Genomic DNA, 121,896 nt, shown 5'->3' with positions numbered 1-121,896 from the left:
CATTTACACCCTCCTCTGTTTGGCTTCCTGAACTAAGGGTCTTTGCCCCAGTTCCATTACTATTACCATTCCTCTGCATGTGCGTCTCCCTAACTCCCACAGGACAGGTGGCTTGGGCTATGCCGGATGGAGGCAGATCCTGCTAACATGAGTGGGTCAGCAACAGCAGTTCCTTCTAGTAGAAAAAGTGCTACAGCCATCTGAGAATGGGATTTTGACTGCCTCTGAATTGGCCAGTATCATCAACATTAGTCCTGGGGAAATGGCTAGGAAAACAGAAAACAAATGTAGTCTTCATATCAGTGAGGTGGGTATGTTGGGATTCCCTCCAAGACCTCTTTCCACTTGGCTTCCTAAGAACTCAGTTTGGCTCCAGACTTGGTCCCTCACGTATCTGTATTTGGTATACAGCAATGCTACACTGAGCAGACTGAAACCCAAGGGGTGGATGCAGGGTACATCACCGATCCAAAGTTACGCAGAAACCCTCTCCTTTTATATACATTTACACATCTCATTGCACATACTATACATTGCATCACAGATTTTGGGATTAGCTTGGTTACTCTGTAGGAACCAATACCTGTACAGCATGCTCTGTCCATGTTCCACCCACTCTTTACCTTATCTTTACATTCCCGACTATCTGGTCCATTGTTATCTTGTTCTTCATAAATGGTTCCCTGGGTGTTCCCTCCCCTTATCTTAGCTAGTTCAGACATTCTGTCTCTTAGCTCCCTGACCCATTTACCTGTCTTTTAGTTAGCACAAACATTTCTGTTTTCAGTGTTTAACTCCCTAATCCTGTCTTCCAAGAAATGAGGCCTTTCCCTTGTTTCATTACTCATGTCAAGCCAGGCCTACAGGATATACTCTATATATTCACATCCACCAACAATTTCAGCTCTGGGGACAGAATTGTAAAGGTATTTGCATGCCTAAAGATTCAGATAGTGCACAGTGGGATTTTCAAAAATGCCTAGATGTCTAAATCATATTTGAAATCAATGGGAGGGTGCCCAGGTGCTTTGAAAAATCATAATAGGTGCCATTCCGAATCTTTAAGTGCCTAAATACCATTAAAAATCTGCCCCCAGGTTTAAAAAACACAATTTAATTCTGTTTCCTAAATCTCCACCATGCAAGCAATTTTGGTACAAGAAAATCTCACTTAGCCACATGCTGTGCCCTTTGCTATCTTTTATAATGTATAAAGATTACCTTGGAAATGTATTCATTATTTTGCTTTGACATTTTTCATTAAAATTTTTCTTGCTGTTAGTTGCAACCTAGTCCTGTATCCCATTGTACAGTCATCAGTGTCTTGCGAGTGGACCCAGTCACTGGGTCTCATGTGGTTCCATGCCACCCTCTCCAGTCTGATTTTACCCCTTCTTGTGAGTCCAAGGTTCATCAGTATTTCAAGCTGGGTAGAGTCCCTCCTACCCACTCTCTCTTTGAAGTCCTTCTTAGGTGTGCCAATGGTCTGGTTCCTTTCACAGAGGAATCTTGTTCTTAAGTATAATCTCTGTCCCTCTACCATGTGCGACACCTCCTTCCCACAAGTCCCTGTATGGAAAAACCACTGGTCCTGGGGTGGGCCAGCAGTTAAGAGAAAACCCAAGTCAAGGATCCCAGATCACAGCCTTGATGGCTTCTCAGTGATAGTCCTTTCTTGGGCAGAGTAGTTGTCTGGAATACATTACCACAGCAAGTTTAGACCTGTGCAGTCACAGTGCTAATATCTTCACTCACAGCATAACATAGGTTCATAAATTGATACTAGATATCAAGAGAAGAGAGGTTGATGTTATTTGGTCACAGTACATATTTTTCTTTCTTTTTTTTGGTAGGTGTAAACTCTCCAATCTCTGCTCTGTCCTACTTAGTTGAATACCCATGTCTGCATAAACTGAATGTACAGTAAGATCACAGCATACTCTAATCTAGAGTATATCTACCCATGTCTGCACTTAATTTTTTTCTGACTCAACCTCATGCCTCCCCATTAATATCAGACAACCTGAAGTTGCTCTGCACTTACATTCTATATATTTTGTCATTTATATGCCATACACAATTTGCTATAAAGTTAATTTGTATGTGTGGGGAATGTGTGTTATTTTATGACTTAAGCCCTACATCATTTTTTCTTCTTTTTAATAGAAGTGAAAAAGCTGAGTTTATCAGATTCTAGGATCTCTCTCGATTGGATGACTAAAGAATATTGTAAGTTCTCTGTCATTATGATAAAGCAGAGCTAAAAAAAATCTTTACAAAAATCAAAAAGGAAGTTGCATTCCACTAACTTGATGCAATTCAGATATGATGTAAGGGACAACACTATTTTAAGAGCTGACAGGCTTGAAAACTCCAGAGATTTTATTATCTGATAATATCCCCTTCCCTTGAGTTTCTATGCTACTATCAAAATTATTTGTGAGGTAGTGGGTTTTTTTTTTAAGTATATGGAGGTAAAATTGTCAGTTTAGAAATTAATTCTATGCAGAAGTTGCAAGGCTTTTACTGCTTCACTAGCAGTTGTTGATTTGCATATTTTATACATTGAGCAAACAAACCAAACATTTAAAAAAAAATAGAGGGAGCAAGCAGGGAGATATTGGAGCTGTTCCAGCCTAAAATATACACAGAGCTTTAAAGAAGGTTATGCATGATGAATATACAGATGTTTGCCACTAAAAGCAACTATACTCACTAATTTAGCCCTTAAAACACCTTCCTTTCTCAATAATTGGCAACAAGCATGATTTGTTTTGCACACTATCTAGTCCATAAGAGTGGCCCACCCAAACCTATGTTTAAGTAACTAGTAAATATTGACATCTAAAATACACAGGGGCAGATCCTCCTCTGGTGTAAATGGTCATAGCTCCATCACCTGAGGTTCTGCCCCAGACTTCCTCCATCAGAGGTTTGCCCTAGGATTTGAGAGATTATTAAACTAGCATTACATTACTCTAGTTTGTTCAGTCAGTTTATAACACTGAGAAAAATCTTCCAATACACATATATTTGCTTAAAACCACACCCAGAGAAAAACAGGTTATAAATGTCTATGTCCTGCCTATTTCATGTAAGAACGTCCCCAAAATTGATTAAATACACTAACAATTAGCTCCAGTTATAATTTAGGGGAAACAATTACCTCTCCTGTTATTGTACCCACAGATCTGATACGCTAAACTAAGGCTGCCACCTGTTTCCAATTTACAGGGGGATCAAAGTTTTTTGTAGCTTTATTATCATTACGATTATTATAAAGTCAGTATGGTCTGGAGGACTGCACACAGAGCTCAATACCAATCCTGGGTCTGCCACTGTGTCTTTAGGGAAGTTAGATCACCTTTCAGGGTACGTTTCTCCATCTTTAAATTGGGGATAATAATACTTACCAACATACTTAATAAGGGTGTTTTGAAGATTAGTTACTGTCTATACAGTTTTTGGAATGCATCAAGCAGTATAAAATTACTATTATCAATGTTTCAAACAACCAGCAGATACATATTACACTGTTTATGTCTTTTGTGATTCTGATATTAACCAGTATATCATGGTTAATCAAATATTGTATAAACTGACCATGGAAATTAAATAATCTAGCACCATTTTAACAGGAAATATTATAGCATCATGTGATTGTGAGGAAAAAAAAAAGTGAAAAGATTTTGCCCCTCAGGAAACATACAGGCAACTGAGTAACCTTAGCATGGAAATGAAAGATAGTGTTGTGACACTGGTCTGGGACAGGAGTGATGGGATCAGATTCTGGCTTTGCTACAGACTTTCTGGGTGACCTTGGACATGTCACTTAGGGACAGATTACCAAAGGCATTTGAACACCTAAAGGTCCAGGTATGTATCTAGTGGGATTTTCAAAAGTGCCTATGCTGGTTAGATGCCAAACTCTCCTGGGTTGCTTTTGTAAATCCCACTAGGCGCCTATCTGCAGCTTTGTGCTTAAATACCTTTGAAAATCTGCCCCCCAGTCTACTATGCCTCCGTTTCCTACCTGCAAAATGGGGCTAATAATACTTCCTTTCCCTCACATATACCTTTGTCTTGTCTATGTAAGCTCTTAAGGACAGAAACTGGCTCTTTTAAATGTGTTTGTGCAACACCACAATAGGCCCTGATCTAAACTGGGGCCTCTAAATGCTATGTAGTATTAATAAATAAATAATACAGTGGAACAATTTACCAAGGGTCATAGTAAATTCTCCTTCACTGAATTTTTTAAATTGGGAGTGGATGTTTTTCTAAAAGATCTGCTCTAGGAATTATTTGGGGAGGTTCTATGGCCTGTGTAGGAGGCCATAATAGATTGTCACAATGGTTCCTTGTGGCTTTAGAGTCTATGAAGCTTTTGTTATTAATCTGTCTTTCCTTTTCTAGACGACTGATTCTGCAGGAACAGAATACAACTGTCTTTAGCTTGTTGACACTATCCTTTGTAAAAATCCCTCCTTTAGTAAGCATCTATCCCCTCCAGTCTGAGACTCTGCTCTCACATGTCCCTCAATCTGGAAGCATCCTCATTTTATCTTTTTACCCCCATGTTATCTGTGTTTCACACTAATTTGGAGTTCCCTTTCTTTTTCTGGTGAATATTATTATTTTTCAGTAACAGAGTCATGAAGGTGAGGTTATAGAGAGATACTGGCAATTTAAAAAATGAATCCTAAGATATTATATATGTTTTCTCCTTTTTGGTCTTTGTCACACATTGAGCCGTGGCAGACTGAAAAGCATGCTCTGACAAGATCCAAAACATCCTGCCAGGGAACAAAATAGAAGCCTTCATTGACATGGAGGATGTTCATGAATACACTACAATTTTGAAAAGTAACTTTCCTTTTCCCATGTTGGGCTTGTTTTTTTCTGTGCCCTCCATATGATAAGCAGATCAGTGCAATTTCACAGTGCACCTGATCATGAGAGCACACTTCTTCATCTCATGGAAACTCCACTCTGTTAGTGCTTCAAAGCCACCATGCATTAAGGGAAGGGCTGTGACTTAGAAGTCTCTCTTGTGTTCCAGATTGTTGTGAAAAAATTGTACACAGTGTATGATTCTAGTGCTCATACCACTGGACAAAAGAGGAGCCTCAGAAAAGCCACAAGCTACTTTAAGCAAAAAAAATCTAGTGGATTTACTCCAAATTGTGGGCACTTGTGAATCAGGCTGTCTGCAGCCCATAGTGGATCCATCAGTTATTTAGTTGGATGGCTTCTCATCATTTTTTGTAAGGAGATTAAGCAGATGAGGAATAATATGTGGTATCTATGGGAGAGCAGAAGGGGCTGATCAGCCTTCCCCTGTAGGTGTTTCAAACTCACTTGTTGCCATTGAGCTGTAAAAGATCGATAAGGAGGCAGTGAATACATTGGCTCCCTGCACTATAAGAACTATAGTATGACCTGCACCCAAAATAACATCCTCGGGCAATGAGCTCTTAGTGAATCACAGGGTTTTATTTATTTATTTATTTTATGTGATGATTACGGAGAATGTTCCATCGCTCCCAGTTGGCTCAGATTTTTTAATTGTACAATGTTCAAGCTGATTTCTAGATAGCATAATATGGTCCCCATTATAAAAGTGAACATGTTTAGGGAAAAACTGTCACTTCATGATCATCTCTCTGGGGTAGGATGACATAGCAGCTCTATGTTATACCCCCTTCCAACATTGCTTAGATCTGCAAACCATCCCATGACTTGACTCTAACTTGCTATATTTGCTTCCTATGTGTATTCAGAACCAATACTACCACCCCATTACACCATCTTTATACCAATGTAACTGTTGAAATCAATGACAAAATTGGTCTAACCTAGTAGAGAACTAGGATAGGTATTTACTGTTTTTCTTTCTACTAATGATCCTGGAAACCTAAAACAGCTCTGGGACAATGAACTGGGTTATCTTCTGGTTTATACATTAGCAGAATTATTAATCAAATACCAACTGAAGAAACTGTCTTTGAATTGCACAGTGTTGTTGTTGTCATGTTGGTGCCAGGGTATCAGAGACACAAGGTGGATGAGAATATCTTTTATTGGAAGAGCTCTGTATGAGCTTGAAAGCTTGTCTCTCTCACCAACAGAATCTGGTCTGATACAAGATATTACCTCACTCACCTTGTCTCTAAATTAAACTCAGAGTTACCCCTCTGAAGGCAATAGGGTTACTTAGGTGTGACCAAGTACCTATGCTGAGGATAAAGGGTTACATAGATATAACTGAGGAGCAACAGATGACTTACTGATTTTTTTTTTAAACCACAGATTGCTGCTGATACATGAGTCAGTAAGAACCCAGCTTGACCTTCAGGTCTCAACGAAAGGCTGCAGGGCTGGCAAGTAGAAACAAATCCCCATCTTATTTGTTGACTGAGCAAACTTTGTATAGAACGGTTTGAGACACAGTAAACATAGAAACTTGTAATACCAGTTTTAAAGAAATACTTTTCAAAGTATAATGCTTATAATTAGTCTTATAATAGCCTTTATTTCTTTATAGACTGTATCTGGTAGAATCCAGGATACATCACCCCCTACCCATCCCTTTCACCTTCACAGAAGAACCTCATGAAAGCAAAGGATGATGTTTCTATTCAAGGGGATAGATAGGAAGTTTGCTGTATACCCCAGTTATCCTTTACTATTAGTTTCATATTTAAAAAACTCTCTGCCCATGAATAGCTATTGGAGAGGCAGTGGCTGGGTTTAAAGCAGCTGGTCTTAAAGATTGTGAGATTCTAAAAAGGAACTAAGTGAGAAGAACCCAGTCCACCTGAGAAGGACAGCTGGAGGCAAGCATGAGAGGCCGATGCCACAACAGGGTATAGGCAATCACGTTGCTTTTGAAGTCTATTCTGCTAATGGGGGGGGGGAAGCCATTTTCAGTCTTGAGTGTTAGGAACAGACTAAAGGAAGCCATTTTAGTCAAAGAGCAGCTATGATTTTTTTGCTTCTGATTGCAGCTGAGTTATGCTAACATTTAAGAAATCCTGATTATCCTCAGGTGAGGTGTTTCAAATTTATTAGGACCAGACCCTCAGCTGGCAGAAGTTACTAAAGCTCCACCAAAATTTTGCCGAGCTACACCAGTTGACAAGTTCAGGATCTGGCCTCTCATCTCTTCTTCAACCTCACCACACATATTAAGAGTCAAGTTTTCCTCCCACATTGTGTTCTACTAAGGTATCAGATACTAACAATAAGGGCTAAATTCCATTTTTGATGACAATAGCATCACTGCAAGCAGAATTTGGCCTTTAGACATTGCGCTTAAAAAAAGAAAAGAGGTGCTGACAAATTGAAAACAGAGTTCTTTCATAGCAGGCTTCCACAGCCTCTCCCATTGCAAAATTTAATTAAATACATAATTAAATAAGCACTACACTAATAACTGGGTAGAAAAGGGCAATGTTTTTCTTACATAGTCAAATGATATAACACGAACATCAGTCATGCTTAACTAGAAAATATTACCACTCATCAAAAAGGCAAACCTTGATCCATCAGGAATAAGTCTATTCCAAAATAACATAATATTGTACCTACTCTAAGAAAGAGAACCAAACGTGAACAGAGAAATCTCATTCCTATATGGGAATAACAATGCTCTCCAGTTAAATAGATAGGAAAGTAAGACACTTGACTATTTTTACAGTTGTGCTATCCGTCTTTCTTTAAGTGAGAACAGGAGATCTGATTTGTCAAACTCTGTCCTAATTCAGCAAAAATCATTTTTATAAATAAAGGCATGGGTAGAACCTCTCCATTCCCCTTGCACCACTGATCCCTCCTTAAAATGCACTTTTGATGCCTGAAAGAAACTACCCATTGGAATGGAAGCAAGAGTACAGTGATGCATATTTATTTTATTTAAAAAAAGTGTGTACAGGTGCTCAGGTAGATATGGGCTAGGTATTATGTAGGACACCAAGTAGGACAGCATAATGTAAGGTTTATTTTTTTTAAAAAGTACATATTTTGATTTTATCTTCTTCCTTCACTCTTCTTGTGTTGCTTGTCTTAGGCCCAGATCCTGCTGTGAACTCCATTGTAACTGCTCAGAGCCACTGAAGTCAATGGGGCTCCATACAGGTCCCTGCAGAGCTTACTGGAGCACTGGAAATCCAACTAAGCTTGTAGGGGCAGAAAATGCATCTTTGGACAGGACTGAACACAATGTTGGTACTACCATAATACTAACAATAGTTAACAATAAGCTATGGTTACGCTAGCTAGAATAGAAATGCAAAAGGAATATAAATCCTCATACTTCAGAACATAAACTGACCACTGCCTGGGGTTAGAAAGAAGTTTCCTCTTTGCCATATTATTGGACAATTGCCCATTATGGGGGTTTTATGGCTTCCTTTGAAATATCTAGTACTGCCCACTGTCAGATACACAATGGTGGGTTGAATGGACTACTGGTCTGATGAAGTATTTTAATTGCTATGTAATACCTTTATATGAAGGTTTCTGCTTGTCTCATTGTGCTACTATGAACTGCTCTCATATAGCAGAGAGCATTTTAACACCAGAGACAGAAAAGTCCTTACAAATATACTCAGATACAAATGGAACTATGAACTCAGCAGAATGCATTTCTTTACAATCAAGCACTGAACTTTGCATTTAAAAGATGCAGTATAAACATAAATCCTTGTCTCTCCATAGCATGCTGTAACCTACCATTCAACCAGCACAAAGTCCACTTCCTTTATGATCAGCAATGCTTTAATGTTAAGGTATTCTGAAAGGAATGTGTATCTTCTAAATGCTAGTACCTTGGTCTAGCAATCTATTTTGATCCCTACATTTTAAAAAATGATTTTATTTCTAATTCCTCAGATACAAGTTGACATGAATGTCCGTTTACATATTCACTTGAATATCCACTGCTATTCACTCTGACGAATATTTGATCTGTTTAAACTTCATACAGTTTATGAAAATTAAGTTTGGGGTGAATTCTGAATGAGAAATATATAGCTAAACATGTTATTTCAAAAGGAAAACAAAGACACAAAGTAGCTGATTGCCTACTCTGTTACACCAAATCAGCACTGGTGCAGATTCATAGAAATCAGAGTTGCAATACTGTAAAACTGCCAAAATGGAATAGAGAACTAGGTTCTAAGGGTGAAACCCTGGCCCCATAGAAGTCAATTAATGAGTTACAGAGAAATATACTAGCAAAAATTACCATTTTAAAGAGCAATCCCCTATCTACTTCAGTGTTCATTCTTGCACTGCTTTGATTTTTCAAACGGGACAGTATCACTGGATATCATGGTGGTGCTTGAGTCAGCAGTGTTTGATGTCTGTAGTAAGACTGAGAGGCCATCTACAATCAGTTCCATACTTACATAGGACTACATTTTTCAGATTAGCAAATGTTATAACTAAAACAAAAATATTTTCTAAGTACCTGTTCAGCATTTATCATTATTTTTAACTGCTAGTCTCTCAGGATGAAAACCTCCCACCAAATCAGATGTAAAGGAATAGGCCAGTTCTGCTCTTTTGAGGTGGCTATTTTAGCAACTGGACTTCAGGCATCTTGCCCATTATTGTACAGCCCTTTCATGGGAGGTCTTTAACGATTATTACTAGTTAGCACCCACTATATTCATGTAAAGACAGCATGGTCATATCCTTATCCCACTCCCCAATCCCAACTGTCACATGCAGAGGATGCAGAATCCCCTCTGCATCTACTTCAGGGCTGCCCACGCTAGGCAATTTCCCTGAATAAATTTCCCCTTGTGCAATCCACCCCAATATGTTACTCAGGATTTTTAAGAACTGGTCTGAAATTAACACAGTTAAATTCAATAAATACTACACTTAAGAAGGAAAAAACAAATACACAACTACAAGAAGAGGAATAAATGACTAGGTAATAGTATTGCTGAAAAACATCTGGGGGTTATAGTGGTTCACAAACTAACATGAATCATCAATGTGATGCAGTTGTGAAAGGCTCATATGCTGGGGCATATGAACAAGAAAGTCAATCATCCTGCTTTACTTGGCGTTAGTGAGGCCTCAGTTGCTGTATACTATGTAAGAGTAGAATATTCAACGAGCTGACTGAGTAGATATCTGCTTATCTTCGAAAAGTCATGGAAGATGGGAGAAGAAAAGGGCAACTATAGTGTCAATCTATAAAAAGGTGAATAAGGACAACCTGGGGAATTACAGACCAGTCATCTTAACTTCAGTACCCGGAAAGATAATGGAGCAAATAATTAAGCAATCAATTTGCAAACACCTAGAAGATAATAAGGTGATAAGTAACAGTCAGCATGGATTTGTCAAGAACAAATCATGTCAAACCAACAAATAGCTTTCTTTGACAGGGTAACAACCCTTGTGGATGGGGGAGGGGGATGCAGTAGATGTGGTATATCTAGACATTAGTAAGGCTTTTTATACTGTCTTGCATGACCTTCTCCTAAACTAGAGAAATACAACCTGGATAGAGCTACTGTAAGGCTGGTGAATAACTGGTTGGAAAACTGTTCCTAGAGACTAATTATCAGTGATTCACAGTCAAGCTGGAAGGGCATATCGAGTGGGGTCCCACAGAGATCAGTTCTGGGTGTAGTTTTGTTCCATATCTTCATCAGTGATTTAGAGAATAGCCTAGAGAGTACACTTAGAAAGTTTTCAGATCATACCAAGCTGGGAGGGGTCACAAGGCGTCCTTTGGGGGATAGGATTAAAATTCAAAATTATCTGGACAAACTGGAGAAATGGTCTGAAGTAAATAGGATGAAACTAAATAAGGACAAATGCAAAGTACTCCACTTAGGAAGGAACAATCAGTTGCAACATACAAAATGGGAAATGACTGTCTAGGAAGAAGTATCATGGAAAGGGATGTGGGGGTCATAGAGGATCACAAGCTAAACATGAGTCAAAAGTGTAACACTATTGCAAAAAAACCAGATATTCTGGGATGTATTAGCAAGAGTGTTGTAAGCAAGACACAAGTAGTAATTCTTCCACTCTACTGTGTGCTGATAAGGGCTCAGCTGAAGTATTGTGTCCAGTTCTGGGTGCTACATTTCAGGAAAGATGTGTACAAATAGGAGAAAGTCCAGAGAAGAGCGTTAAAAATGTTTAAAGGTCTAGAAAACATGACCTGAACATGAAGGAAAATTTTTAAAAAATTGGTTCATTTAGTCTGGAGAAGAGAAGTCTGGGGAATGGAGGGCATGATAACAATTACATAAAAGGTTGTTACAAAGAGGAGGGAGAAAATGCCTCAGTGGGTCACAGCAGAGAATACCAGATTCAGGACAAACTGTTGAGAAACAGGGTAGACTTACCACATACTGGTGACAGATTTCAGAGTGGTAGCTGTGTTAGTCTGTAACAGCAAAAACAACGAGAAGTCCTTGTGGCACCTTAGAGACTAACAAATTTATTTGGGTGAAAGCTTATACCCAAATAAATGTGTTCGTCTCCAAGGTGCCACAAGGACTCCTTGTTGTTTTCACATACTGGTGGTTATTCTATCATTAGATATACCAAGCCAGTAACAAAAGTAAATTTCTGTCTCACCACACCCATTAACTTCATCAGATGCTCTACTTTGTCCTCCTTGTTTTTCCGTTTTAATCATTTCAGTAATATTTATTTTAATACTGGACTACAATTGCTCAGAACATTTCAAATATGACCTTGCTAGTCCCTTACATTGCCGTGATGAAATTATTTCTTTAACATAATATGTAGGCCCTGTGTTAAGGTGTCTGTTTGCTATGTCTATGGTTATTTCAGGGGCTTAAGCAGTGCAGAAACCAGCTTTTTCTTCCTATAGTTTTGAAGCAAATAACCATTTAAAATTAATTCCTTTTCTACCCTAATTTTGTAATTTTGCATTTCTCCTTCTCACTGCTGTTAATCTGAGGGAGAATTTAAGTGTTATCACTCTTGCTTGCAAAGGAAAAAGACTTACTAAGGGTCAGATCTTGCAACTGTTACTCACTTGGAGTATCTGAGGAGTAAGGGACTACTCACATATAGAAGTCAGACTACTCTTGCAGTAAGAGAATACTCAGCAAGAATAAGAGGGTTGCGCCTGGCCCTACGACACCATCATGTAATATTTATATTTATATCTGGCTCTTTGGTGCTAGGCACTATATAAACATTTAAATAAGTTCATGCCCCAAAGTGTTTAGTCATCTAATCCAATCCTTGCTGGTACAGTACAGGATTGTTTTACAAATCTTAAATCTCTTCCCTCCATAAGAACATCCTGTAAGTCTTAAACGTGTAATTCTTCATTATTTGTATCTCTGCAAACAAGGAGCTATTCTGGTACAAGTACAATATCACAAAGAACAATCTGCCACAGTTATAATTCATCTGCCAAAATTAATCGGGCATGAGGCTATTTCCTTTTAAATTAAAACTGTGCTTGTGTTACGTAAATACCTGAATACAACAAATTCTTTTAAACAGCCCATCGTACAGCCTGTATATACATTGCTCTAGCATAGCAACTACTGTTGCATTGTAAACAAGCTGTGAAAGCCAACTTACATTTGAATACATTGCTCCTTCATCTTCATGCATGAGATGAGATAGTTCTCAACAGCAATCAAGTGTTCAAATGCAGATGTCCAACAAGAAAGTTGTAATTTCCTGGTGCTCTAAGGGACAAAAAACATAGTAATAAGTGTGTAACTTCCTTAACTGTTCCTATAATATATAATGATAAATTCCCATAGAGAACTTTCTGATAATGGACTTTTGTACCATGAAGTCACATTTTCACAAAGGTCTCCTTATTTCCATATTGTATTCAAGATTACAGAGCGAGCCAAAATAACTTTCAATTCCAAGGTATAATTTATTCATTCAACCACATATTGGAAATATAAATTGTTTCACCTTACATTACTGAATAGGTTTTAGATAAATGTGTTTTCTAAGTTAACTTAGGTATTCTCCCAAATATGCATAGGGAATTCATGAAGGTAATATGCATTAATGCAAATAGGAGTTGGGTGTATAATTCTTTGACAATAACCATTAGGTATCTGGAAGAACTGTAACACTGTCATTTCTGAGGGATATGATAGACCACAGATTCTAATAAGATCTCCTACATTCAACGTAGTTTATTGTACATCAGACAAGATTCTAGTATCGGGTTAATTAACCATGCTTCATTTTACATGTTTTGAAAGAGAATTTGAGTTTAAATTTATCTATTCTTTTCAGAGATGCTAGAAATAGAGATGCTGCTGCACCCCTTGGCTTAAAGTACTAATAACATGTTTTTTATCATCAACATCCCCTCTATAAAATTTGTTCCAGCACCCCTCATTCTTTTTACATAAAAAAGTAACAGCTATTCTCTTCAATCATATTTGAACACCCACTAATTAAGCAACATATTTTGGAGAAGTTAACACAATGGACCCAGATCCTTACCTGATGTAAGCTGGCATTGCTCAATTCAAGTCTAGGAAGCTACATTGATTTCCACACTTGAGAATCTGGCCCAGTAGCACCGATGACGACATACCATTGATCTACATAATAGCATTGTATTCTTCCCCATCCTGTTCCTTATACCTCCTAAAATTTTGTCTCGGAAGAGGAAATCATTCACTTCTAGTCTAACAAAATATGACTGATCTGCATAACATTGTATGACTATCATAGAAACTGTTTCTTGCTCCCCCTATCCAAATCCCTCTCATTGAAAGTACAGCTATTAACTAAGCCCTGGATAATCAGCATTTCTAATGGGTTAATGACTTCCTTACATCTTTCTGAATGTTAGTGTCACATTTGTCAGCCTAATCAAGCAAACTATTATGATTTCTTTAGCTTTCCTTTTCAATGTAGTATCACTGCCGTTTTCAGTTTTACATTATAGTCAGTCCTTTCAATTTGATTAAGGAGACTTCACATTTAATAGTAATTCTTAGCATTCACTCAGTGATTGACATCTTCAAAGTACTGAGCTGACATTATCTAATTAATCCCCACAGTACCCCTGTGTGAAATTTCCCTTCACTTTTATACTGAAATAGTATTAAAAAAACCAATTGGGGCTATGTTAATTGTATTAATAGCAGTTCCTATAAAGAAAACTGTACAGAATGATTGCATAAGACATACTTGATAAGTCTTTAGTATACATTATGGGTCAAACCCAGCACTATTGTATGCTGCACTAATGGAGATTAGAGCCCTTCTTTCCCATTCAACATCATAGCAGGATTCTAATCTACTGTTAAGGGAGAACCAAGGGTTACAGTGGTGGCCAACTCCATGATTTTGAAAACTAGCAATCTGCTATTTTAGGGGTATTGTCCACTTCTGTTCAGCTAGATCTGGATCTAAAACTCATTGGGTGAAGTCCTGGCCCCATTTAAGTCAATAGAAGTTTTGCCATTGATTTCAGTGAGGCCAGGATTTCAGCTACCGAAGTCAACAGGAATCTTTTCATTTACTTCAGTACGCTTTGGATTAGAACCTCTAGGGTACATGTACATTTGATCTGGAGGTGTGATTTCCAGCTTGGGTGGACTACCTGCACTAGCTCTCCTTGAGCTAGCATGCTAAAAACAGCACTGTACCTAGGGTGGCATGGGCAGAGGCTCAGGCTAGCCACCTAAAAACATACCCACCTGGACCCATTTTCTGTAGCACACATTAGTAGAGGCATAGGCTGCCTTTTTCTCTGAAGGAGCAGCAGCATATTCCCTCCTCCCTTCAGCGGAATTACCTACCGTCAGCCATGCTGCTCTGCTTCAGCAGGATGACTCAAGTGTCACCAGCACTGCTCAGCTCTCGTACCATCTTGCATAGGTTCTCATAAGGACAGTTTTCCCCTGTGGAAGAGACATTGTTGACTCTTCATGGCTTGGTATTAGTTAAAATACAAGTGAACAGTAGTGCTTCACACTACTATTACTCAGTTTTTACAGTTTTAAATGAAGCTTTGGATGTTAGTATTTCAGTTTTTATTAACATGTTCACTGCCATTAGAAAAGTGTGTTTACAAATCTTTTTAGCCATTCAGTATATATTTCAAACTCAGTACCGTTACCAGATGTGTGGCTATTTAGACCCCAGAATATCTTTACAATATCTACAACTGTAAAAGGGTTCACTTCCTGCAGGAGCACCTGCTCACGGCTGGGTGTGGGATTAGCTATTGCCCCATCTGGCACCCCATTCTGTCAGTTACTAACACATGATCCCTCATTTTCTCTTCATGATTCATCCCTCTAGCTAGGTCACTGTGTAGGTAGCCCTTCCCTTCCAGCATAACAGAGTTCCACACATAACAGTCTAAAGCCCTTAAAACAGGTCTTCAGCCCCAACTCTGGGCCCCACTGTCTGTTTACCCTCTTGGCTCAGGACATTGAGTGTTTCTACACTGGGTCCAAGCCCAGCAACCCTCCACAATCCTACTCCTTGCTGCTGTTTCCCTGGGCTTCTTCCTACCCAGCCTTTCTTCCCCACAGCTCCTCTGAGATGACACTTCTTTCAGGCTCAGAATCCTCAGATTTCCATGTCTGTTTCCTCCTCCGTGTTCCCAGAGAGTAACTGCAGACTCCTTATCTATCTACACCCCTCTTCTGCTACAAACTTCCTCTCTTTATAATAACCAGCCTGCTCCTGCCCCGCTAGGCTTCATGTTCAGCTAAGCCTGGCTCTCCCTGCCGATTCAGTAAATAACATAATTGACCTCTCAGGTCTGCATTCAGGGCCTGTGTAGAGTATACCCCATCCCACCAACTGATAAAACACAATTATAAATTAAATGGATTCACTTGAAATTTATGAACTGGCATGCCTAGAGACTCTTTGTAATAGTTAATGTCAGTTTGTTCTCAAGAGCTTCAGGTCATTCATAGAGATATGCCAGCCATATTCTACACTGCAAAATCACAAACAAATTTATGGTCGGACTTTCAAGATATTGACAATTTTTACTGGACTATTTTTTATTTATTTTATTGAACATTTTTTATTGAAGTGCAGGTGCTCAGATCGCTTGAAAATCACACCACTGCTGTATACTCCAGTAATATAATCTTGCCACACTTACGTTCTGAAATCAGTTTGGTACACACTGACATCTCTTTGTACAGTAGTCCTTTTAGTTCCTGGAAAGCCACTCCTTTTTGTCACCTAGTAACTTTTTAATAGTCAACATCAAGCTCAGAGTTTCAGAGCTAGGTACTTGATTTTTCAGTAGGACTAGGATGCAACATTTTTCTTATGCCCTGATTAAGTTACAAACAGAAGCTACAATATTTTGGAAGTTTTCTGAATGTGAGAAGTTACAATAATATTTTCTATATTTAAAAATGGAAGTAGCTGAATGTAAGGTAACACCTGGTACAGTTAAACCAAGTCAAGTACTGGAACAGATTTGGCATCTAAACCTAATGATAAGAGAATCACTTCTAAAGAGTGATCTTCAAGATAATGAAGCTACAGCAGAGTATGTGCCTAGATTGATCTTTCTCATGCAACAGCTCAGCAGTTCCCTCAGCCAACAGTTACAACACAATACAGAGATCCTACAAGACACCTGCCAGCTATTGAATACTCTTCAGAACAAACACAAGCAACTGGTTTCAAGGCAAGGCAAGTAAAGATGAGTTTAACATAAAGAGAATTTATTTAATATATAATAAGACAAATTTTGCCCTCTGACACTCATGTGAAGTCACATTTTACATTCATTGAAACTTCAATATTTGTTCTTTCAGTAGAATATATTTTACTTTTTTTTCTCTCAGTGTATTTTTCTGAAGAGATAGTGAGCTAAAAAAAGGTTTCTATGTAGAATAATAAATTAAACTTAATTAATATAAAGTTTCCTTGTCTATATTGTTTTGCATTATGATTTGTATTAAAAAAAACAACAACTAAGGGCTAATTCTTGGCTCTTCTGCCCTCTGGTCCTGCACAGGTCAAGCAAACCAGAAAGTCTTCCTCCAATCTTTCCTGAGGAAACTAAATTACTCTAGATTTTTCCCTTCTTAATGCACTATTAAACTAGTCTGCTAATAGTATTTAATTACACAAATTCACATTTAATGGGTCAATTATGTGATTTAGTGTGGGATTCACATTAAAAATAGTTTCCTGAACAAAGGATAGCATGGTTTTGCAAACCAAAAGTCTCCCAAAAATCCAACCACATCAAGAATATTTAGCAAAATGTAGCAGAAAAATACAATTTCTGCATTAAATAATATTTTAGTTTAGCACACCAGGATTAAGAAACAGAGATATAATTTCCTGACTCAGCTTTTCAGCTATGCCTGTACTTATGAGTCGTAGCACTATGGTTTTTGTAAGATATCCAAGATCATACAAGAGCTTTCTAGTGAGAAAAGACCTGCTGGCAATTTGGTTTTTCCCCAAATATGTCTATGTGATCTGTATTAGCTACTTTTCATTCATTCAGAACTCTCTGATTCTCTTTGTCCAAAAAGATTCTTTTCCAAAGTCTCTCTCTTTCAGATAAAACAATGAGTTAGTTAAGAAGTTAGGAGACACTTAAACATAGACTGCCACTGTATTCTGAAACTGGGTTATCTCAGGTCAGAAAAACAAGGAAAGCATAGTCCTTAAAGTGATCACATGCTTTAAAAAAAATGCACAGAAGGAAATTTTAAGGTTAACATTGTAACAACACGTGGAAAGGCTCTTTTAATACAATGTTGGTGAATAGTCTAAAATTATTATGCATTGATATGGTTCAGCTTTTAAACACATACATGTCAGGAAATTCAAAGGTACATAGGATAGGCAAACCTCAGTTTTCAGAATGGCTCAAGAATATATGAAAAAAATGGAATTGGTGAAAATTGAAAATTTCAAATAAAAATCTACATTTTTATTTCCAAATTTCAGGTAAAGGGAGTTTATATGTAATATCCATGGCATCTGTAGCAATATTTTGTATTACTATATCTAGTGCCAGCTTTAAAGCCTTAATATGTATGTTCACTGTACATAAACTCACATGTAGGCTGTAAGGAAAATATGAGACAAATTTAAGGTGAAATGGCTTAATGGCTGCAACTTTATTTAGCAAATAACACACAAATTGAAACCACTTAGATGCAGGCAAACAGTTTCCACTGTAGTGGGCAACCATGGTGATGTTTTTGTAATATCCTTATGCTCTGGATCCTATTTATAGTATTAGGTAACAGTTTGGTCACTTAAATATTTTTAAGATTGCTCAATAGGTTTTGCGAGCCTTGTCGGGTGATACAAGCAGTATTAACTCTTTGCTTAAACCCCTGAAGTGAGTTTGTATCCTGCTACTGCTCCCCTTCTCTGTAACGCCAAGTGGATCTCAGGCCTGGTCTACACTAAGGGTGGGGGGCAAACTAAGGTACGCGACTTCAGCTACGCGAATAGCGTAGCTGAAGTCGAACTACCTTAGTTCGGGTTACTCACCCGTCCAGACGCTGCGGGAACGAAGTCCGTGGCTCCTCCGTCGACTCCGCCACCGCCACTCGCTCCGGTGGAGTTCCGGAGTCGACGGGAGCGCGTCCGGAGTTCTAGATTAGACGCGATAGTTCGAACTCCGAGAAGTCGAACGCCGCCCGTCAACCCAGCAGGTAAGTGTAAACCGACCCTCAGATGCAACTGGAAACATCTTCCTCATAGCCCCTTTATCCATCCATCCATCCATCCATCCATTCTGGAATCCCTCTCTCCATACACTTAGGATCCAAAATGTAGATTCCCCCACATATGGTACCAGATGCACCCATATACATGTATCTGATGTGTGAGAGAGATTATGATGAATTTAAATTAAAAAATCCAATAATTTAATTGCATGTTGTCAGCAATTTTCACAAGTGGGTGAGGGAGAGGCATACACCTTAGCTTTTCAGGTGCTTTTTTTGTAGCCTACTCTGAGGGTTGAGAAAGTATTGGACAAAGTGTGGAAGGGATGGAGCACATCCCCCACTGCCTTTCTTATTCTGTTTTACCTCAAATACAATAGGAATTTTTACCCTAGTAGGGCATCTTGAAACCACACTTGAACTCCTCCCATATCATGTTCCTGAGATGACCATTGGGATATTCTGAGAATGATTGCCCCAAAACTGATAATTTAGTAAGTGTAGGATCCTTTTCTTGGTATTAATTTTTAATTGTTGTGAGTTATAGTATGAACTGATTTTTTTTTACATATGGTAGAAGTGCTTAGAGCTCTAAGACTAGATACGTACTTTACAAATCAAAATACATATAAATAAAATCACTTTTTTTCTGTTATAAATGGACAGAATACCTGACCTTTACATATTGGCTGAGTTGCAGATATTGCAGGGGCATTGGGTCAGGAATAAGTTGTGCCTCTGGCTGTTGGTGTGTTGATCAGGGCCGCCCAGAGCGGGGGGCAAGAGGGGCAATTTGCCCCAGGCCCCAGGCCCCGCAGGGGCCCCCACGAGAGTTTTTCGGGGCCCCTAGAGTGGGGTCCTTCACTCGGTCCGGGGGGCCCGGAAAACTCTTGCGAGGCCAGGCCCCGGAGCTTCTTCCGCTCCCGGTCTTCGTCGGCAGGAAATCCTTCCGAATTACCGCCGAAGCGGGACCCGCCGCCGAAGTGCAGCTTGGTCTTCGGCGGTAATTCGGTGGCGGGGGGCCCTTCCGTTCCGGGACCCGCCACTGAAGTGCCCCGAAGACCCGCGGCGAGGGCCCCCCGCTGCTGAATTACCACCGAAGACCGGGCTGCACTTCGGCGGCAGGTCCCGCTTCGGCGGTAATTCGGCAGTGGGGGGCCCCCGCCGCAGGTCTTCAGGGCACTTCGGCAGCGGATCCCAGAACGGAACGGCCCCCTGCTGCCGAAGACCCCAGGCCCCCCGGAATCCTCTGGGCGGCCCTGGTGTTGATGGGCTGGAAATGGCTAGTGTAGATAATGAAGTAGGGACCATAGGTGTCGACTCCGTGGGTGCTCTGGGGCTGGAGCACCCACAGGGAAAAATTAGTGGGTGCTCTGCATCCACTGGCAGCCAAGCTCCCCTCACCCCCTGCACTTCCTTCTCCTCCTCCTCCCCCTCTGAGTGTGCCGTGTCCCCACCTATCTCCCAGTGTTTCCCACTCAACCACCGCCAAACAGCTGTTTGGCAACTTTAGCATGCTCCCGGAGGGAGGGGGAAGAGCAGGAAAGTGGCACACTCAGGGGAGGAGGCGGGGAAGAGGCGGGGCCAGGGCGGGATTTGAGGAAGGAGTTGGAATGTGGGCAGGGCAGGAATGGGAACAGGCAGGGCAGGGCCTCATTAAAGGGGTGGAGTGGGGGCAGGACCGGGGGCGGGTGTGTGTGTCAAGCACTCAAGGGAAAGTGGGGAAGTCGGGGACAGGTACAGGAGAATAGGACTTTATTCTAAATGAAGTCCTTTTCAGGCCAGAATGGTATAGAGATATTTAGGGACATTTTGGGATTCCCTTTGTTACCTTACCAAGTATATTCTAGCTGGTCCATAAGGTGAGATCTTGAATGGATTATGTTTACTGTACAAACCATGCACTAAATTCTTCTAGTAAATCTGTAAATGCAAAGTATTTCTAATGAAGACAGTGGAATTGCTCAGATTTACATTCGTAAACAACATGCAAATTTAGCCCCATAATGGCACATACTTGAGCCAGTAAGGGTGCATGCAGATCATGCTATATGCACTCTTTCATTTCTTTATTTTGCAGCTATTTTTTCCACATTATGAAAGCATTCATTCTTTATTGAAATCTACATTTTTGAAGTGTGAAATCTCAGATCCAAGCCATTTTAGAGTTGCTAGAGTGAAAAAAATGCATCTGCACAATTTTTTTCCAACTTCAGCAATACAAAATATATACTTTTCATACTCTGGTAATTGAACAAACATTAAATACATTTTCTTTGGATCTTTCAAATGTTAATTCCTTGGCTGAGTACAAATATAAAAAACATTCTTCCAAAATGTAATTTTTAGATATAAGCCACTGAAAACGAGAACTGAAAGGTAAGGCCCATCTAATCTATAGCATCACACCAATAACATTATCATATAATACAATTATTTTTCATGTAGAAAAAAATAAGGTATTGATTTACCCAGACAGCTTACTCATTAGGTGTGAAAAAAGGAGCAGTGAATGTGAGTCATTGGATTCTATTCAGAAGAGAATCACCCTATTTGGTGTCCTTTCCTTCTCTCTCTCTCAATCTTTTGCAAGTGGTAAATGTTGCATATGGTGTTTCATCTCTATTGCTTTTTTTATTTGTATTGACTTGCACTGGATTTAACCTCAAAAACAAGCCTGTGAGTATCACACAGTAGTGAACAGAAATATGCTGAGAAATGCTCTTAGAGGTTTGTAATGCATCTAATAAATGAAGAGAGACAGTTCCAAAACTCTCCATTTGCTACAGAGTTGACAGCAAAAGGCTTGAGGGTTGCTATAAAAGTAATACGTCTACAATCCTTGAACATTTTTCTTTGCAAGTATTTTCAGGAAAGGGCATAAGACAAGACAAATCAGGAAAATAAAATAATCCATTTTTCTTATAAGGTCACATTGTGACAGATATGGCAATTTCCCGTGGTGTGCTTGGGAGGCCTTACTGAATTAAGTTTATGTATCTTTGGAGTCCATTGTGTTACATTCATGGTTTATGTATTATTGTGGGCTGGGATTGTATCTCGAGGGATGGAATTGTGACACATGTGAAACCCGGGGGTTCAAAAGACTGTATTGAACAATGTGCCGGAGAATGTACTTTTGGAACAAAAAGTGTTAAGTGGTTTTCCTGGTGAATTCCTAATGGGAGGTGAATGCAAATTCCTCACTTCTGGTTATTAAAAAATACCCAGCTCTTTGAAGCTATGCCCTGAGGAGTGGGCCATTGTCTATTGATTGTCTTGTATATGAGGCCAAGATCTAAGGCCCAAGGTTTAACTGGGGAATACCTAATGGGAGTAGAATGTAAATCCCCCACCTCCAGTTATGCCAAAAAAACCCAACAAATCAAACCCACCCTTTTGAAACTATGCCCTGAGGAGTGGGCCATTGTCTGCTGATCACCTTATACATGAAGCCAGAAAGGCCCAAGTTGTGCAAAGGAAAGACTGAACTATTCATGGTTGTTCGGATTCTGAATCTGAGAAAGTTCTGAACTTCTAATCACAAGGAAGACCCAGTTATGAGTTTTGAAGGACTGACACCTGCCAGAACTCGAGACTTGAGCTGGTGTGATAAGCTTTTTAGCTTCTCAGCTGTCACACCTCTCTTGGGTAGAGACACACATCTCTCTCCCTCTTGACAGGGGCTTTTCCAAGCTGTAAAGTTCCTTGCCAACACTGTGATATTCCCAGCAAGCTAGACTGCCTAAACAGAGCAGCACCCATGCTTTATTTTCTCTAGAGGTTATGAACAGCATAATCACCCTCAGTTACAAGTTACCATACAGCTCTCTATAAGCAAGCACATTTATTCTTAAGGTGAAAGAATATCGGTCCCAGGATACTAGAGAGACAAGGTGGGTGAGGTAATATCTTTTATTGGACTAACTTCTGTTGGTGAGAGAGAGAAGCTTTTGAGGCACACAGAGCTCTTTTTAAGGTCTCAGAGTACCTTTCTCAGACCTGAAGAAGATCTCTGTGGGACTCAGAAGCTTGTCTCTCTCACCAACAGAAGTTGGTCCAGTAAAATGTATTACTTCACCATGTTGTATCTCTTGTGTATGTATTGACTTTTTTTGCACACTATCACTAATATTTCACAGTGACATTCAATTAATTACATTTTTTCTAGAGATCATCACTCTTGTGAGTTGTCTTCAAAAAATAAATGAACTCTTTCTGGATACAGTTACACATCTTCAAGAGGCAAAAAACAAATTTTATGATATTAGATGCAGACATGATGATAAATCTCAATCCCAAATTGTTCAAGATGTTTTCAATGAAATAGTTGTGTGTGAAGAAGAAGAGACACATTCTGGGAAAGTATCTGCTGGTGTAAGTCAGCCACTCCAGGTAACTTCTCCCATGAATGAAAGGAAAAGTCCAAACATTCACCAAGTCCAGCCAAGTGAAAACAAAACAGTGGAAAAAGAAACTGCTATATCATTAAGTGAAAAAAATCCTGATCAAGAACAGGCAGTAAGCAGAGACCTCCCAAAGCTAATGGAAAATGAAGATCACAAGCTACTACAGAGTTCACATACAGAGCAAAAAGATTACAACAGAAAGGAGGAAAGTCATGGAACAGGGTCTTATAATAAGAAATGCCCAAACAGAGCTTTTCAAGAAGTTCCCGGGAGCAATGGAGATGATATAATTGTATCTGGAAAGTCCAAAGATATCTGTGATAGATCTGTAATTAATCTTTCTGATCAAGAACAGGCAGTAAGTGAAGAACCCCCAACTCAGATGGACTATGAAGATCACAAACCAACAGAGAATTCATGTGAAGAAGAAAAAGATGACAACAAAAAGGAGGAAATTTATGAGATTACTGGGAGCAACAGAAAAAATACAATTGAGTCTACAAGGTTGGAGAATATATGGAATACACCTGCCATGAATCTTTCAACAAATGATTCAGAAAAAGTGGAAAGATCAAGTCCCTGGATGAACAAAGAGTAAGTATGCAAAAGTTGACTATTTGTAAACACACCTCTGCATACACTCCAGCCATTGGCCATGCATAAAGGGCAGTTCACCCTTTAGTATGGACACTTAATAAAAATGTAACCCTGCATTGAAGATTTTAATGTAGCTTCCTGAAATCTTGAGCACATAAAGGGTCAGATTCAAAACTTATTGAAATCAGTAGAAAAATTTCATTGATTGATGTCAATGAGCTTTGGATCAGGTCCCAAAATTAGGCAGCTTTCCAATAATTTGTAACAAACTTTTAATCAATGTCACTTATATTTTTCTAGCTCCTATGCACTTGTTAGTTAATGCAAGATATTACTGATGAGTTCCCTGTGTTTTATAAAAAATGAAAAGATAGGTGAATGATTTGGATGTATTTATTATGTAAATATATGAAATGCATACATTAATTGCTTTTTTCTTACATAATATAGGTCAAAAAAAGAAAAGCCCAAAGAATAATACTGTGTATTTTTCTGCAGATTTCTAGCAGAAGTGAGTGGTAAGATTGAACCTGAAGTTGCCTGTTATATTACAGCACCTTCCATCACTCTAGAAAATTTAGTATGCAGGATCATCAATGACATGAGTTCCTTGGTGGTGGAAGATTCTGAGGAGCTGGTCAGCAATGTTATCAGTGTTGCATGCTTAGACCATGGAAAACTAATTCCCTTTCCTATCAACATTGCAATCCCATTCACTGCACGCTACAGAGGAAATTATCGAGACATCATGGTGAAGGTGACTGATATGAACTTTCAATCAAGTTACTTAACTCCCATTTCCTTTGATGGGTGCCAGGGAAACCAGAAGGTTGGTGAATTCTTATTTGAGTATTATGAAAGGATCTATTGTGGTTGAACAGTTAAGGTTGAATTAAATTTTGCAATTAAAGCAGTGATTAATAAGCCATGCTTTCCATCATGAATTTCATATATTGCCAAGGTTACCTAAACACAAAGACCCACATTTTCTAAGGTGACCACTACTTTTAGGTGCCTCAAAATTCAGGTGCTAATTCACTTCCCCAGAACAACCCCCAATATAGGGAGGCATAAAGGTGACCTAAAGCTCCCTGTCTTCCCCTCCTCCCTCAGGTGGCTCAGAGCATAATTTGGTTCAGTGTGGATCTTTTTCTAGACTAAATTGTATCTCTCTCTCCAAGATTCCCCATGGTTGATTGGATACAAAACTCACCAATTAACATCTCTTCAGAAACATTAATTGGAGAAGTACTTTGCCCCAGAATACAGATGAGTCTACAGTTTTGTTTTGTTTTAAATGTGAGCATTTGTTTGAAGTTGACAATTCTTTGGTAAATGAAACAAAGGAGAGATTACTTTGCATTTAACCTAAAGAAGAGTAACAATTATATCTTCATACACTCACCCTCCCACTTACTAAACATAGGATGGCAACCTTGTTAATGACGCTGAGCCTTATTCACTATTGAAAGTTACCAGAGTAACACAGTAGGGAACCAGGCTGTCAAAATGGTAATAACATTTAAGTTATTTTCATTTTACTTCTCGGAATATAGTTATTTCATCCACCGGAAATGATAATCTACTAACAATTGTAGCATCCTTTTTCTCCCACAAAGGGGGCCTTTGCAGAAGTGAAAATTTGCCAGCTTGGTATTTTTTCTGTGGTGTCATGCTTAAAAAAAGAAACATTCATCATTCCAAAGAAAGGGCTCTCACAAAAGCTAAGCATGGATTCTAGAATCTCTTTCTACTACCCTCCAGAAACGTTCAGTTCTCCAGTGACCATGCAGTTAAAGGTAAGTGTGAAATATTCATATTTTATTTCGCATCATGTCCATGTCACATGAGTAGTTCCAAAGAGAAACCTATCATAATGATGAAGGCCTCCAATCAGTGTTATTACTGTGGTTCTACTCCATAGACAGCTGAGTGGCTATGGAGTGGACATTCAGGGGACTCTGCAACCTTTATGCATAACAGTCCTGGGTTTCATGTCAACTCCAAACAGGCCAACTTGAAAGGAGGATAGGGAAGTTTTGACAGGACATCCACAACTATATGGATCCAGTGCACAAGGCGATATGTGGGTTACTGTCCATAATCCAGCTCAGGGGCAGGGATAAGAGTCAGACAGACACATGACGCTTGTCTGACATCTGCCTATGAGGGAGAGGTGGATTCCAACCCACTACAATTCTTGTAAACTTCCCCTGGAAAAAGCCTGCCTACTTCAGCTTTACATGTAGATGTTTCACCACTATGAACAAGGAAGTCAAAACTATGTGAAATGGATCCTTTCATTTTAAGCATGGAGTAAGAACAGAAATACATTGTTAATTTTTACTTCACATTTTGGGACGATTAAGAAGGCCACTTACAATAAATTGCTCACTTTCATGATTAGCCTTGCTACAGAGTAGAACCCTTGAGGAATAATAACTTCATTAGCATAATCATGCAGACTTTCTTGCTGCTTTATATGAAAGTGTCCAATATATATTTGAAAGAGGTCAGTCACTTCATTTTTGAGTGGTGGCAAAAACACAGATAACATTTGTTAAAACCATTTAGTGTCATAGTAAACATATCATCTGCCGATATAAATGAAGCAGTAGCTATTTATATGCTTGCTATGTTCTGGGAAACAAGATTGTTCCAACAATAATAATAATTATTATAATTAAAAAATCTACACAGTGCATGAAGTCTTTGGGTCAAGCAGTGGTGTATTTTGTAGGCAAATTTTCTCTGCTCAGATACATTCCCTTTGAGCTAGTCCGGAAGTGAAAAAGAGTCATCTCCCTATAAGTCAGTGGTCCTCAAACTGTGGGGCGTGCTCCCCTAGGGGGCACAGAGGAATGTTTGGGGGGGACATATGGTGGAGCTCTGACCAGCTCTTGGGTGGCAGGTTGAAAGCCGCCTCGTTCTGCTCTGCCCCCGGACCAGCTCCGACCCCACCTGCAGCTCCACACTGCTCCAGTACAGCTCTGCCCCCAGATGCAGCTCCACTATGACCCCTGTTCTGACCCCAGCCCAGCTCTGATCCCAGCCGCAGTTCCACTCTGCCCTCTGCACCACACTCAGCAGTTCCACTCTGCCCTCTGCTCCACTTCACCCCTTGCTCTTCCCACTGTCCAGCTCCATTCCACCCCGAGCCCAGCTCCAGGCCCGGCCACTCCGCCCCCTGCTCTGCTCCCAGCCGAAGCTCCACTCCATCTCCTGCTCTGCCCCCGGCCCAGCTCTGTCCCCAGCTCCACTCCATCCCTAGCTCAGCTCCAACCCCAACCACAGCTCCACTCCACAACATGCTCTGCCCCCAGCCCAGCTCTGCCCTCATTTGCTCTCTGCCCCAAAGCCAGCTCTGCCTTTAGCCCCAGCTACTCCCCCATCCCCAATTCTGCCCCCTGCTGTGCAATAATAGGGGGGGTTGCAGACAGATTCCATTACAGGTAAGAGGGGGCATGACAGAAAAAGTTGGGGCACCACTGCTATAAGTCCTATGCTGGGAATACCTCATTGTGTGGGTGTCCCCAGCAGGCATAGAGCCAATAAAACCTGTTCCTATTCCTTCCTCCTTGGAGTCACAAGCACAGATGGTGTTCCTAGAGTAGGGAGGTCAGGAATGACTGGACTATGATATGCTTCAGCTATTCCTAGATAGTGTATTGCTCCTAGGGGATTATAACTAGCTGGTCCAAAGTTAGAGAACTGAAGGGCTGTTGTGCTAGGGACAGAGAATCTGGGAGATAAAACTGGCTACCTTATAGCTTCTCTGATCTGGTGCATCCAGAAAATCTGACCCTATGTTTGCAAAAATGTGTAAATAATTACTTTTAATAATAATGATATGAATACTCTTGTCCTCACCTCCATCCTTTCTCAAGCAAAATTCCCAATGTAGTCAGTGAGAGTTTAATCTAAGAACCTCAAGATTTGGCCTAGCTGTAATATGTACATGAAAACATTAACATGTTAAATCAGAGAAGTGGCATGACTTTAAAATTCTTGGCAAATAGAATGTGTATAAAAAGAATCATAAAAAAATTAATATAAGAATTCAGACAAAAAGGTAATGTATAAATTCTACCTTCCATCTGAAGAAGTGAGTTTTTTACCCACAAAAGCTTATGCCCAAATAAATCTGTTAGTCTTTAAGGTACCACTGGACTCTTCATTGTTTTTGTGGATACAGACTAACACTGCTACCCCCTGATACTTGATACCTTTTAAGACAATCACACACAGTAACAGTAGTCCAAATTATTTAATTAACAATGGCAGAAGGTTCTGATGACTCTGTTGCAAAGCACTTGGTTGTGCATATGGTAAAATGATAGAGAAAGGAAGAACCTTAGAGCTCTTCAACAGAGTTAAAGAAAAAAAATCTATATGGTCTCAATTAAAAAATGTCAAGAGATTTTGTGAAATGCAACTCTCCTCCAGTTCCTGAAGTTAAACTAAAATGATTTTTTTAAAAGCAATTTTGTTTTATTACTTGTAAATTAATTATTTTGTTACTTGCTATACATAGGTCCAGACAATTGAGCCATCACTGCTTTCCATATTAAAGGCAAAATATGACAAGTACCATTCAGTAGTGTCTACTAGCCCATTGGTTCATATCCAGCATCCTTCATCCCAGCCATTTAACAAGTCAGTCAGTATTATTCTACCCTGTCCTCCAAATCCAGAAAAAAAGAGACCAGGAGATGCAACAGAACATGCAAGAGCGTCTAGTGCCACTGTAACCAGGGTTACAACTGCATATCATCTTCGGTAAGTGAGAACTTCTACCTAGAAATCCAGCAAGATCAAGATTACAAAGGAATTGCAAAAGTCCTGACTAAATCATTTTTATATTAAAATGTATTCTTCATCTTAAAGTGTTCTGAAGGTGTCCTCTTCAAAAATATAATGGGCCAGATTTTCAACTGATGTAAAACAGCATAGCTCCATTTTCTTCAATGAAACCACCCTGACCTACACCTGCTGGGGAACCTCATCCAGTATTTTTAACAGAAGATGGGGAAAAACTGAGACATTTATAGCAAAAAAGAATGTAGCTGTTTTCATTTTATTTAACACCAGATTTTGCCACCTTGACTCACATTGAGTAGTATCTTACTCCATGTGTAGTCCAGAATACAACTCAATTTGAGTCAGGGTGGCAAAATTTGATTCTTAATGTGTAGCTACAGTCATGTCCAGGATTCACCCTTCATTGCTGTACACATCTGAGTTTATTTTCTAGCAGAACAAACCAAAGAAAGCCACTCACTCTAAGTCTTCTTGTTTCCTACTCTATGCTTCTTCATGGCCATTAATGACATCAAGTACAATGTGAAACTTAAATAGTCCAAAGCACAAAAGAATCAATATTTCCAGCTGCCCAGGACAGCAACCTTATAATGGGCAAGTGGCCAGCCTGGTCTCCAGGCTCTGCTCTAAAAGGTCAGAAGGTCATATGGGTCAAGAGTTCCAAAACCTAGTAATTTTTTGTGTGCCTTAATTTCACGGTGCCCAGCATTGCTCGGCTTGATCAGAGAGTGGCCACACAGCACCACAGTTCTTTCCGAAAATCAGCCCCTCCCCCTTAGAAAATAGAGGCAACTATAATCACTAGTCGCTTTTGGTAATCTTGGTGACAAGTCCTAATAGTAGTTCTTAACTGGCAGGTTAATGAAGTGCTCCTGACAATGAAACCCACTTGTCTGCTTCCCTGGGTAAAGGCCTGGATAAAACCCTGTAGTAGGAACAGAAGTGGTGGGATTTCTTCTTAGGGACCGGTTGGAGGAGGTTGCTGTCAGCCTAGAAATGTTTCTCCCCTAAACCCCAAAGAGGTGTTTAACCCATCTTACTGATCCTTTGAAAACTGTCATTACATGATGGAATATTATTATAAATAGGCTTCTGCACAAGCAGAGGTCTAGGTGGTAAAGGGAGTAACTTCCTATTTTTTACTTCTGGAAACCTCCTTAGATCACTTTATTTAAAAGGATTAAGTCTCATTCTAATCCTGTGTAGACCCTCATCATAGATCCACCCTGTGATTTGGCAAGGTTGGTCATCACTGCTTGTAGGAAGTTCCAAACTGATATCCTGAACCAGGGATGTTGGATGGTGCACAAATGCTTGCATCTCATCTTCCCACACTTAGCAATGCTGTCAGCCTAGAGCTATGTAAACTACATGACTTCAACTTCAGAAGTACTTGAATTTATGCTGGTTCTAATTTGAAATGTGCCTGTAACATGGATTCTGTTCTTTGAAGACCCAGGATATTTCATTACTTCAGTTAGTACAAATATACCTGTAATGCAGAGCAGAAAGAGAGTGCTCTGTACAAAACAGGGGTCACACTAAAATGTCTCAAACACGATTTAATGTGGCTGAATAACTTGATTCAGTCGCCTAATAATAGTGAGCCATATAGTTTTAAGCTTTTCTGCTCCTATACAGAACATTGTGTTCGAAGCCTGGACTAACACAAAATAAAACAACAAACTGCAACTTATTTTCACATATTCCTTGTCCATTTTATGTTTAACCAATAAATGTCTTAGAACTCTTTAAAGCATAAGCTTCTACCACACACATAATGTAGAGCAGAAACAGACTCAGGGTCTATACGAAACAGGTTTCAAACTAAACTAAAACACCTGAGGGACACAGGGGTGTGTGGGGGGGGCAGTTTGTCCAAAAAGCTCAACTACTGAACTTATGTCTCCATGAAACACTGTGCATCATCTATGTAATCTTGATTCAAACTCTTTTGCTTTCTTTGGATATCTGCAAAATTTTTCAGGCCATTTTTAGAGTGTATTTAGGTTTTTTTCAGAATACCTGATTTCCCACAGCTCTAGCTGAAGTCCATAGGAGGTGAAGGAGCTCAGCTTTTTTGAAAATCGGGCCCTTAAAGGTCAAGTTTTGTTCATAGGGATAGGCTAGGTGGAGGAAATCACATTGTGGTTTTTTTGTGACCCTGAATGAGTCTGTCCCATGTGATCAGATTGTTCACTCCAGTTCAGCAGAAACTATTTTAATTTTGTTCTTTCTTGATAAGTGGCCTTTCTGCTGAGGTCCCTGATCTAGCTGAACAAGTCAGAAATAAACCATATCTCCTAGCTGCTGTGTTTCTCTGGCTCCGATAGACAGCATCTTAGTGTGCTATTGCCTGTAATTTCCCCACTTGTTGTTAACTGTCTTATTATGAGTTTATATTTTGGTTCACATAACAACTATAACTAGTTTTGGAAGGCTAGTTTTATTTTCTCCAAGATCAGATTTTTGGTTTTGCACAGGGCTAAAGCATACTTCCACTTCTGGTGAATCGGAGCAAATCAGATGACCCTGTCAAAAGCAAACCTAGATATAAGTTTTGCTCAATATTAGACTGTAGGTTAACTACATTCATTTGGACATGAACCTTTCCAAAACTACAGAGCCTGAGTATGCCTGGAAACCAGTCCATACATGCCATTTTCTAGACGCAGTTTTTCAGTAAGAGACAAACCGTCCCAGATGGTCTGCAGTTAGGCAGGTTAAAGAGAAGGGAAAAGACACTGCTACAATACAAGTATTTAATATCCACAGAGCTTTATTTTAAGCTTTGTAATGATTTCTCATGTCTTGTGGTTGTCCAGGGCAATGAGTGCCTCGGTGAGAAAACATGGAGAGAATCTCGGTGAATCCTTGAAAGTATTGGGTTACAGAAGCAAAGAAGAGGAGTGGGTTGTGCTTGATGATGTTATTGTGCGGAATGCACGGAACGGACTTGTATCATTTGAAGTAGATGAGTATCTAGAAAGGTAACAAATAATTGAAAGAAATGTAGGTAAAATATTCATATCCAAACAAATTGATGAATGGGAACTTACTAGAGTTGAGAAATCATTAACTAAGAATTATTTTGCTTTCCAAAGTTTGGTTCTTCCAGTCTGTAAATGTTTCATGAGATACTGATGACTCTCTTAGATTTGTATGTTATGAATAATTATGCCAAAATTTTTATTTTGGTAAATAATTCTTCATCTGCATATTGTGCACAAACATAACATAGAATGCACTTGACATTTGAAATTTGAGTTATAGCAATTAATTTTGATTGGACAGTGTGTGTGTTTCTGCTCCCTGATTGGATGAGCAAAACTCTCAGTTTTAAGATTTGATGTTGACCTATATTCTCTAGTATTCACTTAAAATTCTCTGTTTATGTAAAGATTCTGCCAACAAACTTTGTATGATAGATGATGCCTGGGAACGAAAACAACATGAGTCTAACCACAGTTGATGCAAATGCATTTAAACCTTACAAAACTCAATTTGTGATTTGCTTTCCCCAGAATTTATGCACATGACTTCATAAATATTGGGCTTAGTGCTGCAATCTTTATGCAGGATAAACCCCTATTGATGTCTATGGGAGTTCTGCAAAAATAAGGTCTGTGTTCTCAAAACCTTGAACATTAGAATAAAGACCTTATTCTGTTGAACTGGGAAGTATTTGAGAGTATGCTGAAAGTGCAGATTACTATGTACATGTGCAGCAATTACCTCCGTCATTCACTGTAGTTTATTACTGTATGATTTTGAAAGCAAAATAGGGGAGTTTGTGATATTCCCTAACACACGAACACCTAACACTTAAGTTTCATACAAGTAGCGGCAAGTTGTGTATCTTACTTGTGTCAAATATCCAGATTTACATCTGAGTCTGTTGTTAGAGAGGCTCATCTTGTATCTTGCATTATTGTTCCATCCAGCTAAATAATCTAAATGGCTCTAGAAGTTAAAAGCTCTGTAAACACATCAGGAAGAAACATGGGGGGGAAAAACATACTGAATCATAAATATATTGCTATTAAAATATGTATCAGTTTCATCATATCTTAAAATTGCCTCAGTTTCATCAGATCTTAAAAATATAAAATGAAACTAATATATACATTCATATAGTTTTAAATACTTATTTAAAATCTTTAATTTAGTATGATATAAAGGTCTGAAATGAAACTGCTTTTGTATTTATCCTCTCCAACGTACATACTATATTTTGTAATTACAATATAGTTAATCAAATATGAGTATATATATTTCAGCTGAAGATCCTACATACTATGTTAGTCATCATTTCTATAAAATTTTTGATACACATTCATTTTACTTCCCTCAAAACCCCCTAGTTACCCTCTTATTCCAATTACAATATTTTGATTCATCAGCTGGATTTTGAGTCTTTATGAGAACGGAAATAACATAGGGATTAACATACCTGAACTGACCACTGAGAATTTATTCTAATATTCTGTGTAACAGTAGTCAATGCCACTGGTGGATGTTTCAGATGAAAGTATAACCTTCCCATTACAACCAAGAACATTTAGTTATTCAATACTGTATTGTAAGAGAGCGAGAACATTTTTCCTGCCCCCAAGCTTGTGGTTATCTTACGCCCTGCAGCATGAGTTATTCATATACATATCTAGCCTTTATATTTTGTTTTAACTCAATAATATCCTCTGGCAACAAGGTCCAAAAGGTACACAGCACAAAAGACATTTCATTTCCCTTTCAAATGTACTACTAAAAGGCCCAGTTATTTTGTTGAAAGTCAATAGGACTTAGGATAAGTGCCAAACTCACAATTGAAAATTTTACCTATGGCCTTTAGGGGGAGAAAAATTATGTACAACACGGGAATGTTTCAATAAAGCTTTCAGTCCTGAACAGCTTGACTCTTGGCCTGATGTCATACCCCAGGAAACTAATCTGAGTATTTTTTTCCTACCTTGAGGAGGAAAAATGGTCCTCAGTTATCTGAACCACTGTATTATCTTGCTTGATAAGTTGCAAAAGGTAAATAAAACTATTTATTGTTCAATAAAGAATTAAGCATCACCTCAGGGACTACTTATTTTCTTCTCTCTTCTTTTCTTCTTAATGCAGCTTTATTGTCATTCGCCTCTCATTTGCCATGGACAATACACATCTAGTTCTGTTTATCCAGGCTCTGGAGGAAGCCATTCGCAGCACCATGGCTAATGTCGTACTATATCGGAAAAAAGAAAACCCTCATAGAATAGTTGTTTTACTGGTTCTGTCCAAAGAACTGAACTGGGAGCTGCAAAGCCTGCGTGAGGAGGGATACTTTGGTCCTCCAGAACCAACGCAACAGTTTCAACTAAGAGAAGGAGAGCAGATTCATTTTAGATTTACTGGCAACATATTTGCCTCAGGTAAACTGACCATTTCTTGTACATAAATACAATCAAGTGAACAAATCTGATATATAAACCTTTGTCTTGCTTCCAGCTGTTGCAAATAGCAAGCTTGCATTTAGGTAATTCTTTGAAATGGCACACATAAGTGTTCTCATTCAATCCTTATCTTTTGTAAACTTGTAATTTGATAGGCAGCCACTCCACTATGATTAAATGAAAAGAAGTTCATATGGTGAAATCCTGGCCCACTTGACGTTAATTGGTATTTTGTCAATTCCTTCAATAGGGCCATTATTTTACCCATAGCCCTCCCTTTTCTACTAATCTCCTTTTTTGGTCGTTTTAAGAATATCTCATTTGGGTTAAATGGATTTTAAATAAAAAAGGACAGATTCTGATCATTTACATCAGGGTAAATCTGAAATAACTCAATTGACTTTAATGGATAGTGGCATCTAGGGCATACTAATACTGTTGCTGGTGGCCCTCTGACTTAATTAATGTGATGATGGCCTATTGTTTAGAAATTTCACAAGTGCTCACGGTTGGTCTAACTACTGTCATTCACTATTGAAGTGGTAAGAACTATTCACTGCAGCGGGAGCAGAGGTAGCTCAACACTAAGCCCTTTTGAAAATCCTACCAAAAATATTTATGCTTTTCTTTGCCAGGTTTTAAAATGAATGATGAGTGTGTAGGTTACCGTCTTCAGAGGTCACATTGTAAGACAACCCCGGAAAAAGCGTACTGAGAACTTTGGGAGGGTGGGTTCGGGGGATGGAAAGAATGCGGGCTGAAGGAGTTTGCACCAGTGTGCAAGGAAACTGTCTCCTGTTTTTTAGTTCCTCCTGGGTTCCATCATCAATTTTCCCTCCCAACTGGAACATCCTGAAGTGCCCTGAACTTTGATCAGATGCTCACCTCAAAAAGTGTAACATTTAACAAAATAGCACACATTGTTTCCTAGAGCCTTAGATACAATATCTTCTGCTTGTACTAAATTCATTGTCAACATGACTTGCATTTCTTGTCTCTCCATGGTTTGTATTTCATTAATTTTATCATTCCTGTGCATTGCTTTTCAATCAGCAGCACATCTCTCCTTAGAGGCACTTTGAGGCCGCTAACTGCAAAGCTAATGTAACTGTTAATGTAAATGGCCAGGAAAGTTTAGCTGTTGCTCTGTGTTTCATACTTATGTCCCAATCCTGAAAACAATTTTATTTGTATAAGTCCTATTGACTTTTCTTGCTCCCCAAAAGATTTTGTGTTTATATTCCATAAAATCAGACATTAAAACTAAGAAATACATCTTTTTATACTGAATACAGATGATGGGAAGAATTTTGGAAAAGTCTACAGGCTTATTTTTCATTCACAAAGAAAGCCCAGACTGGAGCTCCAACTCAAAGAAGTGGATGAATTTGGTAACTACAGCTCACCTCATTACAAGGGAACTGCAGTATTTTACAAAATGACCAGAGAAACAATAGCCAAGAACTGGGATCAACCTCTTCTGCCTGCTGACTATCAGGACCAGTCACCTTTATGCAAGTTAGCACTAACCTTACCAAAGGTAAGTTCCACAACTCCTTACTATTTGAAGTCTCTCTCTTCCAGACACTTTTACGAGATTGATATATCCTTTCTCAGTAAGGATCCTAATTTGCTTTACAAAACTACAGTCAGACACAGGAATAATCCACCTATAAAATGTCGCTGCTGAGGGCAGGGTTGAAACATAGTAGCTTTTTCACCTTGCATAGCACCACCAGATATTAATTTAGGACTGGAAATAAAGAATTTCATCCAACTGAAATTGTGGGGAGAATGTAATTCCCCAGTTGAAGTTTATCCAGGATACTGCAATTCACCTCCTTCCCCCTGCTCTCCAAAATATACCATAGAATGGCTACAAGTGGTCAGTATTGGAAGTTACTATTAAATATATAGGGGCTAGATCATGCCTTTAAGGCAGAGACCAGTGTTTGGGAAGGTGCAGAGCCACAATTTCAGGGGGAGCTCAGGGAAGAATTTAGACTACCCATTTTCCTTAAGTATCCATAGATATACTGTCATCTTTGAACCTGAATACTTCATCCCCTTGCATGCCCGGTAAGTCTCTATAACTTTGTCATGTGTGTTATTGGCTTGTCTCCATCTTGAAGACATGCATACGATTTTCAACAATCTTCTCTCACTTTGACCATTGAAATGTCACTCTGTTGCCTCCTCAAGACCCAGATCGCCAGGCTCTAAGGTACAAAGAAATGACAATTGACCTCCAATACCAATATTGTATCACCTTCAGCCTCAAACATCTTTACTCCATCTCCCAATTTATTACAGAACTCCTCTGTTTGTTTTTAAAATCCTCCCCAGATTTGCTGCAAGACCTTGTGAACCATGTTGTAAACTGCCACAGCTCCATCAAAGTCGAGGCCAATTTACATCAGCTGTCAATGTCTCCATTTCTCATTGTATTCTTCCCACTTTTATAGCACTAGTCTCCCACCATTGTCCCTTTCCATAGTTTCACCACTCTTGCTATGAGTCCCTTTTCTGCAGATCCGAAACAGCCTCTTTTGCTGTTGTTTCCCCATTACCATACTCTTTATTTCTCTCTCCCTCTGCTATTTTTGCTATCTAAAAGGTTGAAACTGAATGATTAAGTTGTGTACATTTCTGCACCAGGATAGGTTTTATTTAAGTGAAATATAATACAAAATTCTGTTATAAGACAATATACTCCTTTGCCTTTATTTAAAAAAAAAACTTTTCAGCAAAGTTAGCCTTCCTTCAGAGCTATCTACAACGGTGATATGTGGCACTTCCCTGGAGAGTCAAAGGGGATGCTTAAAGAAAATCTATTTCTTTGGACCCAGGCTTCACTTTGTTTCCTTCCCTTCCTCCCCTAATTCTGTGGTTTATTCCATCTTCTTTCATTTTGGTGCATAATAAGAATCATATTATGTATGGCATGGGATGGTACTTGCAGTAACCTGCATTTGCACCTATCAGGTGCCTCAGCTTTGCTTTGGTACTTAATCACCTGCCAAGGCCTTTTATTGCTTTCTGTATTCTATTGCAAAGACCATTAGCCCTTAAATGTCCTGGTGGGACTTTTTATCAATTTGCAGTAATTACATGTGACATTTAAATTTAAATGTATGGTCATCTTTGCTATCAGTGCAACCTTCTATTCCCAGTGTGGCAAGGAAGTTAAGGCTGAACTGATACCAATGGTTATGAAAGAAGCAAGCACAAGAACATTGGTAATTTGGTAGTTGCTCTGTAGTGACTGGAAAACTGTGTGCTATTATTGGAGAGACCCCCAAACCCAATCCCTGGAAGTAAATTTGGGGAGTTCAAAATCTAACTCCAGATGTTTAAAAATAAGCTCTCTCTTTCTGAATAATTTCAATAGAGGGGCCTAAATTGAGGTATAGAAAAACAGTCTGCTTAGAGTGGTTTCCTTAAGTAGAAGCCATTATGGGGAATTCTGGCTGAAGCAGCAAACAATTTCTCCTGGAGTTCCCAGATAAACACATGCAGTAGCAGAACATCTGCCATCCTCAGAAAAGGTCCAGCCTGCTTTTCCCCCTTCCTACTTGGCCAGCAGAGCTGGCTTGTGTGGGGAGTGGAGCCATGTTCCTTTTAGGATTCTAGCAGCACAAGTCATTTAGCAGGTGCTGTATTCACTAGCCTCACTGTGGCTTGCCTTTTGCAAATGGGCACAAGTGATGGGAAAGTCACCACAGGGCCAGCCACCATATGGCTCAAAGTGTCCTAATACTTGAGAATTCCACGTGTGTAATCAGGCTGTTTTAAATAACTCTGAAATTGCAGTGTGTACATTTATTCTACAGATTAGAATGGAATAGACCAGGAATAAGTCTGCTGCTTCCTTGCTTATTTGTAAGCATTGATGAAATGTCAGAGTTGGAGTTCTTCTGTGAATCTAGAATAAGTTAACCTTTTTTTCTACTATGCAGTTGCTATATTGAATATAGCAATTTCAAAATTCCCTTGAGCAAGATAGGCCTTATTACTCTCAAAATGTGTTTCTTGATAGGAAATATATCAGACATATGTAATACATCACTTCAGGGGATCAGTGCAAGCCTTGGGTTTCCAAAGAAACTTCCTCTAGATGGTGGTGATGAGTTTACTTAGGAGAGACTGAAAGGGGTCAGATTCTGCCCTGAATGAAAATATTAATATAAAAAAGTACAGAAATGCTCACATATTTGTGGATATTTTGCTTACATATGGCAAGATTTGCACTTCATTTTCCACCCCAAAAATGAAATGCTTCCCTATAAAAGACTACGAGTAGAAAAAAATAGCATCATAATCAGATGTCTCCATGTTGCAAATATTCTTTGTGTACAGAACCGGCATCTGTTTAGAAACAGTTGGCAAGAATTGCTATTTTGAATTGCCTTCTGTCCTTCCTTTTTAACCTTAGCAAGAAAAAGAACAAATACTTGAAGTACTTTAGTTAATTCAACTTTTGTCTCTTAAAAGACATTGGTCTAAGTACAAAAGGGCAATGGGAATTTCATATGCCTGATAGTGGTAATGAAACCCTCATGAACACAGGTTTAGACTTTGGCCATGTCTGCACTATAAACTAGGGTTGATGCAAGTTACATTGGTTATACTGGCACTAGAAAAGGTTCAGAGAAGGGGAATTAAAATGATATGGGATTTGGAATGGGTCCCATATGAGGAAAGATTAAAGAGGCTAGGACTTTTCAGCTTGGAAAAGAGGAGACTAAGGGGGGATATGATAGAGGTATATAAAATCATGAGTGATGTGGAGAAAGTGAGTAAGGAAAAGTTATTTACTTATTCCCATAATACAAGAACTAGGGGCCACCAAATGAAATGAAGGGGCAGCAGGTTTAAAACAAATAAAAGGAAGTTCTTCTTCACACAGCACACAGTCAACTTGTGGAACTCCTTACCTGAGGAGGTTGTGAAGGCTAGAACTATAACAGCGTTTAAAAGAGAATTGGATAAATTCATGGAGGTTAAGTCCATTAACGGCTATTAGCCAGGATGGGTAAGGAATGGTGTCCCTAGCTTCTGTTTGTCGGAGGGTGGGGATGGATGGCAGGAGAGATCATTTGATCATTACTCCCTCTGGGGCACCTAGCTTTGGCCACTGTTGGTAGACAGGATACTGGGCTAGATGGACCATTGGTCTGACCTAGTACAGCTGTTCTTATGTTCACATTGTCATTAAGCCACTGAAATTAGCATATTGCATGTGTACAGGCACACTTGTATCCTTGTGTCAGCACTGCACATCCACACCCAGTGTGCTTGTATTGATGCACAGTGCAGTTTACCATGGATAGGTATCCCAGTGTGCAGTTTCCAGCACATAGTCTTTTAGGAAGTTTTAACAATGAATGGTGGGGTTGAAACGAGTCACACTGGGGTGCCTGAGACCAAGGTGTCAACTTCTCAGTGTGCAACAGTTTCCATCCCATAATTTTCAAAACTTTTTCAAAATTCTACAAATTTGTACAGCCCTCCTCACTATCCACCATCTTTGAGAGAACCATGGAGCCTGCACAGCTCTGCACTATTGTCATAAGCATTACAAGCACAGGATCTATGATCCTCCGGTATTTGCCAAGCTGCAAGAACGAATCAGCAGGGAACATGATGATTTCTTGGAGGACCAATTGCTGTGGGATATAGTGAGAACCAATTCAAGGTCATCGATGGCCTTCATGATGCAGCTGCATATGGTGGAGTGCCATTTCTGGGCCTGAGAAATGAGCACTGAATGGTGGGATTGCACTGTAATGCAGGCTTGGAATGACAAGCAGTGGCTGCAGAACTTCCAGATGCGAAAAGCCACATACCTGGATCTGCATGCCACACTCACTCCAACCCTCCAGTACAGGGACACCAGCACGACAGCTGTACTAACAGTGGATCAATGGTGGCAATTGCACTGTGGTAACTTGTAATGCCTGATTACCTACTGACTGGAGCAATCAGTTTGGAGCCACTGTGGGGCTCTTATCATGCAAGTATGCAGGGCCATTAAATCAACTCTGATATGCAGGAGATACTAGATGGATTTTTAACAATAGGGATCCCAAACTTTGGTGGAGTGACAGATAGCATGAACATCCCTATATTTTGGCACCAGACCACCTTGCCACAGAGTACATCAACAGAAAGGGCTACTTTTCTATGGTTATGCAAGCATCGGTGAATCACCAGAGATGCGTCACCAACATCAGGGTGAACTGGTCATGGAAAGTGCATGACACTTGTAGCTTTCTGAACAATCCTGTCTTCTTAAAGATACAAGCAGGGACTTCCCCACCCTCTTCCAACTAGCAGATGATTATTAGCAAATGTTGAAATGTTAGTCATTAGTGATCTTGGTGACCCAGTCTACCTCTTGCTCCCCTGACTCATGAAGTCATACACAGGCCACCATGACAGCAGCAAGAAAAGATTCAGCTACAAACTCAACAGGTGCAGAAGGAGAGTTGAATGTGCTTTTGGTAGATTGAAAGGATGCTGGTATTGTTTACTCACAAGATTTGCTCTCAGTGAAAAAATATCCCAATGGTTATAGATAACTGCTGTGTCCTGCATAATGTGTGAAGCAAAAGGGGAAAAGTGGCTATCTGCTGAGTTTGAACAGCCAGACACAAGGGATATTAGAAGAATTCAATGCAGAACTATGCAGCTTAGTGAAACATTTAAGGAGCTCTTATTTTAACAATGAGCCACAATATTGCATTGTACTGTGCTGTATCAGGCCCGGCTGTTTGGGAGCCTATTAGGAATTGTGTGGTGCTTGATTTATGATTATGACAGTGTGTTTGTCACTGATCCTGTGAGGTGTGTCACACTGTACAGCAACAAGTGGGTGCTTTCAAAATGGATAGGCACTCTGCAGCATATGTTGTGAACTAATAAAGATGAATTATGTTCCAAATAATAGCATTTTATTCAGTAATAAGATTAGTGAAACAATCCATGGTGGCGTGCAGGGTGGTTGTAGGGTCTCCGCCAAGTCTGACATGCATCTTTTTGTAAAAGTGGCAGGTCTTCAGCTTGGCACTGCATTGACAGAAGGCCTCCCTGGTCTTCTAGTATGCCTGCCTCAGTTCCTTTGCTTACAGAGCACTGCTGCTGGTCCCTGTCATATCCCTTCTTCTGCATCCCCCCATGAGATCTGCTCATAGATGTCAACATTACTTTGGCTGATCCAGAGCTCTGCCTGCTCAGCCACTTCTCCCCAAAGGCGCAGAAAATCCAATATCTCCTGTCTACTCCAAGTTGGAGCATGTAGCCAACAGCCAACAAGGAGGGTTGGGAAGTTGCATAGAACAATGAAGAGCTGTTAGCTGTGCTCACCAAGCTGGGCACTTAGGAAAAGACATTTTTAAAAAGTGCAGGGCTTTAAATGGAAGCGGCCTTCCAGTCTATGTGATTCCTGGGCAGTGGCGTTTACATTTGAGACCAGAGCAGTCAGTGTTGGGTATTGTGGGACAGCTGTTGGAGAACTGTTAGGGTCGATATAGGAATGCGTGCACTTGTGCTGCATCAACCTCAGCACATCGACCATCAATGCTGCTCAGGGAGGTGGTGTTACTATGTTACAATAATAGGGTACTTTCATTGGTGGAAAACAAATGTAAGTGTAGACACATGCACAAGTAGGTCAACACAAAGCAGCTTACGTTGCTCTAACTTTGTAGTATAAACCAGGCCTGGTTTATGAATCTGCTACTGTTCCATAGGAGGAATTCACCTGCTATGAACCGTAGTCATTTGGGATTCATATTCCCAAGCATGAGGGCAGCATAGTTCATAGAGTGTTTTTGTCCTCCTTTAGTGGCTTGTCAATGTGAAGTTTGAGGCTGCTGCTATTTCCAGCTAATAGGTTTAGTTCAAGCAGTGCAGGCTTTTATTTTGATTGTTTGATTCTGGATTCAGTCCCTGCTAACAACCCATCCAAGAGGCTGCAAAGAGATATGAGCCAAAGAAAGAAACACTCTTGCAATGGTTTCTGCAATGCTGAAGTTGAGTAAGCACCAGGCCTTTCCTTCCACTTTGTTTTGACTAAAAGTCAAAATTGGGTTTAAAATGAACGTCAATAATTTTTGTATATTTATCAATTTGTGTCATATTCTTTTGATCTTTATATGAGATTTGGGATAGCATGGAAAAGCTAGGAAGATATTGTTATTTTATAGCACCAAAAATTCTGCTAGGCATTTCACAAAACACATAAAAAAAACTCAGTCCCTGCCCAGAAGAGCTTACAGGGAAGTCAGTGGGCACAGGTCAAGGGTGCAGTTTGATTCATGCCATTGAAAGTGAGGGTGACAGAGTGAAAAACAGAATGGCATACCAAAGTCTGATAATATGGATTACTCAGTTTAATATTCTAGTAGCTAAAAGGGAGATTTTGATTAGCTAAGGTGCTTTATAACCTGATCTAAAACTACTAACATGGCTAAAAAGTCTGTAGGCCAAGTTGTCATAAAATGTTTGTCCTAATTTTTAGACTCAGTGGTGTGATCCACACATTTTAATTATATGTAGGTCCTTCCCGTTGATTTTGGCTTCTAAAGAACAAAAATATCTTAATAAAACAAGTAATACTAGACAAGCAAGGATAGGTATGCATGTAAGTCAGGGGTGGGCAAACTACAGTCCACAGGCTGTACCCGACCCACCAGCCATTTTAATACGGCCCTTGAGCTCCCACTGGAGAGTGAGGTCTGGGGCTTGCCCTGCTCCAGCGCTCCCAGAAGCAGCAAGATGTCCACCCTCTGGGTCCTATGCATAGGGGCAGCAAGGGGGCTCTGCTCCACATGCTGCCCCCACCCCAAGCACTGCCCACACAGCTCCCATTGGCCAGAAACCATGGCCAATGGGAGCTGCAGGGGTAGCATGCAAAAAGCGCTGCCTGGCTGTGCCTCCGCCTAGGAGCCGGACAGGGAATATGCTGCTGCTTCCAGGAGCTGCTTGAGGTAAGCACTACCTGGAGCCTGCAACCCTGAGCTTCTCCCCACACCCCAACCCCCTGCCCCAGCCTGATTTCCCTGCCACCTTCCAAACCCCATGATCGCAGCCCAGAGAATGCTCCTGCACCCCAACCCCTCATTCTCAGCCCCACCCCAGAGCCCGTACCCCCAGCTGGAGCCCTCACCCCTCAACACACACCCCACCCCTGCTACCCCAGTCCAGAGCCCCCTCCTGCACCCTGAACTCATTTCTGGCCCCATTCTGGAGCTTGTGCCCCCAGCCAGAGCCCTCACCCCTCCCCCTGCACCCCAACCCCAATTTTGTGAGCATTCATGGCCCGCAATGCAATTTCTATACCCAGATGTGGCCATTGGGCCAAAATATTTACCCACCTCTGATGTAAGTGATAAAATGTAATAACTATGCACTACATAGCCATAACAAATATAAGATGCAGTGAGGTGGTAGAGTTGCAATAAGCGTATAGTGTTACTATGCATAGGCTTACAAATGTAATTACAATAGCAGTGTTGCTAACTTACTGCAGGCAATTTCCAATTCCATGTGATGTTAATACAAGTGTTTGATGTACTTAATGAAGCAGTTACGAGACCCTTATCACATTATTGTGCTGAGAATAAAATTATGCAACTCCCCCCCCCCACACACACAATTAACTTCCTGCCTATATTACACACTTGCTATACTACAGTAAGTACATAATACACATCTATGGCATTGTTTCTTCAGAATATGTTAACCCACTTCTGTTTTTCAGATACCCAGAAGCCACATTGTTTCTTCTCTACGCAGTTCTATGAGGTTTATGTTAATACAGTACAGTGGTTATAAAGCCATGAATCTCACAGGCACAGTAAATACAGTGCTCACTCTGTCCTGAACTGTTCAGCTCTGGCATATTGATAATGCAGAGTGTGTACATGGTATTGGTGTTATATGGATAACAATATAGCCCAGTCTATTTGTAGACTACTATTCTGGTTGTTATAGCCTCTCTAAAAGGGGCTGTCCTTGTAGCATGCATTAAGTATTAAAGCCCTTAGCATCATTATGTACATGGAGTTTATTTTTGCTTTCAAGATGCATCTTTCTTCCCTCTTTGGTTGATTTGGAACAAGAGTCACATTAGCAGTCAATACAGAATGTTGTTTGAAGTTATTAGTACTTTGCACTGCCTTATGCTGTAGGATGAGATTTTCAGAAGCATTCACCATTAGCTCTATGCTGTTCCCACCAGCTTCAATGGGAGCAGAGTTATGCCAGCCATAGTTCCTGATCTTACAAGAATTCAGTTTTGCATAGCAATTAAAATTAGTAAGCTTTTCAGTACAACAAAACAAAACAAAACAACTCTCCTTTTCACCAGCTGAGAGGGAAGAGGTTATCTGTAGAAGACAGACAGGAAAATAAGTAACTTATCCGATCCCTTAACAGCAGTTCAGAACCAGAGCCTCACCCCTTGGGCACAGCTGTATCTAATTTGGAGCTTACTCATTCTTTTCTTTGAAGGCAGTGATGTTCAGCAGAGGGTTTCTCGTTTCTCTTGGCTAGTTCACATTGTATAAGATTTAGTTAAATGCCATCACACTAAGCATGATCCCCTTCAAAGAAACCACCTCATATTGTTCTGCTAAGAGCTTCTAACATCTTGCTTTTTAATGAAGAGGATAGAGCAGCTTTGGAAAACTAATTTTTAAGTTGTGACACTCTCATATAATATAGGCATGGTGTCCACAGTTAGTCTTTTTGTGCATTTCTTACTTATGGTCATAATGAAAGGTCCCAGTCTATCTCCCAAAAGGTTGTCCTGAAGCTTTTGTCATATTTGGATTAGCTTGACACCATGTTGTGGTCAGTCATCCTAAAATCATGGATGATAAATTTTTCAGATGATTAATATAAAACTCCTCTGCATTTTTTCCTGTATTCTTAGGGCCCTTCATTTTCAATTTTTATTTTATTTATTTTTTTCCTGAAAATTTATCAGTGTTTTTTACAACCACAAAAAAAAGTGGGGGGAGATCAGTGCAAAAGATGATTAATTTTTCTGGGTAAATATCAAGGTTTATTTTGGTGGATGGAAAGACAGGAGGCGGGAGTATTCAGTAGATTAATGCTTTGAATTCTGTTCAATGTGGTTTGCTGCGGAACTAAAACAGAACTCGAAACACAATGCCACCTCTGAATTTAAGAAAATATGTCTAATCTCCAAATAAAACTTTTAATTTGAATAAACAGTTTACTGTTGTATGCTTAGAACTATTAGCCTGTAAATATTTGCATTTAATAATTTGGCCACACTATTTGTAGCGCATACACTCAATTTCATCCTTTTCTCCTGTTTTTGTTTTTAAAACTTTCAAATACTTCCTTGTGTTCTAAAAACATATTCTGATACACATTTTTTTCCTTCCAATTTTAGTATATCAAATCTTTACATCATTATCTGCTAACAGCTTGAAATGTGTACATGGTGGGTGAGAGATTCATCAATACGTTCACACACACACTTCAGAGCTTGTGTGTGTGCCTGTTTCTTGTGTATATCTTCTAGACGAAAACATAGCCTTACTTCAATGGGCAGCTTTGCGCGCACACACACACACACGATACTCATGTATTATTGTAATACATATATCATACAATGTATTGCATTTTCCTAATTTTTTTTTATATATTTGAATGATACTAAAGATGGGTGAAAAATCAGAAAAAAAAATGAATACTTTCTGTAAAACAAGAATTTTTCAGTAAAAGTCAGTTTAACCTGAAAATGAAGGGGCTTATGTATTCTTAAAACCAAATGTGTGCCCATCCCTCAAATTCTGCTAAATTTACTTCAGAGATCCAGGATCAGTCGTAACACTGGCTTTTGGCCTTTTGGGATAATCAAGGGCCAATTTTCTTCCAGTTAGAGAAATACAATGCATTGCAATCTACTACAATAAAAAAAGAGTTATGGTCATTTTAACAAACTATACTTACACCTAGATCAGTGTATCTAAGCTAAAAAATATCCAGTTTACAATAATGAGTATTCCTTCTATACCATAACTGCTTATTCTTTAACCACAGGCTTTTAACTTTCTTCTCACAGCATATTTCACATAAGGCAAATGTAGACATGACACTGGCATCTAGAGGATGTTATGTTTAACAGCACTTAAAACATCTCACATCCACCACTATGATGTAGTTACCCCAGAATTGCACTGGTGTAAATGAAATGAGAATCTGGCCCCTCAGTTCATGTAGTTCTCTATAATTACTATTTGGAACTGTAAATAATTACCCCTTTGCTTTCACTAACTCTGAATTTACTTTAAATATTGTTTCAGAGTGGTAGCTGTGTTAATCTGTATCAGCAAAAAGAACGAGAAGTACTTGTGGCACCTTAGAGACTAACAAATTTATTTGGGCATAAGCTTTCATGGGCTAAAACCCACTTCAGATGCAGGGAGTGGAAAATACAGTAGGAAGATTACACACACAGAACATGAAAAGGTGGGGGTTGCCATACCAACTCAGGATTTGAAGGATGCTCCCTCACTCAGACCTTGGGGGACAGGTCAGTCCTCGCTTACAAACAGCCCCCCAACTGGAAGCAAATACTCACCAGCAACCACACAACAAAAACACTAACCCAGGAACCTGTCCTTACAAAACCTGTTCTAAACTCTGTCCACATATCTATTCAAGGGACACCATTATAGGACCTAATCACATCGGCCACACCATCAGGGGCTCATTCACCTGCACATCTACCAATGTGATATATGCCATCATGTGCCAGCAATGCCCCTCTGTCATGTACATTGGCCAAACCAGACAATCTCTACGCAAAAGAATAAATGGACACAAATCAGACATCAAGAATTATAACTTTCAAAAACCAGTCGGAGAACACTTTAACCTCCCTGGACACTCAATTACAGACCTAAAAGTTGCAATTCAACAAAACACACCTTCAAAAACAGACTCCAAAATTAATTTGCAAACGGGACACTATTAAATTAGGCTTGAATAAAGACTGGGAGGGGATGGGTCATTACACAAAATAAAAACTATTTCCCCATGCTAATTTTCTCCCTATTGTTACTCACACCTTCTTGTCAACTGTTTGAAATGGGCCATCCTGATTATCACTACAAAAGTTTTTTTTCCCCTCCTGCTGATAATAGTCCACCTTAATTGATGTGTCTCATTAGAGTTGATATGGCAACCCCCATCATGTCATGTTCTCTGTATATATCTTCCTACTGTATTTTCCACTGCATGCATCTGATGAAGTGGGTTTTAGCCCAAATAAATTTGTTAGGCTCTAAGGTGCCACACGTACTCCTATTTCTTTCTTTTTTTTTAAAACTATTGTTTGTGGATTAAGCATTAAAGTGAAAGACCAATAGCAATAATAAAGGAAAACACTGAGCAATTATCTCAGCACAGAAGCCACCGTTATTTTGACCCACAACACTTCATGCCAGTCAACGATGTCCCCGAAGCAGACACTGGGGATTGTACCAATTATTTGGTTGTTTGGTGACATGGACAAATGGGGTCTCTTTTAAATGACCCACTACTTACCAACCTGACAATATTTTCAGTTATTTGGTATTCAGCTCCCTCTTAAGTGTGTTTAATTATAGTGATATGATAGTGAGTTAATGTGTGGTGAGCTAGTTTTCCCTATATGCCGTCTGCACCCTTTAAAACTTTGAAAAAAAATAAAAAAAACACTAAGCTCTTTACTGCCCAGAATGTTTCTTGTGCAATCTCTGCCCAAAAGAGTATTTTTGAAGTTTGATATTACATGTCATTTTTAAATTATGAGACTTTTAACAGTAGTTAACATTTTAAAAAATAGTTGTGTCCCCCAACTGACCCCCAATTAAAAAAATACACCCCAAGAAATGCAAAAGCTTATGTGTTTTAGATGCTAATGGTGAAATCCTGGCCCCACTGAAGTTAATAGTTTTGCCAGTGATTTCTTTGAGGTGAGGATTTCACCTTAATGCTCATTGAGAATAATTGCACAGGACAGAATTATTTTCACCAAGTTGGACTGCAAACCACTTTGGAATTATTATAGCTCCCAAGAGAGCTCTTGTTTTACACCCAACCTAATGTATTTAAAAGATATTACTAGCCCTTATTTTATTTAGATTCAAAATACTAAAAAGATGCTTATCCAAGGCTCTAGGCACCCAAATACATTTAATACAATGAAATTCCAGCCGGAAACCTACAGAGACGCCTTTTCAGTCTTCCTCATTATAGGAATCATACACTCAGCCCTCTCCAAAATCCTTCTCAGCAGATTTCTTTGATAACTTTGATATGTACACTGACCATTGGAATTCTAAGTGTCAGAATCATTCTTCCTAAAAATTGTTGGACCCAAACCTTGTAACCCCTTTTTCACATTGAATAGTATCTTCCTCCACAATTAACCTTAGCCTTAAATTCTCTCTTCTGACAGCAGACCCCTTTGGCACCTCCATTATGGGGAGAACCAGTAATGGTGGAAATGAAATATTCCATGTACCCCTGCCTTTTCTGGGCTTTAGCTGTTTTCTCAATTATAGTCAGAATGACACTGAGAACTGGCCATATCCCAGACCTTAATAAGTTAAATTATTGAAAAAAGTTGCTGCTAGCTTGCAAACTTCTGCTTAAGTTTGGACTTCAAACGGGCTACCTTTCTAGTGTTGTATTCACATTTTTCTTATTTTTTATTTTTCAACATAAAACTCCTGAAAAATGGGTTTCTAAAAAAATAATGAAGGTGTCCAAGCCATGACCATTCTCCTCACATTTATATTTTCATGTGCTGCAATATCACAGATCATCACAATGGTCTTCAGCAGCACTACCCAGCGATGGAGCTATCTCGTTTTAACTGCATTTAAGAATTTTGTTGCCTACTGTGACAGGGAAATTCACCTCTCCTGGGTACCTCCTATCAGCTGGATGTGATGCTGCAAGCTCTCCTGCCCCAGGCACCTCTCTAGGTTGTTGACCTCACTAGGCAGGCCTTCAGTAGCTCAGCCCTCCAGACAAGCCACAGAGTCTAAAATGGATGATCTCCTTCCAGAGTAGGGAAATCCAACAACCTGACAGCCTTCACCAGAATGTTCAGCCCTGTTTCTGGGCCCTTTAATTCCAGCTCTTTCTTCGAGCTTCTAAAAGAGACTTGTCCCCTTCTCTGTGGATGGGGGGGGGGGGACCTGGGCCCAAATGCTGGGTCCCAGCCCAGGGACCCTTCTCACAGCAGCTACATACTGCTTCCTTCAGTTATCTGCTGCTATTCTCTGGGCCTTTTCCCATGTAGCCCCTTTCTCTTCACTCTTACCTCAGCACTCAAGTTCTCAAAGCCTCTTCCTCCTCATTGAATGCAAATATCACCAGAACCCATCTACTGGTTCTCCTTTTGAGCTCCTGCGACCAGCAACAAGTGAGCTAACAAGCATGCACCCACCCAGGAACTGACCTAGGCAGGCCTTGCAGTTCCTTCTATCTGAGCCAGCTGGGCTCTGACTTGCTGCTTCTGTGCAGCCTTTCTGGCAGGCCTGGCAGATCCACCTTCACTGCTCCTTTCCTGGGGCATGGAGTGATAGGACTGTGGGGCCTCCAGCAGGGGCCTCAAAGGGCGAGGTGTACCCCGTTACATCTATCTCAACTTGTTCCTTGTAACCCAAAGAGAAAACAATAGGCCTGTTTCTGAACTCATGTCTACTGATATAAATCAGGACTAATTGCTTGGGAAAAAAGCAGCAAAGAATCCTGTGGCACCTTATAGACTAACAGACGTTTTGCAGCATGAGCTTTCGTGGGTGAATACCCACTTCTTCAGATGCAAGAGTGGGTATTCACCCACGAAAGCTCATGCTGCAAAACGTCTGTTAGTCTATAAGGTGCCACAGGATTCTTTGCTGCTTTTACAGAACCAGACTAACACGGCTACCCCTCTGATACATGGGAAAAAAGGTGGAGTAAATAAGAGGAGAAATCAATCAAGTGATTCCAAGAGGTGATTCCCCCCCTCCCCCTTTTTCCCTGTTCTGCTTCTACTGCTTTAGATGCTAGTACTGTCCGGTTGTGTGTCAGAGGTCCAACTGACAACCTTTTGTAATTTTATATTAATGAATGGAAGGGCTATCAGATTGATTTCCATGTACGTATTGTAGCAATATCTTCAAGCATTGTCAAATTTCTATTCTGCTACAGTTTTATCCCTAATGACGGTCTCACAGTGAAACAGCATGTGATCCTATGCTTCAGAAAAGCAGCTGCTTTTGCTAATTGAATGGCCTTCTAGGCTAGAAAACTGTTTATGACTATTCTAGTACTTACACTGTCAACTAGAATATTTGGAGCCAAAAGTCAGTGGAGTTACAGCCTGGGTGAATTTGATGTTTCATCATAGATTTTAGTCTTTTAAGGCAGATTTAAAATTTTTAGATATAATACATATTACATTATTAATATACATCATTTTTACTTTTTTTTAAATGGAGGAGTATAAAGTGGTTCAGATTAAAGTCAACCCATAGGCAATTTAGTTCATCTACAATTACTATCTGTGGAAAACTTTCAGAAGTATGAGGCTCTAAATCCCCATTAGCAAATGAAAATCCATGTTTAAATATAACTGCCTATTTAAGCAAGACAAAAAGACCATTGTGGTATTGAAAGAAGAACAGTGCCCCTCTCTGAAAGAGATTCTCATCCCATTTAATTACTTGATTTTTCTAGCACTTTATGATCATTTTATATTGGTACAACTTCACTGACTGCAAGGGAGTTGCATTGCTGTAAAACTTGTGTGTTACAGTGATGAATTAGGCCCTCAGATGCATACAAGATTGGTTGGGCTTTGCACTGCCATGCACAAAATCCACATTAGGATCCCTACCTTCTGGATTGCTAGCAATCAGCCTCAGAGTTGAGGTGAGTAGGGAACTCACGGTTGTGGTGGTCTTTAGAATTCGTAACTCTATACCAGGGAATCAGCAACCTTTGGCACATGGCTTGCCAGGGTAAGCACACTGACAGGCCAGGCCGGTTTATTTACCTGCCGCGTCTGCAGGTTCGGCTGATTGCGGCTCCCACTGGCCGCGGTTCACTGCTCCAGGCCAATAGGGGCTGTGGGAAGCAGCACAGGCTGAGGGATGTGCTGGCCGCCGCGTGCCAAAGGTTGCCAATCCCTGCTTTATACTCATGGACCTCAGTTCCTTCTTTCCAATTTTTAAACAACCTTTTCAAAAGTGACTTCAAATGTTGTTGATGTAAGGTCAGATGGTCGCCAAGTCCAATATAGCCATAGTCACACAGCCCCATGTTAGTAGTCCCCATATTGCAGCTAGAGAGGGAGGTAGGAGCAGGGGCTACATACCTGTAATTCCCCCATCCGAAGCAGGTAGACAGGGAGCAAGGAAAGGGGAATAAAACAGGCAAAAAACTTTGGCTCTGTGCCCCCAACTCAGTGAATCAAGGGCAGTAGGCAGAAGTACTGCACTTTATCATTGAGAATACAGACTGTTGCTTATAATTATCTTTTAATACAAGTTGCACCATACAATAAAAGAATAAGTATAGCTGCAGAGGTGGCATTATTTATTAATCTATACAGCTGAGAAGTTTCACACATTTCCTCATTTACAGTGAAACCCACAAAACTTTATTATTGGAGTGTTCCCTTCCTAAAGCTTGCGCTATGAAATTAATAAGCCAACACTTTCTAGGTGTGTGCTAGGTATCATTATTGTCTTTGAAAACAGTGATACTTGCACTTGCTTCTACAGGTTGAACCTCTCTAGTCCAGCACCCTTGGGAGCTGGCTGGTGCCAAACCAGAAAATTTGCTGAACCACAGGAAGGCAATGCAGAGTGCCAGCAGGCAGGACCAGTGCAACCACTAGGCGAACTAGGCAGTGGCCTAGGGTGGCAAGTGGTTGGAGGCACCCAGGGCTGTCCTTAAACCTAGACAGCTGGGTAGGGCACCTGAAAATTTGGGGCAGCACTGGGTCTTAGTGTCCACCATGCTAGTTTTCCTATCCCTGTTCTGACCCTTCCTGCAGGCTCTGAGTCTTCCTGGGAAAGGCCTCTAACAGTTAAAAGAGAAAAAGTCTCCAGCCTGCCAGACCTATTAGCACAACACTGAAACTGTTCAAGAGCCATTCAAGGGGTAATGAAGACATTTAACAGGCCTTTGCCAACCCCCAGGTATCTATTGTCAGTTTCTGAATGTACTGACAAAAACAGTTGTGCATGACTGTGGCTGTGGCTACACTTAGCACTTCAAAGCGCTGCCGCGGCAGCGCTTTGAAGCGCTAAGTGTAGTCAAAGCGCCAGCGCTGGGACAGCGCTGGGAGAGAGCTCTCCCAGCGCTGTCCGTACTCCACCTCCCTGTGGGGAATAACGGACAGCGCTGGGAGCCGCGCTCCCAGCGCTGGGGCTTTGACCACACTGGCACTTTGCAGCGCTGCAATTTGCAGCGCTGGAGAGGGTGTGTTTTCACACCCTGCTGCAGCGCTGCAAATTTGTAAGTGTAGCCAAGCCCTTTGATATTTACTCAGAACATGTCAGTCTACAGTTTAAAATTTGCTTTAAAAATATTTCATTGGTGAGTTGGTGAAGATTATAAATATCACATCTCTAAAAAATCCTTGCATAGATTTTTAGATGCACAATCATCTTTAACCTTAAATGCTTGGATCTTCAGACATATGGTTTTTTAAATAAATTCTTCAAAAGACCATCCTTATCTAAAATAAGAATTTTAATTGCTATAGTATACTATAGAAAAAAAAACTCCCAAAGTCTTCCTGTCCTCTGTCCATCCATTTCTCCCTCCCGCTCACCCCCATCTCTCCTCCCACCACCCAAGGAAGCAACAGCCCTTTGCTTCCAGATAGCTGGACAAAGTTTCCCTGTCTTTACTTCTGACTATCTGATGAACTAGTTTTAAGCAAAAACAGTACCTTAGTAAGATATAAAATCCTTTGTTATGCCTAAAATCTTTGCAAACATATTTTTTAAAGTTGGTGAAATTTCATAAACGTGTATTATGGAGATCACACACAGTAAATTAGTGTTCCCTTTTTCTAAAAGCAATGAACATTGTTATGAACACACTAAACCTCTGACTGATTAATTTACAATAATGTCTGTTCTAGTGAGTTAAATATCTAGTAATCTGGAATGAGTATATTTAAAATATAAAATCAGCTTAGAAATACTGATTAAGAAAATGTAAAACAGAAGAGCTGCATCATGTATTCCATAATATTTAATGCTGTATTCAGCAAGACAGCTGACTCACCCTTACTACAAAGGGTTTTCAAATAAATGTCTGAAACTTCAGGGCATATCAAAAAACCTGTGACTGACATTTTTTATTCCCAATTTTAGTGCTTTTAATTACGTACCTTCTGCATGTCCATTCTGCGTGAGGGAGAGGGTACAGGGGTTTCCATGGGGAACTGTGACTCTCTGCTACCTTGAGGTGGGCAGGGCGTCTTGTTATTCTTTCTGCCTTGTCCCTTGGCCCCTGCCGGGCTGCAAGCTCAGGCTGCCATCGGGCATAGGGGCACTAGTTTAATAATACTGCATAGGGCCCCATAAATCCTAAGGATGGCCCTGGGGGCGCCAAAAAGCGGCGCCCTGGCTCTGCGGCTCCTGGGCATGTGAGCTGCCGCTGGGGCGTGGGGCCTTGAGCCTGCTCTGGGAGGAGCAGGGGCAGCAGCGACTCACACTCCTGGGAGCCACAGAGCCCGAGTGCAGCGAGGGGAGATCTGGGTGGGGGGTGCACGGGGGCCTCTGCCCGCATGGGTATGCTGCAGGAGCCCCCACAAGGCAGATCCTCCCTGCCGAGCTGATGCAGTGGCCCAAGTCCAGCAAAGCCAGTGAGTGGACTGGGGGCGGGGGCTGCTGGGGTAGGGAGGGCTCACGGGGGGGGGCGGGCTGTGCACCCTCCAGGGGAGTTCAGGGGCAGGGAGGGGAGGAACCTGGTCTGGGGAGCAGCCCCAGGGCATGCCTTGCCCCTGGGGTCTATAAAGGCTCGTTGGGATTTGCCCCTCAATGAACCGATGTTACGGGGGCGGGGGTGGGGGTGCAAGGTGCAAGTTTCGCCTAGGGCACAAAATATCCTCGCACCGGCCCTGCCAGCAGGTCTCCATAGGCACAGGAAATAAGAGTGCAGGGGGTGCTGCAGCACCCCCAGGCTTTCCACCCAGTGTGGCCCCCCATCTGGGGTCCCAGCCACTGGCCCCAAGTCCTCCTCTTCCCTCCCAGAGCTTGAACACTGTGAATCAGCTGTTTGCAGCTCTCCAGCAGCACTGGGAGGGAGGGGGAGGGCGCGCAAGAGGAAGGGGGCAGAGCGAGGAGCTTGGTGCCAGTGTATGATCCACACCCACTAATTTTTCCCCCATGGCTGCTCCAGCTCTGGAGCACCCACAGAGTCAGCGCCTATGCTGGACCATGGATGTCGCTGGACCAGAGAGTGCTGGAGTAGAGAAGTTCAGCCTATACCAAGTGCACATTTCTTTCAGTATCTGAAATTAGACTCCATTCCTCCATTCCTTTATTTTTTATATATATTATATATACACGCACGCGCGCACGCACCCCCTTCCCAATAGATTTGTCATATACACATGATTCACATTGCTATCTAATTTAGAACATCTCCTACTGTGCACATCTGCACAAATGCAGCAACTTATTTATAAACGATACCCAAGCTATATATACATACCTGAAATAGCTTTAATCTAGATCAGGGGTTCTCAAACTTCATTGAACCATGATCCTTCCGCTTCGACTCCAGGCGGAGAGGCTTTGGCCCTGGGCCCCAGCAAGTCTAAAGCCAGCACTGGCAACCCCATTAAAATGGTGTCGTGACCCACTCTGGGGTTTGAGAACCACTGATCTAAATGACGTGGGTACCAGAGCACTGAGGTAATTACTTGAGTAGCTAGTCAGTGCTGTAGCCCATGGTGCCACACCTTCACCTCTGGTATCCAAGCTAACTAGATTAAAGCTAAATTGGGCATGTCTACACAAGCTCCAAATCACACCCTATGATTGCAGTGTAGACATACCATCACATACAGTGGGCCCATTGTCAGCTGGTGCAAGAGACATAGCTTCAATTATTTCAATCGGAGTATGCTGATTTACAGTAGCTTTGAATCTGGCCCAGTATGTGGTAATGGCATAAGCAGCACTCAATTTGAAATGCTGATTTACTGTTTTCCATCCTCATATCCCCCTCCCCTGGCCGATTTGTTCATTCTCCCTCCCTAAATACTTTTTCTTTGCTAGCATGAAAAATTAATCAACCGGCCACAAAGCACAAAAAGAATTGCTACAGATTCATCAGGTAAGGCTATTTTTTGCACTAGATGGTTAAAGTTAATTTTATTAAGTTACACTAATCTAATTGTTGCCAATATTTTCATTTATTAAACTGACCCTTTCATATTCTGGTTAGAAGAATGTAAATATATTTAAAATTATATTAAATGAAATGGGGAAAAAATGCTTTGAGAAACTTTACCAGGGAAACAAATAGCTTATATAGTCCTGTGAAGGGGTCAGCTCACTACTGGTGCCTCCCTGTGGCTGGGCATGGTGTGGCAGCCCTCTCGCCACTGGAGTCTGCTGCTGCTGGTTGCTCCACCTCTGCAGTGGCCTGCATCTTCCAGTGACCGTGGCCTTCTGGGAGGAACCTTCAGGCAGTGGTTGTCAAGGAAGCTCCTGCCTTCCCTCAGCCCTCAGGAGCTGAGGGTTGAAGGTCTGTTCTCTTCCTTGGTCTGTTGTAGAAAATATGAGCTTTGCTGCATTTTATTGCTGATTTCCTCTACACAATTTAAGTATAAAGGATTGTTACTGAGTCAGGGAAGTTAATAAGCCAAGTTTGTACCAGAGTGCAAAATTACAGGCATAGACCGTAAAATTCTAACTCTGCTTAAGTCAATGGCAAAACTCCCTTTGACCTCCTATAGTCTATAGTATGTTCAGCTTTGGAGATCTTTTTTAAACTTAAACATTTGTCTAGGAGAAGGCATCAGGAATAAATGATTTTATAGATCTTTTAAAATATATTTGTAGTAATATTTTTAAAAGTCTAAACACCTTTAAGCATTTACATTCTGACTAACAGAGGCCCTGTGGGATAATTTGCTGTACTGGCTCGCAGAGGAGCTCTCAGAAGATAATACATCATTGCTCTCTCTGCACCTGCCTATCCGTCGGAGCACTCTTCAGCTTGTTAGACTGAAATGCCCTGATAATCTAACACATCAGATCTATGAGCTTTTTTGCTTCTGGAAAAAGAATCTTCCAAGATCAGCTGATAAACAACGACTCCTATCTCGTTATCTTCGTAAGAGTGGCAGAAGTGATCTTTCTGAAGAGCTCAGGTTCAAGTGGGAGAATAAAGCGTTCACTTGGCAAAAGCACTGGTTTGACATGGACAACTAAAGACTGATATCTGTATGCTTTCACCTTGGGAAATTTGAATGTTTTTCTGCATGTGACTGAACAAGTACTCAGAATTTCCAAGTGACATTTGCTTTAGCTTGATAAATTTTTAAATTTTTACAATGAATTCGCAAACGGGAGAAAAAAGGCCAGTCAGGCCACTGGGTGTTCTTTAACTGTTCAGTAAATTTTCATCTTCTTCATGATAGCACAAGTTGCCTGCCTTGATGTCTTCAAATTCTTCCCCTTGCCTAATAACAGCTAATGTTCCTCAATAAAATCAAACAAGTTGCTGAAAATACAGATACCAAGAATTACATTCAGCTTTTGGATATACACATAGGGCTCCACTGATTGTAGTAGGATCTGGCGTTTACCAATATGGCCCCATATTATAGGGGCACATGAATTACCCTATTTCATCAGCCCAATGGGTAACCTAATCCAGTATCCTATCTCTAACGTTGGTCAGTACCAAATTCCTAATAGACCATAATAGACAATTGTTATAAGGCACTAATAGGGGAAGCTTCTTCTAAACTAAGCAGCTAGTTGTCATCTCTGGCACATAAATTGATATTCCCTATGAATATTTTATCCTTGTGAGTGTAACTGCCAATTATACTCTTATTATTCATAAGAATGTCTAATGCTCTTCTGGATACAATTAAATCCTTTGTCACAGTGCTATATCCAGTATTTATCCAATGAGTTCCACAGATAAATACTGAAATCTGGAGACTATTTCTTTCTCAATTTTAAATGTATTGCCTTGTAATTTCATTCAGTGTCCTGTGTTCTTATATTATGGGAAGAGGTAAATAGAAATGCCTGATTGACATTTGTATACTATTCCTTATTCATTTACTCTGTATCACTTCTTATTCAGCTCCTCTCTAAACTATTATGTAAAATTCCTCTCAGCTTTAAAATGGAGTCATACCAAGGCATCCCTAATATTACAGCAATAATGTATGGCAACTGAGATGTATTTGAATTACTGTGTTCTTGCATCACATTAACTGAAAGTGACAGTGCGTAGGACCTAATCACTAATATATCGCTATCCATCTGGTATGCCACCGACCTGTTAATGGGTAATACGTGCCATTTGCATTAGTGGCTCAAGATAGCTGGGAAGCCACAGTGAATCAGAGGCTGCTGGAAGGAAGATACTGATATTTGATATTTACAAACACAACTATCAATTGTACTTGCACACACACAGCATATATGGAAGTAGTCTTTAAAATCCAGTCCATTTGTGCAGCCTTGTTGTTCTAGTAATAATTATTTTCCAGCTTGATTAAAAAAAAATCTTCAAATTCAAAATAAAACTTGGAAAATAATATCCTAAATTAAAAGAAATTCTACACATGGGCAAGCTCCTGTTATTAGAATATCCTGAAGTAGCTATCACATGTAAGAAAACTACAGCTTTACAACCTGAGTAAGACAAACATCAATCTGAATACTATTTAGCCTAAAGAACACACACTTTTTAAAAGCAATTTAGAAACAGCACAAGAATTAATTTGGTCCATTCTGTGAAACATGAGTGCAAAAATATGCACTCGTTTTCTTTTCTTTTTTTTCCTTAAAAAGAAAAAAGCCCACTAAAACCAGATTACATTTAAGTGGAGCAATCATTTTGTCAGTAGCAAGTGAATCTAGCTCTCTTGTATTTTTGTCACTTACTCTGCTAACACGTTCGTCATCAATTAAAAGCAATTATTTTGAGTACTTTCTATAGTTACTTATTCTGCAGCAACTTTAGTTCCAGATACCATCAAAATACACAGCTGAAACTAACATAGTGGGATGGTCCGTGACAAGGGTTCCTAGGTGCTACAGTAATACAAATATAAATTGTAATCATTGTCATGAAACTACTGTGAGAGAACTTTAACTCTACTTCCAAATTACAAGCATTCTCTGCTACCACCTACATTCTACCACAAGATGGCCTCTGTGTCTAGCATAAAGTTTATTCAACTAATCTTCAGTTGCAGGAAAATAATAAAGGATAAAATGCAGTTTCTCTGTAAGGACCTTGATTTTCCAGTGCTCTGCACCTTGTGCAGTCATTTACATCTGTGCAAAGAAGTGAGAAGATTGGTTTCAATTTCCTGCTCCTCCACAGGTTTCCGCTGTAATCTATCATAGGTGGGGTGACCAGACAGCAAGTGTGAAAAATTGGGACGGGGATGGGGAGTAATAGAAGCCTATATAAGAAAAAGCCCCAAATATTGGGACTGTCCCTATAAAATTGGGACAGCTGGTCACCCTAATCATAGGACTTACATGTACATCATTGCCTTAGTACCTGAGTGCCTCACAGTGTATTTATACTCACAACACCCCTGCTATCTATAGAAGTACTATTATCCCCATTTTAAGGCTGGATAACTGAGACACAAAGATGTTAACTGACTTGCCCAAAGTTGCAAAGAAAGTCTGAAGCAGAGCACAGAATTGAAATTGAGTCTCCCAAATCCTAGGCTAGTGCCCTAATCCCTGGCCACCTTTCTCATCCTTGACCTTAGGCAAGTCACTTAGTTCTCCTGCAGTAAAAAAAAAAGTTATACTTATTTAAGTGGGGCGTTGTGAGAATAACTACATCCTGAGATGCTCAGACAGTACAGTAATGGGCATCATATCAGAACCTAGGCTAGATGGATAGAAAGTTGATGTAAAAAAATGCTGTGGTTCTGGTTTGTGTGCACTTCACAAGTAAGACTACTTAAGGTGCAAAGCAATGGCAAGTCAGGCCCATTACAAACTTGTAATGTAGGCTGGCTTCAAACAGGTGTGTAGTTTAATTATATTGTATAAACCATCTGCACATTGTAATCAACTAGGAAATTTACCAATGTAATGTACATATGATAATTTAGGTTAGAAATGACACATGAATTGTTTATGGATAAAATTCTGACTTTTGGACTTAGAGTAGGTCTTCAAACCATTTATGAACAAGATAATGCTATGCAAGTTTTTAGGGCTTGCCTAACAGTTTGATAAAAAAGAAAGGTAAGCATTATTAATCACTTTCAGATCTATAAATGAAAAGCCACTAGCAGTGCTAATTATTTTAACTTCTACTGTAAAAAAAACAATTCCACTTTAGACAACAATGCAATAGGTGCATTAACCCATCAAAAATTTCAGATATGGTGAAGCTTGCCTCAACTCTTATTCTGTGTATTGGATAAAGCCAAACATTTATGTTATTTTAAAACTTATTGTAGTATTGGATGGGTTTACTTTTAATTTTATTTCCAAGGCAAAGAAAGAAGTTTCAATAATTAGAGCCAATAAATGTTGCTTTTGCTGTGTCATCTTTGAGCTCCTTATACTTTGACAGCTTCTAGTACTTGGAACAAGTCCCACACAGTATTAATACCTAATAGCTGAGATGAGCATTATGAATAAACAGTGGACTCAGGATCAGCTCTGACATTAGCCTTTATCCACTAATACATTAGTAGACAAACCTAAAGAGAGAGAGTGGGAAATTTCAGAGAAACATCCTGCTATAATGTGCTTGGATTTTATGGAGGACTAGATATTAAAAAGATATAAATATGGACCCAATGGTTACTTGGAGAGCAAAAGGTTTACTTTAAACAGCAAAATCAAACAACTCTACACTGTTTGTGGTACACAGAGAAGGAAGAAAGAAAGATTCTCTAAAGATATCAGCTGGGCAGGATTATCAATTCTTGGATCTTGTGTTCCCTAGGGTAAGACAGGAGGAATTCTCCAAGCTTCATGTTTTAACGGGTTACTGGTGCACTTAAAAAGCTAAAAGTTAGTGACTGCAGAGTTTCACCTATTTAATGCCAAGAAGCACAAGATCCAGGACTAAGAATCTTACAAAATAATCCATCTCCATACAACAGAATGATAAGATAAGGAAAAGGAAAGTTCCTTACATACTGGTGAGGATTCTAAACAAAATCTTTACTGGAGGACTTCCTATTAGCATGTTCATTAGGTGGCTGTGTGCTTTCTGTGTTTCAGGTCAGAAGATTTAGGAGCTATTATGACAAAAATGAGAATTGCTTAAGAGATAAATACATGCAATAGATGCAGGTGAAGTGGCTGTTAAGTATCTCTAGCTTTCTGCTATAAACAGCACTGCATCACTAATAAAGTTCATATACTATAATCGGGGCACTCCAAAAGTCTTGAGCATGAGAAATGAAAGTAAAGGCTAGAGATATACATATGAGCCTTATCTGAATGGAAGCAGAGAAAAATCTATATGAAACAAGCTGAAAAATATGAGAACAAAGAACGTATTTCTAGAGCTGGGCAGGAAATTGTTTTCCCATCCCAGGAACATTTGAGATTTGGAAAGTTTGTCTGGAAACGTTGAAATTTTGAAAATTTGTGCAAAGTAACCATCCAAACAAAATAAAAATTTAGGTTTAGGTCAAACAAAATTGTTTAATTATTTCTGAAATGTTTCCTTTCAGTTTTGAAACTTAAAACTTTATTACTATAATTAGCTTAAATTTCTAACAGAAAAGTAGTTTCAGACCAAAAAATGGAATTTTGAAAAAGTCAAAGTGGGACATTCTGACATTTTCAAAACATTTCCCAAGCAATATTCAAAATAAATTTGTCAAAACTGGCCCTTTCCCATGATGTTTCATTTTTGATGATTCAGTATTTTCCAACAACCACCAGCACCATTTTGTAAAAAAATTCTGACCAGCGACACTTTTCTTTCCAGCTTCTCCCCTCCTGTTAGGGGTTTCATTCAAGTTAAGTTCAGAGGTGTATAAATATCAAACAACTGAACAAAATACAAATTAGGCCCAAATTCAGATAATTAGATGGGGAAGGATATCAACATGAGGGCTCAGATAGAAAAGCTATTGCTTCCATTTCTCAAGAGCAATAGGACAGAATTAATTGAATCAGTGTGAAGCAAAGTTCACATCCTCCTTAATCTGATTTATTGTTATTAACTCATTGACTGCCTACAGCTCTGCAACAAAAGGATACAAGCCAAACCTTATCCAGCAATAATAAAATTTCAACAGATCAATTGCCAATGCTTAGTGTTTCTGTTCTATCACTTTCAGTAAATTAGAAAGTCTAATGCAGTTCAAAGGCTAAAACATCAGCTATCAATGTATAACAGAATAGCAGTTACCGTATACCATGTGATGGGGTGTAACAGTCCAATAATATATTGGACTCTGAATGGATGGAAAATTTGTCTGATACAGAAACACTCCCTTAAAATTAGCATGCAGAACATTATTGCAATGTGACTGAAACTGTTCCTTAACTTTCCTGGGCAAGGCTCTCCTTTCTGTACAGAGATCTTCCAAACCTCACTTTGTATTGAACCGCCTTTAGATTGTTCAACAGTTTAGCCAAAATAGGGGAAAGTCTCCCATGATGGCATTGGCCACGATCTCTCCACATCTTCCTTCGCCCATGCAGTTCACTCCTGTTGTATTTCCCAGAAGTGTGCCGCCAGACTGAGATGAGAGAACAACAGCCAGCTAGCTTCCCCTGAAGGTCCATTTTGGAACTATACCTCCCATTTAGCTTTCCCTTTGAACACTCAATTTCCTATTGTTTCTAGGACAGGAATATGAATACAACTACTCTATAGCAACACACACCATAGGACCCATTCCTTCCATGAATCTACATATGCAAAATTCTGTACATATTCCCATCACCTCATGGTTCTTCCTTTCTGTTTCATAAAAATGCATGCACAAAAAAAAAATAATCTAGCCCTCCATGAGGCTAGGATGTGACTCCCCCCCCCTCTCAATTCCAGTTTTTGTGGCAGGGAGGTGTCAAAAGTTTCTCTCACCTACACTTCATGTCCATGTAAGAATATAAAAAAGTAAGCAAATTTAGGTCAAATCATAGCTTACACCAGAAGGATGAGGTGAGCTTTTCTCCAGCAGCAGCATTCAAAACCATGCTTTAGCAATTTATAGCCATGGATGACTAGAGTGATGAATGACTAGAGTGATGACTAGACAGATGAATCAAAATTGAACAGATGGAGGAAAATGTGACAGGCACAGTGCTCAGATCTTTATAGGAAAGAGCAATGACCAACTACTCAAACTCGTATTTAAGAAGTGCCACCCATAGGTTGCTAGGACATTGGGCTTCCCTAGTAATAACCATTTGTCATACTGACCTCCAGATACGGATTTACCGTATCTAATCAACTCAAATATTAGCTCTTGAGTAGGAGCGCACTCTGAGCTTAGACTCACTGAACTGAAAATAGGTGGGCATTGAGAGGTACAGAGTCTACCTATGGCTAAATTCTTCTGTTTTTACATGTATGTAACCCTGTTGCCTGCAGTGGGGTATCATGCATTTAACTGAGTGCAGAATCTGAGTTTTACTGAGTAGCAGAAATAAATTAAAATCCTATCCCTAAACAAGGAGGAATTACTGCAGGTTTGTCCAGACAGAGGAACGTAACTGTGTGGGAACGGCCATACCAAAGTGAAATTTGACTGAGCCAAGGCAGAAGCTAGTTACTTAGTATTAAACAACTAAGTATAAAAGACAGACAGTTTGGGCATTTCTCTTACTAACTTTTTACAGAAAGTTACTGATTGTATTTAGAGCTTCCACAAATGGTTTTTTATATATTTTTTTGGTTTACAAAACACCACAATTTTTTTTACTATTCTGACATAAAGGACATTTTAAATACACATTGTTGCCATACACCTTTCCTTTTGCCTCATAAAATGTGTCAGTGAGCCATTGAATAAAGCATATGGGGTTTTGAAATTTATTTATAGGCTTTTTAGATGGCAATTATCACCCACTAGCCAAATGCACAAAAACAAATGATTTGATCCTCAGAAGAGGCCTTTAATATAGGAAAGCATTGTCCTCATAAAGTGATAAATAAATGAGGTACAGAGAAATGAAATAATGCATGTCTACACTGCATACTGTGTGTACCTGTATATACCCTACATGACTCTACTCACCCAGCTGAGCTTCCCCATCTACACTGCTACTTTTAGCCAGGTAGCATCCCATGGCCTCCCTACTGTTGTAGCCTGCTGTTCATAACTACATATGCACTACACACTGCTGCCACTGATGTGCAGTGCTCACGCAGCCAGAGAGTTTAAGGCCATCAACACCACTCAGCACCCACACACTAAATCCAATCACTGAAACTGACCAGAATGTTACAACCACAGTGAGGATTCACAGGTCTTGAACCCAGGGCCACAGGCAACCTTTGCATTCTGGCTTCTAGTAGGCTGAGTGGCTGATGGAACTCCAGCCTCCTCCAGAGGCACAGCTAACAGGGTCCTGATTGAAGGAGTGCACACCAACTGGTTTGGCTGTGCTATTTAACCCAGAAGGCAGCACAGGAAGTCATCTGTGCAACTGGGTGAGTTTGGGGTTGTCTGCTATGTTGGACCCTGCCTTCTTGCCTGAGCCCTGCTCTCCTGGTTCCTGCTCCACTGCTTTGCACCTGGTTCCTGATCCCTGCCCCTGGTTTCCAAGTCTGGCACCCACCCTTGCCTTGACTCTGACTGATACCAGCTCTGACCCTTGGCTGATTCCCAACTAACTCCTGCTCCAACCACTATAGCTGACTGCCTTAGCTCTTGGGGGTGGGATACAGGGGGAAAGATGGGACCAGCAGAGCTCCCATTCCCCAAGGGGTGCAGTAATCACCAGAATGGGTATTCTGCTTTCAGGTGGACAACCAGCTGGTGACAGGGGCCCAAATTACACAGCTGACAACTGAGAACTAGATGCTGTGGAAATAAGTATTTCAACTTTACATGGAGAATGTTGTAGAAAAAGGAGGCTGGATAGCTGTTTTGGATGGTTTAGACACAACAAATCCTGCAGGGAGTTAGACTAGACGATTCAGTGATAAGAGCCTAAAAGCTCAGTCCAGCGACTCCCTGAAAGTCCCCTAGAGTAGAGAGTGCCCTCAGAGATTATCCACGGGTCTTTAACTTGATCCATGGGTCCTAGACAACCTTTGCATCCTGGCAGCTCTTCTGAGGCTTGCTAGTAACTAGTGAGCTGAGTGGCTAACAGAACCCTGACCCTACCAGTGGCACCACCCATGGGTGTCCTGATTTGAGGAGCACCCGGCCCCACCAATTGGCCCAGCTGTGCTATTTAAGCCAGAAGCTGGCACGGGAAGTTGTCCATGAATTGGATAATTTCCTATCTGGCTGCTACATTTGGACCCTGCCTTCTTGTATGACTCCTGAGCCTTGCGCTCCTTCCTTACTCCTGGTCCCTGCCCCTGGTTTCCAGTTTCACTCTGACCATTGGTTTGACTCTGCAGTATTGCAGCCATAGTGATTCCAGCCTGGAAATACCTCAGTCAGGAGGTACAGAGAGAGATGTCGGTGTCCACCCAAGAAAAGTGATGGTGGAAGAGCCTGGACCCTAGAGTGGATCCCCTTTTTGGGCCACAGAGTGGAAATCTAGGTGCAGTTGCCCTGAACTGTGACAGACTTGTCCATCATGCTTGCACACCTGTCTGCCAAATGCCTTTAGGGATGAAGAGGAATCTCGCTCTTGCTCTCTAAGGGATTATTGTGATGTGAATTCAGACAATGAACAGAATTTTGGAATGACTTTTTGTACTTAACATCAGAAAGAATGTAACATATAAGAATGTTTCCCACAATAGCATAAGCATTTTATTTTACTCTGAAGGAGGAAGAATAGTGCTGTCACTGAATGAGGGTTTTTATTGCAAGTTTCTGCGCGGACACTAATGAAAAGTAGCTGTGTACCTGAATTAATTAGGGCAGCAGCTCCTCTTATACAAGACACATGTTGATTAATGAAGGTGTTCAATGAAATGGGAATCACTGGTTATTAATTATATTACAATCAGGCACTAAAGATAGAGATCCATGAATAAGTCAAAACTGTTGAAAAATGCATTTTGGTTACAAGTGATGTAGAATATGATAGCATATGAATGTACTGAATGCCTTAAATTAAACAAAAAAAAATCTGATCCACAAAAATATATACCACTATATGTTAACTGGGAGAACTGGCTCTGTCTACTACCCTTAAAACATCTCCTTTTCCTCCTCACAGTTGGCATTGTTATATTTTGGCAAGAATAGATAACTACCTTATATCAAAATGGTAATTTTGGATAGCATTCAAAACAGTAGGTGTCCTAATGAAATGCATGATGAATTTTTGACCTAAGTTTAATGTCATCCACTCAACATGTCTGTTCAAATGCATATCCTGTTTCAGCTCATGGCACGTGACCATAGTAAACAATTGTGGTAAGCCACTAGGTTAAAAGTACTGTAAGGAATGCAAAGAATGACTGTCACCTGATAAAACTTAACATATCTACTCAGTTGGTCTGGAGAAGATTCCATTCTCCGTTGTGTATTTGGGTTACCTCTTAGAATTTTTCAAAAATCTCCCTCAACTTGTGAAAAATGTGAACACACTTTTTAAAAAAACCTTTTTATAAAAAATACCCAGCTACACACTGCCTACAGACTCTCTGGGAGCCATTTGAATCTCATCCTCAGGAATGTGCAGGTGCCATACAAGTTTAAGCCATTCACTTGCCAGGAGACTATTAATTCATTAAGATGGCTGCTGTATCCAGCCACCAGCTGACAAGCAACAAGGATAGGATTAGCTTCAACATGCAGCACTCAGAGAGGAAATGTTAAAAATTATAAAGTTTTAATTTACAGCCAAGAGAAACTGATCCTAGCAACTATTACAGTTCTGGTTCACTTGACAACGTTGTTGACAGTGCACCAGGAGATCCCCATTCAAGTCTTGGCTGCAGTAATGCAGCCTCAGTGATTCCAGACATCATATTCAGGAGTCTGCTAATTGGTTAAACCTGCTCACCATTTGTTGACACAAGAGATAGCACCTGTGACCTGGACAGACCAGTTCAGGTCAGAGTCAGAACAATTCATGTGGATGTGAATCTCAAAGTAGTGTTAAGTGTACTAATTCATTTCTATGTTAGAATAGTTCAAAGGAATGTAATGTTATTATTTTTCCTGTTTCCTGTAAATGCTATCTTTGTACTTAGCCCTAGATCAAAGAATGCATTAGCATTTAAACGAGAATTTACTTGATGTGTAAAACTGCATGAAAACTAATGAAGGATTGTTTCTGGTTATCACATTGTTCATAAATAAGGCTATGATTTAGTCATGGGTATTTTTAATAAAAGTCATGGACAGGTCATGGGCAGTAAACAAAAGTTACAGCCACAGAGCTGTCCATGATTTTTTACTAAAAATATCCCAAACTAAATCTTAGGTGCAGGGGGAGGGATGCTGCTCCAGCAGATACTGCTGCTCTGGGCAGGGCACAGGGAAGAGAGGTGGCCCGGGGCGCTGCCGGCACCAGGGCCGGCTTTAAACTGATTCCCCCCGATTCCCCGGAATTGGGCCCCATGCTCAAGAGGGCCCCACACATTAGGCGTCTTTTTAATGTTTTATTTATTTTTTTAAACACTCACCCGGCGGTGGGGAGGGGGGTGTCAGTTCCAGGGCTTTGGCAACATTTCGGCGGTGGGTGGGGGGTCCTTCTGTGCCACGAAAGACGTGGAGCGGACCCTCCCACCGCTGAAGTGCCGCCGAAGCCCTGGACCACCGCCAGGTATTCAAATCGGACCCCGCCGTTCGTAAAGCCGACCCTGGTCGGCACTACCGAACCGCTACTCCAGGGCAGCATCCAGGACCAGCTTCATGGGGCTGCCTGAGCAGCGGCCAGTGAAGCTGGTACCTAGGGCCACCCCAGCTGCTTGGGTGGCCCTGCAGTCAGCTGCACCAGCTGCAGAAGTCATGGAGGTCCTGGAAAGTCATGGAATCAGTGACCTCTGTGAAATACTCACAGCCTTATTCATAAAAACTAATGAAAGATTGTCTGGATGGCTATAATTAAATACTTTATGTATGTCTCTGTAATTGGATTGCCCACTAACTAGGATTGAAGCCTTAGAACTATAAATGAGAAGCATGCTAAACTTCAAACCATGGGTCATGGAATTCAACAATGGGAATTCACAGACTGTCTGCATTGCTGATTCTTCATCAAAGAAAGGACCCACATGGGTTAAGACACCTGTCAGCTTGTTTTCTGTGACCAGCACCTATATACAGTGACTTAAAGGAATGATCCTATATGTCCTGAATCAGAGGGGTAGCCATGTTAGTCTGGTTCTGTAGAAGCAGCAAAGAATCCTGTGGCACCTTATAGACTAATAGACGTTTTGCAGCATGAGCTTTCGTGGGTGAATACCCACTTCTTCGGATGCAAGCATCTCTATATGTCCTGAGATTGGTACTCTCAGTTCTGAGCCATTTCTCAGCAGTTTGTCCCGAATCAGGTATTCTCAGCTGTGAGCTACTGAAGCACAGGGACAGAAGGTCAATTGTGAAATTGAAAATAAACATGGACAATGACTAAAAATAGAAGTGTCAGTGGCCAAACCTGCCTATGCCTTATGTCATGTGCCTAAATTTGCAGGACACTGGATGGAAGGCTTCAAATTTAACCATTCCAAAGTCAATGTACCTGCTGACAACCCTATGATATCTAACATTTTCTCCTTGAAATCTGCATCCTGTGTCATGAACATTGGAACATTAAGGCACATAGTCTCAGTTCTTATAATTGCAGTCATATTTTCAAGAAAACTCAGCATATTGTGTGCACAGCAGGTGCTGAGCTCTTGACAAATCTAACAGCAAGTGTCACAATGGGAGCTACTGGGTGCTGAACACTACTGACAGTCTGGTCCTTACTTCAGGTGCCTACACAGGAGCTGAGCATTTTTGAAATGTCTGTCCCTGGTCATGAGTGCTGGAGTTACTTTGAAAATCTGGCCCTGAAAGACAGGAGAACAATGCCCTATTCATTAAGTTTCATCCCTTTAGTCACCAAATCTAACTGTATTTCAGCATCTGTAGCCAAACTCCAATTAATACTAAAGCCCAATTGTTCCTTCCCCCCACCATAATTTTTTGTAAAAGAAGCTGAAATATCAAAATGACTCATTGACAGATCTATAAGAGGCAGCAGGCAGGGCAAACTGCTGAATAGAAACTACAGTCTAGAGAGCAGCTTAAAAATACATCCTGCTGCCACTAACAATACGGATCTCAGGTAGCCTAGCAATTTTGACATTCAAGTTTCAGATTAAGAAAAGATCATCCAGAAAATAGATTTTACAAAACAGCTTACATGAGCACATGTAATGTTACAGGAGACCAGGGGGTTATGGCTTAATAAGGATTTTTTAAAAATGATAATTAAAATGTGACTGATTCAGCACCATCAAGCTGCACTCACTGATCACTTATATTCGCATGACTCCAGTACTGTTATCCTCCATCTCTTCTCCTCCTGTTTGCTAGAATCACTCGTTGCATCATATTTTTAACTAAGCTTTGATCCTGCAATAAGTTCCTGTCACTGCGTTCACTCACTACAGCAGCACCTCCTGCTGGCTATCACAGGGATTAGCTCTGGAAGCTGATGCGCCATCTCCTGGTAGTGTTTCTCTATCATCCTCACTCCCTGCAGACCAGCCTCAGACTAAGTAATGTAGCGTCCTCTTCATGACTTGACCCTCCAGCCATGTTACCATCTATGTTTTTCCCCTTCCAGGGAGAGGAGGGGGTAGTATCTCCATCAATAGTCAAGCCACTTCCCCAATGGCAAGTGTGGGACTCAAGCCTGCCCACTATTCCAGGTCCCAGCCCAGGGACCCCGTGGATAGAAGTCTCCTGCTATGCCTCTTTAACCTCTTCTCTTCAGCTTCAATTCCCTGGGCAACTTCCCCAAGGCCCCAGCACCTTCTTTGCCTTCTTCTCAGGGCATTCAGCCAGCTAGTCCCAGCAGCCGGCCAGGAACTCCCTTTTGCTCCCCCAGTCCCTGCTAGCAGCTGATCTGTCTAAGGTACTTCCTATAGTCTCAAGGACACAGTCCTTACTCCCTGAGCACCCAGCAGCCACTGGTCCTGCTTTGCCCTGCAGCTCCCTTTTATGTGAGCCTACTGTGCCCTGATTGGCTGCTCCATGTAGCCACCCTCTAATTGGCTGCTTTCTACACAGCCTAGGCTGCTTGGAGGACTCACCTCCACTGCTCCTTTCTGGGACAGGGAGTGGCAGGCCCATGAGGCCTTCATTAACCCCTTCCTCTCCAGCGTGGGGTGACTTGTAGAGATTATATGGAAGTAGTCAGTCCCATTTGGGCAGACCCCGTTGCCCAGGCAGAGCCCCATGGACGTTAGGGATTTTACTGAACAATTTGAAGGATCAGGACATTAGATTTTTAAGCTCTTCAGGGCAGGGGTTATGTCTGCTTATGTTTCTAATATAATAGGACTGTTGGGTGCTGCTATTATATAAAGCAGGGGTCAGCAACCTCTGGAGGCATTTGCACCCTGACAGCTCCCAAGTCAAGAAAAACCTACTCAGACCAGACTGCTAACAACAGGGGCGGCTCTAGGAATCCCGCCGCCCCAAGCAGGGCGGCGCACCGCGGGGCGCGCTCTGGCGGTCGCTGGTCCCGCGGCTCCGGTGGACCTCCCGCAGGCATGACTGCGGAAGGTCTGCTGGAGCCACCTGCCGCCCTGCCGGCAAAATGCCGCCCCAAGCATGCACTTGGCGCGCTGGGGTCTGGAGCCAGCCCTGGCTAGAGGCCTAGAAAGACCAGGAGGAGCCACTGACCAATCAGGAGACAGACAGACAGCTAATTAAGAAGGGTTATGTGCTTCTTTTGGGGGTAGTGCAGGGTCAGACTGGGACAGAGGAGATGCTCTTCATTGCTAGCCCAGAACAACAGGGCCAGGTCAGGACTTTGCGCTCAAGCATTGCAGCTAAGTATTTGCCTTTGAGTTTTGTTTTTTAAAGGTGCAGATGCCAATTTTTGAGCTTTATTATCTTTAGTTAATGGTTTAGAGACTGATGCTTTCTCAGGGTATGGGACACCCTTGTCTAAGCAGGTTGCCACAACTTGTGGACTAAGGGAGGGAGTGCCTATGGCCCAACAGGGATGACATGGAGCAGTCCCACCTCTGACATTTCCCTACAAATAGTTTCATTTTGACCTAGAATGTGCAAGGATCATCAGAAACATTAATGGGAGTCCTGTACACATTTGAGGACAGACTGTGGAACAAAGAAGTTTAGATAACTTTTCTTATACAATTTTACCAATATAGTCTTCTTATATTTGGTCATTCTGACAAATCTGTTTCCCCAGTTTAACAAAGCATACTTAATATATTCCATCATGTCATTTCCCAATTTGCATTACAACTATGTACCCTGTCAACCAGAGAAACTAAACTTCCAACCTATTTTCTGGAACCTGTTTAATTTTGTCAAAACAGGGTTCTGATGAACAGAAAAAGCAGTATATTCGTACTTCTCTTAGGCCACATATTAATATCAAAAACTATTTTATCTCCTAGAAATATGAATGGATCCCTTTCTTTTTAGCCCAATGGTAAAACATTTTCCCCTTCAGTTTTGGAGATTAACAAAAGTCTTGTTGCAAATTAGAAGTGTGAAACTGTATGGGAGTAATTCCAGCACTACTAACTTCTTGGGGCTGGAATGGAAAAGTGAAGGGCATCTCTCCCTTTCTCCTTGAACAGCATTCTATAACAAAGTGATTCTATCATCAACACTAGGAGTGTGTGTGTCTTCATACACATCTAGTGGCTGGGCCACATAATAAATAAAAGAATCTGAAAGCTTCCAAGCAGAAAGTATTTCTTAGCTCAAACAGAAGAAACTCATGTTTATAGCACAGAAGTTCAAATGCTGCTGTTGACCCAGTGAGGTCAGTTATCTCCTTTCTGTTTATTATAACTGTTCTTTTAATCTGTCCTCAGAAGAACTCCATTTTTCTCTGAACTCCCTTCATAAAGGGCCTTGAAATGAATATAGGGCTAAGAGTCAGGAGAATTGGGTTTCTTCCCAGTTTTGTGACCTTGGGCAGTTGGAGGGGGGAGACTTTCAAAGGCCCAAATGAGAGAGAGCCTCCTAACAGACTGACTTTCTATGAGAGTTGAGCACCTAACTCACCTTTGTGCCTTTAAAGATCTTCCCCTTAACCTTCTTATGCTTTAATTTCCCCATCTGAAAAATTGGGATAATAATAGTTACCATCGTTGTAAGGTACTTGGAGATCTACAGATATGCAAGTGCTATGATAGCACTTGCATAAGTAGAATATATTAGAGTATATTTCTAGTAACAGGTACATGAAAATATTAACATCCTCTTTAATTTGGTTCATGGTCAGATTACCTCTTTTCAGCAAGAATAGCAGTAAGTAATAAAAGACTACGTGTTTGTAATCACCTATTAGAAAGCTGGAATAGTCTAATAAAACTGGAAGAATTCTATCCAAATTGGGATATCTGATCACAATCTGATGTATTGCTATCGAACAACAGCTTTAAAATAACATGCCTACTCCCTGTCACACCAGCAGATGTCATACCAGGGCTTCTGGACAAATATTGCTTCCTTGTGTTTTCAATTTTGAAGCCAAGGGGTGAAATAGTTGCTAATACAAACGGAGGTCCCTATAGGAGATTGAAGAATGTAAAGCACCAGAAGATCTAGATATTAGGTAATTCCTTTAAGCAAGTTTAGAAACTGAAATTCTTGCTTTCAGCCTAGAAATTCCTTTCTACATTTTAACTTTAAAACAAAGTGACATTTTGGTGGTGTGCATGCAGAGGGTGAGACAGAGGAATTGTTAAAGAGATACCGGACCAATCTTTTTTTAATAAGAGTGCTGGTTATTTCCAGAACTACATGGAATCTATAATTAACTAAAAGCAGCAAAGAGTTTTGTGGCACCTTATAGACTAACAGACGTTTTGGAGCATGAGCTTTCGTGGGTCAATACCCACTTCGTCGGTATTGCATCCGATGAAGTGGGTATTCACCCATGAAAGCTCATGCTCCAAAACGTCTGTCAGTCTATAAGGTGCCACAAGATTCTTTGCTGCTTTTACAGATCCAGACTAACATGGCTACCCCTCTGTTACTTGTAATTAACTAGAAATTCAATACTGCAGAGTCCACTTACAATTCCAGAGGTGCTTGAATATTCTCATGCTTTCATATGTCTAAATAAATATACTTTAGATTAGAGCTGAGTGAATAACGCACACACAAAACATCAACTTCCTCCTCTACAAATTCATTGTCTCCTCTCTCTTTCTAATTCTTGCTTCTCATCTTCCCTGACTCACTCTGGTGCTTACAACTGCAAGCTCATTTGCTCTACTTTTCACTTCCTTCTCAAATCCTCTCTAACTATTCCCTCTCTGCCCAGTGTCTTGCCAGTTTCTTTTGGTTTAAAAGGAGAAAACTAATGCAGTTCAGGAAGACCTCTCTCATATCTCACTATTGTTCACTCCCTTCCCCAATCCTTGTAGTCCTGGTTCCTCTTCTTCTGTGGGCATAATTTGGCCCACAATGTGATGAAATTTAGGGTCTTCATTGCACAAAACCAAAAATACTCTGGATTAAGATTTCTACTGTATCCTTTACTAGTAAAGGCCATATATATTACAGGGTTCTGAAACTTTTTTGGCATGTAGTTCTGACATACAACACAGAGAACTTTTTACCTTTGAATTTTCCTGCCTTTGCCCCAATCCAACATAACCTTTAATGAGTTTTGCCTGAATAAACAGTGCTGGATTAGTTTCCAAATCTAATGTGAGTGGGAAATTAATGATTATTCAGTCTGAAGTTGAGAAGTTTACTATTTCAACCACCATTTGGTTTAGTCTAACACCTCTCATGTTCACACATAAAAGTGCTTAACACAGTGTACCATACCAATAACCAATTAGATGAAGAAATATAAACCACATTTTAATTGAACCAGTTTAATGCTAATATAGATGGATACAAGATGACCGTTCAACTAGTCCTCCCACTGCTAACCTAAAGTTCATTGTTGACATTTAAAAATCTCCCAAACTCTACTGCTTGTGTGAACTGTGCCAGGAAAGGACAGAAAAATACCAAGGGAGCATTGCAATAGAAATGGCTTAGAAGAATGTGGGGCAAAACTGCTGTGGCTGAGATCAGACAGCGTGGTTACAGTGGATACATTGAAACACTTGTGCTAAACCACTTTCTCCCACTTGGTCAACTGAGAGATCTTCAATTCTCTAATATAGACACAGCTTATGAGCTTGTAGTTTTTAGTTAAAGCACCTGTTCTTGCAACACTGAACTCAATAGGAGGAGGGTTAGGCCCTAAATGAAGAAGAAACGGAGTGGGCTCAATGATAAATCTGTCAGTATGTATTACGTTATTTACTGCTCAAGCCACTTCCTCTGCGGACACCTCTCTTCACTTCACATTACACCTTATCAATTTTGCATGCACAATGTCCTGAAACTGACAAACAAATGGTGGCATCAATTCACACCTAAATATCAATGGATTAATTTGATTTATGGTTTCTAAAATAAAGGTTCAGGAAAAAAATGCCATCAAGTCGTTTGATCTTTGTTTTCTTCCAATGACTGGTAACCATAGTTATACCATACACTAAATTGAGCTTTAACTTAAGTGCCATGATGTCTGTTTACAGTAACTGATTTTAAGATGAAATCCCCAAAAGGTAGACTAGTAATTCACAGGTGAAATGGAAAATTAACTACTAGTTAAAGTTACAAAATAACTGTTGGTTCTGGCAATTTTATAAAATATGAGTACTTGGTTGAATGGCATAATTTCTTTACCTAAATAGTCTGACAATAAATCTTATTTAATGATCATAATAGGGCTGTCAAGCGATTAAAAAAATTTGATTAACCGCGCTATTAAACAATAGAATACCATTTATTTAAATAGTTTTGGATGTTTTCTACATTTTCAAATCTTCAACTCAGAATATATATATTTTTATTATAAATATTTGCACTGTAAAAATAGTATTTCAATTCACCTAATACAAGTACAGTAGTGCAATCTCTTGATCATGAAATCTGAACTTACAAATGCGGAATTATGCACAAAAATGACTGCATTCAAAAATAAAAAAGTGTCAAACTTTAGACTAGAGCCTACAAGTCCAATCACTCAGGCAAACAAGTTTGTTTACATGTGTAGAAGATAATGCTGCCAGATTCTTGTTTACAGTGTCGTCGGTGTTGCAAGATATTTACATGCCAGATGCTAAGGTCAGGCTTGACAAAGCCCTGGCTGGGACGATTTAGTTGGGAATTGGTCCTGCTTTGAGCAGGGGGTTGGACTAGATGACCTCCTGAGGTCCCTTCCAACCCTGATATTCTATGATTCTATGCTTCAACCACCATTCCAGAGGACATGCTTCCATGCTAATGCTGGGTTCTGCTCGATAACAATCCAAAGCAGTGTGGCCTGATGCATGTTCATTTTCATCATCTGAGTCAGATGCCACCAGCAGAAGGTTGATTTCCTTTTTTGGTGGTTAGGGTTCTGCAGTTTCTGCATTAGAGTGTTGCTCTTTTAAAACTTCTGAAAGCATGCTCTACATCTTGTCCTTATGAGATTTTGGAAGGCACTTCAGATTCTTAAACCTTGGGTCAAGTGATATAGCTATCTTTAGAAATCTCACATTAGTACCTTCTTTGCATTTTGTCAAATCTGCAGTGAAAGTGTTCTTAAAACAACTCACATGCTGGGTCATCATCTGAGACTGATATATACACACACACACACACACACACACACCATATATGAGATATATGGCAGAATCCAGGTAAAACACAGAGCAGGAGACATACAATTCTCCCCCAAGGAGTTCAGTCAAATTTAATTAACATTTTTTTTAAATGAGCCCCATCAGCATGGAAGCATGTCCTCTGGAATGGTGGCCCAAGCATAAAGGGGCATATGAATGTTTAGCATATCTGACATGTAAATAATTTGCAATACCAGCTACAAAATTGCCATGTGAACACCTGTTTTCACTTTCATGTGACATTGTAAATAAGAAGCAGGCATTACCCCCTGTAAATGTAAACAAACTTGTTTGTCTTAGTGATTGGCTGAACAAGTAGTACTGACTGGACTTGTAGGCTCTGAAGTTTTACATTGTTTTGTTTGAGTGCAGTTACGTAACAAAAAAAATCTACATTTGGAAGTTGCACTTTCACAGTACTTTTATGAGGTGAATTGAAAGATTCTGTTTCTTTGATCATTTTTACAGTGCAAATATTTGTAATAAAAATAAAGTGAGCACTATACACTTTGTACTGTGTTGTAAATTAAATCAAGACATTTGAAAATGTTGAAAAACATCCAAAATATTTAATACATTTCAATTGGTATTCTATTGTTTAACAGTGTGATTAAAACTGATTATTCATGATTAATTTTTTTAATTGCAATTAATTCTTTTGGAGATAATCACATGAGTTAACTGCGATCAATCAACAGCCCTAGTGCATACTAATTTTAATGAACTTGCCAATGTCATTCAAAACATTTTATGTAAAACAGATTTGTTAGTGGTGATACCTTCACCCATACACTTTTTAAATTTATTTAAATTTATGGTTGATACAAAATGGCTTTTTTCATTTTTTTAAATTACAGATTTACTAAAATATAAATATTTCTAATACAATCAAATACACCCCTAGCATGACAGGAATTTTCTCTGCAATTTTTTCTTAATTTTAATAAATATTTTTCCTCATAGGAGTCTTAAATTGGAGAATAAAAGGGTAAATCCTTAGTTGTCACTGATTTTGTTCCAGGAAGACAGGGTGCTGTAAAGGTCTTTATTGCCTTAGTCTAGCTAAATAGACCTGACCACTTATTGTAAATTAGGCATGACCACATTTAATGGCTCTGAAGCATCCAAGAAAGGCAGAAGAACAAAATGATTAATATTTCCAGAATGAACAGTAGGTAAGTAACAGTCTACTAGATAGGGCTAGATTGTCATGGCCTTGTGGTGAAAGCACAGGAGATCTGATTCAATTCCTCAATCTGCCACAGACTTTCTGCATGACCTTAGACAAGTCACTTAATCTCTCTTTTTTTTCCCTCCCATCATTTCAGCTGCCAAAGCTTAAAAAATTATTGGGATTTTAACTGTTGGGTATCCACTTTGAGACAATTACAGGGATCTGATTTTCAGAAAGTGGGGTGCTCAGCAGTTGGCAGCAATATTAAAATCACTACAAATCTGAGACTTCTCATTTGTAAGTCACTGCTTCTAATAACAGAAAGAAAGGACTGAATTTTCAGCATCACTCCATTTCTCCAGATGGTAACTGTGTACAGATTAGGTAAGATTTAAGGTAAGGTAAGGCTTGTATGTAAGTACACATGTTGAAATCAATAGGAAAACTCCCATTGATTTGACTTGGAGCCCAAATGTGCTCTCTTTGTTTAGGGCCAAATTGTGGGGGTCTTGTGCCAGTATATAAGTAGCAGAAAGCAAAAAGGAAAGTGCAAAAGGGAATGGGGAGGGAATATTGACCTTGTTTCCCCCTCAGAGTCATGAATTAAAGTAAATAATAACTATAGTTAATATTGGGCGAGTCAGTTCTGTAACAAGACAGCCAGCTCACACCCGTCAACTCTCTTCTGAGGCTCAAAACACGTGGATAACTTATTTGTATGTTTGGGTGTGTCTAATTTCCAGTTGTACATAGAAGGAATATTTTTGTCAGGATCCTCAAAAAGCTAACACTAGCATAGAACTGGGCCTGAAGTGAAAGATTTGATCTGAATGAGGTTTCAGAGCCAAATCTTTATGAACAAAAATGCCAATCAGAACACGTCCAAATAATGCATGTTTAAATCTGGGGCTATGTTTTGTGGCCTGGTTCCAGCTCTAGCTTTGTGCTCCTAGTACTGGTTGTGAAACAGCCTAGACTGTTCACATAGATAGGATGACATTAATCCATGTTGATTGTTGACCAAAAGAGTATCTAGGGGCACAGTGAGACACTAAACAAGCCAAGATAAATTTAGTAAGGAAGAATTACTTTCAGGAATCCAAGAGGTTATTAAAATAATTAGCATGGAAAACAGGAGTTAGGAAACTCATATTGGCTGCTTTGGTTTTAATGTAGTTTTGATACATGTTCAAATATCAAGAGAAAAGGATCAAATCCTTCAGCCTGATATGGCTCCTTCGAGCCACTTCATTGGTCCAAAGGGGTCAAACTGCTTTAAGAAAACAGGGGAGTATCCCCCCAGCATAGGGGAATTCCCAGGTAGATGTCCAGGCTTTACACCACCAACTCACAGCCTCTGATGTAGGGAGTGTTACAAAGTTTTGACAGCAAGCTTCTGTGCTCCAAAAATCCCTGGTTACTATAATGACCCTGTTGAAGGTATTGTAGAAGGAGAGGTTGTTCTAAGATTGTTAGGGGTCAAACCAGTTTCTGGCTGAGCTAAGAATAAGGGGAATAAACATCAAAGTCAAATTTGCTCTTCCTTACATCTTGAGTGCTGTATCAAGCACAGCACAGTTGGTCCCAAAGATCTAGACCTAAGAGTCTAAGGGGTCTTGAACATGAAATAAATATGATTGGATTTTTAAAAGTGGTTTCTAAAGAAGGCTGTTAAAAATATTTCTAAAAATTATGCTTTATTTAGAAAAAATCCTTAAGAGGATTTGTGGGGCTTTTGGGGGAAAAATACAAGCTGTAATTTTGGATTTTAGTAATATTTTCAGTTTATACCAGGATTTCTGAAGCCAATACACAGAAACACTATGCAGATATTGCTGTATCACACAAAACATTCCTCTCATTAGTATTTTTTTTTTTTACTGAAGTAGAGCCTAGAGGTATCAGTCAAGGAGCAGGGCCCTAAAGTGATTGGAAGTAAATCAGCCCTAGAGGCATGGAAAGAAATAGACAGTCTTTCCCTCAGGTTGCTCACAAGCTAGTTTAGGACATGATGCAGAAGATGGATGATTCAAATAGGGAGTAAAGAGAGGAAGGCCAAGGTAGCCCAAGAGTGAGCAAATTCTAGTATGATAACCAGTAGCCTCAGCTCACCTGCTGCCTAGCCAGGTATGAAAGTTAGTTATCCTACAGCAAGTAAACCAAAATAGTGAAAACCTGGCTTCGTTAAAAACAAAGGGAATTTTGCCATTGGCTTTAATGAGGTCAGGATTTCATCCAATATTTCTTAAAATGCAAGCTTTCATGCTCAATCCTGCAGTTGTTCCGCATACTGAATGTGCATAGGTGTCTACATGAAGGAGGTACAGAATTAGGCCCATATTTTATATCAATATGGTGACAAAGTTCCTCCTCTATCTTGGTGGGTCCCGCGGTTATTGGCAGATTTGCTCACCTCACAGATTCACCCTGTGGGTCAGGAAACAGCCCAGAGACCTTCCCCTCTGGTAGAAGCCACAGTCCAGATCAATTTCTCCTGTGTTCGATCAGGCATTGGGAGGTTTGGGGGGAACCCAGGCCCACCCTCTACTCCAGGTTCCAGGCCAGGGCCCTGTGGACTGCAGCTGTCTAGAGTGCCTCCTGTAACAGCTGCATGACAGCTACAACTCCCTGGGCTACTTCCCCATGGCCTCCTCCCAACACCTTCTTTGTCCTCACCACCAGACCTTCCTTCTGATGTCTGATAATGCTTGTACTTCTCAGTCCTCCAGCAGTATGCCTACTCACTCTCAGCTTCTTGCACACCTCTTGCTTCCAGTTCCTCACACACATTTACTCCCCTTAACCTGACTGGAGTGATCCCTTTTATCGCATCAGATGGGCCTTAATTAGAGTCAGGTGCTTAACAGCCTCACCTGACTCTTAGCAGGTTAATTGGAGTCAGGTGTTTTCATTAGCCTGGAACAGCCCCTCCTCTGGTCACTCAGAGAACAGAAAACTGCTTATCCAGTGGCCAGTATATCTCCCTTCTACTGCTCTGCTGTTACCAGCTGGCCTGGGTCTATCACAATAGGTACTGTTCATACAAATTGTCTGCCTTGACAATGTATAGGATTACAGAGAGCAGGCAGGATATGATCCCTACAGGATGTTACAGAAAGTTACTGTGTAAAGACACTGCATGAGACATTAAAACGTCCCTTCAGAAGACCAATAATTACAGTGGAGAAAAATTAAGAAACTTAAGCAGGAGAGAAAATATAGATCTGGAAAAGAGATGAAGGCTTAGTGTTAAATGGTAATAAGATATCAAAGATTAATTAATTTTGCAAAGTACATGTATGGTGAAAGTACTAAGAAGACTTTTGTGAACAATGAAAACAATTTTCAATTAATGTTCTTTTGAATCTGAAAGTAAATTATTAAAATTTATCCATAGTCATGACCCTTTCATGTTTGTTTTTCATGAAAATTTGTGCATCATATCTATATAAAATATGGACCCAATTCTGTACCTCCTTCATGTAGACTCCTATGCACCCAAGCATTACTGTATTCCTTAACAAAAAGTGAGTTTTAGCTGAAATATTCACCAAAAGTAAAATCTTAAAATGTATATTCAGTTGTGAGAATTGCAGTTCTGACTGTGTTGGTCAGTTATTAAAGTCACATGTTATTGGTTCCATTCCCTCATTGGAAGATTTATGTAGCTATCCAATAGAGAGTGGATTTCAAATTGTAGTCTGGACAGCTACATAAATCTTCCTTATGGAATTGAAACAATACAACACGACTTACGACAGCACAAACTTACTATTCCCTCAAGCTACTGGCAAACAATTTATATACAAGTAATTATTCCCTGAAGAGTTTCATGAAAATTTCAAAACAATAAACTGATAATTGCACAAGCAATTTGTAAATAGAAGAAAAAAAAGAAATATCTGTTAAATTCATTATGAATTATTTATCCAGCTCTACTAGTAAGTATGATTATTTTACAGTAAATTCCAAATTGCAGGAACTGCTGATGGCACTTATGTCAACAATGCTGCAATTGTGGAAAATGGAAAGGAGAGAGTTAGGATGCCAATGCTAGAAAAGTGGAATGAATGGATTAAAGATTGGAGAGAAAAGGAGTCTGACTTTGTTGTTAAAATTCCCAATACCTTTAGTGGGAACAGATAGAAGAATTTTGAATTTTCTCCCAAGATGAATAGGAGGCCACCTCATATTAAATAAAATACAAAAACTAAACAAAAATACTTTCATTAAGTTCTTAGACCCAAACACACATTGCTCCAGTTCCTCCAGATTGATGAGTTACACTTGTCAGAAGTGCAACAGGGTGAGGGAGTGGTTAAAGTAGTACTAAATGACCTTTGTGACTTCCTGACCCTATGGCTGGTAACACCAGTCTGACCCCTAGCAGAAAATGGAGCACACTGCCTGAAGATTGGCACCTGGCATAATAGTGAGCAACTGTCCACTTGGCTGAGCAACTGCTCACTTGGGCCATTTCAGCAGCCAGAGATCATCTGGGTTCAGGGACACCCCACTACGCTCCCTTTGCCCTTGCCATGCCAGGAGCCAGAAAGATAAGTGGCAAAAGAACTTCTGCGCTGGCTCTATGCCACTGCAATTGTGTAGGAGGTTACCGTCTGAGGTTAAAGTTTGCTTTGAGCCTCCAGAGCAGCACAAAGCAGACTTAACTGGCCAGAGAATCTGCTCCTGTCAGGGTTGCTTTTTGGGGGTGGGGGTGGGGGAATCATAGCTATTTTTCAAGAGTTGAATATACCAGTACACAATCGCTAAGATTTAAACAAACAAATGAAATGCTATATTATTATGACAGACCACCAGTCTCAGGTACTAGTCATGACTGAATTTAGCTTTCAAGAAAATTTCAAAACAGTTTTGAAGGCCTGTGAGAACAAAGCACTGAGAGGAATGCTGGCTGTGAAAGAACTAATATTAAAAAACATATTAAAACCAATCAACATTACTTTGCAGGAGTAAGAAGTGAAACACTGAAGCAGGATGTGAAGATGTGCAGTAAGCTAAAAGAAATGAATTAAACAGCAAAGCTGCAACATTCTAGCAACATTTGGGGCTATGCACTAAAAAGGAGAAACCTTATCCAAATGTTCGGCACGTCTTGAAAAATAAGTAAAGAAGTGAAATGGAGAAGGATCAAAGGGAGGACAAGTGCAGAAGCTTCCTAAAGGTTGAGAGGTTTGATTAACCTTTGGAAAGTATGCTTGTGTTGATATGAAAATGTCTTGTAGAAACATTGCATCTCCAAATATTATGCAAATCCTGATTTGATAGTTATACCACCGAGACTTGCACAGTCTTCTGTAAAAACCATGAGCACCCAGGGACTTTGCAGCTGTCACTGTGTTCCAAACCATGGCCTCTTGGAACTTTTTGACAATATATGGGCTAGAACTCAGATCCTGGTGCTCTAAAAGTATGGTTTACTGTCACTTCAGCTAACACCCATTGCTGTTAAACAGTAAGTATGTCTATGGCATAATTTCTTTAGTTTTGATTCCATCCAGAAGGTGCTGGTGATGCATACACACACTAGTAAGTTTACTACAGTATGCTAAACTCCTGCATAAGGAGGACTATCATTGGTCCATAAGAGAGGAAGAAATGCTATAAGAAAATATTTTTATCATTTTTTAAATATGAATATGGAGCTATAGATGATACAGAATACAAAAATAAAGGACTGTAGTACTTAATGGAGTGAAAAGTGCTTATTTTCTTCTCTGTTAGCCAACATGTTCACATTATAAAATATATATAAAAAATAACCTGTGTCTGCGTGAGTCTTTGTACCAACTTCCTCAGGCAGCAGGAAGGATTCTTAAGGCAAATTGAAGCACAAAAGGAGGGAAGAGAAAGGACTGCTACCACACAAAAAAACTTGTCTGATAGGAAATTGAGATTTGAAACAATGTAACTTCCTCTTCAGCAGGGACTCTAGCCTTTTGAATCAAAGAAAATTCAATTAAAGATTGAGTTTCTCCCCTGTTCTCTGCAAAATGCAATTTGCATTTTAACACCTTACTGCTGTGTGAAAAATGTTCAAGTGAAAGGTTTCAAATAAGCTTGTCAACCATAGCAGAAGGCTGATTCTGGCATGTTTAGCAGTTTTTACACTTTCAGTTATTATTGTAGTCTGTTAAAGTACATTTCTAACTGAAATTTTAGTGCTTTCAGCTGATACTGATGGGGCTTAAGAATCTGTCGCAGGTTCTTTTGATCTGGTATACATTTCTGACTGCAGCCTATTTAGTTTCTCTCCAGTAAGATTTCTCTTTCTGCTGGCTCTGCTTCTGAACTGTAGTTCCTGCATCACAAATATGCAGACAGATATACAAGGCCTACTAGACACCTGGACAGTCAGCGATTCAGACTTCATAGGGCAGTCAAAGCATCAAGTGCTGCAGAATAGGCATGAATTCTGACCCCCTTATTATCTGAAAGAGAATGCCTCATGATTTTAAATATCTAGGGCCTCAGTCTCAAGTGCAACACAGCCATGATGCAGTTCATAATGAGCCCTAAAGCCAATGCAACTCCTCCAAAGAGGATGACCCCCACGTCAAGGTGATTTTCCAGTGATTAAGAGCTTTTACGGCATTCCCCCTCCCTACTGCTGGCATGGGTTAGCTGGAAGACAGAGGTCATAAGTTCTGAGATAACTCTGCATCATGCCAACCCTCAGGTATGTTTTTGGCCTCTTGTGGCAATTTGCAGCTGGCATGAGTTTCAGGATCTCTCAGGCAGCAGTACTGCAGAATAGGGGTAGCAGCCCTCCATACAGCTGCACCAGGATCAGGGCAGAGCAAAGATGAGATTTAAGCCACCAATGCACCTTCCCCTCCACTGATCTGCTATAAATTTGGTCTCAGTGAGAGATGTGAGGCATGAGACTCTACAAAGCAAGCAGAAAAAAGGAGGAAATATTGTTAGGTTGTATTAGAATGAGGCAGAGAATAGTACTGAACATATTATGGTATTTCCATATTTCTCAGCAATATGGACTAATATATTAGTATAGCATTTCCTGTCTTTTGAGTGCTTTCAGTGTTATTATATATATATGGTAAGACCATGACCCATGCAGTCCATTTTAACCCTATGTTTCTATATACCAATTGATGGTGAGTCCTGCTCATCCCATCTCAAAATGATTATAGCCAAAAGGAGCCACAGAAGAGGAACAGAAATTATTAGGGGCTGGAAATGTCTTCTGTAGCAGATGACTGTCATTTAAAGGCAAAAAAGTTAGAGATTACACAGAAATAGTACATAAAGTAAAGTATTGTTTGCAGTGTTGTAGCCATGTCGATTCCAGGATACTAGAGAGACAAGGTGGGTGAGGCAATATCTTTTATTGGAACCAACTTCTGTTGGTGTGTGAGAGAGAGAGAGAGAGAGAAGAAGCTCTCTCTCACCAACAGAAGTTGATCCAGTAAAACATATTACCTCACCCATCTTTTGTAAAATCATGAGGGCCATTTGAGTTTGAGAGAGTTTCCCATAAGCCATGGGTTGGTGCAGAGCTGTGCCACCCCAGGAGCAGCCCTGGGATGAAACTGTGACAGAATCACCATGTTCTTGTCTTTGTCTGGGAGCGTGAGGTGAGGGGTGGAAGGAGAAAATAACTTATTGCAGCCATTTACATGGTGCAATTTACTCCCCCTCACACATACCTCAGCTCAGCTTTCTAAGTGGGATATGGGGAAAGAGTGGAACCATTGCTCTGTCCTTGTTCTTCCCCACTCCATGATTATAGTCATGGGAGGAGTAGCAGCCCCCTGTGCCAAGACTGGAGATCTGGGTAAATCCTGCACGGCTGTGCTGGGCATGGCAGGGCCCTGCATCCCCACTTAGACCTCTGTGCATCTGCTTAGCACTCAACGGCCCATAAAGAAAGTAAATCAATGTCCTTTTTACCATACTGAGAACACTAGACCAGCAGCAGTAAAAGGGAACACATTAAAGCTGATAGAGGAAGAAATACATTTTATAAAAGAGAGAATGGAAAATTAGCCTCACTGCCACAGTGGAACTCCCAGTCACAGATCTCAGTGAGGCCAGAGCTCAACAGGATTAAGAGGATTAGATAGTTATATGAATCATAAGACCATTCACAGTTACATTAAGATAAAAAAATCCTATAAGGGATATGAGCCCTCATACTTCAAGGCATGAACCAACCAATTGTCTGGGATTAGGAAAATGTTTCCCTACAGGGAGGTTATTCCATCACTGTATGCTACAGGAGTTCTTGCACCTTCCTCTAAAGCAGCTGGTACAGGCCACTGTCAGATATAGGACTCTTAACTAGAAGTACCACCAGTCTGATGCCACTGGCATTTCTGATATTTCTATGTAGAAGAATGTAGTGTGTGTGAAAAGTGCTGGACTAAGTGACCTCCATTTATAGATTAGAAATAAAGCTTAACTATGTGTCAGGCTATGATTTTGTTATGGGGATTGTTCCATGTAAGCTGTGCAGACACCCAGCACCATGCAGGTGCTCAGAGAACCCACCCAGCTATACCAAGCTAATAACAAAAATAAACCAGTTGTGAGATAGAAGTCAACAAGAAGGAGATGCAGTCTCCTTAGGCATCCCAGCCCTCATCTCACCACCCACACATTTGACTTTATGATGAGTGGTTATTGAAAAACAATGTAATCAAGAGATCAGCCACACAACCAGGTCAATATATAACTCATATCTTAGCCACTAATTACACTGGTGCCAATCCTTTAGTAACTAAAACCTAAAGGTTTATCAAAGAAAAGAAGAAGAGAATTAAAATGGTTAGTAGATCATATACATACAATAACGGCAATGTTTTTATATCAGGTTTATAGCACTGATGTTATAGACTGCTGGCTTGTAAAATCTCTCTGGTAACTTCCAAAATATTGGAAGGCCCTCAGTCCTCAATCAATATGCTCCATCCAGTTGTAAATCCACAGTCCAGAGAAACAGAGCAGGAAAGCGGTAAGATGGAGATGTTTCAGGGGTCTTTTATACCTTTTGCCCTGTGCTTGGAATTTTACTGTCCCAATCAAAGCTCATAGCCAAGCTTGTGAAAAGTTAGTGGAACAAGATGGAATCCAGGGTCACAGGGGTATATCACATGTCCTTATGTGGCTTGATGACTCACAGAAGGTAAGTCCCTTGGCCCCTTGGAGCCTGGAGCATCCTCAGGAAGAACTATCTGGGCGGAAAGAGTTTCTTCTATGGCTCATTGTGAGAGCTAAGCGTCTCTGATAGGCCATCAACACAAAGTTGTCTGGCTTCAATGTAGATTTTACGTGGTAGGTGTTGCCCCAGGAACACACACATTTGGGATATAGATATATAGCCAATATTCATAACTTCAGATACAGTGATGATACAAGATTTAAACAGGATAATCTTATTTAGCAAGTCATAACGTTTCCATTGATACCTTACATGACATACTTTGTATAAGATTTGTTCTAATTGTCTAACAGTGGCACTATCATTTTTATGAATGGTTATATTTCAGTCATACAGCACACATGAAATCTGCATAGATTTAGAGGAATTTTTTAACAGTGACCATTAGACAGTGAGCATTGAGCATACACATAAATCCAAACATACATATAGTGGCCATGTGGTAGATACAGCAGTGTACTACAAGTATCCATCATAAAGAAATGCAGTGTAATTGAACATCAAAATTGCCATAAAACCAGATTCTATTCTGTTTCTATCATCAATTCCTAGACTCACTAATACCAATCATACTTGGCATTTCAGGTTATTTTGTATGTTTGCCATTTTCTGGGTGGAATAATTTTGCCAGAATTCCCTGTGTACTTTTAATTTCTGAATATTTAGATTCTGTCCCATGGGTTTTGAATCTCCATCTAGAATGAACAGTTCTTTTGTTCTGCTTTACTGAACACTTTGTATTTCAGAATATTTTTGAGTCCACTTCAAAGACTCCTCTTTCTCTGTGAAAATCAGGAGAGCAGTTCAAGAAATGTGTTTCATTGTTTCTTCAGAAACAAACTTATTTTCTGGAAAATTACATGAGCAAAATCTAATTTTGTCTCCTCTTCTCTTTGTGAAGAAGAGTGATTTCATTCTTACTTTACATATCTTATCTCTACTTCAACATTTCAAGTACAATGCAGCCTTAAAGTCCCCATTTAAATATAGTTAATATAGAGCAATAGTAAGCAGATGGATTTCCCATTCTGCTCTGAACAGAATATAAATCCACTGTGCCTAATCCAAATGTACCCTCTTCCAGTAGTTTGGGTTTTTTGCTAACTCAAGGCTTGTCTTCACTGAAAAGTTATCTTAAGTTACCACTCAAGTGTTATCCTAACTTGAGTCCCATCCACACACAAAAACTCTTACTTTGAGTACAGTGGCTGGCCTGTCAGCTAAATAGGCTAAAGCAGGGGGCGGCAACCTCTGGCACGTGGCTCGCCAGAGGAAGCACCCTGGTAGGCTGGGCCACTTTGTTTACCTGCTAAGTCCACAGGTTCGGCCGATTGCGGCTCCCACTGGCCGCGGTTCGCTGCTCCAGGCCAATAAGGGCGGCAGGAAGCAGCACGGGCTGAGGGATGTGCTGGCCGTGGCTTCCCGCTGCCCCCATTGGCCTGGAGTGGCAAACCATGGCCAGTGGGAGCCGTGATCAGCTGAACTGCGGACATGGCAGGTAAACAAACCAGCCCAGCCCGCCAGGGTGCCTACCCTGGTGAGCCGCGTGCCAGAAGTTGCCAACCCCTGCGCTAAAGCAAGAGTTGAGACAGATTGTCAGCTGCTAACATGACTGCTCTGCAGTATGGATGTAGGCTTGCTCCACTCAAGTGCCATTGGTCCTTCAATGCCATCCCACAATTCCCTCATGTGTCCAGAAAGGACAGATACGTTCTCCACCAATTCACTGGCAAAGAATTCATAGAGCAGCTCAGCATACGGCTGCACAAAGAGCCATGGAATATGCGCTCAGAAGTCTTAGTATCACACACGAGTGCGCACAGCGCCAGTGCGGACACAACCCTGCTAGTGTTATTTCATAGTGTGGCTGCTCTCACTTGAGCTAGGCTGACTTGAGAGAAATAACTTGAATTTAGATAACAAGTTCCCTCTGCAATGACACACCATCAGATAACATGTGCTTAAGTTTTCTCCCCCAACTTGGCCTGCCTTGGGTTTTCCCTGCATGACCTCTTCCTTCCCTGCCTTAATTACCTCTGTCTGTGAGGGACACTTCAACTCATTTTATATTCTGGCTATAATTAACAAGATGCATATGCCACTATGATGTAGCAGTCATTACCTTGCTCTTTATGCAGAGTTCAAGCACTTGATATCAGGATGAATCAATAGAGGAAGCCTGTATCCCTATCATGTATGAGAGTCTGACATTCTATTATAATCATGTTTAAAGAAGTACATTAATACATGACAATTTAGCATACTGGGTATACAATTCAATTTTAATTTGAACTAAATATATCACTGAAGTCCTTTTAAGAGATACTACAATAATTTCATGAAAAATTTGTCGTCTTCCTTCATTTCTCCATATTTCTTGCTGAGAACTTCGATTTGAAAAGTGAAAATGAGGATCAATTTAAGCCACCAAATAAATTTTTCTGTATAAACTATAAAGCATCTTAAAGTGCATTCACTTAATTTGTAGTTTTCCCTTTCTGGAGGCATCCTGGGTTGCTGCTTTGTTCTGAATGCAGAAGTTGAAAAGCTAAAAAACTTGCTGCATCTGACATCAGTCATGACTGATGTAACATATGCAAAAGGAAATAAGATCTTTTCAACTAAAATTTTAAAAAAATAAAAAGGCAACTAAATCTTTACATCTTAGGCTTCATAAAAGAGTCCAGCTCTTCAGCTACTGCAAATCACTGCAGTTCCGTTGACTTTAATGAAACTGTTTATTTACACCAGCTGGTCCAAGATGTGTCTCCCTTCATATTATAAGATCATTCCCTGTACTACTAGTCTCATAATTGTGAATCCTTTGCTTCTAATATCCTCACAGTTGTTAGATGTTCTTTCATGTACCTTTATCTTTCATATAGTTAAGATTACTCACGTGGCTTTCCTAGCAACACAATCACTAAAAATCAAGGAATCAGCAGTTCAGACAACACCAACATCCATCCCAACTACAGTTGATGTGTCTTATTAATCACACATCATAAAAGATTTGACTAATGAGGAAAGGTTAAAAAACTGTGCCTAGTTTAGTCTTGAAAAAAGACTCATAGGGAACCTGATAACATATTTGAAAACTTTTAAAGGCTGTTATAAAGAGGATGGTTCTGCATGCTCGCTAAAGGTAGGACAAGAAGTAATGGGCTTATCTTCAGCAAGAGAAATTTAGGTTAGGTATCATTAGAAACCTCTTTCTAATAAGGATAGTTGAGCACTGGAATAGGCTTCCAAGGAAGGTTGTGGAATCCCCATCATTGGAGGTTTTAAGAACAGGTTAGACAGGTCCTGCTTCAGTGTGGCGGGCTGGCTTAGATGATCTCTCAAGGAGCCCTCCAGTCCTACATTTCTATGATTTTATGATAATACTATCTAAATGGACTCTCACGCTCCTCATCTCCACAAGAAAACTCTTTTTCACTTCCAACCCATAATGCACATTTCTCAAAATTGCACTGAAATGCAAAACAAACTCCAGCCTAATGAATTTTAAGAGCTCTTACCAGAAAGACATTTAATATAACATTTTATAATGTGTTGTTTCTCCCTAAGAAATTCCAATGACACTTATCAGACAACTGTACATGCTTAAATACGGTGCTGAAATGAGGTCTCTAACATTCTCCCTCCGTTCTAGAAAGTCTTCCAGGGTAAAGAAACTGTAATAGATGTATCTTAAAAATTAGCTAGCTAATAGAAGATAGCATCTTCTCAAAAAATTCTTGTTTAGAAAAAGAAATAAATACAAAACACTTCTAGAAACAGTAGGGATGTTCCTGAACAGTTAATACACAATCAAGTTAAATTCAGCAGCACTTTCCCAAAAGTCAGGGAACCTCAGTCTGCAGTCTGACTATTAAACACTATACATTATTTTGGCCTTTCAGATCTTATAAATCATGTGTAAAATCCAATATTACTTAGGGAAAGAAATGTATTAAATTCAATCTTCTAATTAGAGCCCATGAACTTTGTGGAGCACCACATTTATCTTATACACACTGCAGTGCCAGTATGTGCCAACACTTTTATTACTATTAAAAAGCTACAAATGTATGACTAATTAAAATGAGTGAACCAAAATGATAAACAAAGCAAAACCACCCAAATCCCGTCATTAAAGTGAAATTATACAGACAGAACTCCAAAGCACAGAATAAATATAAAGTCACTTGAATGCACTATTAGATCTTCAGTCATTTCAGGACATAAGCTATTCTAAACAAATGCACATAAAAGCTACTGTGCCAAATTCATCCCAGGAATTACATGAGGGATGAAATTGGCCCATTGACTTTATTCTTGGATTTATGAGTTTGTTCTTCAATGTGTTATTTACACAAATGTAGGTTTGTCCACTTGATTGCAATAAATGGAAGTCTGCTATTATGCCAAGAAAACTAATAACTTGACTAGATTTCCATTTGTAGTAGTTATGGAGAAATGGGCATGTTAACTGTTATTGTTTCTTATAGCTGATGTGATGCGTTCACTGCACAATCTTCAATGTCTAGGAAACAAACATATCAAGAGCTGGAGAGGTTTTAGATAAACTGATACATTACAGTTCTAAGGAAAAACATCATACTATTGAGCATATATACAAAGACAGGATTGTATATAAAATCTGATGATGAATTTCTAATGGACTGTGAACCCTTCAAAATGTATAAGAATACAGATAAACAATCAATAGCAGTGTTTCTGGGTTCTTTACTTACCCTTCTGCTTTTTTGCATCTTGGAAGCACTCTCTTTAATGCAGGGGCTGCAAATCTAACAGGCCTTTACATAGGTCATACAAAGAATGGAGGTTTCTTACTCTTTCCCTTCCTTTGTGCTTGTGCAAGGGCCAGCCACAATCCAGCCCTTAGTTCTTTCAGACTCTTGAATTGCTTGTGCTAGGAGCCTGGATTTGGAATTTGACCTAGCTGGTCTGACTGAAATCTGATGGGAAAATAAACATGATTGGAATATAAAAATCAGTACATATAACCTATTTAGGAAGGATTAGGTGGCAGAAAGGGACTGGCACTCTCAATCAAAAACCAGTGTTACCCATTTCCAAGTCATTGACAACTCAGAAGTAAATGATCTTGAATGCTCATTGTGGATCAATGCCCTAACACAGTGGTTCTCAACCCACAGCCTGCGTGGGTGTGCTAAAGGCCGCCGCCCACCCTCACATGGCCGGGTCCAGTGCTGCTGCCTGTCTTGCACCCAGGGTTCCGCTCCTGACCCCACTCCAGGAGAGGTCTCTGGGCAGGGGCACTGGGCATAGGAGTGTGTGGGCAGGTTTGGGGAGGGGGCACTGTGGTTCTCAACCTGTGGCACAGGTAACATTGTGGGCCACAATGAGAACCACTACCCTAACAGGTAAAATACAAGAGGGGGTATTAGTTGGTGTCTACGACAGACCATAAAAATCACATTGGCTCCTTAAGCACTTATCTTCTATATTGTGTAGGGTTAAAAAAGCTGTGTTTTTATGGTGGACTTCAATTTGAGTGACATGTGTTAGAGGCCTCATGCTGTCAGTACTAACATGTCCTTGGAATTTCTGAAAACTATAAGTGACAATTTCTTAGCTCAAAAAGTGTTGCATTCAACACGGGAGGATACTACATTAGACTTCACCTTGATACATACGGAGGAATGGATCACAGAATTAAAAATTAGTGGTTCTTTAGCTGCAAGTAAACAAGACCTAATTAAATTTGTGTGCAAACAGCATAAAATCCAAACCAGTTATATTTTATATATAATGCTTTAAAAGAACCAGTTGCACAAACTGAAAACAATTATCAGCCAAGTCAGGAGGGAGAAAGAATTTAAACAGAAAAACGTGAATCATAACTAGGAACTGTTTTTAAGAATATTTACCACAATCCCACCGTAAAGAAAAGGGTTACACTGGTTTAATACAAAAACACCCTGATTTAGAAGAGAAATAAAAGTAGTAATGTAAAATTTTATTTATATATAAATTTATACACACATACATATGCATATAAATGAAAAAAGGAAGCTGATACCAATGTATATAAATTAGAAGTTAGGAATTATAGCAAATGGATAAGGGAAGCAAAAAGACAACAGGAAAAATCCATGGCCATGAGCATTAAGGTCTATAGGAATTTTTTTAATATGTCAGGAACAAAAGGACTCCTAACAGTGGTATTGGCCCATTACTAGATGAAATGATAGAATTGTCAATAATAATGCAAAAGGGGCAGAAGTGTTCAATACATATTTGGGAATAAACCAGATGATATAATCACACCATGTGATGATGAAATACTTCCTATTTAAACAGTAAGGAGGATGATAAACAGTGTCACAGAGTGGCTGACCCCTGTAAATTAAGCAGATCCAGTTCCCCTGTGCCAGAACAGATGTTCCCAGTTTGGCCAAGTGAGAAGACAAAGCAGCACCTAGGGCAATAATCTGGGGGTCTTTCCTCAGATTCTCCCTAATAAATCAGAGTTGCCTGGAAAAGAGTCTGTTGAGGGCAGAAAGCTCTGTAGGGCTTCCTTGAGAATAGGGAGGAATTGGCTAGGAAACTGGCAGAGGGGCTAGTTTGCTGACTATCCAGACCTAGAAGACCAGTGTTGGGTGGCTGAAAAGGGCTAGGAGACAGGAGCCAATGGAGGATCTAGTCTTCAGACATTCCTGAGCAAGAGATCTAGTGTCAGGAGGCTGAAAAGGGCTGAGTTATTGGACTGTGGGAACTGAGTGCTGGTTGACTCATGGGTGAGGAGCTTGGAAAAAAGTCACTGTATATTTCTAGGTTTTACTATAGGAATTGAGAGAACAGTTATTATGATGGTTCTATGTATTATTGTATGGTACCTATTGGACTATGTAAGGGTTAAGTAAAGACATGGAAAACCGCTGGTGTGCTGGTCTGGTATCAGGGAGTAGGCACAGGCACACACTATTCGTTCACTTAAAAGATAAAGTGTTACCCCTTTCCTCTCCCTTCTCCTTGTTAAGAATTGATAAGTGTTGCAGCTGCATAAGAAATGGGAGGAATCTAAGGGATAACACTTATTTACCCAAAAGGTATCTTCTCCTCCTCCCTTCTTTTCCCAGCTACATAAGCCCCTTCCTCCCTCCCCTGAGAATTGCTGTCCAGGGAGATTTGTGGCAACAGATTGTTGCAAGGAAATGTATTTTCAAGGTAAAAATGTGTGATATGCATAATGCTGTGCACAAGAGATAGAGGTGGGTTTACTAACAGAATGGGTGTTTTTATTAGTTAATATGGGGTTTTGGGGTGTTGTAACGGATGTAGACGTGTACATACTAACTTAAATAAAAAGAGTGTGATGTAACTAATTCAGTGCTTACTGGACAATTGGGTCCAGGGGAACAAGTATCGCAATAAAGAAGCCTGTACTCAAATCCACCTATGGGTCAACCTGCTCCTACTTCTTCTAACAGTACCTAAATAAATTATGCTCAAAAGTGGGATTATGAGCAGACACTGGGAGAGACTGTTCTTTTTATAACTGGAATGAGGGTAAACTGACTCAGGTGTGCCTACTGGGTCAGAGCCTGCCACAGGAAGGTGCTTCAGGCTGCTACTAAAGTTAGACATTTTTAAACAAGCAGGTCCAGATAACTTGTATCCAAGAGTCTTAAAAGAGCTGGATAAGTAGTTCTTTGAACTGTTAATATTGATTTTTACTAAGTCTTGAAACACTGGGAAAGTTCCAAAGGACTGGAAGAAAACTAATGTTCTGTCAGTATTTAAGAAGGGTAAATGGGATGACCTGGGTAAGTATTCACCTATACCACACATTTGCTATGATTGACATGACAGTTACAAATGTCTTTATATGCATCAATAACCATATAGGGTTAGCTCATAACCCAAATACCCAGCAGTATAGTGAGGCATGCATTAGACAATGAGACCTATATTGCCAAAGAGGAGGCTATGCGAGGCTCATTTCTGATCCAAGCACTGAGTCAATTGTCAGAGACACCAGCCTACTCTTGCCTCACATGAGAGTTGAGGGTCCCAATGAAGGGTGTGTCAAGCTGCGTAAGACTCTGAAGTCAACGTAGCACAACAGGTCCTGATCAAAAGCTTCTTAGCCCTGTAATGGGATTTGGTAACCATAAGCTGGTTCCTCCTACCACCACATTCTGATCTGTGCGTTTTCCTCACAAAGGTATGACAAACATAATACACCAAAGAACCCCAAACCAAGCCTCCCAGCCCCCTGAGAAAGATGAAAAATCCCTTGATTGCTCATGACAATATGCATTAGATATTCTTCCCAACTATAGAGGCAACCAGCCAAAGCACTCCAAGTGAATCACCACAGCTTCCCCACAAGCAGCGGCCATGAACAAACTACACCAAGAATAGAATTAGGGTAGGTGAGTAGATTAAAGTTGGGGCTGGCTGGTGCGCTCTACCTCAGGGCATGCATATACCACATCCCCACCTGGAACTAAGCAATGGGGTTGAATAGCAGCCACAGGAGCCCAGCCTGGACTAATCCTGGCTACTTGATGGAACGCAGTGTGGGAGCAGTTCATCCCTCACCACTGCCATCAAGGACATACCTGGGCTGTCTATTCTGCAGCTGGAATGATCAAAGCAGTGCCCTGATAAACAGAAATGGCACTGAGTTCACTTCATATCCCAACAATATATTTCAATTCGTTTAGCAGATGAATATTTGAGGGTTTGTTTGGTTTTTTAAAGAATTTTGAATCCGGTTTTTTTAATACATATGTCAATGTCAACTGACAAAATGTTTAGAGTGTAAATTTCAGTAGCAATGCAAGTGTTTACAGTATACATCACATAAACTGGACAAAAACTGGCAGTTTGCCATCTATTTGATGGAATATCAATGTTATGGGAGGCTTGTGTTCTCATGGGTTCTGACAAGAGCTAATTAAAGTGTATAATGCATGAGAGGCATTGGTTAAAGTAGATGTGGGCTATTAACTTGGTTTATAGCTTTATTGTTGAGCTGTGGAAGTCTAAAGTTCTAATATTCAGATTAAGTTCAGTTATATTAAGAAAGGAAAACAAATCTAATTGTGCTTTGGTTTGGTTCATACAAACTGTCTAGGCAAATGAAAATCTAACTTCAATTCCCAAATCTCACATAACAATAATAAATAAATTGTAGAACATTTTTTCATAGACCAAGGTTTGCCTTGAAGCTCTTAAGTTTACCTAAAAGGGCTCTGATCTCTGCACTGGCTCCCTCCTGAGATAAAACAGAGGATGCACCCTAACTCCGTTCACACCCCCGCCTTCCTGACCCCATGATAGCTGTGTTCCATGGAGCAATGAAACCGTTGACAAATAGGGGAAAGACTGCTGAGTTCAAGGGACAGAACGGTGAGGAGAAGTGGAGCTAGATCATGGAACTCATTAACAGACGCTATAACTAATGTGTACTTCTTGAAATATTCCTGGCATAACATTTCTCCAGTGAGTCTGTAAAATCTATTTCCAGATCCGAAAGTAAAGTGAGATCACTGGAGAGAAATCATTCTCTCCTTAATTACCCAAGTTGGAGATTGCACTCTGGGAGTAGCACTAAAATGTGTTATTTAGTTCCATTTCCTTGGTCTTATGTGTGATCTGGATCTAATTTTGTTTTTAAATAAAAATAGCGTTTTGCCTTTTGGAAAACTGTAAAGCTGAACCTGAAGGCCTCTTTATAAAACTGACACTCTTTCCATTTCCACTGTTCCTTTACTTTTCAGGCCACACATTTTTAAACACCTCTCATCTCTAACTGTAGGAGTTTAGAACAGACGTGCCTTCTGTTGTATTTAATAAAGGCTAAAATTTTCCAAAGTATCAAATAACTTAGAAACCCAAGTCCCAGTTTCAAAAGTAATTTAGCTGCTTAGGAGCCCAAGTCTCATTGAAAGACAGTAGGATTCAGGTTCCTAGGTGCCTGAGGCTATGGCTACACTTGCACTTCAAAACGCTGCGGCGGCAGCGCTTTGAAGCGCTAAGTGTAGTCAAAGCGCCAGCGCTGGGAGAGAGCTCTCCCAGCACTGTCCGTACTCCACCTCCCTGTGGGGAATAACATACAGCGCTGGGAGCCGTGCTCCCAGCGCTGGGGCTTTGACCACACTGGTGCTTTGCAGCGCCGCAATTTGCAGCGCTGGAGAGGGTGTGTTTTCACACCCTGCTGCAGCGCTGCAAATTTGCAAGTGTAGCCATGGCCTTAGTCACTTCTGAAAACAGGAAAACATGAGAAAATTAAATACCTACAGGCTTGATGCCTCTCATCGGGCACAGAAGGGGCAATTTGCAACCCCCATCTATGTGTAGGTGTGCAGTTGGGGTAGGAAGGATTCCCTCCTGGAGGAGAACAGGCACTCTTTGACAGAAGTTGGAAGCGGCTGGTCTGAAAAAGTCATCTTCTGCATACCTGGGTCCCATTCTCCTCCTCTGGTTAATCTCAGCACCAGTCCACATGAGAGTAGGGAATCATAGGAGGCTTGCTCTGTAACTATTTTCCTCCAGGCATACCTTCTTCTGTTGGGGTCTGTCATGTATTCCTTTTACACAGTCAGGCTTCTGTACCAGATATGGATTGGCTACAGAGCTTCCATTGGGGCAGGAGCTACAAGAGATGTGTTCTTTTTAAAAAGAACAGGAGTACTTGTGGCACCTTAGAGACTAACAAATTTATTTGAGCATAAGCTTTCATGGGATGCTTAGAATGGAACATATAGTAAGGAGATATACATACACATACAGAGAACATGAAAAGGTGGGAGTTGCCCTACCAACTCTAAGAGGCTAATTAAGAGAAAAACACTTTTGTAGTGATAATCAAGATAGCCCATTACAGACAGCTTGACAAGAAGGTGTGAGGATACTTAACACGGGGAAATAGATTCAATGTGTGTAATGGCTCAGCCATTCCCAGTCTCTATTCAAACCCAAATTGATGGTATCTAGTTTGCATATTAATTCAAGTTCAGCAGTTTCTCATTGGAGTCTGTTTTTGAAGCTTTTCTGTTGCAAAATTGCCACATTTAAGTCTGTTACTGAGTGACCAGAGAGGTTGAAGTGTTCTCCTACTGGTTTTTTAATGTTATGATTCCTGATGTCAGATTTGTGTCCATTTATTCTTTTGCGTAGAGACTGTCCAGTTTGGCCGATGTACATGGCAGGGGGGCATTGCTGGCACATGATGGCATATATCACATTGGTAGATGTGCAGGTGAATGAGCCTCTGATACCATGGCTGATGTGATTAGGTCCTATGATGTCACTTGAATAGATATGTGGACAGAGTTGGCATCGGGCTTTGTTGCAAGGATAGGTTCCTGGGTTAGTGTTCTTGTTCTGGGGTGTGTGGTTGCTGGTGAGTATTTGCTTCAGGTTGGGGGGCTGTCTGTAAGCAAAGACAGAAGAAGAGTTTGTCTACAGGGTACCCTGTTGCGGGTGCTGAAGAGGGGAAATAGAGACTGGGCATTTGCAGAGCCACTAACAGGCCATGAGGGCACATTCAGGCGCTGGCTGGCTCAATAACAGGAACCTTCAGCTCAAGTTCTACCAGCAGAAGTCAGGCATTAAATCTGACCGTTAGTATTAAATGGGCAAAAGGATAGAAATACTCCTTTATAATGATACAAGAAAGACCAAAGACTGTTCTTCAGTATAAATGGCTTCATCTTATGCACTGGTTATCAGTGCTCATAAAGCACAGGGACCTACATGAGAGCGATGAATGCTGGACATATCAAGGTAGGGCTTGTGATATTGTAGCTATTGTGTGGATTCGTCCTATTGTCTAGCTGAGGGGTTCTCAAACTGGGGGTCTGGACCCCTCAGGAGGTCATGAGGTGATTACATGGAGGGGTCACAAGCTGTCAGCCTCCACTGCAAACCCTGTTTTGTCTCTAGCATTTATAATGATGTTATAAATTAAAAACACTTTTTTATATATTTAAGGGGGGGTTGCACTCAGAAGCTTGCTATGTGAAAAGGGGCTACCAGTAAAAAAAGTTTGAGAGCCACTGATCTAGCCCCTATGGAATCAAATTTAACAAGAGCTGAAGAGTCTGTAAGGGATAGATCCCTCACCACCCTTATATAGCTCCAGGAATAAAAAATAAATGTACAAATTGCAGGACTTCTACAACTTTAGAGGAAGAGATTTGGCAATTTAGTCTATGTGCATGTGACCGGGTTCACTCACCACTGAGGTGCCTCCTGCCGGCTGTCATGGGAATTAGTTAAGATTGCCACGGCACCCTCCTCTGGTGGTGCCTCACCACTGACACTTTTGTTCCAGGACTGTGGCATCCACTTCAGTGACACTGTCCTCTGGCAGTGCCACACTCTATTCCCTGCTTCAGACCTGCAATCTTTGTCCAGCCAGTCCCTCAGTGGCAACTACAGTCCATTGTCCCAGGACTGCTTCCCATTGTGCTTCAGCACCTTCTTCTGCCCTTACCTCAGGGCCTCAGCCTACAGACCCTAGCAGCCAGTCAGAAGCTCTCTCTAGCTCCTCTAGTTACTACTTGTAGCACTGCTCTATCCCAGGTGCTGGTGCACCTTCCTCCTGCTGGGAACCTGATCTTTTCTCCAGGAGCTCTAGTCAGCTGCTGAACTCTGTGCTGCTCTGAAGCCTCTTTTATATGAGCCTGCCGGGCTATGATTGGCTGCTCCTCTCAGTCCCTTTCTAATTGGCTGCCTCTGGCACAGCCTCCCTAGGGCTGCTTTTAACCCCTTTTCTGCCAGTGAGGGGCAGCCAACCCATCACAGTGCACTAAACACACTTTTGCACAGATGGGAAACCTATTTTTATTGACTACAGACAGTTGGAAATTTTCCAGTGAAACAGAATTTTATTGGAAAATGCCACTAGGTCATATCCAAACTGAAAAACAGTTGGGTTCAATGACCTTCTGCTGAATCATAGATAGGGTTCTGTTGGAATCCTGTCTGGTTCCCTGCCAGTTCTCCTCAGGAGCTTCTGGGGAGCCTTGCAATGTGGACTGTCCCAGGGCCAGGAACTTTGTTTATCACTTTCTCTTATCGTTATGACCATTTTTCTTATTGCCTAATCTCCTCTGTTCCCTTCTTGGACTACACTATTTATTTTAGGTCATAGGATTGATGAGATCTGTAAGAAATGTAAGGCTCTATGAAAGAAAAATCTATTTGATTTATCATCTGGCATTTGCTTATTACTCCAGAGCCATCATCATAGCCTTCAGTAAACAGATGAACTTCAGGGTTACTTTCAATAGCAGATGAGAAGTTGAATACTAAATGTAGAATTGGCTAGTTATATGCAGGACTGGTAGCACCTGCCTATTAAGATTGCCCAACAGTGCTCATTGTAAGACCCTGTTTTCAGTTGCTTATAACTTTGACAGACTAATGGTTTGGGCTGAAATTTTCCATATCAGGGTCTGCCTCAGCCAAAACAGTCCAGCCATTTCTGAGAATGGGGATAGGAAGAAAATACATTGTTTTGTCCATATTAAAAAATGCTAGTGACTTTTTATTTCAAAAGATCTAGCACCAACACCCCCTGGGACAGGGACTTGAAATTTGGCAAAGGAGTGGCCTTTGCATAAGGTATTGAGCCAGTTGAAAGTTTTCTAATAGGATTCCCATCAGTTCCCCATCCATAAAATAGGGATAATAATATCCCCTCATCTCATACAGATGTTATGCAAATAAGTTAATGTTTGTGAAATGTTTAGCTATTATGGAGATGAGTGCCATAGAAAAGCCCATGAAGAAATTAATAGTGTGTTCAGAGCAAGGTTTGAGTAGTGTGCAATGAATAAAGCATGGGACCACGCATTGAGCAATGATGAGAAAACAAAATATTAAACCGCTACTCATTGAGTGAGCACCATCCATTGTATGCATTAAATGAGGCAATGGCCCAACAGGGAAAAAAGTATGATTATCATGTAATTAATTGAAGTCTATATTATAATGTATATGCTCGAGAGGGCTGAATTAAAGTTGCACCAGGAGCCTTAATTCTGGCATTTCCGAACTTTGGAGGGCTTGACTTTGCAACTTTTATTGAAGCAACTTCTGGTGGCAGAAAAGACATGCTCCTGAGCTTCATAGAGCTCTCCTTCAGGCCTGGGAAAGGTAACCAGAATAATGTTATGCTAATTACAAGGAGGGACAGATTGTTAAGCATGAGGGGTTAAAACACATTGCAAGAAACCACTTAAAATGAAGAGGGCAATTAACACCTTTGCAGTCATAAGACAAAGGATAATTAGTAGGCTACAAATGATTTTAATGAGCTATAAAACCAGTGTCCGTTGAACCATGATTTTTAGTAGCTAGTGGAGTCATGAATTTAAGTTCCTAGGCTCATCTTTTGAAGTCATTGTGCATGTTTCCTTTGAGGAGGAGCACTAAGAGATCTGCTATGGAGTTATCACTTTGAAGTTTTCATCCATGGATGATAGGGTGTTTTTGCCTTTTATCGTTTTCCTGTGTGAGTTCATTTGAGAACACAGTGATTGTCTGGCTCCACCCATCTAGTTGTTGTTGGGGCATCTGATGCACTGGATGAGGTACACCATGTTGTGATAGACATATCTAGGACCCATGGGTCTTGAAAGGTGTGTTATGGGGGGGTATTGATCCTTGTAGCAGTGGAGATGTGGCTTCAGGTATTACATTGTCCTGGCAAGGTCTGGTGCCGCTTTGAGTTGATGTGTCCTGGTAGGTGGGGAGCTTGCTTCTGATCGACCCTGCCAGAACGACAGATCCAAAAGGGAATGTGAAAAAATTCAAACAAGTTAGGTCAGAATCAGTCCCTAACTTACATCCATGTAACTCTTTTGACATCAGCATTACTGCTCCTGATTTTCACCTTTGAAACAGAGAGCTAAGTAAGTTTAGTAAACTTTGATTTGGTCTTATTTCCATTCAAATGCTATAAAAAAATTTAAAAAATAACATTAAAAGCCTAATTTGAAGTAGAGATGGAGTTAAGCGGAAAATCCTGATATAGTCAACCACAAAATTCATTTTCATACATGGGTCTGAAAGGCCCATGCTCTAAAATTTAAGAGGCATTGATATCCTGGGCCTGATCCTTAGATCAGGCCCAGCTATGTTCAGTGCAGGACATGGTTTGGGGGTAAACACAGAGGTGGCTTGATGTCATCTCTCTTCTTCTCTAATCCTAGGGACATCTTGGGGGGCAGTTCAGTTCTCAGCACAATTTACAGCAGCCCTGGATTCCTCCAATTTACACTGGTTGGTAACAACCCCTAGGGACTATACCAGTGGCACAGCATCAGCAAAATGCAAGGTGCTCTGGACATGCCCCTTGTTCGTACTAAGCTGAGATGACCAGGATCTGGAAGGATAAGGCCAACCATGCCAACTTTACACCATGCCTAGATTCCCCTGCACAAGAGGAATTCCCAGCTAGCAATTTGCATCACTGGTGGAACAAAAGAAGATTGAAAGTTGGACAGAACAATTCAGAGAATCTCACCCATTGTTTTCTAGTTCCATCTAGCTATTTTGAGATTTGAGACCCCCCTCTCACTGAGAATAACTGTGAAATGTCTTACTTTTCTCAAAGTTTTATATTTACTTACAATATTGTACGTTAAGGATTGCAAGGTTTTAGTGTCAGATAATACTATACGTGATCATGTGTGCACAATGGGGTGATTTATGAACACACTATAATGGCAGTTCTAGTTCTGATTTAAAGAGCCTTTCCCTTGTTTGGGTGGTGGCTACATTTCAGTGATTAAATAATTCCTATACAGTATGCTGTCTTGGAAAGTACTTTTGGATTCATCTGGGTGAAATCAATGGGAACTGATTGGTGCTCAGCGTTTTTCAAAAAGTGTCTACAGGTGCCTTAATATGGACACAATCATTTGTAGCCTACTAATTATCCTTATGCTCATTTTAAAAAATCTTGGGCAGAGAGTTCTGTTTTGATTTACTTTTTAAAGATTCTCTCTGGTCAGAGAACTTGTACACAAAATTTCAGAAAAGGGTTTTATGGCCAAGTCAATTGTGAAATAATAATAAACAAGGATGGACTCTCTCTCTCTCTCACACACACACACAGAATTAGCTTGGAACCCTTGAACAGTTAACAGCAAGCACAGGGATAGACTCTCTATTTGGAATCTAGTACATAATAAAAGACAACACCTTGTTTCACTTCCCCTAGAGCAGCCTGCAGGGGCTGAGAGGCAGATTGTGATTCAGATTCCTCATTGCTCAAGGTAGGGAGAAAACTATGCCAATAACTAATTAAGGGATAGCTTGTGGCATTACGGTTTGCTACCCCTTGCTTGCAGGTGCACAACAGTCACACTTCCCCTGGAGCACTCTGGAAGGGAGATGGTGACACAATGACTGTTGCTCCATATGAGGGAGTACCCTTAAACAGGTCTGACATTGTGTATTCTCCTGGATAAGCCAGTGGAATTACATCACCAGGCATTTTAGAGATTTAGAGTCAAGGCTCACCCATTCCCTTATTTTTCCCCACCTACCCCCACAAAAGAGATGTAGTGGCTCCAGGCAGTCTGCTTCCCCCCTTCGCTCAGAAAGCTGTGGTGCAGGATGCCATCTATTCTCTTGCAGCAGCATGTAGGATGGGCATGATCTAGCCCATAATAATCCAAAAAGAAAATATCTGAGTCCTCTGTAGGCACCACTTTTATTTATTCTTGGTTACAGAGCAGGGTTTTACGGCCCTGAAATAATAGCTCAGATTTTTTTTAAAAAAACCTGTCAATAGTGGAGCAATATTCTTTGTTACCACAGGGTGGCACTTTTTAAACTCTTAGCTGTATGACAAACTTCTCAACATATTTTTAAGCTAACTACATTATATAGGAGTAAGAGATATTCATCCAATTATTCCTAAGCTTTTGTTTTAATCTCCCTAAAGTATTTCATTTGGGGATAATAAATCATTTGCTACATTTTAGACCTAGGCACAAACTTTGGAAAGAATAACGTATTTGCTTAATTTATCTCCTTTTTCTGCCTATGGAATTCCATGAGAAGTCCACTGTTTTGAATTTATTCGTTATTTACATTTGTCCAGTAATTTTGTGAACTCTGGTTAAGGATTTCAGATTTCAAAAATCAAGCTGCTTGGATTAGTTGCTTACTTGAGATTGATCAGATAAATCTAGTCAAAATGTTTCTGCTGTCTGACTGAATAAGCACTTCTGTGCTAAATACTTACCAAAGATAATTTAAAGTTTGGTTTCTATTAATGTTTTTAACATGCAACTTAAAATTTAGTTTCCACTCATATCAGAAGTTGTTCACTTAAATGTTTATAGAAAATATATACAAAAAAGGGGTATAAACATGTCTTGAAAAATTCAGTTCAAAATCAAATAGTCACAAAAATCATTGAGCTGTTTTCTCCTAACTTTATTGTATATATACACTATGACAAAACATTCCTTCAGAGGTTGCATTTTTTTCAAAGATACTGCCATCCCATTTTTTCTATCACACTCTGGGGGTTATGACAACAAAAAGCTTTGCTGACATAAATCCTTATCCAAAGCCCAGTGAAGTCAGTGGAAAAATTGCTATTGACTTCAGTGGGCTATGAATCAAGCCTACAGAAAGGTTTTGAGTTTAATGAAGTACTTAGTTTCTTCCATTATTTAAGACAAACAATTATACTTACTTAGGCAGTGATATACTTAAGGATCATGAAGGATTTCAGTGTCTTTTATAGAGGCAAATAACATATGGGTTGTTGCTTGTTGGAATTATTGAAAGTAAAAATGAACATGCAAAGCTTTTGTACGATAAGGTCTCATGTCTAATCTTTGACCTTATTATTAAAACAGGGCTAATGTGACCCTTGGATGCCTAAACAGGGGAATCTCAAGTAGGAAGGTTATATTAGCTCCGTGTTTAGCACTGGCATGACTGCTACTGGAATACTATCTCCAATTCTGGTGTCCAGCATTTACAAAGGATGTTGATAAATTGGACAGCTTCAGAGAAGAGCCACAAGAATAATTAAAAGATTAGTGACAATCTCAAGAAGTTGAATCCATTTAATTTAACAAAGAGAAAGTTGAGGGATGACTTGATCACAATCTATGAGAACCTGCATGGGAACAGAAATTTGACAGAGAGCTCTTCAATCAAACAGAAAAAAGGTATAACAGGATCCAATGGCTAGAAATAGAAGACAAATTCAGACTGGAAATAAGGCATAGATTTTTATCAGTGAAGGTAATTAACCATTGGGACAACTTACCAAGGGCTACCAAAGGGAATCTTCATCACTGGCAATTTAAAAAATACAATTGGATGTTTTTCTAAAAGATATACTCTAATTCAAACAGGAATTAATACAAGGATGTCCTGTATTATACAAGAGATCAGACCAGACAATCACAGTGGTCCTTCTGGCCTTAGAATCAGGGCTGTCCTTACCCATAGGCAAAGTAGGCAGCTGCGTAGGGTACCAGGAAATTTGGAGCAACAAATTTCCTGGTGCCCTGTGCAGCTGCCTGCTGCTCCAGCTCCTGCTCTGCCTCTTCCCCATGGACACCCGCCCCTGATCTGCGCCAGCCCCGCCTATTCCCACCCCTGCCCCGCCCCAGTCCTGTCCCCACGCCCCTGAAGATTGCAGCCAGGCCCAACCCTGCACTCACCGCATGGTAAGTGGAGTGACCCGGCCCCAGCCTGGTCTGCTCCCCTGGCTCCCAGGCTTGGGGGGAGGGGGGAACCGCCCCCCAGCACTCACCAGCAGCGCGGCTGGGAGCCAGGGGAGCGGAGCAGGCTGGGGCCGGGTCACTCCACTTCCCGCAGGAAGTGATCAGCCCCCCCCATTCCCCGCGAAGGCCTGGGACCAACCCCCCTATGGGGGGGCTGCATAGGGCACCAAAATAGCTAGGGACGGCCCTGATTAGAATCTATGAATCTTTCATGTTAAAGGAAAGCTGGATAAAAGACGGAATTTCAGTGCAGCGAGTGTGTAAACAAGAAATGGTGGGTTGTTTTTTTTAATTTAAAAGGTTACTTTTCCCACTTGGTTTTGCAATGCACCAACGCCTTGTTAAATTTCTTGCTCTATACTTTGTAAAATTATCAGCTACAGCACTACTTTTAACAAAACCTATGTAGGTACAGCATTTTGCATCAGTTTCAGAAGGCTAGTGTTATTTTATAATTAACTTACAATCACTAATTTGGTAAATGTCAGTGCTGCAGAGAAGTTTTTTTTAACTTGATAAATAAAGTGTAATTACTTGCAAAAATACCTATTGTGATTTCTACATTTGTAAACCACCAAAGCCTTGTAACTCGTCTTTGCAAGTAAAATGAAGCTGTTTAATTTATTACAAGAGGAAGTTTAGATTAAAAAAATAGAATTCTGCCATCAGGAGATATTTTATAAAATTGGTCTAAAAACCTCAATTCTTCTTTCTGACTGAGAACTAAAACTGTTTGAACCAGGTAACAGGAGGAAATTTGGGTTGAACAACATATATATTAAAGAATGGGATTATAAATTAATGTTTGCACTACCCATACAATTTAAAATGGTTGAATGAATTTTATTTAATAAGGTGTTTTGTTTTGGTGTGGTTTGTTTTTAATGCTACAGGAGTATAGTGGTAGCTGGATTTTGTTATTTGTTACTGCATCTCTCACTTAAAACTACAGGATAATATATATGAAATGGAGATGAGTCAACTTATATTAACACGGGTCAATCTATACTACCTAGTGCAATGGTCATGGGTAGGATGCCCCCACAACTCAGTGATTCCCAGCTTTAGGGCTATAGGTAGCTGAGTGTAATAAAAATAATACCTCTCTCTTATGTAGAACTTTTCATCAGTAATTCTCAAAGCTCTTTCCCAAGAAAGTCATCATCCCCATTTTATAGATGGGCAAACTGAGGCAGAGAGGTTAAGTAACTTGCCCAAGGTCACCCAGTAGAGCAATGGTAGAACTGGGACTACAACCTAGATGTCTTGACTGTAAGAAACTTCCAATTTATGCGGGAACTGGACCAGTTCTGGCCAGCCTAAGATTTTGGTGAGGCAAAGGGAGTACAAAGATTGGTTAATAGCTCCTTTACCCTCCCCACCCTGTAGTACACCCTCCTGTACTCAGCAATGCACAGCTCAGCCAGGCCAGAGAATCCAGCCTTTTAGGTCTACCATGTGCAGCAGTTGCTTCCTTCTTTGTGTTATAACTGTACTGGAGGGGTACGCATCAATCAGCAAACCAATTCAGACAGCAGATCTCAAGTAAAAGTTCTTTTGATTGGAGTGTGACATTATTAATATGAACTGGGACCATATAGATCATTGTTGCAACCAAGGTCTTGTAGTGGCACCAAATCTTGTATAAAGGGGGTCAAGTAAGGTGTCTAAGACAAGGTTAGGGTTTGCTGGTTATGACATGCATACAGATAGCATAATATCATTTTTGTATTTAAAGTTATAAGTATTGGCTCTATACTGTCTGTATTTCAAACTTGTGCTATAGTTCTGAGTGACACCTCAGACAATTTGAGGTCAGCACTGCCTAGCCTGCTTGATGTCCCATTAAGGACCATCAGCTATACAATTGATCCATTGAGAGAAGGCAGATTCACCTTGTGACTCAGCAAGGCATGCAGGGACATGCCTATAGACAAACCCTAAGATTTTTCCATGCCACATGCTGGGCAGCTTGTATTTGAGGAAGCTGAGGAAGCACAAGCCACATGGCAGAGGATATAAAAGGCCCTGGAAACCCCTCCATTTTGTCTTCAATCCTGCTTCTTACTTCTGGAGGAAACTTGCTACAAACTGAAGCTCTGAACAAAGGACTGAATGACCCACCCCAGTTATGGATGTAGTCCAGAGACTTGATTTGAACATGCAATTTATTCCATCACTGCTACAAGCCTAAACCAAGAACTTTGACATTACTGTATGTAGTTGATTCCATTTAACCAATTCTAACTATCATCTATATTTCTTTCTTTTATGAATAAACTTTAGATTTTAGATTATAAAGGATTGGCAACAGCATGATTTCTGGGTAAGATCTGACTTGTGTATTGACCTGGGTCTGGGGCTTGGTCCTTTGGGATCGAGAGAACTTTTTTCCTTTTACTGGGTTATTGGTTTTCATAACCATTCATCCCCATAATGAGTGGCACTGGTGGTGATACTGGGAAACTGGAGTGTCTAAGGGAATTGCTTGTATGACTTACGGTTAGGCAGTGGAGTGAGACCAAAGTCCTCTGTTTGGCTGGTTTGGTTTGCCTTAATAGGAAAGGAGCTCCAGCTTTGGGCTGTAACTGCCCTGAATTGATACTTTCTGTTGTGTCCCACTAGAGGGAGCATCATTACATGGAGGTATAAGGAAGCATTAAAAACTAAACAAGTTTGTGTCAAAGTTTGCATTAATGAACTTTAGTTGCTTTTCAAATGTTACTTTAAAAGTATTCAATACAAAGCTCTTTATTATTGGTGGAAGATTCATATTTCTGGTGTAACTCTGCAGGATGATTAAAATCCTTCAGTGCCTTCACAAAGGCTTTGGGAAAATAAAAATAAACTGACAGTCACTTTAAGGAGAAACTATCACCTAACACTACATATAAAGGTCATTTAGTGATACTTAAATGTACTCTAATTCTAACTCTTAGCCTCAGACAATGTGCATCCAATTCACAGATGAGTTCACAATCCCTGAATATTCACTTGGTTGACTGAAAGTGACTATTTTTGGCTAACAGGCTCTTCTAGCATAATCTCTTAGTAAAATGAGAGATTGAAAACTCTTATTAAATCGCAGAGAATTAAAAATGTCAGTGTAATTAAGAATCATTTGCACAGGAACACTATTAGAAGATAGAGATACCTGCAGTGAGCATTGGCATATTTGCACTTCCACTTAGTCCAAAATTGGCCCTAAAGATACAAAAGAATTAGACTATTTCCTGTCTTTCAAAACCTATCAAGATGTTCAAACTGAAGAGAAACCAGCTAACCACCACTATGAACATGGGGGTTAGTTCCAATCACATTTGTTTTCCTATGGCCCAAATTGCTTCCTCTTATCACCAGCGATCATGGCATTCAATACAGAATTAAATTAAAAGGTCATGTTTGAAATGAGAATCCACACTTATCTGTATAATTTTAAGGTTAATATTGTTCTCAGTTCATGCACAGAACTTCCACTGGAATCAGTGAAGCTTTGCATTAAAAATTGAAGACAGAACATGGCCTTGCCATTCAGTTGCTCTCTGGAGGGAAAAATACAACATATATTTAATTTCAGTACCTCTTTTTGGTGGGTGCTGCTTTTTTGCTCAAAAAAAAAATTGCCAGTTTTGTTTTACAGTTCTAAATGTTAGTTCTATGTATCCCCCCCCATAGGAATTACCATATATACTCATTTAAGCCAAATTTTTTTAGTAAAAAAGGGAAGCACCAGAGAAGGGGGCCAGCTTATGAACAGGTATAGAGAGGGAGAGGTGGGACACAGCCCCTCCCCCCAACAGCGGGAGCAAGGAGAGGCAGCACAGCCAGCAGAGCCACAAGGGAAGAGGTGGGGCCAGAGTCTCTCCACTTCTGGCCACACTGCTCTCCCCCCCAGCCTCCAAAGCAGCTGCAGCTCCGGGGCTGGCAGGCTGCAGCTGTGCCACTTGGCCCCGCCCCCCAGAGCACGCTATGGCCGTGCCACCCAGCCCAGCCCACTGGAACATACTGCGGCCACGCTGCCCAGCCTGCCGGAGCAGCTCCAGCCAGGCCAGAGACATCATCCCCTGGCCCTCCCCAGATACAGTGGGAAGGGATGGGGAGAGTGTGGGGGTCCTGGTCTACGGGTGGGGTCATATGAGGGGTGGTCACAGAGGTTACTCCCCTGACCCCCAGCTTCTCCCCCCCCAAAAAAAATTTCCCCACCATATGCTGTCCCGGTCCGTCAGGGTAAGCAGCTGGCGCGCCGGGACACTTTGTTTACTTAGGTTTACCTCCATGCCTGCAGACGCTCGAGGTAAACAAACCATCTCGGCCCACCAGCGGCTTATCCTGATGGCCCAGGAGCCAAAGTTTGCTGACCCTTGAATTATTGGCTTATAAATGGGTCATAACATTTTTCCATTTTTACTTATCCATCTTGAGGGGGGTTGGCTTATAAACAAACCATCTTATGATCGAGTATATACAGTATAGTCATCTAGCTTTCAGGTAGGCTCCACTTATTGAGACACATGATGCAGTGATGTGCTTCTCAAAGTACCAATTCGTTTAATACTGTACATTCAAATTTCATACATCCAATAAAATAATACTTCTGCCAATTGATACACAATTACACTATCCAACAAGCTTTCAAATTGTCAACATTTTAGAATTGTAATTAAATTTCCATTATTTATTTGTTTTTTTGTATTATTATTTAAAGATGGTGGTTTTGCACAGTAGGTGAAGTGTTGAGCACAGGCCATGTAAAGCCAGTAGGTTTTCATTAAGCCTACCCTAAATAGGTCTGTTGCCTTAGTGAGGACATGGTCTGACAGTTTGTCCGAGTATAGCCCCACAGTGCTCCATGTCCTCTGGATAGATAATGTGCTATTATGTCTGTCAAGGGAGACTGGGGCATCATGCAAAGAGGGAAGAATTAAGGTTCTGTAGTGGGCTGGTCTGTATCTTAAACTCTGTATTTTCTGTTGTAGGAGCACTCAATATTCCCAAAGGGATCTAGGCACCCTTCACAAAGTTAAAGATGTTTTGGGGTAATGAATATATATTCTAGGTCAGAAGTGGGAGATGATAAAATGATATATTGTGCAAATATTAAACTTTGATGGTGCTTTCTTTTGAAGTTAGATTCTAAACGTGGGCCAAGGCCACTGTTTTGATTTAGCAGAAACAAGAGTCAGCTTGGATCAATTTCTCTTTTGTTTGTACCACAAAATTTGGAGGGATCAGATTAAAAAAGAAACCCAGCGTTAGCCACTCACTACTAAATACACATTAAATGATGCTTCAGGGATTAAGTTCATCTCTAGCTATCAGACATGAGGATGGGACCTACATGGGGGGTAGCAGGTTATCACACATTTAAGCATTTAGCACTGGCCACTGTCAAAGACAAGATACTAGACTAGATGGACCTGGGGTCTGATCCAGTCTGGGAACTCCTATGTACTAGATACAAATGCAGTCAACAAGCTTGATTTAAAACATTTTAGATATGAAACATTTGAGTCACCTACATACAAAATGCAAACATTATAGTACACATCATGTAATAATGAAAGAGTAAAGCAGAATGGAGACCAAAAGATACAAGAGTGAACAATACAGTTTTGCCTCAGAAACAGGATTTCTTTTCAGAAATTTCCTTGTTCTATGAAAAATAGATGTCAAGTCTGCTGGAGATTGATGTATCTTAATTGAGATGATAATTATTAATCATTGCAAACATCACTTTCTGTAGAAAATGCCAAGATATGGGATCCCACACAATTGTCCCATCGTATTAATCTCAGCCCATTTAACTGTAATTAACATCAGTTTCCTTCATCACTATTGTTCTCCACTATACATGCAAGCTGCTACTTATTAAAGATAAGGGATTCATTTTGCATTTATTTCTGAGAAAAGCCAGCTTTCTAGCAGCGTCTTGTTTTGGAAAGCTCAGTGACAGCCACCTGCAGCATGAAGCACATTGCACACCTACTGATGGTGAAGTCATAAACAGGAAAGTCTGCTGAGGTCAAACATTGTATTTCAGCAGTTTCACTTGGAATAGCTGATACATTTTAATTATGGCCAACATATCAACAGTGATCTCACTTTAGGACTTAGATCACTGGACATATTTTTTAGCAGGCCTGGTTTCTCCTCAACTGAAAGCATGACTCAGTTGTGGATCAGGGATTTAGGTCATATAATGTTTTAACTATAGGGAAGAAGTATAAAGTAACATGGAACTTCTCTGTTCAGTTCAGTCTTTATGGCTTTTTAAAAACCATCTTTCTTTTTTAAAACATAGACACAATATAAATAGATTTTCCCAAGAAGATAGAAATGCATTGCTGGTTTTTCCTAACAATGCATTAATATAAATTCAGAGTTGTGGTTACTGCAGCAGTGACTGATGAGCTCATATTTTTAGTCAGATCAAGTGTTTTCTACTAACATACAAAGTGATTTGTTACTTTATTTAATCCTAGGCTTAACACTGAAGAGCTAAATGATAGGAAAGAGATAAAGGAAAGATGACTTTGGGTTGACATTGGACTGGGACTACATAGCTATTCAGGGAAGTATTTATACACATACTTAACTTGATACACGTGTTTAAATCCCATTAAAGTCACTGGGACATAAGCACATGCTTAAGTGTTTTGCTGGACTCCATGCTCAAGTCCCATTGAAATAAACGGGAGTCTTTCCACTGACTTCAATTAGAATTGGGTCCTGAATTTCCCTGTGCTTCACTTTTCCTGTTTATAAAATGGGGATAACAGTACTTTCATACCTACATTACAGCAGACTAAACATTGTCATTTGTGAGGCATTCAAATACTGCAGCAATAAGCACAATAAAGAAAGCCTATATATAAAATAGTTTAAAAAGTTGTCTATTCAGATATATATGAATAGTAGTAGGGGTTTCTCTAAGATATTAGTGATGGATGAAGAGAAGTCAAACTGACTCCAGGTGAACTCCAAAACTTGGGGGAAATTAGAGATTTTAAACAAAATCTAGATAAATTATTTTTGATAGTTGAAATGGATAGTAAACTCTCATGGAAGGGAAAGCACTTATGAACATAGAAAAGGAAAACCATGGTGTGGAGTCGAGCACTGCAGCTTTGGTACATGTCAGAAGCTAACAGAGGGTTCTCAAACCCAGTCCTCGCCTGCTTGTTTGGAGTACATTTTCATTTGCGTGCTTTTCCTTCCCTTCTGGTGGTGGTTTTATTCTGCTTAGGGGATCTCTTGTGTGCCGGATATGTGGGGGAATTGAGTTCCTTGGTTATAGGCCATTCAATATCTGCAAACATTCACAAAGTTAGTTTTAGTTGTTTTCAGGTTTTATTTCTATCATTTTTACTGATTTAATTTAAAATGAGACTATATTCCATGTTCTCTTTTGTCTGAGAAATCTTACAGATCTAGTGTTACCATGACCTGTAAATCTTGCTTGTTTTTTCTCTAAGATACTCCTACTACCAGCATGTCAAGCTGCCTTCCAAGACACAAATCTGTTGAACAAGTCCCTCTAGGCTTAACTTGAAAAAGCTCTGGAATTCACCGCCATTCATCCATGAAGCTTCTGATACAAATGAGCCTGAAAACTGGCAACATTCATATATTTTTTTCCACTGATTAATTGGAAAGTAAAGCCAGTGGCTAACCCAGAACAAAAATAGTGCATCTTCAGCCAGAAGAGCAGATGAGAACCTCTCTCTGGGGGAAAAGGCAGAACTGAACGTGACAACTCATTTTCTAGGTACAGTATCTGGAATGTATTGCAATTCTTGTTCCACTTGGGAGTGGATGGCACTCCCTCTGAGCCCCACCACCTGGGGCTGGTCCCATTTTTCCACCCTGCAGCTTTGCGCCCTGGGTTGGACCAGTCCCTCCTGGCGGGGCTCAGGAAGGGAGCACCACCTCCACCCCTGACTCACCTCAGCAAGCCACCCAGCCTGTCTGTGTTGGGGGGGCACACCACAAAAATCAGGGTGAGAGGATGTGACCCCACATGTGCCCAGATGCGTGGAAGGGGGAAAAGTGACAAAAAATGGTAGGGGGCGCAAATGTGCTTGTTGTCCCAAGCATTAAAATGCCTCGTTACAGCTCTGCGCCCTGGTCATTTGTTTCAAGTCTTCTGGCTTTCTGCATATATTCCAAGGTTTGCAGGATTTTGCAGTAGATCTCATCTCTATAGGTTTGTGGGATATGCTCCCTGCCTGGTTTGCAAAGGCCAGACCCGCACCCCAGATCAAACGAAAGGAAAGCATGTTAAAACTGACTGAATTCCCCAGCCTGGGTCTTTCTAGTGGAGAGAATCATTTGGCCCAGAAACCCTTGTAGATGAGGCATGGTAAGACTCACAAGTCAAGTGCCTAAAGTGAATTGAGATTCCATGCACCCAAGCAAGTAAAGGGTAAGAGCTAAGAAGAATAAGGCTATTATAATCCCAGGAATCTTTCTCCCGAAGAGCATATGTTTACAGAGAGGATGGGAGATGGACTAGGGAATCCATTTGCCTTTGTGTGTATACAAAACCTGTTCTCCTAAATAAACCTGCACAACACTTGAGTGTAATTAACAGTTGTTATGTGCTAGGTGCTAGACTACTGAGCACATTTAAAAAGTCTGCGATTTTGGTTTAGGCCCACATGTTTAAAGGAATTGAGGCATTGCTGCACTTGACATTGCAATGCCTAACTCATTTAAGAGCCTACATCTCAATTTCAAAGGCATTTAATCTCTTAGGAACCAAAATCTGATCAACAGACCATTAGAATCTAGATTATCCCAAAGTCTGAGATATTGGATTCTGGGGGTTTGGGTTCAGCTGATTGGAGACGTAGGGGCAAGACATTACTAAAATCTACGTCTGACTACTAGCTGTCTCAAAGTTTGTGGGTGTTCATATCCAGGATTTTAGTTCAGCCCTAGCTCTGTTGAAAATCATCAGTATTAGAGATTTTCTATTTATGTTGTTGGGGAATAGAAGGAGGTAGTGATTAAACATTATATATAAAACATTTGTTCATTCGAATTTGACAATAGTTGGGTTTTTTTAAAATGCTGCACTGTATTCTGTGGATTGATTGAGATATGCTCCTTTTGTTTTCAGCTGACCAGTAACTGCTTCTGATCTAAAGAAAAAATTAATTAATTTTCTCGAACAGTGGCAATGGAAATTGGCATTATAAAAGGAAACCAACAACTTTCCAGAAGCTTTCATTTGCCTGTGCATAGGCTGCTTAACAGGAAAAGTTGCACATCATTACCTCTGTACAGAACAAGTTAAGATTTCCAATTATTTTTAATAGTTAGGGGTAGTAAAAGAAAGAAGGATGACCCATCCTTGAAGGATTTGTGAAGGTAAATTTGATCTCTAAGTTAACATTTTTAAAAAAAATGAGGGGGGGGGAAAGAATGTGCTTTCTTTTATTGAATTCTAAAGCTTTATGAAAGTTTACATCAATTGATTTTGTGTGCGTTCTGTTCTGGACCCCTCACTAACAAAACGATGGAGAGGCGATTCTGGAGGAGTTGCAAAATGAGTCAAGTGCTAGAGGAATTGATTTAGACTATTTTTCTTTTAAAAAGTCACTACATATGAGTGCCTTGGTTAAACTATTGTTCAGAAGAGATTGGTAGGACAGATATGATAACTGTCTTCTAATATTTGACGGCTGAAAGCACCAAGGATGGAGAATTATTATTATTATTCAAGATGCTAAAATGGGCTAGTTATAATTTAAGAAATTTAAGAAAAAGCAAATGTTTGTACTGATTATATATTTAAAAAAAAAACAAAAAAAACTTCTGCCTATGAAATATATTAGGACCTGATCCTGTAACTGACTGTGCAGACACAAGCATATGCCCCAGAATCAGCTTCAGGATCAGGGCCTTAGATTCTAGAACAGTCTCACTAGTGAAATGGAAGTTCTGCTACTTGTGACATTTTATATAAGATTTGGCACAGCACTCGAAAAATACACTGTAGGAAAGAATTCTGCACTAAGAGAGGGTGCAGAAGCCATCTTCATCTCTACTATGATTGTTATGATTTCTCTCCCCTCTTCCTTCCCCCCCCCCCGCCCTTGTTAAACTAAACTTTTTCCACTTCATTGCCAATATTGGAGCAAGGAAGTCCATGATGGCTTATCCACCCAAGCCACTTTGTACCTACTAACAATGCCTAAAGTTCCTGGCTACCCCTCTACCCCTACTCCACAGGGGAAATTGCCAGAGAGAAGCCAAAGTAGGTCCTGAAGGATTCACTGGCTCACTTCCTGCAACATTATCATCCCTAAACTGAAATCCTTCCCTCTCCTTGCACAGGAGAGCTATATGGGTTTTGCTGCATCTGTGGTCCTTGAGGGATATAGAAAAGAGGGTATGATTTTTTCCATCATGATCAAAATAGCCTCTTTGAATGTAACCAGTAAGGGAAATCAACTGTATTTACTTTTGTCCTGCAATTTCTGACATATGGTTTACAGCCCCCTCTCCCGCACACACACACACTTCAAATACAAAACTGGTTTAAAATCTAGGTCCTTATGACCTTCATCTGCCTCCCAACTTCTTACACAAGGTGTCATCTGCAAACACGCACCCCAGTAGCTTTGATAAGAAAGGTGTGGATATAAAATATTATGCATCACACCAAGAGTATAGTTCGGCTGCAGGATGACAAAATAAAGACTTCCAGCTAGATGATGTATGCTATTGCTGAATTTATCCATTAGATCCAAAGAACGATTGATAGTTTTCACACTATGATTTACAGCTTTATTAGCAGTTCTAAAATAATGGCCTTCTGCAAGTTGTTATATTTATTTATAAACACTGCAGACAAAGATCAGCTGATTGAAAAATGCATAAATTAAAAGCCTCAAGAACTGTTTTTCACAAGCCTTTTCCTCTCTTAATAAATCTTATTTTAGAATAGGGTCTAATTGGATGAACCTCTTTTCTTGGGATTAAAATGGTAGCAGGTGCTTTCCTTTCAGGCTTTCTTGGGTAGAGCAGCAAGAGCTTCCTAATTTTGAGAAAATGAGGACATCTGCGCATAAGCAAACAAGATTTTTTTATGTAAAAAATTTGTTGATTTCTTCTCCATCAAGTGTAAAAATAATTATATACTAAAAATAGAGAGATTAAAATGTAAAATGTATTTATGCCATTAATATATACAAATCCAGACATTTCTATGTCCTTAATCTTATCTAAATACTGAGAAAAAAAAACAATTTATTAGCTATAATAGAAAAAGATCATTTTCACATTCAATACTATATATTACTAGTCCATTACCCATCTGCCTATAAAAATATAGGTATTTGTTAGCTGGCTCAAAATGTTGATATCAAAATTTTAAAAAAGTATTTTTGAAACCCTATAAAAAGTTATATTAAGAATTATGAAAATAAAAGCAGGAAGTTCTTTAACTTGAAAGCTTTAAAGACAAGATTTACATTATTGGGTAGATTATATGTATCTAAAAATATAATCCTGAACAGATTCCTTTTAAAACTGGAGTTAGAAGATTTTTCTCCGTTTTTAAAGAGTAGTGTAGCTAAAACTATTTCCAAACATGTAAATAAAGATTATAATATTAGAGGGCCAAATTTATGGATGATAAAAATAGTAATATAAAATACACATTGAATATATAATCTAGAGTAATTTACAATAACTGCATTCAGTGGGTAAAAAAGTTGAATAGCAGCTAACAGGAGAATGCAAAATAAAATATCAATAAGACTGTTCTTATACCACTTAAAGATTTGATCTTGCATTAATTAAACTTACTTTGGCAACATTTACTTTGACTTCTGTGGGTCTAGGATCAAATTCTTAAATTCCAATTTACATCTGGTAGGTCATTTACATCACCATTTGCCTCATCTTCTCTTCCTCCCCCCCCCCACTATTTATGGCACAATCCCAGCACAAAATTCTAATGCATGCTAAACATTTCTGTTAGACTTTCATTCGTGGGTTGACCTCTCTTTAATCCCTGAAATTCTACTGTTTGTTAGAACTTGGAATTCACAGATCCTCTGACGCTAGAGAGTAATGAGTGAATTCTGCTAACCTCACTGAAGCATGCCATCTCACTGAAGTCAGTGGGCCACATTAATCCCTTGTGAGTTTTATTATCTATGCTCAAATAGAAGCAAGAGGAAAGGGGAGTTAATGTTTCAGGGACATGCTCTTTTCACACCAAATGGTCCTGTGTGTATGTCCTAAGTGGTACCTCAGGCCAGAATTGCATCAAGTGACTCTGGTCTGGAATTAGTACTATCTACTAGTAGCAGACATGATGGACATGGAACAGAGGCAGGGATTCCATAAACAGTTTATTGGACAAAAGAATACTGAAGATGAGTGTAAGATAAAGAAAAATGCATTGGATTTCTTGATTGTTCATCAATTTACTATAGCTACTAGGACTAATCTCAAAACATTGACACATCCAGACATGAGACAATATTACTGAAAGCCATTGACTAGGCTTCACTGGGTGTAAAGAGTCTCCGAATTGCAGATTTGCATTAGCGGGAAAAAAGTTTTGTCTGAGGATGACTGCATTTGCACTGAGTAAGGATTTTGCTTACTGGTGAGTAAACTTGCACTGCACTAGACCATTTTTAAAAGGCTATGGAAAAACTAGTAGCTATTAATTGTAGCAACAGGAAAAGGCTTTCTCCCTAAAAAATATTGCACAATAACCGGTAAGTCAAATGGCTGTTGCCATCTCTCCAAAATAGTAAGCCCCTAGATGTCTATCTTTCCATCAGAGTTTTGACTAAAGTACAATAGACATACCAGAGGCTAGCTTTGCTCTAGCTAGCTTGAACAACAACAGCTGGGAAGCCACAACCGCATGGACTGTACAAGCCTGGGTGTGTACTTGAGTCGCTAACCATGCTGCCATAGCTTCACTGCTATGGTTATTTAAGATAGGTAGATGAAATCTAGTTCAGGTATGTCTACATGTGTTGCAGTCACACCTCTGATAGCTGGGTAGCCACATCCAAAGTGCAGGTTTGGTAGTCCATTTTCCATCCTTACTTACTGTGGGTTCAGCCCGATAGCTCTACAACATACATTCTAGAGTGGGATTACAGTTAGCCACAAGTGCTTCTAGGCAGAACACTGCTCGTCAACGATGGTGGTAGAATGGTAATGATTTAACAAGATAAACATTTCTTCCCATCTGTCCTCTTGTCACTAATACATTTTACTTTTAACAAGACTAGTCTTTTTTCCCCCTATTTAAAGTGATAATCACTGAGTTTTGCAATGTATTTTACCTGGCTGTTGGGGTAGGCTAGGTTTTGACTTGAAGAGTGAACTGTCACGTTTCAGAGACAGCAGCTCCTTGGAAACTGATGGACTTGCCCATGAATTTATTCAATTTCAGGATATTTTGGGTAGTTTGCAGATGGTTTCTATTCCTCTTCCTCCTTCCATTTCAATTTTACATCAGCCCCAGGTGCAATGCAAAGACCAGATATAATACCTGAACTAACTTTTGTTCTTTTGATGGATTGGTCTTCACTACGGGGAGATTGACATTGCTGAAATCTATGCAGCAGGGATCGATTTAGTGGGTCTAGCGAAGACCAGCTAAATTGACAGCGGGGCGCTCTCCAGTTGACCCCGGTACTCCAGCTCTCCAAGAGCAGTAAGGGAAGTCGACCGGAGAACATCTCCCATTGACACAGTGCAGTGAAGACTCCAGGGTAAGTCGACCTAAGCTACGTCGACTCCAGCTATGTATTTCACATAGTTGGAGTAGCATATCTTAGGCCGACTTACCCCCATAGTGAAGACAAGACCAATGTTTCACTTGAGCATTATTTCCATATAAGCAGAAATTAGTGTCTGATATTTGATTTGCATTAGCTAGTTTAGTAGGGTACGTGTTTGATATCATCCCCTTGGCTAAGCTTTGCATTTGCTATCAGATTATACAAATAATTTACAGATATGCTAATCTGTTGCTTCTTAATGAACTGGTGTCAAGTATCAGAGGGGTAGCCGTGTTAGTCTGGATCTGTAAAAAGCTCCAATACATCTATTAGTCTATAAAGTGCCACAGGACTCTGTCACTTTTTAATGAACTGGATGTTTTGTAAACCAAATTTCTAGATTTCTATTAAAATACAGCTTGGGATCCCTCTTTATGCAATGTTATATATTGTATTTTGATCTTCCTTTCTGTACTGGAGAAGACATTGAAAACTAAGCAGACACAAGAAAACAGGAGACTTGACTTAAGAGAAAGGGGCAGTCAATTCTTTTAACTAGCTTTTACAATTAAAATTGCAATTCACATAATCAAAATGAAATATTAGAAAGGATTAGAAAATCCTTCAACTTTTCACTTTAATCACTGATCACTTTATTTGGAAATGCACTGAAATTATTTGTGATTTGATTAATTAAAATAGTACTTTTTACCACTGACTCATAGATTAAGGATAGAAGGGACCATAATGATCATTTAACCTTACCTAACAAAATTTCTACCTAGTGTGCCAAGTTATTGCAAAAGCTATTGACCAGCAAGAAGAATTATTAACTATTATGATTGGGTGAACTTTTTGCAGTGAATAGTTGACAAATGTAATCTGCACAAACTGTGATTACAGATTGATTTATTATTTGGTCAAAAACTAATAAATGTAAATGCATTTTGGTGTTTAGTATGGGTTGTTTGTAGACTATTGGCTTCAACTGGATCCTGGACTTTATGCTCTTCACATGGGATTGGACATGTCATTGGTTGTACTCTCTATTTGTAGGACAAGCTTCAAAAAACAGAAAAAGGGAGGTCAATTAGACTGCAATATAGCCAACAGAATACTTCCACTGCAAACATGTTTGTGTGAACTTCACTTTCTGGGAGCATTCCCGAAAACAAAAATCAAATCATTTATATGAAAAGAGTCACAAGTACCAAAAGCAAAGTTATAAAAGTTTTCATTTGGGGTGGGAGAGGGTACTTTTTCTTTTTAGTATTCAACCTGCAGTATTAAGTACAAAGCAATTTGAGTAGCACGGATGCCAGTATCTTTCAAAAGCATTTTGCATTTTAAAGACACATTGTGCATATAAGATTTATAGTAAATACTAAATCTATGGAATTACTTTGGGTTTACATAGGTAGTTAGAATTCAGTTATAAATATCTCTAGAAAATCTAATCCATTTAAAAAGATTTAAAAACTATGAAACTAAGCTGTATCTTTATTCTATTCAGGGATAGATAATAAGACAGAAAATATCATATTGCTTCTATATAAAGCTACACCCACATCTTGAATACTGCGTGCAGATGTGGTCACCCAATGTCAAAAAAGATATTGGAATTGGAAAAGGTTCAGAAAAGGGCAACAAAAATTACTAGGGGGTATGGAATGGCTTCCATATGAGGAGAGATTAATACGACTGGGACTTTTCCGCTTGGAAAAGAGATGACTAAGGGGGCATATGAAGGAGGTCTATAAAATAAATACTGGTGTGGAGAAAGTAAATAAGGAAGGGTTATTTACTCATTCTCATAACACAAGAACTAGGGGGTCACCAAATGAAATTAATAGGCAGCAGGTTTAAAACCAATAAAAGTAAGTATTTTTTCACACAATGCACAGTCAACCTATGGAACTTTTTGCCAGAGGATGTTGTGAAGGCCAAGACTATAACAGGGTTCAAAGAAGAACTAGGTAAGTTCATGGAGGATAGGCTATTAACCAGGATGGGCAGGGATGGTGTCCCTAACCTCTGTTTGCCCGAAGCTGGGAATGGGCTACAGGGGATGGATCACTTGATGATTACCTGTTCTGTTCAGTCCCTCTGGGGCACCTGACATTGGCACTGTCAGAAGACAGGATAATTGGCTAGATGGACCTTTGGTCTTAACCAGTATGACCATTCTTATATCTGTGATAAAATTTGATGTTGTTTTAGGATTTTTTTGTGGAGTTTTTAGCCTTTATTGCCACATCTGTCGCAATGATCATGCAATCTCCTGCAATATCCTTGAAAACATTTATTGAATTATATTTCAGTGGACTCCATTGTATTAAATGCAAAAGTTTATTATTGTGTGCCTGGATGATCAAAGGATTACATTGAACAATATGGCAGATACAAATATTATTTGGGACAGTGTGTGTGTGAAGTGGATTTCCTGGGAAATATCTAGGAGAAGAGTACTGCAACTTCCTCCCCTCCCACTAGCAAAAAAACAGCCTTTTGAACCTATGCCCTGAGGAAGGGACCATTGCCTACTAATTGGTCTTCAGATTCTGGGAATACGTAGTCCCAACATGTATAATGGAAAGTCTAACTTGTGCATGGGAGTGCTTGTTCTGAACTAAAGCCATCCAGAACTTGTAAACACAACAAAACCCCTGTGTGGAGTTTGAAGGACTGACTCCCACCAGAGCCCCTACAGAAGTGTAGGGATGGGAGGTTGATCTCTGGTTAGCTTATTAGCGAGTGTGTGTATTTTTATTGCTTTCTCTGTAATACTTTCTCCTTAAGAATAAATATACTTGCTTAGAAAAAGCTGGGTGATAGCTGATAGTGTAATTGCTCACAGTTGTTCATAGCCTCTGAAGAGAGAAAGCAAAGAACAGAGACTAGCCTGTTTAGGAAGTCTGGCTCACAGAGGATATCACAGAGTAGGCAGGGAACTGTGCAGCCTGGAAAAACCCCTGATTAGAAGGGAGAGAGAAATGGGTCTCTGCCCAAGAGAGGAGATGAGTCAGGAGCTGGGGGGTCTACAGTAGGTACCCTTGGTGGACCATGAGGGGGGAATACAAGTACAGTTGCCTGAACAGGACATCATTAAAAGCTATCTGAAGCCAATGAGAGTCTTTCCATTGACTTCAGTGAGTTTTGGATGAGGCCCTTAGTACATTTAAATAAATTATGAGACGCACTATGACTTAGAGCTCTGCACGCAGAATATTTCCCTTATATAAAAAATGCACAGCTATATTTAAAATGTGTTGCATTACTTTTTTTGTGAATTTAGCAAACATTTTTAGTTTCATTTTAAAATACTATGGCTACTAATCCTTATTGTAAGTGTGCACATTATACCATGTCATTATATATATATATATATATATATAAATAAAACTGAAATAATTTTTTTAGTAAAGAACTTTACTAAAATCCTACTGACCTTGCTATATCTTACTGACCTCATTTGTATTCTATGATGGTCTCTTTGGACTATTTGTATTCTTACTATTGTCTACCTACATCTCTTATTGCTCTTAAATTTAAATTCTCCCAAGACCTCCCCAAAATTTGTTTCATTTTGCCCTCAAAATGGCCCCTTAATGATTTTGTACACTTGCTTCTGAAATGGACATTCACAATGGATATCCTAAGAAAGAATGTGTCTTTTGGGACAATAAATGAAACAGCTTGCAGAACTACGACATTGAATTCAGAGGAAAATGC

General features: G+C 40.1%; 1 protein-coding gene and 1 long non-coding RNA gene across 2 annotated transcripts; one reads left to right on the top strand and one right to left on the bottom strand.

Annotated features, from left to right (window-relative positions):
* The first annotated feature begins 16,403 nt into the window (after nucleotides 1–16,403).
* DTHD1 (death domain containing 1) lies at nucleotides 16,404–56,459 on the top strand. The gene is made up of 10 exons (XM_045019740.1): nucleotides 16,404–16,686; nucleotides 22,870–23,701; nucleotides 24,203–24,533; nucleotides 25,324–25,503; nucleotides 28,239–28,483; nucleotides 31,351–31,515; nucleotides 33,653–33,942; nucleotides 35,259–35,503; nucleotides 55,299–55,356; nucleotides 56,140–56,459. The coding sequence occupies exons 1-10, from the start codon at nucleotides 16,404–16,406 to the stop codon at nucleotides 56,457–56,459; spliced, it is 2,949 nt and encodes a 982-aa protein (XP_044875675.1).
* Nucleotides 31,345–82,317, bottom strand: LOC123371873. The gene is made up of 4 exons (XR_006579974.1): nucleotides 82,214–82,317; nucleotides 33,606–33,755; nucleotides 32,390–32,504; nucleotides 31,345–31,507 (listed from the first exon to the last, which is right to left on the bottom strand). It is a non-coding gene; the product is annotated as an uncharacterized LOC123371873 (long non-coding RNA).
* Nucleotides 82,318–121,896: the final 39,579 nt, after the last annotated feature.

This window comes from Mauremys mutica, chromosome 5, assembly GCF_020497125.1.
Source record: "Mauremys mutica isolate MM-2020 ecotype Southern chromosome 5, ASM2049712v1, whole genome shotgun sequence".
Classification (NCBI taxonomy): Eukaryota; Metazoa; Chordata; order Testudines; family Geoemydidae; genus Mauremys; species Mauremys mutica.
This window is presented reverse-complemented; position numbering and strand designations above follow the sequence as displayed.

Coding starts and splice junctions, on each gene's coding strand:
- DTHD1 (XM_045019740.1), top strand. CDS start 16,404: ATGGAAGTAGCTGAATGTAAGGTAACACCTGGTACAGTTAAACCAAGT. Junction 24,534..25,323: donor GGTGCCAGGGAAACCAGAAG/GTTGGTGAATTC, acceptor TCTCCCACAAAG/GGGGCCTTTGCAGAAGTGAA. Junction 35,504..55,298: donor TAGCACTAACCTTACCAAAG/GTAAGTTCCACA, acceptor TTTCTTTGCTAG/CATGAAAAATTAATCAACCG.